Source organism: Barbatula barbatula, assembly GCF_947034865.1.
Source record: "Barbatula barbatula genome assembly, chromosome: 22".
NCBI classification, from domain to species: domain Eukaryota; kingdom Metazoa; phylum Chordata; class Actinopteri; order Cypriniformes; family Nemacheilidae; genus Barbatula; species Barbatula barbatula.
The window spans coordinates 11,696,004-11,840,182 of record NC_136785.1 but is presented as its reverse complement, the minus strand read 5'-3'; the positions used below and the strand labels follow the sequence as shown (position 1 = coordinate 11,840,182).

The 144,179-nt window shown below is 39.3% G+C and overlaps 8 protein-coding genes across 16 annotated transcripts; 3 read left to right on the top strand and 5 right to left on the bottom strand.

Annotated features, from left to right (window-relative positions):
* The first annotated feature begins 33,900 nt into the window (after nucleotides 1–33,900).
* On the top strand, nucleotides 33,901–35,745 carry LOC306911300 (SLC35A4 upstream microprotein). The gene is made up of 3 exons (XM_079486554.1): nucleotides 33,901–34,271; nucleotides 34,646–34,732; nucleotides 34,818–35,745. The coding sequence occupies exons 1-3, from the start codon at nucleotides 34,260–34,262 to the stop codon at nucleotides 35,010–35,012; spliced, it is 294 nt and encodes a 97-aa protein (XP_079342680.1). The 5' UTR covers nucleotides 33,901–34,259; the 3' UTR covers nucleotides 35,013–35,745.
* A 115-nt stretch (nucleotides 35,746–35,860) lies between these two features.
* On the bottom strand, nucleotides 35,861–38,541 carry cd74b (CD74 molecule, major histocompatibility complex, class II invariant chain b). Its single transcript, XM_079486552.1, has 6 exons — nucleotides 38,098–38,541; nucleotides 37,477–37,646; nucleotides 37,132–37,211; nucleotides 36,755–36,779; nucleotides 36,421–36,633; nucleotides 35,861–36,291 (listed from the first exon to the last, which is right to left on the bottom strand). The coding sequence occupies exons 1-6, from the start codon at nucleotides 38,172–38,174 to the stop codon at nucleotides 36,242–36,244; spliced, it is 615 nt and encodes a 204-aa protein (XP_079342678.1). The 5' UTR covers nucleotides 38,175–38,541; the 3' UTR covers nucleotides 35,861–36,241.
* Nucleotides 38,542–39,085: 544 nt separating this feature from the next.
* Nucleotides 39,086–41,755, bottom strand: rps14 (ribosomal protein S14). Its single transcript, XM_079486553.1, has 5 exons — nucleotides 41,676–41,755; nucleotides 40,861–41,011; nucleotides 39,828–39,989; nucleotides 39,296–39,372; nucleotides 39,086–39,191 (listed from the first exon to the last, which is right to left on the bottom strand). The coding sequence occupies exons 2-5, from the start codon at nucleotides 41,007–41,009 to the stop codon at nucleotides 39,124–39,126; spliced, it is 456 nt and encodes a 151-aa protein (XP_079342679.1). The 5' UTR covers nucleotides 41,010–41,011; nucleotides 41,676–41,755; the 3' UTR covers nucleotides 39,086–39,123.
* A 3,056-nt stretch (nucleotides 41,756–44,811) lies between these two features.
* ndst1b (N-deacetylase/N-sulfotransferase (heparan glucosaminyl) 1b) lies at nucleotides 44,812–108,408 on the bottom strand. The gene is made up of 16 exons (XM_079485789.1): nucleotides 108,155–108,408; nucleotides 88,989–89,098; nucleotides 65,597–66,541; nucleotides 62,369–62,842; nucleotides 60,736–60,823; nucleotides 59,330–59,484; nucleotides 59,070–59,255; nucleotides 56,817–56,945; nucleotides 56,496–56,678; nucleotides 54,528–54,624; nucleotides 52,579–52,702; nucleotides 51,676–51,850; nucleotides 49,872–50,042; nucleotides 49,645–49,754; nucleotides 49,132–49,234; nucleotides 44,812–47,582 (listed from the first exon to the last, which is right to left on the bottom strand). The coding sequence occupies exons 3-16, from the start codon at nucleotides 66,140–66,142 to the stop codon at nucleotides 47,463–47,465; spliced, it is 2,661 nt and encodes an 886-aa protein (XP_079341915.1). The 5' UTR covers nucleotides 66,143–66,541; nucleotides 88,989–89,098; nucleotides 108,155–108,408; the 3' UTR covers nucleotides 44,812–47,462.
* A 1,294-nt stretch (nucleotides 108,409–109,702) lies between these two features.
* On the top strand, nucleotides 109,703–113,725 carry rbm22 (RNA binding motif protein 22). Of its 2 annotated transcripts, none has more exons than XM_079486677.1 (11): nucleotides 109,703–109,852; nucleotides 110,368–110,421; nucleotides 110,508–110,537; nucleotides 110,627–110,759; nucleotides 110,886–110,986; nucleotides 111,127–111,299; nucleotides 111,417–111,617; nucleotides 112,308–112,472; nucleotides 112,548–112,630; nucleotides 112,785–112,916; nucleotides 112,999–113,725. In XM_079486677.1, exons 1-11 carry the CDS (start codon nucleotides 109,799–109,801, stop codon nucleotides 113,145–113,147), a joined length of 1,275 nt encoding a protein of 424 aa, XP_079342803.1. In that variant the 5' UTR covers nucleotides 109,703–109,798; the 3' UTR covers nucleotides 113,148–113,725. The 2 variants fall into 2 exon arrangements, with proteins under 2 accessions (XP_079342803.1, XP_079342804.1); XM_079486678.1 differs by lacking the exon at nucleotides 109,703–109,852 and adding an exon at nucleotides 109,855–109,956.
* LOC306911380 (myozenin-3) lies at nucleotides 113,309–117,276 on the bottom strand. The gene is made up of 6 exons (XM_079486679.1): nucleotides 117,168–117,276; nucleotides 116,469–116,572; nucleotides 115,702–115,856; nucleotides 114,756–114,912; nucleotides 114,502–114,679; nucleotides 113,309–114,063 (listed from the first exon to the last, which is right to left on the bottom strand). The coding sequence occupies exons 2-6, from the start codon at nucleotides 116,536–116,538 to the stop codon at nucleotides 113,832–113,834; spliced, it is 792 nt and encodes a 263-aa protein (XP_079342805.1). The 5' UTR covers nucleotides 116,539–116,572; nucleotides 117,168–117,276; the 3' UTR covers nucleotides 113,309–113,831.
* A 514-nt stretch (nucleotides 117,277–117,790) lies between these two features.
* arl3l1 (ADP ribosylation factor like GTPase 3, like 1) lies at nucleotides 117,791–124,275 on the bottom strand. 4 transcript variants are annotated; one of them, XM_079487084.1, is made up of 6 exons: nucleotides 123,968–124,275; nucleotides 123,747–123,890; nucleotides 121,936–122,052; nucleotides 121,744–121,794; nucleotides 120,236–120,421; nucleotides 117,791–118,378 (listed from the first exon to the last, which is right to left on the bottom strand). In XM_079487084.1, exons 1-6 carry the CDS (start codon nucleotides 123,983–123,985, stop codon nucleotides 118,334–118,336), a joined length of 561 nt encoding a protein of 186 aa, XP_079343210.1. In that variant the 5' UTR covers nucleotides 123,986–124,275; the 3' UTR covers nucleotides 117,791–118,333. The 4 variants fall into 4 exon arrangements, with proteins under 4 accessions (XP_079343210.1, XP_079343212.1, XP_079343209.1 ...); XM_079487086.1 differs by lacking the exon at nucleotides 121,744–121,794 and having other exon boundaries at nucleotides 123,968–124,266; XM_079487083.1 differs by lacking the exon at nucleotides 123,968–124,275 and having other exon boundaries at nucleotides 123,747–123,957.
* Nucleotides 124,276–129,463: 5,188 nt separating this feature from the next.
* On the top strand, nucleotides 129,464–143,951 carry rgs14b (regulator of G protein signaling 14b). Of its 5 annotated transcripts, none has more exons than XM_079487497.1 (17): nucleotides 129,464–129,586; nucleotides 130,184–130,205; nucleotides 132,809–132,978; nucleotides 134,259–134,351; nucleotides 134,875–135,018; nucleotides 135,741–135,932; nucleotides 136,458–136,554; nucleotides 136,688–136,728; nucleotides 137,070–137,261; nucleotides 137,840–137,916; nucleotides 138,042–138,168; nucleotides 138,882–138,957; nucleotides 139,255–139,304; nucleotides 140,680–140,782; nucleotides 140,858–141,108; nucleotides 142,099–142,168; nucleotides 143,247–143,951. In XM_079487497.1, exons 1-17 carry the CDS (start codon nucleotides 129,542–129,544, stop codon nucleotides 143,255–143,257), a joined length of 1,761 nt encoding a protein of 586 aa, XP_079343623.1. In that variant the 5' UTR covers nucleotides 129,464–129,541; the 3' UTR covers nucleotides 143,258–143,951. The 5 variants fall into 5 exon arrangements, with proteins under 5 accessions (XP_079343623.1, XP_079343622.1, XP_079343624.1 ...); XM_079487496.1 differs by having other exon boundaries at nucleotides 143,244–143,371; XM_079487498.1 differs by having other exon boundaries at nucleotides 140,858–141,110; nucleotides 142,102–142,168; nucleotides 143,244–143,371.
* The last annotated feature ends 228 nt before the right edge of the window (nucleotides 143,952–144,179 follow it).

Below are 144,179 nucleotides of genomic sequence, written 5' to 3'. Positions count from 1 at the left end.
TAATCATAAGTGATTGTGAACCATTTTCCCTTGATTTGGTGCAAATAAAAGTGACAACAGGTACACTGGAGAGGCATCAACAAGCGTGGTCTGGGGAGGACCATTCTCAGAGGGTCTTACAGACCTCCACGTCCTATTAAGTATTGGGATGAAATCATCAACTCTATTGTCAGATCTCTATTGTCAGAATTTTTTTACAGTGATTTTCCTGTAATTCCTGCCCTGAATGTGTTTATAATTTTGGCTTTCATTGACCATTTTGACATTATTTTGTTCTTGCAAGTTATGCAAAGTATGTAAGTGAAGAGATTTAACCTGGATATTTTGTTCATTGAGATCTAATGTAGTGTGATTTAGGTGTTCCCTTTATTTTTTTGAGCAGTGTATATGACCAGCACCTGTATATATATATATATTATAAAACATTTCTGTACTCATGTTTCTTTTAGCCCGAAGTAGATGCCTGATGGTCCTGTCAATCATCTTCCAAGTGTATTTAAGCAGCCACCTACCTTTCTCTTACCTCAACTTCTCCGCCATCCCTCCATCACCACTTTGCGATTCCTAAGACATCAAACAAAATTAGTTTACCATCATGATTATTTTCATTAAGCCCAAATTGGTTAGATTTTTTTTACACTACACTGAAAATTGAACGTGCAAATGTTCTAGAATTATAAGAAATATCTGTTTTAATTTTCTATATAAAAAAATACACAAGTTATGGAACATGTAGTGATCAGTGCAGAATCCTTTTACCTTCTGCTCTGGGATGAGCATCCAGTCAAACTAGAGCTGGGTCTGTCAGACTCAGGGGTCCCAGGATGAGACATGCAAACAAGACAAGCTTATTAGTGTACAGAGCATGTATACACATACAATTGCACAATAAGACAAATGTTTGTGTTTGATTCCAGACCAACTAGAAGAGCATAAACATGTCCTACACGGTAAAAGTACAATACCTTTTCTGTACATCGAATGTTGTACTTATTGGGGTACATCATTGCACCATAAGGATCTATGTTGAATGTTTAGTTCCACTAGAATTGAACTGGTACACAATAGATCCTTAAGGCACACAAATAGGTCACTAGGGTGCAATAATATACCAACATTTTATGGGCTGCATGGAATAAAAAGGAACCCCACCGAAAAAAAGGAACAGTTTATAGGAGGTACGATGCTTTTGAGGACAGAAATTGTTTTATTGATGCTCTATATACGCTGCTCATTTATTTGATGGACATCGATGTCCACAAGTGTAGTGATGAACGTCAGATGTTGTCCGAAAGGGGATATCAGTTTCAGGTTAACTGTGTTGTGAGTCAGAGCGCCGGTGTCCAATAGGGGCTAGCCCCATGTGGGGTTCGGCACACATACCTAAAACGCATGTGTCAAAGTGCTCTCGTCCGTAACATATTTAAAATAACCTAATGCAAACTCGCATTTTATATCGCAAACGATAATATCGCCCATCCCTACTGTACCATTGTACTTGTGAAAAACCCTAGCTTGTGTCAAGAGCCGTTCTTCCACTGATTAGATACGCGCTTTCTTCTCCATAGAAGTCTATTATTAGAAATACAACTGAGAACTTTTAAACTTTTCTGATATCGTGCTGTTGTTTCATATGCGTGATAAAAATTATTTATTTGTGTTTTCCAGTCGCTGATCAGGTAAATTTAGCACAGAATCCATGGGCTGCATTTCAGGTGCCTCTCTGAGTAACTTTAGATGCAAAAAGAACAAACGGACATTTAGTATAATTAAACAGCACTTTTTAAATTGAAGCTGATAATGTTTAGGGGTCGCATATCACTAACAATGAGCTGAAGATATCAGATGTCTTGTTGTCTTTACAGCAGAGTGCAAAGATTTCCAAATGTCAGCCAGCCGGCTGTCTGCAGACTAACTGTTAGAAATAAAACAGAAGATAAATGACAAATCTGTTGAGCAAATACAAATGTGTTTATAAATTTGTTCAAAATTTTACTAACAAGGTGGTATTGCTCCGGGGGCTGCTGCCACAGGGGACTCTTCTGGTTTCTCTTGCTCACTTTTCTGTCCAAAATCTGTTGAGAACAAATCAGAGTAGATAAATGACACACCTGTTCATTCAAAGATTGATATCACAAATTATGATTTTTAAAGCAGGTTCTCAAATTATAAAGGGGCAATGATACTTTCGTCAGATAGAACAAAATATATCAATTTACCAAATGTGGATGACTGAAAAATGAATTTGTCTGGATGCGCATTGATGAGTGTTGAGCAGATTACAGGAGAATAAATCAACATAAGATTCTCAATACAGTTTTTTAAATTTGAATAACACGCTAAGAAACAAAACGTAGAATTCTCAAAACAGTTTTAAACAATAAAAGAGCTTTGATGGTTTTGGTCCGATGTCATGACATACAAATACATGTTTCATTTACCTGTTTCTGGAACCGCAGCAGCTGCTGGAGGTTCCTGGGACTCAGATATCGGTGGCTCTTGTTTATCCAGTGTCTCTGTAGAGCTCTCCGGCCTTAAAATACAAACACTGAAAGTAATTTTTCTGCAAACATTATAGCACTTGGTTTAATGTGAATAAATCAAGAGAATTTGTTCAACTCACAGAGGTGGAGAAGCTTCCGTTACAGGAGCTTCTGTGGAAACATCTGGTTGTGGAGAAGCTGTTGAGAACAAAACAGAGTAGATAACCTGTCACACCTGTTCATCCAAAGATTGTTTTACAAATGAGAAAGCATTGATAGTGTTGAGCAGATTAAATAAGAATATATTAACTTACTATTTCTCATTTTCCTCATCCTCCTTCTGGCCTTATTTGACATCTTGAATGTAACCACTGAATCTCCTGGAACTGAAATCAATTGGGTCAAAGTTTCAGAAACACACTTTTCTTAAAACAGTTTTAAACAATAAAAGAGCTTTGATGGTTTTGGTCCGATGTCATGACATACAAATACATGTTTCATTTACCTGTTTCTGGAACCGCAGCAGCTGCTGGAGGTTCCTGGGACTCAGATATCGGTGGCTCTTGTTTATCCAGTGTCTCTGTAGAGCTTTCCGGCCTTAAAATACAAACACTGAAAGTATTGTTTCTGCAAACATTATAGCACTTGGTTTAATGTGAATAAATCAAGAGAATTTGTTCAACTCACAGAGGTGGAGAAGCTTCCGTTACAGGAGCTTCTGTGGAAACATCTGGTTGTGGAGAAGCTGTTGAGAACAAAACAGAGTAGATAATCTGTCACACCTGTTCATCCAATGATTGATATATTTGGATACAGATCCATTAAAACTAAATCAAACTTAGTTACTCACACACTAAGAAACATGCTACCATAAGATTCTCAAAACAATTTTAAAAATACAAGAGCATTGATGGTTTAGTCCGATGTCATGATGAAAAACATTTTTTTACTTTACCTGTTCTTGAAGCAGAAACAGCAGTTTTAAACAATAAAAGAGCAATAATACTGTTGGTCAGTAAATATAACAACTTACCAGACGTGGAAAACTCAAAAATAAATGTCGCTGGACGAAGAGGCTTCGATCTGTTGAATGGGCCGGAGGAGTTTGCCTCTATATGATGAAGCCTAAAATATACAAGGATGAGTCCTGTAAGCATCATTTCTGTATACAGTCAATTACTTACGAATTGAGAAGAAACTGCTCAACTCACTCAAGAACAGGAGATTGTGTGACTGGGGCAGAAGGCTCAGAGGACAGATGCAGTTCATCCAGGAGCTCACAAAGGTGTTCAATGGTGTCAGTCTCCGGCGATTCGTTCGCTTCCAGCAACTGTTTCTCTAGTGGAGCAATCTCCTGCCTATTTAAAACTGTTGAGAATAAATCAGAGCAGATCAATGAAACACATGTTCATCCAAAGATTGTTTTACAAATGAGAAAGCATTGATAGTGTTGAGCAGATTAAATAAGAATATATTAACTTACTATTTCTCATTTTCCTAATCCTCCTTCTGGCCTTATTTGACATCTTGAATGTAACCACTGAATCTCCTGGAACTGAAATCAATTGGGTCAAAGTTTCAGAAACACACTTTTCTTAAAACAGTTTAAAAATAAAACAGCATATTTTTGGTCCGATGTCATGACATACAAATACATGTTTCATTTACCTGTTTCTGGAACCGCAGCAGCTGCTGGAGGTTCCTGGGACTCGGATATCGGTGGCTCTTGTTTATCCAGTGTCTCTGTAGAGCTTTCCGGCCTTAAAATACAAACACTGTAAGTATTGTTTCTGCAAACATTATAGCACTTGGTTTAATGTGAATAAATCAAGAGAATTTGTTCAACTCACAGAGGTGGAGAAGCTTCCGTTACAGGAGCTTCTGTGGAAACATCTGGTTGTGGAGAAGCTGTTGAGAACAAAACAGAGTAGATAACCTGTCACACCTGTTCATCCAATGATTGATATATTTTGATACAGATCCATTAAAACTAAATCAAACTTAGTTACTCACACACTAAGAAACATGCTACCATAAGATTCTCAAAACAATTTTAAAAATACAAGAGCATTGATGGTTTAGTCCGATGTCATGATGAAAAACATTTTTTTACTTTACCTGTTCTTGAAGCAGAAACAGCAGTTTTAAACAATAAAAGAGCAATAATACTGTTGGTCAGAAAATATAACAACTTACCAGACGTGGAAAACTCAAAAATAAATGTCGCTGGACGAAGAGGCTTCGATCTGTTGAATGGGCCGGAGGAGTTTGCCTCTATATGATGAAGCCTAAAATATACAAGGATGAGTCCTGTAAGCATCATTTCTGTATACAGTCAATTACTTACGAATTGAGAAGAAACTGCTCAACTCACTCAAGAACAGGAGATTGTGTGACTGGGGCAGAAGGCTCAGAGGACAGATGCAGTTCATCCAGGAGCTCACAAAGGTGTTCAATGGTGTCAGTCTCCGGCGATTCGTTCGCTTCCTGCAACTGTTTCTCTAGTGGAGCAATCTCCTGCCTATTTAAAACTGTTGAGAATAAATCAGAGCAGATCAATGAAACACATGTTCATCCAAATGATTGTTTTACAAATGAGAAAGCATTGATAGTGTTGAGCAGATTAAATAAGAATATATTAACTTACTATTTCTCATTTTCCTCATCCTCCTTTTGGCCTTATTTGACATCTCGAATGTAACCACTGAATCTCCTGGAACTGAAATCAATTGGGTCAAAGTTTCAGAAACACACTTTTCTTAAAACAGTTTAAAAATAAAACAGCATATTTATGGTCCGATGTCATGACATACAAATACATGTTTCATTTACCTGTTTCTGGAACCGCAGCAGCTGCTGGAGGTTCCTGGGACTCAGATATCGGTGGCTCTTGTTTATCCAGTGTCTCTGTAGAGCTCTCCGGCCTAAAAATACAAACACTGAAAGTATTGTTTCTGCAAACATTATAGCACTTGGTTTAATGTGAATAAATCAAGAGAATTTGTTCAACTCACAGAGGTGGAGAAGCTTCAGTTACAGGAGCTTCTGTGGAAACATCTGGTTGTGGAGAAGCTGTTGAGAACAAAACAGAGTAGATAACCTGTCACACCTGTTCATCCAATGATTGATATATTTTGAACAGATCCATTAAAACTAAATCAAACTTAGTTACTCACACACTTCAAACTGTTATTTGTAGCATGTTTCTTAAAGTAAAAGAGCTTTGAGAGTGTTGAGCCGATTGGAAAGGAATATATTCACATACATTTTGTTCTGATCCTCCGCTTTGCTTTCCTCCATTTTGTTTTCTTCAAAGCAGCTGAAGCTAGTTTGACAGGGGAATCTGTGGACGTCTCTTGTGAGGAAGCTGTTGAGAAAAAAATCAGAGAAGATAAACACCTGTTCACCCAATGATTGATCTCTTTAAATACAGATCCATAAAAACAAGTTGTTCTAAATTTCACAAACACACAAAGAAATGAGCTGCTGAAACAGTTTTACAAATGAGAAAGCATTGATAGTATTGAGCAGATTAAATAAGAATATATTAACTTACTATTTCTCATTTTCCTCATCCTCCTTTTGGCCTTATTTGACATCTCGAATGTAACAACTGAATCTCCTGGAACTGAAATCAATTGGGTCAAAGTTTCGGTGTTACACTTTTCAGCAGGAGTTGCTGGAGGTTCCTGGGACTCCATTTGGACTGGATCTGGTTTATCCAGTTTCTTTATTGAACACTCCGGCCTAAAAACACAAGCATGTAAGTATTGTTTCTGCAAACATTCAAGAACTTAAGATTGTTGTGTATAAATCAAGAGAATGTTTAACTCACTGAGGTGGAGAAGCTGGAGGTTTTGTGCACGTCTCTGGTCCAACACTCTTCTGCCTTTGTGGAGAAGCTGTTGAGAATAAATCAGAGAAGATTGACGCCTGATACACCTGTTCAACTAATGCTTGATCTCTTTAAATACTGATCTATAAAAACAAGTTATTCTACATTTACTCACATACTAAGAAACATGCTATCAAAAACTGTTTGCATTGATATTTTTGGTTCACGGTCACTTCCTACAAATGATTTTTCCTTTACCTGTTCTTGAAACAGAAACAGCAGCTGGAGGAGCCCGGGACTCTGAGTTGCCCCTCTGTCTCTGCGTAGAGCTCTCCGGCCTAAAAATACAACCACTGTAAGCATAGTTTCTGCAAACATTGCTGCACTTAGATTGATGTCAATAAATCAAGAGGATTAAATCAACTCACTTAGATGGGTCACAAGATGATTTGGCCGTCACGGGGGGCTTCATGAACACCTTCCGAGTTGTCCACCCATCTCTGAAGACCCTCCTCTGGATAACATATGGGGGCTTTGTTGCGGTCTCTTGTACAGCAATCTTCTTTCTTGGTGAGGGAGCTGTTGAGAATAAATCAGAGAAGATAAACACCTGATACACATGTTCATCCAATGATTGATCTCTTTAAATCCATATCCATTAAAACAAGTTGCTCTATATTTCACTCACACGCTAAGAAACATGTCACCAACAACAGTTTAAAAATAAAAGAGCTTTGATGGTTTTGGTCCGATGTCATGACATACAAATACATGTTTCATTTACCTGTTTCTGGAACCGCAGCAGCTGCTGGAGGTTCCTGGGACTCCATTTGGACTGGATCTGGTTTATCCAGTTTCTTTATTGAACACTCCGGCCTAAAAACACAAGCATGTAAGTATTGTTTCTGCAAACATTCAAGAACTTAAGATTGTTGTGTATAAATCAAGAGAATGTTTAACTCACTGAGGTGGAGAAGCTGGAGGTTTTGTGCACGTCTCTGGTCCAACACTCTTCTGCCTTTGTGGAGAAGCTGTTAAGAATAAATCAGAGAAGATTGACGCCTGATACACCTGTTCAACTAATGCTTGATCTCTTTAAATCCTGATCTATAAAAACAAGTTATTCTACATTTACTCACATACTAAGAAACATGCTATCAAAAACAGTTTGCATTGATATTTTTGGTTCACGGTCACTTCCTACAAATGTTTTTTTCCTTTACCTGTTCTTGGAGCAGAAACAGCAGCTGGAGGAGCCCGGGACTCTGAGTTGTCCCTCTGTCTCTGCGTAGAGCTCTCCGGCCTAAAAATGAGATTAGATTCAACTTTATTGTCATTACACATATACAAGTACAGTGTAACGAAATGTAGTTTAGGTTTAACCAGAAGTGCAATTAGCAAGTGCAGGATGTACAGTTAGAATAAATACAGAATACAATATTAGGAAAATATTATACAGTGGGCATGGACTATGAAAATATTATACAGTGGGCATGGACTATGAAAATATTATACAGTGGGCATGGACTATGAAAATATTATAAAGTGGGCATGGTCTATGAAAATATTTGACAGTAGGTATGTACTATGAACAATATATACAGATGACTATATACTATGAACATTAACACTATGAACATTAATGTACAGGTGGATATGAGCAGATAATAATTTACACTAAACAATAGTGCAAGTGACATAAATTATTGACATTAGCTATTAAGGTTGCAATGAAATAGGCGAGTTAATGCAGTTGTTGAAGTAACAATGCAGTGGATGAGTTAATGCGGTTATTAAAGTTACGGTGCAGTATACCAGTTAATAATAGGTTGCAGTCCAGAAGATGAGTAGATGCAGTTAATAGAGTTACAGTGCAATAGATGAGTAGATGCAGTTAATAGAGTTACAACTACTGTAAGTATTGTTTCCTCAAACATTGCTGCACTTAGATTGATGTCAATAAATCAAGAGGATTAAATCAACTCACTTAGATGGGTCACAAGATGACTTGGCCGTCACGGGGGTCTTCGTGAACACCTTCTGAGTAGTCATCCCATCTCTGAAGACCCTCCTCTGGATAACATATGAGGGATTTGTTGCTGTCTCTTGTACAACAATCTCCTTTCTTGGTGAGGGAGCTGTTGAGAATAAATCAGAGAAGATAAACACCTGATACACATGTTCATCCAATGATTGATCTCTTTAAATCCATATCCATTAAAACAAGTTGCTCTATATTTCACTCACACGCTAAGAAACATGTCACCAACAACAGTTTAAAAATAAAAGAGCTTTGATGGTTTTGGTCCGATGTCATGACATACAAATACATGTTTCATTTACCTGTTTCTGGAACCGCAGCAGTTGCTGGAGGTTCCTGGGACTCCATTTGGACTGGATCTGGTTTATCCAGTTTCTTTATTGAACACTCCGGCCTAAAAACACAAGCATGTAAGTATTGTTTCTGCAAACATTCAAGAACTTAAGATTGTTGTGTATAAATCAAGAGAATGTTTAACTCACTGAGGTGGAGAAACTGGAGGTTTTGTGCACGTCTCTGGTCCAACACTCTTCTGCCTTTGTGGAGAAGCTGTTGAGAATAAATCAGAGAAGATTAACGCCTGATACACCTGTTCAACTAATGCTTGATCTCTTTAAATCCTGATCTATAAAAACAAGTTATTCTACATTTACTCACATACTAAGAAACATGCTATCAAAAACAGTTTGCATTGATATTTTTGGTTCAAGGTCACTTCCTACAAATGATTTTTCCTTTACCTGTTCTTGGAGCAGAAACAGCAGCTGGAGGAGCCTGGGACTCTGAGTTGTCCCTCTGTCTCTGCGTAGAGCTCTCCGGCCTAAAAATACAACCACTGTAAGCATAGTTTCTGCAAACATTGCTGCACTTAGATTGATGTCAATAAATCAAGAGGATTAAATCAACTCACTTAGATGGGTCACAAGATGACTTGGCCGTCACGGGGGGCTTCATGAACACCTTCCGAGTTGTCCACCCATCTCTGTAGACCCTCCTCTGGATAACATATGGGGGCTTTGTTGCGGTCTCTTGTACAGCAATCTTCTTTCTTGGTAAGGGAGCTGTTGAGAATAAATCAAAGTAGATAAACACCTGATACACCTGTTCAACTAATGCTTGATCTCTTTAAATCCTGATCTATAAAAACAAGTTATTCTACATTTACTCACATACTAAGAAACATGCTATCAAAAACTGTTTGCAATGATATTTTTGGTTCACGGTCACTTCCTACAAATGATTTTTCCTTTACCTGTTCTTGGAGCAGAAACAGCAGCTGGAGGAGCCCGGGACTCTGAGTTGTCCCTCTGTCTCTGCGTAGAGCTCTCCGGCCTAAAAATGAGATTAGATTCAACTTTATTGTCATTACACATATACAAGTACAGTGTAACGAAATGTAGTTTAGGTATAACCAGAAGTGCAATTAGCAAGTGCAGGATATACAGTTAGAATAAATACAGAATACAATATTAGGAAAATATTATAAAGTGGGCATGGTCTATGAAAATATTTTACAGTAGGTATATACTATGAACATTAACACTATGAACATTAATGTACAGGTGGATATGAGCAGATAACAATTTAGACTAAACAATAGTGCAAGTGACATAAATTATTGACATTAGCTATTAAGGTTGCAATGCAATAGGCGAGTTAAAGCAGTTGTTGAAGTAACAATGCAGTGGATGAGTTAATGCGGTTATTAAAGTTACGGTGCAGTATACCAGTTAATAATAGGTTGCAGTCCAGAAGATGAGTAGATGCAGTTAATAGAGTTACAGTGCAATAGATGAGTAGATGCAGTTAATAGAGTTACAACTACTGTAAGTATTGTTTCCTCAAACATTGCTGCACTTAGATTGATGTGAATAAATCAAGAGGATTAAATCAACTCACTTAGATGGGTCACAAGATGACTTGGCCGTCACGGGGGTCTTCGTGAACACCTTCTGAGTAGTCTGCCAATCTCTGAAGACCCTCCTCTGGATAACATATGAGGGATTTGTTGCTGTCTCTTGTACAACAATCTCCTTTCTTGGTGAGGGAGCTGTTGAGAATAAATCAGAGAAGATAAACACCTGATACACATGTTCATCCAATGATTGATCTCTTTAAATCCATATCCATTAAACAAGTTGCTCTATATTTCACTCACACGCTAAGAAACATGTCACCAACAACAGTTTAAAAATAAAAGAGCTTTGATGGTTTTGGTCCGATGTCATGACATACAAATACATGTTTCATTTACCTGTTTCTGGAACCGCAGCAGCTGCTGGAGGTTCCTGGGACTCCATTTGGACTGGATCTGGTTTATCCAGATTCTTTATTGAACACTCCGGCCTAAAAACACAAGCATGTAAGTATTGTTTCTGCAAACATTCAAGAACTTAAGATTGTTGTGTATAAATCAAGAGAATGTTTAACTCACTGAGGTGGAGAAGCTGGAGGTTTTGTGCACGTCTCTGGTCCAACACTCTTCTGCCTTTGTGGAGAAGCTGTTGAGAATAAATCAGAGAAGATTGACGCCTGATACACCTGTTCAACTAATGCTTGATCTCTTTAAATACTGATCTATAAAAACAAGTTATTCTACATTTACTCACATACTAAGAAACATGCTATCAAAAACTGTTTGCATTGATATTTTTGGTTCAAGGTCACTTCCTACAAATGATTTTTCCTTTACCTGTTCTTGGAGCAGAAACAGCAGCTGGAGGAGCCCGGGACTCTGAGTTGTCCCTCTGTCTCTGCGTAGAGCTCTCCGGCCTAAAAATGAGATTAGATTAGATTCAACTTTATAGTCATTACACATTTACAAGTACAGTGTAACGAAATGTAGTTTAGGTATAACCAGAAGTGCAATCAGCAAGTGCAGGATATACAGTTAGAATAAATACAGAATACAATATTAGGAAAATATTATAAAGTGGGCATGGACTATGAAAATATTTTACAGTAGGTATGTACTATGAACAATATATATAGATGACTATATACTATGAACATTAACACTATGAACATTAATGTACAGGTGGATATGAGCAGATAATAATTTAGACTAAACAATAGTGCAAGTGACTTAAATTATTGACATTAGCTATTAAGGTTGCAATGCAATAGGCGAGTTAAAGCAGTTGTTGAAGTAACAATGCAGTGGATGAGTTAATGCGGTTATTAAAGTTACGGTGCAGTATACCAGTTAATAATAGGTTGCAGTCCAGAAGATGAGTAGATGCAGTTAATAGAGTTACAGTGCAATAGATGAGTAGATGCAGTTAATAGAGTTACAACCACTGTAAGTATTGTTTCCTCAAACATTGCTGCACTTAGATTGATGTCAATAAATCAAGAGGATTAAATCAACTCACTTAGATGGGTCACAAGATGACTTGGCCGTCACGGGGATCTTCGTGAACACCTTCTGAGTAGTCATCCCATCTCTGAAGACCCTCCTCTGGATAACATATGAGGGATTTGTTGCTGTCTCTTGTACAACAATCTCCTTTCTTGGTGAGGGAGCTGTTGAGAATAAATCAAAGTAGATAAACACCTGATACACATGTTCATCCAATGATTGATCTCTTTAAATCCATATCCATTAAACAAGTTGCTCTATATTTCACTCACACGCTAAGGAAACATGTCACCAACAACAGTTTAAAAATAAAAGAGCTTTGATGGTTTTGGTCCGATGTCATGACATACAAATACATGTTTCATTTACCTGTTTCTGGAACCGCAGCAGCTGCTGGAGGTTCCTGGGACTCCATTTGGACTGGATCTGGTTTATCCAGTTTCTTTATTGAACACTCCGGCCTAAAAACACAAGCATGTAAGTATTGTTTCTGCAAACATTCAAGAACTTAAGATTGTTGTGTATAAATCAAGAGAATGTTTAACTCACTGAGGTGGAGAAGCTGGAGGTTTTGTGCACGTCTCTGGTCCAACACTCTTCTGCCTTTGTGGAGAAGCTGTTGAGAATAAATCAGAGAAGATTAACGCCTGATACACCTGTTCAACTAATGCTTGATCTCTTTAAATCCTGATCTATAAAAACAAGTTATTCTACATTTACTCACATACTAAGAAACATGCTATCAAAAACTGTTTGCATTGATATTTTTGGTTCAAGGTCACTTCCTACAAATGATTTTTCCTTTACCTGTTCTTGGAGCAGAAACAGCAGCTGGAGGAGCCCGGGACTCTGAGTTGCCCCTCTGTCTCTGCGTAGAGCTCTCCGGCCTAAAAATGAGATTAGATTAGATTCAACTTTATTGTCATTACACATATACAAGTACAGTGTAACGAAATGTAGTTTAGGTCTAACCAGAAGTGCAATTAGCAAGTGCAGGATATACAGTTAGAATAAATACAGAATACAATATTAAGAAAATATTATACAGTGGGCATGGACTATGAACAATATATACAGATGACTATATACTATGAACATTAACACTATGAACATTAATGTACAGGTGGATATGAGCAGATAATAATTTAGACTAAACAATAGTGCAAGTGACTTAAGTGTGCATAGATTATTGACATTAGCTATTAAGGTTGCAATGAAATAGGCGAGTTAATGCAGTTGTTGAAGTAACAATGCAGTGGATGAGTTAATGCGGTTATTAAAGTTACGGTGCAGTATACCAGTCAATAATAGGTTGCAGTCCAGAAGATGAGTAGATGCAGTTAATGAAGTTACAGTGCAATAGATGAGTAGATGCAGTTAATAGAGTTACAACCACTGTAAGTATTGTTTCCTCAAACATTGCTGCACTTAAGATTGATGTGAATAAATCAAGAGGATTAAATCAACTCACTTAGATGGGTCACGTGATGACTTGGCCGTCACGGGGGTCTTCGTGAACACCTTCTGAGTAGTCTGCCAATCTCTGAAGACCCTCCTCTGGATAACATATGAGGGCGTTGTTGCTGTCTCTTGTACAGCAATCTCCTTTCTTGGTGAGGGAGCTGTTGAGAATAAATCAAAGTAGATAAACACCTGATACACATGTTCATCCAATGATTGATCTCTTTAAATCCATATCCAGTAAAACAAGTTGCTCTATATTTCACTCACACGCTAAGAAACATGTCACCAACAACAGTTTAAAAATAAAAGAGCTTTGATGGTTTTGGTCCGATGTCATGACATACAAATACATGTTTCATTTACCTGTTTCTGGAACCGCAGCAGCTGCTGGAGGTTCCTGGGACTCAGATATCGGTGGCTCTTGTTTATCCAGTGTCTCTGTAGAGCTCTCCGGCCTAAAAATACAAACACTGAAAGTATTGTTTCTGCAAACATTATAGCACTTGGATTAATGTGAATAAATCAAGAGAATTTGTTCAACTCACAGAGGTGGAGAAGCTGCCGTGACAGGAGCTTCTGTGGAAACATCTGGTTGTGGAGAAGCTGTTGAGAACAAAACACAGTAGATAATCTGTCACACCTGTTCATCCAATGATTGATATATTTTGATACAGATCCATTAAAACTAAATCAAACTTAGTTACTCACACACTTCAAACTGTTATTTGTAGCATGTTTCTTAAAGTAAAAGAGCTTTGAGAGTGTTGAGCCGATTGGAAAGGAATATATTCACATACATTTTTTCCTCATCCTCCGCTTTGCTTTCCTCCATTTTGTTTTCTTCAAAGCAGCTGAAGCTAGTTTGACAGGGGAATCTGTGGACGTCTCTTGTGAGGAAGCTGTTGAGAAAAAATCAGAGAAGATAAACACCTGTTCACCCAATGATTGATCTCTTTAAATACAGATCCATAAAAACAAGTTGTTCTAAATTTCACAAACACACAAAGAAATGAGCTGCTGAAACAGTTTTACAAATGAGAAAGCATTGATAGTATTGAGCAGATTAAATAAGAATATATTAACTTACTATTTCTCATTTTCCTCATCCTCCTTTGGGCCTTATTTGACATTTCGAATGTAACCACTGAATCTCCTGGAACTGAAATCAATTGGGTCAAAGTTTCAGTGTTACACTTTTCAGCAGGAGTTGCTGGAGGTTCCCGGGACTCCATTTGGACTGGATCTGGTTTATCCAGATTCTTTATTGAACACTCCGGCCTAAAAACACAAGCATGTAAGTATTGTTTCTGCAAACATTCAAGAACTTAAGATTGTTGTGTATAAATCAAGAGAATGTTTAACTCACTGAGGTGGAGAAGCTGGAGGTTTTGTGCACGTCTCTGGTCCAACACTCTTCTGCCTTTGTGGAGAAGCTGTTGAGAATAAATCAGAGAAGATTGACGCCTGATACACCTGTTCAACTAATGCTTGATCTCTTTAAATACTGATCTATAAAAACAAGTTATTCTACATTTACTCACATACTAAGAAACATGCTATCAAAAACTGTTTGCATTAATATTTTTGGTTCAAGGTCACTTCCTACAAATGATTTTTCCTTTACCTGTTCTTGGAGCAGAAACAGCAGCTGGAGGAGCCCGGGACTCTGAGTTGTCCCTCTGTCTCTGCGTAGAGCTCTCCGGCCTAAAAATACAACCACTGTAAGCATAGTTTCTGCAAACATTGCTGCACTTAGATTGATGTCAATAAATCAAGAGGATTAAATCAACTCACTTAGATGGGTCACAAGATGACTTGGCCGTCACAGGGGTCTTCATGAACACCTTCCGAGTTGTCCACCCATCTCTGAAGACCCTCCTCTGGATAACATATGAGGGCTTTGTTGCTGTCTCTTGTACAGCAATCTCCTTTCTTGGTGAGGGAGCTGTTGAGAATAAATCAAAGTAGATAAACACCTGATACACCTGTTCAACTAATGCTTGATCTCTTTAAATACTGATCTATAAAAAACAAGTTATTCTACATTTACTCACATACTAAGAAACATGCTATCAAAACAGTTTGCATTGATATTTTTGGTTCAAGGTCACTTCCTACAAATGATTTTTCCTTTACCTGTTCTTGGAGCAGAAACAGCAGCTGGAGGAGCCCGGGACTCTGAGTTGTCCCTCTGTCTCTGCGTAGAGCTCTCCGGCCTAAAAATGAGATTAGATTAGATTCAACTTTATTGTCATTACACATATACAAGTACAGTGTAACGAAATGTAGTTTAGGTCTAACCAGAAGGGCAATTAGCAAGTGCAGGATATACAGTTAGAATAAATACAGAATACAATATTAGGAAAATATTATACAGTGGGCATGGACTATGAACAATATATACAGATGACTATATACTATGAACATTAACACTATGAACATTAATGTACAGGTGGATATGAGCAGATAATAATTTAGACTAAACAATAGTGCAAGTGACTTAAGTGTGCATAGATTATTGACATTAGCTATTAAGGTTGCAATGCAATAGGCGAGTTAATGCAGTTGTTGAAGTAACAATGCAGTGGATGAGTTAATGCGGTTATTAAAGTTACGGTGCAGTATACCAGTCAATAATAGGTTGCAGTCCAGAAGATGAGTAGATGCAGTTATTGAAGTTACAGTGCAATAGATGAGTAGATGCAGTTAATAGAGTTACAACCACTGTAAGTATTGTTTCCTCAAACATTGCTGCACTTAGATTGATGTGAATAAATCAAGAGGATTAAATCAACTCACTTAGATGGGTCACAAGATGACTTGGCCGTCACGGGGGTCTTCGTGAACACCTTCTGAGTAGTCATCCCATCTCTGAAGACCCTCCTCTGGATAACATATGAGGGCGTTGTTGCTGTCTCTTGTACAACAATCTCCTTTCTTGGTGAGGGAGCTGTTGAGAATAAATCAAAGTAGATAAACACCGGATACACATGTTCATCCAATGATTGATCTCTTTAAATCCATATCCATTAAAACAAGTTGCTCTATATTTCACTCACACGCTAAGAAACATGTCACCAACAACAGTTTAAAAATAAAAGAGCTTTGATGGTTTTGGTCCGATGTCATGACATACAAATACATGTTTCATTTACCTGTTTCTGGAACCGCAGCAGCTGCTGGAGGTTCCTGGGACTCAGATATCGGTGGCTCTTGTTTATCCAGTGTCTCTGTAGAGCTCTCCGGCCTAAAAATACAAACACTGAAAGTATTGTTTCTGCAAACATTATAGCACTTGGATTAATGTGAATAAATCAAGAGAATTTGTTCAACTCACAGAGGTGGAGAAGCTTCAGTTACAGGAGCTTCTGTGGAAACATCTGGTTGTGGAGAAGCTGTTGAGAACAAAACAGAGTAGATAATCTGTCACACCTGTTCATCCAATGATTGATCTCTTTAAATACTGATCTATAAAAACAAGTTATTCTACATTTACTCACATACTAAGAAACATGCTATCAAAAACAGTTTGCATTGATATTTTTGGTTCAAGGTCACTTCCTACAAATGATTTTTCCTTTACCTGTTCTTGGAGCAGAAACAGCAGCTGGAGGAGCCCGGGACTCTGAGTTGCCCCTCTGTCTCTGCGTAGAGCTCTCCGGCCTAAAAATGAGATTAGATTAGATTCAACTTTATTGTCATTACACATATACAAGTACAGTGTAACGAAATGTAGTTTAGGTCTAACCAGAAGTGCAATTAGCAAGTGCAGGATATACAGTTAGAATAAATACAGAATACAATATTAGGAAAATATTATACAGTGGGCATGGACTATGAACAATATTTTACAGTAGGTATGTACTATGAACAATATATATAGATGACTATATACTATGAACATTAACACTATGAACATTAATGTACAGGTGGATATGAGCAGATAATAATTTAGACTAAACAATAGTGCAAGTGACTTAAGTGTGCATAGATTATTGACATTAGCTATTAAGGTTGCAATGCAATAGGCGAGTTAATGCAGTTGTTGAAGTAACAATGCAGTGGATGAGTTAATGCGGTTATTAAAGTTACGGTGCAGTATACCAGTCAATAATAGGTTGCAGTCCAGAAGATGAGAAGATGCAGTTATAGAAGTTACAGTGAACCCTCCTCCGGATAACAGCTGAGGGATTTGTTGCTGTCTCTTGTCCATGTGAGGGAGCTATTGAGAATAAATCAGAGAAGATAAATACCTGATACACCTGTTCATCCAATGATTGATCTCTTTAAATCCAGATCCATTTCACTCACACACAACATAACTTACCAGTCTTGACTCTCCTTGGGAAGGGAACATCCTCGGGAGCATCGATGAATCGCTCCAAGTGTATGTATTTTCCATCGAAGGGCTCAGGATCCCCCAATTCTTCTTGGACTGAATCAGCCCAAGAAGTTATGGGCTGATAATCCTCGAAGAGAAATTCATTTTCGGCAGACTCGACACGTCCAGATGAACTCATCCTGACACGACGAATCTGGATCCGATCGCTGAACAAACTTTGACGATAACTGTGGTAGTATCGGACGTTTAGGTCGACTCAACGTTAGAAGTACATCAAACGCTGTCTCTTCCTACACGAAAACACAACACACCGACAGAAAAAAACGCCAAGAATCGCAAACGAAAGGTTTTGATCTCCGAAGAAGTCAAAACAAACTGTTCACGCAGAAGTCAAAACAACAACTGACTGAAACGATCATGCAGCGTCTTTCAAGAGGACCGACGTCAACGAACGTTCTATGACGTCATCGTCAACGGCTCACTGAGACTGGAAATCAAGCGTATTACCGCATTTTAAAAGGAGAAACTGAGTGAATATTTACCAGATTAAAGTATAACATTTCATCTCGAATCCAGATTCTTTCTTCATACCTTTACAGAGGTGCGAGCAGTATTTTCATCGTGAAAAATCACTTGCTTCATTTCATTTCTTGCATATTTTACTGCTAAAAGTGAACTAACACACATTTCACACAACTGGTTTTTGTTTTCTCTTAATCTGTTCTGTATTAATTTGCAGTATTTTATTCTGTCGTATAACTGTGTGTGTGTGCGCGCGTGTCAACGTGTGTGTGTGTGTGTGTGTGTGTGCGTGCGCGCGCGTGCGTGCGTGTCAACGTGTGTGTATGTGTGCATATTATGTTTGTTTAATGTTTTGTGTGTCGCTCTTTTCACCATTTTTGTTTTTATTTGATTAACCTTTTGTTTTGCTTTTAGTCAATGCGTTTCTTGTACAGCTGCTTTGAAACAATGACAATTGTAAAACGGGCTATACAAATAAAGTTGACTTGACCGTAACTATCCCACGTGAGAAGTCAATATATTTAAAAAAAAAAATTGTAATTTATTTAAATTACACTGTACTAAATGCATATTAAAGGTATTATTTTGAAACAACTTTCAGGTTATGTTTAATATGCAATAAATTTAATACCTTAAGAATGGTGATGGAAATGGACCCACTTTAAGTATGTATTTGATTTCTTTAAATGATCTAAAAATATACATAAATGCTTTTTGAACCACAGTTAATATATACTTAAAGACTACATTACAATAATTTAGTGTAATACTAATGCTTTTCTAATGAGTAGAAATTCTATAAAGTACATTTTCTGTATTAAAAATGGTGTATTGCAAAACGTATAAGACACGTTCAAACTTCGAAATCTAGCAAATGTATTCATACAGTCCATTAATAAAAGTTCAACGGCAGGCAAGGTATGGAAAGTATTCAGACCCCCTTATTTTTCACTCATTGCAGCTAAAATCATTTAAGTTAAGTTACATATTGACATTAAAACACAATTGACATTTTTGCAGATTTATTAAAGCCAATACAGCCATGGGTCTTTTTGGCAAAGATGCAACAAGTTTTTCACACCTGCGCACTGTTAGATGTCGCTGTAGATTAGCAGCACATTACTGTAAAAATCCACAGTACAATACTGCATTTGTATATTACAGTAAAATACTGCAGCTCATAATGCATTCTGGGTAATTTTCATTGAGCGGGAAACTTTTACAGTAAATGTTGGTCTCGCTGTAACCTCGCTGTAGCCTTGCTGTAATGTGTAGCGAAAGTGCGCCACAACGTCATCACGTCAAATCACACAGAGCACATCTACTGGCTGCAGCTGGAGGCGGATACTCGATTTCTGGCAGTTCGGTAAGTTTTCAGTTTGGTTTATTTTATGTGTTAAATGCAAAACAATTATTTTGTTTTAGTATTTTGCACAGTAGTTTGTCACAATGTTATTTTAAACGTGGAAAGAGAGAGATATCGCCAACAAACGTTGCAGTCTACCTCAGAAATTAAACTAGAAATCAACCCAATGCTTAAACCCGATTTACACATCTCAATTAATGAATATAGGATTATTTCAACCATTTATGAGGGTTTTGGTGAGTTTATTTTCTGTCGAATAGTTGAAGTTCGTTTACGATAGCAAGCTAGGTAAACCGAATTGTATTTGGCAATAGATAAACTCCCGTGTTCAAATAAAATATTATCTTTTACCAATTTAACTAAGACTCCTCCAAAATAAATCTCATACGAAATAACAAAGTCACTGTAAAGTAGCCCACACAGCTACCAAACTTCTTCACACAAAGTGAAACGTCATATTTAACTGCGATCCATACAGATTACTGCTGTTTTCATTGCTAACAGATTTATAAATGTGTTTGCGGCGCTTATTTCTGTATTTACGGTATATCCGCAGAAGCAGATATGTTGTTCTTTGTGTTTTACATTCAGTTGGCCAAAAAGTTTTTTATGACAATATATATGTAGCGATATTGCTTCCAACACCTCAAATCAATGCTCGTACTTTGCTAAAGAGCGCTGCTGACTCCGCCTTTACGTAATGACGCTGTACGGAAAGAGGAGCGCGATCAGCTTTAAATGCATTTCCAAAAACACATTGACTTTTGCTACACCAACGGTATAGAAAATGCAATCCCAAATATTTGAACTCTTAATGTTAATGTATAGAGGGGAAAACATTTAAATGATCATTTTGCTACATTTTTGAATGACTATCTTAAGCGTATATAATAAACATGGTTTCTAAATTTCAGCAAGCAACATATCATTATATATTTTTTCTTACAGCTCTAACGTCACAGTTTGGTCCACTTTTGCACCCTGGGCTTATGAGTTTTTTGTAAGTATTCACCATGTATATATAATACAACTTTTATTCAAATCTGTTTCTGGTTTTACTTCTGACTTTTTAGTAACACTTACAATAAGGTTCTATTTGTGAACATAGGATGTTAATACATTTTAACATTTGGCAATACATTTTTAAATCAATCAATTGATCGCTGTTCACATTAGTTAATTCATAATGAATTCTCAAATATTATTAATGTTGAAAAATGTATTGTTCATTGTTAGTTCATATTATCTAAACAATTAATAAATGTTATGGAATAAAACCTTATAGTAAAGTGTTACTGAATTTTCTTTCACCATTTACTTCACAATTTGTAATTATTTCTATGGCTAACAGATTTAGTTATTTTTGACTTTTTGTGTTACAGTCTCACCATTGATATTTTGGCAGGATTTGGTCCTTTTTAAACCAAGCAAGTCATCCCAGGATGTCCAGTTACAACTGCAAGTCATGTAGTTTCTCGACAAAAAAAAACCACACCCACACAACACTCTCACACAGCACCACACAACACTCTCACACACACACACAACCCTCTCACACACCCGCACACAACACTCTCACACACCCGCACACAACCCTCTCACACAGCCCCACACAACCATCTCACACACACAACACTCTCACACAGCACCACACAACACTCTCACACACCCGCACACAACACTCTCATACACACACAAACCTCTCACACACCCGCACACAAAACTCTCACACACACACACAACCCTCTCACACACCCGCACACAACCCTCTCACACACACAACACTCTCACACAGCACCACACAACACTCTCACACACCCGCACACAACACTCTCACACAGCCCCACACAACAATCTCACACACACAACACTCTCACACAGCCCCACACAACACTCTCACACAACCCCACACAACCCTCTCACACAGCACCACACTCTCACACACCCGCACACAACACTCTCACACACCCGCACACAACACTCTCACACACCCGCACACAACACTCTCACACAGCACCACACAACACTCTCACACAGCCCCACACAACACTCTCACACAGCCCCACACAACCCTCTCACACACACAACACTCTCACACAGCCCCACACAACCCTCTCACACACCCGCACACAACCCTCTCACACACACAACACTCTCACACAGCACCACACAACACTCTCACACACCCGCACACAACACTCTCATACACACACAACCCTCTCACACACCCGCACACAAAACTCTCACACACACACACAACCCTCTCACACACCCGCACACAACCCTCTCACACACACAACACTCTCACACAGCACCACACAACACTCTCACACACCCGCACACAACACTCTCATACACACACAACCCTCTCACACACCCGCACACAAAACTCTCACACACACACACAACCCTCTCACACACCCGCACACAACCCTCTCACACACACAACACTCTCACACAGCACCACACAACACACCCGCACACAACACTCTCACACACACACAACCCTCTCACACACCCGCACACAAAACTCTCACACACACACACAACCCTCTCACACACCCGCACACAACACTCTCACACACACACAACACTCTCACACAGCACCACACAACACTCTCACACACTCGCACACAACACTCTCTCACACACACAACCCTCTCACACACCCGCACACAACACTCTCACACACACACACAACCCTCTCACACACCCGCACACAACACTCTCACACAGCCCCACACAACCCTCTCACACACACAACACTCTCACACACCCGCACACAACACTCTCACACACACACAACACTCTCACACAGCACCACACAACACTCTCTCACACACACAACCCTCTCACACACCCGCACACAACACTCTCACACACACACACAACCCTCTCACACACCCGCACACAACACTCTCACACACACACACACAACACTCTCACACAGCACCACACAACACTCTCACACACCCGCACACAACACTCTCATACACACACAACCCTCTCACACACACACAACACTCTCACACACACAACCCTCTCACACACACAACACTCTCACACAGCACCACACAACACTCTCACACACCCGCACACAACACTCTCACACAGCCCCACACAACCCTCTCACACACACAACACTCTCACACAGCACCACACAACACTCTCACACACCCGCACACAACAATCTCATACACACACAACCCTCTCACACACACAACACTCTCACACAGCACCACACAACACTCTCACACACCCGCACACAACACTCTCATACACACACAAACCTCTCACACACCCGCACACAAAACTCACACACACAACCCTCTCACACACCCGCACACAACCCTCTCACACACACAACACTCTCACACAGCACCACACAACACTCTCACACACCCGCACACAACACTCTCATACACACACAACCCTCTCACACACCCGCACACAAAACTCTCACACACACACACAACCCTCTCACACACCCGCACACAACCCTCTCACACACCCGCACACAACACTCTCACACACCCGCACTCAACCCTCTCATACACACACAACCCTCTCACACAGCCCCACACAACCCTCTCACACAGCCCCACACAACACTCACACACCCGCATACAACCCTCTCACACACACAACCCTCTCACACAGCCCCACACAACACTCTCACACACCCGCACACAACACTCTCACACACCCGCACACAATCCTCTCACACACCCGCACACAACCCTCTCATACACACACAACCCTCTCACACAGCCCCACACAACACTCTCACACACCCGCACACAACCCTCTCACACACACAACCCTCTCACACACCCGCACACAAAACTCTCACACACACACACAACCCTCTCACACACCCGCACACAACCCTCTCACACACCCGCACACAACACTCTCACACACCCGCACTCAACACTCTCATACACACACAACCCTCTCACACACACACAACACTCTCACACACCCGCACTCAACACTCTCATACACACACAACCCTCTCACACACACACAACACTCTCACACACCCGCACACAACCCTCTCATACACACACAACCCTCTCACACAGCCCCACACAACCCTCTCACACAGCCCCACACAACCCTCTCACACAGCCCCACACAACCCTCTCACACAGCCCCACACAACACTCACACACCCGCATACAACCCTCTCACACACACAACCCTCTCACACAGCCCCACACAACACTCTCACACACCCGCACACAACACTCTCTCACACCCGCACACAATCCTCTCACACACCCGCACACAACCCTCTCATACACACACAACCCTCTCACACAGCCCCACACAACACTCTCACACACCCGCACACAACCCTCTCACACACACAACCCTCTCACACACCCGCACACAAAACTCTCACACACACACACAACCCTCTCACACACCCGCACACAACCCTCTCACACACCCGCACACAACACTCTCACACACCCGCACTCAACACTCTCATACACACACAACCCTCTCACACACACACAACACTCTCACACACCCGCACTCAACACTCTCATACACACACAACCCTCTCACACACACACAACACTCTCACACACCCGCACACAACCCTCTCACACACACAACCCTCTCACACAGCCCCACACAACACTCTCACACACCCGCACACAACACTCTCACACACCCGCACACAACCCTCTCACACACCCGCACACAACCCTCTCACACACACAACACTCTCACACACCCGCACACAACACTCTCACACACCCGCACACAAAACTCTCACACACACACACAACCCTCTCACACACACAACACTCTCACACAGCACCACACAACACTCTCACACAGCACCACACAACACTCTCTCACACCCGCACACAACACTCTCACACACCCGCACACAACACTCTCACACACACACAACCCTCTCACACACACAACACTCTCACACACCCGCACTCAACACTCTCATACACACACAACCCTCTCACACACACACAACACTCTCACACACCCGCACTCAACACTCTCATACACACACAACCCTCTCACACAGCCCCACACAACACTCTCACACACCCGCACACAACCCTCTCACACACACAACCCTCTCACACAGCCCCACACAACACTCTCACACACCCGCACACAACACTCTCACACACACACAACCCTCTCACACACCCGCACACAACCCTCTCACACACCCGCACACAACCCTCTCATACACACACAACACTCTCACACAGCCCCACACAACACTCTCACACACCCGCACATAACCCTCTCACACACACAACCCTCTCACACAGCCCCACACAACACTCTCACACACCCGCACACAACACTCTCACACAGCCCCACACAACACTCTCACACACCCGCACACAACACTCTCACACAGCCCCACACAACCCTCTCACACACACAACACTCTCACACAGCACCACACAACACTCTCACACACCCGCACACAACAATCTCATACACACACAACCCTCTCACACACACAACACTCTCACACAGCACCACACAACACTCTCACACACCCGCACACAACACTCTCATACACACACAAACCTCTCACACACCCGCACACAAAACTCTCACACACACACACAACCCTCTCACACACCCGCACACAACCCTCTCACACACACAACACTCTCACACAGCACCACACAACACTCTCACACACCCGCACACAACACTCTCATACACACACAACCCTCTCACACACCCGCACACAAAACTCTCACACACACACACAACCCTCTCACACACCCGCACACAACCCTCTCACACACCCGCACACAACACTCTCACACACCCGCACTCAACACTCTCATACACACACAACCCTCTCATACACACACAACCCTCTCACACAGCCCCACACAACACTCTCACACACCCGCACACAACCCTCTCACACACACAACCCTCTCACACAGCCCCACACAACACTCTCACACACCCGCACACAACACTCACACACACCCGCACACAACCCTCTCACACACCCGCACACAACCCTCTCATACACACACAACCCTCTCACACAGTCCCACACAACACTCTCACACACCCGCACACAACCCTCTCACACAGCCCCACACAACACTCTCACACACCCGCACATAACCCTCTCACACACACAACCCTCTCACACAGCCCCACACAACACTCTCACACACCCGCACACAACACTCTCACACAGCCCCACACAACACTCTCACACACCCGCACACAACACTCTCATACACACACAACCCTCTCACACAGCACCACACAACACTCTCACACACCCGCACACAACCCTCTCACACAGCCCCACACAACACTCTCACACACCCGCACACAACACTCTCACACAGCCCCACACAACACTCTCACACACCTGCACACAACACTCTCATACACCCGCACACAACCCTCTCACACACACAACACTCTCACACAGCCCCACACAACACTCTCACACACCCGCACACAACCCTCTCACACACACAACACTCTCACACAGCCCCACACAACACTCTCACACACCCGCACACAACACTCTCACACACCCGCACACAACACTCTCACACAGCCCCACACAACACTCTCACACACCCGCACACAACCCTCTCACACACACAACCCTCTCACAAACCCGCACACAACACTCTCACACACCCGCACACAACACTCTCACACAGCCCCACACAACACTCTCACACACCCGCACACAACACTCTCACACACCTGCACACAACACTCTCACACACACACAACCCTCTCATACACACACAACCCTCTCACACACCCGCACACAACCCTCTCACACACACAACCCTCTCATACACACACAACCCTCTCACACACCCGCACACAACACTCTCACACACACAACACTCTCACAGAGCCCCACACAACACTCTCACACAGCCCCACACAACCCTCTCACACACACACAACCCTCTCATACACACACAACCCTCTCACACACCCGCACACAACACTCTCACACACACAACACTCTCACAGAGCCCCACACAACACTCTCACACAGCCCCACACAACCCTCTCACACAGCCACACACAACACTCTCACACAGCACCACACAACACTCTCACACAGCCCCACACAACACTCTCACACAGCCCCACACAACACTCTCACACAGCCCCACACAACACTCTCACACACCCGCACACAACACTCTCACACAGCCACACACAACACTCTCACACAGCCCCACACAACACTCTCACACAGCCACACACAACCCTCTCACACAGCCCCACACAACACTCTCACACACCCGCACACAACCCTCTCACACAGCCCCACACAACACTCTCACACACCCGCACACAACCCTCTCACACACACAACCCTCTCACACAGCCCCACACAACACTCTCACACACCCGCACACAACCCTCTCACACACACACAACCCTCTCACACACCCGCACACAAAACTCTCACACACCCGCACACAACCCTCTCACACAGCCCCACACAACACTCTCACACACCCGCACACAACCCTCTCACACACACACAACCCTCTCACACACCCGCACACAAAACTCTCACACACCCGCACACAACCCTCTCACACAGCCCCACACAACCATCTCACACACACACAACCCTCTCACACACACACAACCCTCTCACACACACAACACTCTCACACACCCGCACACAAAACTCTCACACACCCGCACACAACCCTCTCACACAGCCCCACACAACCATCTCACACACACACAACCCTCTCACACACACACAACCCTCTCACACACACAACACTCTCACACACCCGCACACAACACTCTCACACAGCCACACACAACACTCTCATAAAGGACACTCAGTTTGAATGGAACATTTTAACTACAGACCAGTGTTTTCTTTGCCAATGTTAGATGACACCTGTCACTTTGTTGCTATTGTTTGTTTTGATGTGTAATGTATGAATATTTTTGCTCACTTAAATGTTGTAATATATATGGTAGTCAACATTTGAAGTGGGTCAAAAAAGTTACAAGAATAGGTATTGTTCTCGCCTTTTTGATCCACTTTAAATGTTGACTACTGTACATAGTCATTATTCAGTTGTTGTTAATGTAATACATCATTCTTCAATACTGTTTTAAATGTTTTAATACTTTTTGTTTCAATGAAATGATTCAATAAAAATATATTTGATGCTAACATTGCTTGGATTGCCTTTTGATTTATAATGTCAAGTATAGCAGTTTAATAATATTAATAACTACAGATTTATATCCAAACTAGCTAAAATATTTAATAATATTTGTAATTATTGCCAATAAGAATTAAATAGTAATAATTTGTCAATATAGGTATTACAGTAAATTGCTATTAAAATATAGTAAAAATACAGTAAAGTGCTGTGTTGTATCTATACAGCAATATTTTTTTGTGCTGTAAAATCTATTGCAGCACAGCACTGTAAATCAAAATACAGTAACTTACTGGCAACCGTGCTGCCAGTAACGTACTGTAAAAATACAAGCAAATCGTTAACAGTGTGGATTTTGGTTCCTCTGCCATTCCTCCTTGCAGATCCTCTCCAGTTCTGTCAGGTTGGATGGTAAACGTTGGTGGACAGCATAGGCGGAGTTTGACATTCGAGCCAGGGGGGGCAAAAAAAAATCATTGTAGCAGCTGGGACCTGGGCTATCAATTGGGGAACACAGCACTAACACATATGGACACAACAAACATGCTAAATAAACACATATATTTATTTTTAACCCAAAGAAGAAGAAAAAACAGTACAACAATACAATCATTCTATTAGTAAACAGGTAAGCCACTTGACTTTGCATCGCATCTTCAGACACAATTAGGATCAACGAAATAAAATGCGGACCACTTTTGTTAAAATATTATCTTCAACCAAAACGAAAAGATTTTTAAAGTTTTTCTTTCCTTTTTTCAAAACACGTGGCAATGAGAGCGATTAAAAAACAAGTTATATTTCGCATTTTGTTGTACTTCATGAAACATGTAAAACATTTTGAGACAAGGGGAAAAAATAAAAAAGACGCCATGTGAGAGGCTACAGTATGCATAGATACAAAATTGCCTTTCTCTTATAAGTGTGACAAGACAGCCGTGTTTTTCTCCAAGATCATCTGTGTTGGTGTTATCTAGTGCAGCTAGTGCATCTGTGGCCGTGGGGTGAACGTTAGGACTGCTAGCGGTTGCTGCTGATCCAGAGCTGCTCGGTGTATCCTCCAAGTTCACAGCGGTGTCTGTTTGCCTGTCGTCATCATCGGTTACTGTTGTTTGTGTTGTATCTTTGTTAGATCCAGAAGACTGAATATCTGTGTCATTTGGAGCTCGACGTTTTAAAAATCTCCTTATGTCCATATTTTTGTCCATAGCTAGCTGAGAATCGCTGGACTTACGTTACTTGTCACATGACCCAGAGCCCTGAATTTTTTTTTACTAAAGGAGTATATGAAATCAGATGTATTACCTACCACCATTTAGTTGTTTTGTTTTATTTAAGATATTTATAATATATAATTTTTTTAAAGAATGCAATTATTTTTTTTTGTTGAAACAATGCAATTACCCGTTTCAGCCGCCAGGGGGGGGCAATGCTCCCCCTGCCCCCCGCAAACTCTGCGCATGGTGGACAGCCATTTTCAGGTCATGCTCAATTGGGTTTAAGTCAGGGCTCTGGCTGGGCCATTCAAGAACAGTCACAGAGTTGTTGGGAAGCAACTCCTTCGTTATTTTTGCTGTGTGCTTAGGGTCATTGTCTTTTTGGAAGGTGAACTGTCGGCCCAGTCTGAGGTCTTGAGCACTCTGGAGAAGGTTTTCTTCTAGGATATCCCTGTATTCATCTTTCCCTCGATTGCAACCAGTCGTCCTGTCCCTGCATCTGAAAAATACCCCCAGAGCATGATGCTGCCACCACCATGCTTCACTGTTGGGACTGTATTGGACAGGTGATGAGCAGTACAGTGGTTCTCCACACATACCGCTTAGAATTAAGGCCAAAAAGTTCTATCTTGGTCTCATCAGACCAGAGAATCTTATTTCTCACCATCTTGGAGTCCATCAGGTGTTTTTTAGCAAAGTCCATGTGGGCTTTCATGTGTCTTGCACTTAGGAGAGGTTTCCGTCAGGCCACTATGCCACAAAGCCCTTGACTGGTGGAGGGCTGCAGTGATGGTTGACTTTCTACAACTTTCTCCCATCTCCCGACTGCATCTCTCGAGCTCAGCCTCAGTGATCTTTGGGTTCTTCTTTACCTCTCTAACCAAGGCTCTTCTCCCCCGATAGCTCAGTTTGGCCAGACGGCAAGCTCTAGGAAGGGTTCTGGTCATCCCAAACGTCTTCCATTTATGGACTATGGAGGCCACTGTGCTCTTAGGAACCTTAAGTGCAGCAGCAGAAATGTTTTTGTAACCTTGGCCAGATCTGTGCCTTGCCACAATTCTGTCTCTGAGCTCTTCAGGCAGCTCCTTTGACCTCATGATTCAAATTTTCTCTGACATGCACTGTGAGCTGTAAGGTCTTATATACACAGGTGTGTGGCTTTCCTTATCAAACACAGCTGAAATGAAGGTGTAGAACCATCTCAGCACCTGAGTTAAATATATGAGCGTCACAGCAAAGGGTCTGAATACTTAGGACCATGTGAGATTTCAGTTTTTCTTTTTAAATAAATCTGCAAAAATGTCAACAATTCTGTGTTTTTATGTCAATATGGGGTGCTGTGTGTACATTAATGAGATAAAAAAATAACTTAAATGATTTTAGCAAATGGCTGCAATATAACAAAGAGTGACACATTTCAGGGGGTCTGAATACTTCCGTACCCACTGTATATATTTCCTGGACCAAAATACATTATAAATGAAATATCTGAGGCAGAGCTGAACAATGGCAGAAGTTATTATTCATTTTCTGTTTTGCTTATTTAAGCCTGCAAATAGAAGAGACAGGACAGGTTAACCAAACAGATCCAAATGAAGTAACACAACAGTTGAAGAGATCTTCATCTTCAAGTGGAGGGTTACTTCTTTGAGTATGATTTGCATTTTCTGCATCTGAAGACTTGCAATTGAGACATTGTTGTATTTGAAGACTGCGTCATTGCTGGATCTGTGAATGGGAAGAAGCATTATATAAAATGAATAGCTGCATAATACTCGGTTTACCTTTCAAAGCTTTGGCTATATACTCATCCAGCTTGACATACAGTACGAGTTTATTTTTATCCTCTTGACTGTAGTCACTACACAGAACACTATGAATTACATTGAACACAAGATTAGAAGCAGCCCAACAACACCACTGACAGCAAGCATAGTTCAATTCACAAACAATTGAAGCAATAAAGCAGGGGTCTTCAACTATGTTGGTCCAGTGTCCTGCAGAGTTTAGCTCATACCTACTCCAACACACCTTCCTGAATGTTTCTAGCAGTCCCAAAGACCTTCATTGGTTTATTGGTTCAGGTGTGTTGTAGAGGGGTTGAAGCTAAACTATGCAGGAAGGTGGACCTTGTTGAAGACCTCTGCAATAAAGCAACCTGTACATTTTACTTAGGGACGGATTAACACACTGGCCTACTCCGACATCTCAGTTCACTGTTTTTAATTGCCATTGAATGCAGTCTTGTGAGACAGCTGGATTTGGATTATGTTGTGGAAGAGTTTTCTCTGAGGAAATCACGAAAGATTAACCTCAGCGAGGTTAAATGCTTTGATGATTTATATTGCTTAGTTTGAAATGGACTGTTAAATGCAAATGTAAATTATGCAAGGCATAGGCGAAGTTTATTCCCATATAACATGAGTAGGAGAGGTCCTGCAAAATATATACAAATCAATTTGTGTTGTTTTTTTGTGCATTTAACACAGAAGACGTTTTTCTATTCTGCTGAACTACTGTTATATAATTTTTATATGTGTTTAACTGTTATGCTTGTGTCTCGCGCCGTTTGCAGCATCTCTCACATAAGCTCCATAGTTTTAATACGCAGCTCATCAATGTCAGTTCACCGGCAGTGGATCAATCAGAAGACCTCGAAGGCGAGACAAGTGTCTTAAGGTTTTTATTTTATTTACATTACGCACATACACGACCAGTGCCAACAAAACACAGACATATGACTTAGTTTGACTTACTGCATACAGTTCATGAACGGCATCTTGGGACCAGCCCATCTATCAGTTTCAAATGATCTCCAAATCCAGCGTTATATCCACAGTTTATATAACATTCATCACTGAAATGCCGTAGAAAAAAACAACATACCTAGACTCCACTATCACTTGCAAAGAGCTGCACATCCAATCTTTATAAGCAGGTCTTCCTATAGGTCGTAGGTTGGCATGTTGAGAAGGCTATTTCTTTCACCTTGTCGCGGGTGTGCTTTTCTGGGAGAATAGCCCAATAAAAATTATAGGATAATATACCTGTTACGAAACGGTTATAAAAAAATTTCCAAAACAAGTTGGAGTGCTGGGGGAGTGTGTCAAGCACAGAAATACTACGTCATACATCCAACTCGTTTTTTAACAAGTTGACCATGTTAAGCATGAGACGCCTGCACGTTTAACAGTGTACAGAAGTCAGAATGTATGAAGTAGCATGTTACCTGATCTTTAAACATACTTTGGAGATCTTGAACGTTTCTGTCTTCTCAATCTTTTTTTAATTAATCTTTTGTTTAAACACTACCATTATATTATTTTTTTAGATGCACCTGCATATGTTGTGTGTTGATAATCGTGGTGCTGTTCTTTCAAGTAATTCCCAATAGTGTATATTGTGGTTAAGCTCATATGTACTCTCTTCACCGCTGTTGCAAAGAGTTTCAGAATCATCCTCCATTAGACCGTTTCCAAAATCTCTACAACAGATCTGATATGACATTAAAGCAGGGGTGTTGAACTCAGTTCCTGGAGGGCCGCAGTTCTGCTCAGTTTAGCAGTTTTACTTCTTGGATTTTAGCAGAAGATCTTCATCGTCCCGTGTGCATATATCCCATTGTATGTTCAGAACAACTTAATGCATTACATTACAATGAATCCAATATGAGGAAATCATAAAAATACAGAATTTCGTTAAACATTTTATATAAAAGGAATGTTAATGCACTGTTGTAAATGTTATGATGACATTTGTTTCTTGGACAATGTTTTATAAAAATATCACGACTGATTTTAAACAGATTTATCAAAAGACTTAACTAAATAAACACTTGACCCATGAAATCACATTGATAGTGACCATGATAGTTTCATGTATAAAACTGTAATTATTTAGTATTTCAAGTGGTTACTAATGACAAACCATTTGGACATTTTCACGTCATGTTACAGCAGTTAACATTAGTATTTAACGTGTTAGTTACATATGCACATGCACACCACACTTGAAAACCACTAAAGAGTGTGCAGAGGCTGCAGTTTTTGCCAGAGGGGAACTGGAATCCCCTGGTTAGGCCTATTTTTTTTCTCCTCCAATGGAGTTTTGGGTTCCTCGCCACCGTTTGCATACTGTTTGCCTGGCCGGGGGGGCTGCCAGTGGGCAGTTGTGGCCTAATGGTTAGAGAGTCGGACTCGTGACCAGAAAGTAGCCAGTTCGATCCTCAGGGCCGGCAGGTAATGACTGAGGTGCCCTTGAGCAAGGCACCTTACCCCTACTTGCTCCCCGGGCGCTGCAGTGATAGCTGCCCACTGCTCCGGGTGTACGTGTGTTCACGACTTGCTGTGCGTGTGTTCACTACTCTCTGGATGGGTTAAATGCAGAGGGAACATTTCAGGTATGGTTCTCCATAACTGACAAAACAGGTCACTTTCACTTTTTTTTGCTAGAATTTGATAGTTTTATTTAATTAACACTGCATATAGGAATTTATTGTGTGTCTGATATTTGACCTGTGTTTTGACTTCCATAACCTTTTATGTTTTACTTATAGTCAATGTTTTCTTGTACAGCTGCTTTGTAACACTGAAAATTGTAAGACGCGCTATATAAATAAAGCTGACTTGACTTGACCTATTAATTAATGTAAAAATCAATTAAAAACTTAACATACGACTAACAACTTCTGTGGGCAGCATCTTCATCTGCTCGTGTCTGAAACGACTTGATCGCTCCATTTGCTCATATTGAATGTAGCTGCACACACATCTTACCCGGACAAGCACGCATGAGTTACAGTTTTCTTAACCCTCCGATGAAAGGCAAAACAGTTAACTTAAATAAAAATGGTTTCCTCCAAGTCCTCCGAAGCGATCGTTTTATATCATTTAAACTTTAGACTTTATTCACATTCATTATAATCGGTGAGCGGATTGAGGGTTCGGAAGCTGTCGTGTGCAGAAGAATTAAAGCAGAAAAACCAATCAGTGCCATTCAAGGGCTCGGATCCCATAGATATGTATATAGCTAGATGCCTTTAAAGCACCCCAGGCACGTAGACGTGCCGCCATCTTGGAACGGTCCACTGACGTCACTCACAGCTTTGCTAAAATGCCCCAACTCTGCGCAGCCATGGCTATGAAAACCACAGGGATTTAAATGCCCAAAAATGAGTAAACCTTTCGTTGTTGACGTGTGTAAGTGAAGCAGATATACTGCTCGAGTTTACACAACAATAAACATCTTTTCATAATCGTGCAGAGTCAGCTTGCATCTAGTAATTTGTTTTTATGGTCACTATAATGTGAGGTCAGACCAAAGTAGTCAAATGTAGATCGGGCTCTGGATCACTCGTGTGTTTCAGGCTGCACAATCAATCACAGAAGCTTTGATCTCCTTCAAGCGGACATGGCGGACAAGGTTGGTTTTCTTTAAACTCAAATATATGTTTCATTACTTGTTTTCTGTTATACTCATTTGATTTTCTTTCCGTTAATGAAAAGTTTATTTTTATCACGACAAAACAAATCCCTGTTCCGTCCAGTCGTTGGGACGGTGTTATTGTTTAAGTGTTGTATTGTTATCAGTTTGTTGCATTTAGTTTCTCTTCAACTCTATCTATTATGACAAAGCTATAAAAAGAACTACAGTGTGTTTATTATACTATGCTGCTATGGGAATCATATTAAAAGTAACATTTCTGGGGACACACCCGCGATGACTCAGAATCCCATATCCCAGAATTAAAACAAAATCGTGATCCTCGGTGATTTCTGTGTATGTTTCTTCAACAGGATCCATTCAGGCAATTTAAAGATCTGTCCCTGCTTAAAGACCAGCTTGAAGATATTCAGCGTAGGGTGGTGGAGAATGACGTTCAGGTTGGTGTCCCTCAGTCTGACACATTCTCAAATCTGCAATTTATTGAGTCAAAAACCAATAACTTTGTCTCTCTTCGTTATTAAGGGTGGAAGTGTACTCGGTTCTCCCTTCCTCAAGGGTTTTCTGGCTGGGTATGTGGTTGCAAAGCTGCGGTCCTCTGCTGTTTTGGGAGTTCTTGTAGGGACCTGCACGGGCATCTACGCTGCTCAGAACTATCAAGTGCCAAACATCGAGCAGACCGTGAAAAACTACTTCAGTTCATTCAGGAAGGGCCGATAGAGGGGAAACCTTAAAAACATCTCAGAGAAACAGTGCCTGATCCAGGAACTTGAACACACACTTCATCTTGTTTTCAGATTTGTCCAATTTTTCATAATGTTGCCGCTCATCAGAACACACCAAATTAACTGGAATGCTTAGCTTTATTCAAGAATTGGCAGATCCTTATCTTTGCAGCCTTTAGTTTGTTTTCTGTTTAAAACCTGAATGCCAATCATCTTTACAGTTTATTTTTTGAAGAATATGAAGATTGTGGTAAAACTGGCCAATACTTTCATCTTTATTAATCTTGTTGATGTTATCAGGTTTCATATCATGACTCTGTAGTTTATTTAATTATGTTCTGTTACATACTTTTTGGCCAATTAGGTACGACGGACACATTGTTTATAACATGGCTTTGTAAAATTCTGTTACATGTCAAATGAAAGAGGTCAGTTCTTGGAAAATTTTAACAAGTTTTGCACTTTAGCACTACCACTTCTGTTTAACATAAACAGAAAGCCACTGTTAGGAAGTGAAATTTAAGTCCTATTAGAAATTGCTTTTTACATGGAGTATTATAATGTATAAGAGAAATAAAAACAAACTTTTCTATTACTTAAGTTTCATGGTTATGAATGTTGGGACATTTTTTCTATTGGCATGTATTATTGTAAAACTATGATCACATTTTTGAAAGATTTGCAACATTGCATGCTGAACTTTTACCAAATAAAAACTTAAAATTGGACTTTTGATTAACTTTAATCACTCTTTGCATGTAATATATATATATATATATATATATTGTCTTACTACTTAAAAATTCTAGGGTTAAACATATCTGAACATAAACACAAACAACATGTTCGTATTTTATTTTATTTCCCCTCTTTGTTCGCTCTCAATTCTTGAATAACTGTTGTCCAATACATTATCCTTTTCATCAAAGTTATCCACAATGTTCAAAAAAAGGAAATTAAAAAAGGTCAGTTAAAAATAAGGTAAGCTGTCGCACATTTAAGTAAAATATAAAAGCCCAACACTGCAGACCTTGATTAAACACAATCTGTAAATATTATCAGCATACTTAACTGTTTATATTGCCACTATTATGATTAACAATAGCAAGCTCTAAAATCTTAATTTCTAACCCGACAAGATATTGAAAAGTAACTGAAAGAATGTATGGTGAGCCAACCAATATATATCTATGGAGTTTCAGAGGAAATCTTCAGTGTTCCTCTTCACTCCCCATCTAATCCCACCAGCAGAGGGCTCATTGGCACTGACGCAGCTAAAATGAAGGACGGAAATACATACAAAACATTAATATGAAACTTATATGCAAGTGCACAAGTATGAAGAATAATGCAATGACTAACATTTCAAATCAAACTGATTAACATGAATGTTCAGCTCATACCCAGTTTGGCGGTCTCACACTGAGCAGGGCCCTTGGTCACAGAACCAGGGTTCTCAATGCCGTTCTTGCCCACACACCAGCATATGTCAGTCCCATCCCAGCACTGCTGGGTCAGATAGTCTCCGTTGCTATCACATTTGGGGCGGAATCCAGGAAGGATACTCTTACCCTCATCAGAAGCCTCCTTCTGGCACTGGGTTCGAACACTTGGCTCTGTGTGACAGACATGACATGGACTACTGAGCAGAAAATACTTCACAAGTATTTGTCTGAGGAGGTTTGAGTAAGGACAGGAAGTAAATCAGATGTTCTGAGAATGAAAAGGTATTGATACCTGGTTGAGTAGATGAGGAAGAATCCTGGAAAATAGAAAATCAAAAATACATGAGAGACCGTAAGATGAAAGTTATTAAATTCTTTATACAGTTGAGTAAGAGACTCTGTGATGGCTACAAGTTTGGTGTAAAGCATAAAAAAACAATAAATTAAACTCAAAATTTTATATTTTTTATAGTTATACATTTGTGTTAAAGCATATCAAGAATTTATTCTAAATACTAATCTTTCTGACTTCACTTTTATCTAGAAATGTTCTTCTTACTGTAAAACTTTCGTCATTATTTAATTGTATGACTCAAGGATGACACCACGTGGACAGGGACAATGCTCACATCGCAACACATCACAACGGGAAATGAGAGTTTGATGTACCTTCTTCTCGTCCGTGGAGATATCAAGCGCCAGAGGAAGAGAGCGCATGGGCAGATTCATTTTCACGGGGGCGCGCATGGCTTAACACAAAACAGAACATTTGGCATTTGAGCATTTGGCAGACACTTTTATCCAAAGCGACTTGCATTGCATTATACTATACATTTGTTTCTAAGTATGTGCAATCCCCTGGGATCGAACCCACAACCGTCTTACCACTGAGCTACAGTAAGTTAATTGTAATATGGGCTAGATAACAGTAAAAAATGGCACTGCGTTGTAATTACTGACACAATGGAGTTAGCATAAAACAATTCTTTAAAAGTCATGGTAAGCCATCCAGACCCATAGATTTGCGGGTGATCTCCTGCAGGCGGTCAGTGCGTCTCTCCAGTGTCCCGAGCTGCTCTTTATGACTGTACACCATGTAAGCAGTTAAGGCCTGACCTGCGATCAGTATGCCTGCCAGCAGAGTAATTCCTGCCACCTTCAGAGCCTGCTTGTTGGACCCTCCTCTGACACAACAAAAACAGCAGAGTATTACGAGTCATACATTCGAATAATGGACAAAGGTTTCATTGTATACCTGAATAAAATATTTCTAATGTACAGGTTCGTGATACACAGGAAAAAACATACGTCTATTTGTATTTCTTCACTGTGCGAAATGTCAAAAGATACAAATTCAATTTGTTGGAAAACGAATCTAAAATATGCAATATATAAAATACCTGCTATAATAATAATACATTTGCATTGTATACATGGTAATATTGTTAAACAGAAACAAGGCGTTGTTAGAAATGTAGCAAGAAAAACCTTTCTACATTTTAAATGTAAGTACGCAGTGTTTTATATCATTTTGATGTTTCCATATTAAGGACTTAGCATCTTTTTATTTTTAAATAATTTGATCTATATCCAATTAAACGTCAGATTAAAGTGTTAAAACAAAGATTTTCTCACCTTGTTTGAGCTGGCATATTGATGGTTTCCGAACTTGAGCTGATGATCAGCGGAGCGTCGTTTGGTGAATCGGGCATCTTTGATGAATTTAAGTGAAGTCGAGCAGAATACAAGTTTTGTCTCAGCACACTAATAAGAAAGCGCAAGAGACGCTGCTTCTCTATTAAAAGTTTTCGGCTGTTCCTATTATTTCATTGGCTGGGATGTTGCGCGTCATCAGTTGTCGGTCAGATGTGATCTTGAATGCACGGCTCTCTCACGCTTTTATCTCGTTTCCTGCTCAAACACCAACAACACAAAATACTACAGAACGTGTAATTTAATGAATGTTATTTTGAATAAATAAACTCTACCGAAGACAACTTTAACATGTAGCAGTTTGGGGGCAGTTATAACAGTCAGCAACTACAGTGACGTCACTCAGGTTACATATTTTCTTAAGATACTTGTCTAAGCTGGAACATTGTGTTTATATATGTTTTTATTAGCAGGGTCAAATACTAGGCTGTATAGCTCCATGCTTTGTCTCAAAGAGATAGATCACACAAAACTTATGACTTTCATCAGAGCATAAGATCCATTGACTTGCATTGGTTTTGTGCCCATGCAGTAGAAGTGTAGTGCCATTGTTTCGACGGTCTTCAAAATATATCCTGTTTTGCAGAAGTCATACATATTTAAGAAAAGATGGCAGAATATTTATGTGTATATATACCTTTAAGCATAACTTGTTATATTTTCAGGTTCATGTGTGTATTGTTAGTCATAACCATGGGATCAGGACCTGTTTGGTCTGGTTTAAATATTTATGCACAAAGAAACAGTTCTGGTAAGATTCAGATAAAGGAATCTTGGTATTCCCCTAAAATTCAATTAGCAGTGCTTGGGGAGGCATGTTTATAATATAATACGATTAAAGTAAACTTCATTTGATATTGTGATCTTAAAACCTTGTTTGAAATCTTGATTACAAAGACATGAGGCAAAATATCATTTAACTTTTTATTCTGAAAAATCCAACATAGTTTACAGACGACGTCCACGACGACCTCCCTTTCTGCGGGTGCTGTCTGATGGAATGGGGGTGACGTCCTCTGTAGGAGAAAGTGAAAGGAGATTTGAAACTTCCTCATGAATACCATTTCATAACACAATGAATAGACTAAGGCTGTATGAACGGTTCTGGATTTAAACTCACCGATACGGCCAATCTTCATTCCAGAACGAGCCAGAGCCCTGAGGGCAGACTGCGCACCTGGTCCTGGTGTCTTGGTTCTTAAGGTGGCAAAGAGAGGAAGAGAGAATTGCTAAGTCTACATGCATGCCATTATACAAATAAACAACAAATGAATATACATTACATAGATAAGATCTCAGTAGTTATATGGGAACAAAGATTTACAAACACACGAGGATGCACTCTTAAAGGCACTTTAAACACAATCAATTATTACCCGTCAGTAAGAAAATGAATGGGAAACACACATCCCTTCGCGATCAGGACGGGGTAGTAGCCTTAAATCACACTCTAATGTAGTGAAATAAAAAAAAATAGTTTCTCAAATTGCTCTTTATTGTAATCCGTTAAATGATGCAAGTCCTGGTAAAAAAGAAACACTTCAAGGATGGAGGATTTTTGGTTCTCCATCGACCTCTGACATACACCCCAATTCATCAAACTTTATGTAGACAAATTTATTTGAGTTGTGTCTTGTGCTTTGGAATCTCACCTGTTGCCACCAGTGGCCCTCAGCTTGATGTGCAGGGCAGTGATTCCCAGCTCCTTGCACCTCAAAGCGACATCCTGAGCTGCCAACATAGCAGCGTAGGGAGAGGATTCGTCTCTGTCGGCCTTCACCTTCATCCCACCAGTCACACGGCAGATTGTTTCTCTGCAGATTGAAAGAAAAAAACCAATCAGAATAGGATCACACTCCAAATGTAACAACGAAAGCAGAACAATTACAAAGTGCAATATAAAATGAGCCATTTTTTAAAAAACAAATATGGTTTTCTTTTGGAGAACACAAATACAGAACATTGGCAGACAGTTGTTAGATTCACTTTGTGCAGTTTTAGTTGGGTGTTCCCAAAGTAAGGGTCGGGACCCCCTCTGGGGGGCTAACAAGGCCACGAGAGTGGGGTCACAAGTTGATTTCCAGAAATATATTTTTAGGAAAAGCGGAATTAATCAGCAAGTGTAACAAAAACAGTTAAGAGTTTCCTACCCTTTGTTCATAAGTGACCCCTGAGGTGATTAAGTCACATTAGCAACCGCATTAGGAAAGATGCAGCAAGTCAATTTTGCGGGCAGAAACATTTGGGAACCCCTGTTTTGAATAAATGAGGACTTGAGCGCTTCAGCTCCCAAATAATGTATTTTTAGTGCTGCATACAACTTGTGCAGTTTACAGTACAGCTTCCAAACAACTTTGCCTAGGAGTTCTCATGCGTTTTCTGAATAAATGTCATTCTATCTGATTTGAGCACTTCAATAAAAGGCACATTTGCCATGTTCAATAACACACACCTCTTTATGAACGAGTAAATTGCATGGAACATTAATCATTAAATCTTAGGCAAAACATTCAAGATGGGTAAATTACAAATCAAATTTTTGCATCAATCCAAAGCTGCATTTTGTTTGACCCTCCAAAAAACCGAGACCTTAAATTTGAAGCTTTTCCCCTTTCAGGAACACAGATAATTCGCATCTCATCAGCTGATTATGAGTTTCTACCTTGTCTCTGCATGCATACTTACTTGCCGGAGAGGTCAGTCACATGCACAAAGGTGTCATTGAAGGATGCAAAGATGTGGCAAACACCGAAGACATTCTCGCCTTCAGCCACCTGAGGTCCCAGGCTGATAACCTGCTCTTCCTTCTTTTCCTTACCCTTGCGAGGTGCCATTGCTACAAAAACACATACATATCACATCTATTAGAAAAACGTCAAAATCAACTAGCTTTAAGGATGAAACAGAAATCATTTCTTAATGATGCCTTTAAATTGTATACGTCAGAGAGTAACAGCCTCCTGCTAACTTATAAACTGGTGCTGGTCAGGCAATGTTTAACTACCAAAATTGAATCTTTGTTATAGAAAAGTTAAACGTCGGCGAAGAAAAGCATTCATGCACCTTAAAAACAAAATGTCCACGACGAAAAACACGTTCACTCACCTAAACATGCTAACCGTGCTTACAAACCAACGGCATATATTAGCGTAACGTCACGATTATTATAAGAGATTTTAAAAAATGAACGCGTAACTGATCCTACATTCTATTATCCACACAAAACGACAAACAGAACACGTAGCCTCTGAATATACATCATATAAACAACTAGCGGTTTAACGCATGTAGTTTTTCTGACTAGACCAGTATGGAGGCTGGAATCCTCTAGATCTGCGCCGTTCATCAGGCGAAAATAACATATTTGACACAATGTATTGAATCAATATCGCGTCATCCTGATACTCAATATTGTATAGAATAACACCGTAGTGCGATTTTATATGTAACGCACTTTATAAAGGTTGGATTTGAAAGGATTGCAAACTGTGATGTCTTACCTATGTGTTTCTCTAATCGAGGCCGAAACAGGAAAGGAAAGAGAAACCGCTACCGGGTTGAAAGTTCAATCTCGAACGGCGGAAGTGATGTTGAAATAAATATATAAGAAAGGTCCCCAGCAACAACAACAACAACAAATTGACGATTATGATAATGTTAATAATTATACCAATAAAACACATAGAACATTATTAATAAAGCGATTACTATTTTATTGTTTTTATTTTTATTATCAATTCGAAAACGCTCACTTAAAAATCTTTAAAGCAGGGAATGAAGGTAAAAAGTAGGAAAAAACAATGGCTAATTATGAATGCCAGTACCATTTTTATGCTTTATATATATAATAGTGGAGGGCACTTTATAATAATATAAAGTGAAAAATATATCAAAAGAATATGTATATATATATATATATATATATATATATATATATATAATTATTATTTAATGTATTTATTATTATTATTTAATGTATTTATTATTATTATTATTAAATGTATTTATTATTATTATAAAGTGCCCTCCACTATTATTGCCACCCTTGTTAAATATGAGCAAAGAAGGCTGTAAAAATAAATCTGCATTGTTTCTACTTTTGAACTTTTTATGAAAAATATACAATATTCCAACATTTCTTTAAAGTAAAACAATTTGAAGTGGGGAGAATTTCACATTATGAAAAAAAATCTCTAATACACCCTGTTCACAATTATTGGCAACCTTGTATTAAAAACTTTCTGCAACCTCCAATTACATGAACAAATGTATTTTCTTTTGTGACGAGGTTTGAGAATATACGGCAAGTTACCGGAGTCCATTCCCCCATACAGAATCTCTTATGATCCTTCAAATGTCGGTGTTCTCATATCTTCAGTTCATCACACTCATATAGTGTTCAGATCAGGGAACTGGGATGGCTACGGCAGGATCTTAATTTCACGTTCAGTGACACATGTTTTGTTGATTTTGATGTTTATTTTGAACCAGTGTGCTGAGGGCAGATCTAACCATGACCCATTTTAATATTTCAAATTTTTAATAAGTCAGGTTTAGATTTTTTATTTTTAATCTTCTCTTGATTGTTCAAGTTCAAGTTTTAGTGCAGGAAATTATACAATGCTCAGCTAAAATGATATATAATGCTTTAAAACATCAACCAAAACCAGGAAAACGTGGAAAAAATCAGTAAACTAACATTCAAATGGATTGAAGAACAGCCAAAATGGCAAAGATTCAGCCATGATCAGCTCCAGGGGTGATCAAAGAAATTCTGTGAGTACTGTAAAAATGGACCCCCAAACACTGAATTCAAGCCACAGTACACTGTGAAGACAGTGAAGCATGGTGGCGCAAGCATCATGATATGGGGATGTCATACTATGGTGTTGGGCCTATTTATCAGATTCAGGGGATCATGGATCAGTTTGAGTACATTAAAATACTTAAAGAGGTCATGCTGCCTTGGGCCGAATAGGAAATGCTTCTTTGTGGTCTGTAGTGTAATCGTCCTGACTGGAATACCTGTTCACAGGTGCCAGATGTTTGTCGACTCCATGTAACACAGATGTGAAGCAATTCTCAAAAAACGTGGCTATACAATATTAGTTGAGTGATTCACAAGAACGCTTAATCTTCGAGCATTTTTTCATTTAATACAGCAAATGATTGACTTTGTAAAGAAAAATGCTGACACTGCTATTAACATTCCTTTTTCTTCACTTTCTGTAGAGTAATAACACATTTGAGACTTTCTTCTTCATGTTTTAGAATAGAATGTGCAGTGTTCACAATGCATTTGTGTATTGAAATTAAAGTTATTATAAGAATTTTGAGCTTTACTCACTGCTATTATTTTGAACTTTATATCATTTAGAGCGTGCATACACACCCATACAAATCCTTTTGTAAAGCCCACCCAAACAAGACATCATATAAATGAAAAAAAGGAGTTCTTAAAAACCAATACATGCCTCTCAATTGCTTGTTCAATTAATACGTACAAATCACTCAGGCCATATGTTGTACACTGCGTTACAATTCGTTTGTACGGGACAAAGAATGTGCAGTCTTCCAAATGTAAATGAACAGTTTGTGGTTAATGTAGCGGCTCATTGGCAGTGTCAGGATGATTGAGAGTATAACTGTATAATCTGCTTTGATGAGTGTGTGATGTGGAGGCGAGCCATGCTCACAGATGCCCTGCTGCTAACAGATTGAGATACAGCTGTAGTTCTTCTGTTGCAAATATTAAATCATCTAAGAGTGACACGCCACTGTTTTTTGAGACATGGTGTAGCTGTAAGTCCACTAGTCCATATAGACAGCTGCTTCCAGTCTTTTTTGTGTCCTAAATGTACATCTTTATGAAGGTTTGGGGGCCTACTAATAATTTACAAACAAACATTACTGGTGTACATCATGAGACAAAGCAATCACACTGATATATTTTAAGATATGTCATTGCAAGTTGTTTTCGATGAAGAAACTTCTAAGGTTTAAGTTAGTCTGGGATTAGGTTTAAGACCTGTCCGGGAAACGGTCCCTTTAAATACTACATTTGTAAAAGTAAACTTGTGAAAAAATGTTAAGCATTTCTTGGAAATTCATAGACGAAAAACACTAAAATCTCTTAGTTTAAATCTGCATTTGTGTGTACACCACATTTTTTATGTTAGAATAACTGCAGTAGATGATTTATTTGTATTTTAAAATGGGCATGTTGAAAATCCTTATTTATCATTGACCCATTAATAGAGGAATTATTCGATGCATAATGCAAACATTGTAAATATTAGTAGCTCATATACAAGCTTTAAACAAAATAGATGAGCATTATATTCAATTTGTAAAGATGTATCAACAATTAAGAACAGGCTGTGGACGCAGCTCAATATAAATCAGGCAAAAATGAAAAAATGTATAAATGCACAATATGTCGTAGTTTTTATTCTTAATCCCCACCTGAACTGTAATTTATATTTAGTTAAATAATATTTCACTTTAATATTTGAACTGTACTTCTATACCATGCTTGGAAATCAAAGATGACTATAAATGACTATTACTCCATATATAATTAGGAAAGAAAAATCAAACACTATGTATTTGACAGAAATTACCGACACAGAGAAATAAAAAGACAGTGGTTTCTTTATTTGCAAATTAATCACAAAAATATTGGCTACCAACAATAAAAAATATTAACAACGGTAGGTTTGATTGTACAGTCCAGATGATTATTTCCTTACAGTTATTTTACTCCATCTATTGATACCCTACATTATGATACAGAAAGCACAATATTGGCAGTGTGAAAGTCATGGGGACCCCTCTGCACATCTGTGTGAGTGTGGTCAAAATATAAAAAACATAACAATATTTCATATTCTCTTTCTCCCATTCACGCATAATAAATGGATTCTGTACACGGCGACAGACATTTTGTTTAAACAATTTGTGCTTGGTGCAAAACTTCCTATTTTCCCAGGAAACACAATATTGCATTATTAGATGTCAGTTGTCGGCTAGGGAGCATGAATAGTAAATGATGATGGACGTGTCGAATATTATGAGATCATGACTGGTCTGAGAGCAGCATGTAAGGTGCATGGTTTTGTACCGTAGACAGTTGTAAACTACTTGCATTTAAACCAAGACCCAGTAAAACTGTTTGTAAAAGTTACTGGTATTACAAAATGTTCCTTGGACCCAAAAGCCTTCTTGTGGACTGGTGGCAAAACCTTTTGAGTGCAGTGATATCCCTTTCACGAGAAATATGCGTGTCTCTGCTCCTTGTTCCACAACGCAGACTTTGTGCTTCTCAAGCATCATACTTGAAGGTCAATGAAGAAAATAATGGGCTGTACAGTTTTTACAAATAAGATCTGCATTATCGAAAATAAAGGCTCTCTGATAGTGTCCGTTCTCTTCTCTATTTGTAATATTGCAAAACTGTGCGTCAAGCATGTGACCCCTCACCCCCTCCTAAAACATGAATATCTGGGGTTATTTAAGAACAAATACAGTTCAATCTGCGCTTTCTTTCGGTCAAGCTGCATTTACTAACAGGGTCCTAGTTGAGATGAAAGCCATCAAACAGCAATTATTGTCTGGCTGAAGCTGCTTCTATTGAGGGACCATCTTGAAAAAGACAAACATTCTCTTTGGATGAACGGCTAGTTCACACAGCTTTTAGTGTGACGTGAGCTGTGAAGTTACAGAGCGTGGAAGTACAGAAGAAAGTGCATGAAACTTTTCAAAGACAAACAGAGAAAAAAAAGCTAGAACCAAATTAAATCCAATGAATGTTATGGTATTCTGTACATAAAATGAGACTCTGGCTTGTTTCTGGACTTCTCATTTCAGCAGCAAGTTGTGAGAAATAAAATCCATTAACGCAGTGGTTCAATTCAGCATCATCTCTGGGTTACGGGGCTTTGTGGAGCTTTCCGCCGACTGCTCTGCCTGCCACTGAAAAGGCATCATGTCTATTATACAGCTTCCTTGTTTACATTCATGGGTGTAATTCATACGGTTCAGTAGCAATCATCAGTTCCTACTACGGAAGATGAGTCATAGTGGGCTTATAAACTTTCATGGCGGAGGCGATACATTCGTCAACACATTCTGATGACATTCCTGAATGCAAACTAAACAGATGCTGTGATGTCACATACAATTTAAAAGGGGTGAAACATTCATTAAAAAAAGGATAAAAACTGGCAGGCCACTTTTATGAATCATCATTAAAATGGCAATAGCCTTACTGACAAAACTATATAATGCTCCAGTGAGATTTGCGATATAATGCCAAAATAACACAAGGGTCCAGTTCTTGACATTCATCATCAAAATGAAAAGATTACGCCCCTCAAGGCATGTCAAAAGAGTTTTAGTTTCGCGAATTTAACCGTAAATTGGCTTGATAAAGTTGCATTAAGGCAGTTACTGCACATATGACGGGGCCGACGGCATTCTCAGCTTTTTCATATTTACAGTCACATTGATTATGGATGTAGCTTATTTGTGTTTTAGTACTACAATTAATCACGCATTATTAAGCTGTCCCGTGGATTCGCAACTAATAGCCTTAAATACACTGTAATGAAATTTCACCTTTAAATGTCACATTTTAAGCCCAGAGGGTGCAGCTGTAATGAACAGGCTCAATACCCTATGAAATAAAACTGTTTAGAAGATTAAAACTACAAGGCTAAGGGCCTTGTGTTGTGCAAACACATGAAATGAGTGTTAAAAGAAGATTTAAAAAAGATAAAGAAAGAAAGTCTGACTCTTCCATCCTGGCACTTGTTTATCTGTTATTAACTTGTGTTGTCCACTTTGATGATCGACGTACATCTACAGCTCCGTCACATATAGATAAATGCCCTCCTCTCCCATATTGGGAGGGTGTTCTGTTTAAATGTTCCAACATAGTTCCCTGGTACTTCAACACACCAGAGGAGTAGAACGTCTTTTGAACCCTCCCATCGTCATCCTACGTCGAGGACTTGTGGCGGGTGTACCCCAGGGGTGGGTTTTGGGCACCTCACTGTTCTCCAAAACGGAACAGAACCACAAGTGCACCTAAGTGCAATATCCTTGCTTTCTCTACCTCTCTATCTTGTCCTCCAAAAGGTCAGTCCCCTGGAGTTCCGCAAGGTTGCTGGAGGAGACTTGGTCGACCATGTGGCCGGCGGCTGGCAGGGGTGGACAAGAGGGCGGACCCCTCAAAAGCTGGGGTGTCTGAGTGTTACCGATGTGTCGCCACCCCTCTCCTCACGCTACCTGCTGTGGAGCAGTTCCTCTCTGAGCCAGCTTGGCAGTGGCTGGCCCATTTTGTACAGCAGCTTCGAGAGTTCAATGTTTTGCTCATGGTAATACTCTCTCAGGAAGGTTCGAGACTGTGGAGGAAGAGGATAAGGTCAGTTTCTCTACACTTATGTAACACAAGCATGTGGCTACATGTAACCATCACAATGGCTCAAAAATAGTAACATGAACACAAAATTAAAATAATTTATTGTTTTCAAAAACTTTTTTTTCTAATATTCTCAATTATCTACAGCCTAAAATGGGTAACATCTCCATGCTGAACATTGAAATATTTCTGACTGGATATTTGAGTGCACGCCTCCAGGCTTAGAAAGGGTCATGAACCAGCAGCCACTGCTGTGTGTGTATGTGTAATGACAGTGTCCTGCTTGCTCAACAGCTCTTTCTCTAAGGGGTCCCACTGTGACTGCAGAGCCAGGCGACATCAGCCTGTTCTTTCACCCCTCATTAACTCTGATGTGTCTGCCAGAAAGCCTCAAGGTAACATCAAGGTCCTCAGCATCCGCTGAGCCTCTTCTTTATCAGACACTGGTAAAAGTCACTAACTGATGTTCCCAGGCCCTTCCAGAAAATACATCAGCTTGAATAACTGTCAGAATACCTGGCCATATTGTGTCTACAATGTATTAATGTTTTATATATATATATATATATATTAGGGCTGTCAAAGTTAAAGCATTAACGAGTGCGATAATTGTTTTCAGATTAAAGCATTAAAAAAAATCTATAATGGCATTAACGCAACATCCGTATTTTCTGTCATCATTGACTAGTGTCACATTATATAATCAGGCTCTTATTCATATAAAGGCATTAAACTATTTAGGCGCGATTTGAAATGGTTGTATTGACACGTCCAGTATAGATTGACAGCTTCTGGCTGTGGAACACGGCTCAACCCAAAGCAACAACGGTCCCGTCTGGTGAACACCTGGGCTAAAGACTGCTTCAGAATCTGTCAGACAGGGCACCAGTATTAAGTTCTCTTCCGTGCTTGAATGAACAAAAACACACAAGGTCATGCCAGAAAGCACATTTTGTCTAGTATTTTCGCAAGCAGTCTTAAACATATTGAATAAAGTATTAAATGAATGTAAAGAGTAGGGAAAATACGATGCGCATTAGACCTGCGTAGAGCGGCAGCTCTTAAACGTGCTGCTGTGACTTCTGTCACTAATGTTAATCAAAGAACAAAAGAAATAAAAAATCGATGTGATTTTGAAGCTTTAAATGAGGATTCGTCTGTATTTCATGTATTTAGCAGTAAAGACTGTAAAGTGTTTGTGATCTTAATTTATTTTCTGTATATGTCCTACCTGTTAGACAGGGCAAACTTATTATAATGGATTGATTAGTAGAAAATAATTATATATTTAATAAAGACATCAGTTGCAAAGCCAATAATATTAGAATGTTGGCTTTCATTCATAAATTGACGATGTAAAAGAAATGTGTTGTTTCGACATTAATTTGGAGATAAAATGTGAAATTATTAGAATGTAAAAGTATGTTTAAAAACATAAATGCTGTGTGTGATAATCTAGTTTTTTTAATCGATTGACAGCACACTAAAATAAACATGATAAACAAAATAAATGTTCACAATCACAATCTCACATCAACATCCATGTCCGGATATCTCCTCCCCTTACTCTTCCCCAGGCATTTGGTCTTCCCTCCGTCGAGCAGCTGGCACCAGAAGCCCTTCTTCGGATCAAACCTGCAGTACGGAAAAAATGGAGGACAAGGAAAAGCAGGGTTAAGTTTCACCATCAGCCTAATCAAAGGGGAACAAAACAGACAGATGGTGCACAGCGAAGCCTCCTGAGAGACGGATACCGGACAAACTAACTAGTGGATGACAGATGTTACTGCTTATAAGATTATGTGCGATTGAATGAGAGAGAATACAAAAGGAAAGGGCACATATAGAGAGAAAGGAGTCAAGAGAGGGCATGTAAGGAGTGCAAGCGAAACACTACAAAATGACTGTAAACAAACACACCTCTCGTGCTCAATAATACATTGCATGTTAATGGCTGCCAAAGACTCTACATTGTCAGTCATCAAAAAGAAATGAGAAACTCAGGGTGTTCAGAGACAGGGTGTGCAGTGTTCTCGCATGCTTACGCTAAAATCTTGTGGTAGTTTAATGTGTTCGTCAAGCCTAGGTACTTCTGGATTTTATCCATCACTGCAGCCGGTTCCGTTCTTAACATCTGTCCATCCAGAACCAGGATCTGACAAGAATAAAGTTAATCTTAGTTACAAGGTCATCTACATGTTTAAAAAAATTACATTTAAGCAATAACATACAAATGAGTATAAAATAAACGAAGAAACGAAATAATAAATACCTGGCTGGGGTGGTAGTGTGTGAGCCAGCGTTGTAAGTGTGTGGCGTACAGCCCGGGCACCAGACAGCGGCTCTGGAGGACCCTCAGTTTGATGGGTGTGTCCCGTCCAGCAGTGATGACATCATGGAATGTATATTTCTGAGCCACGGGATCGTCATGAGCCCTCTGATGCTGATAGCAATGACAAGAAAAACACAGTTTAAGAGTGCTTTCACACAGACTCATTCAAACCGAGTCCGTTTTTCATTTAGGTGCCGTTCGTTTGGGCCGATGTGAAAGCAGCAATCGCACTCGAGTGCGCACCAAAAGCAGACCACATAAGCATACCGAGACCTCCTTGAAAAGGTGGTCTTGGTATGCTTTCAAACAAACCCTGGAGTAGTCCGTTTGTGGCGAAAATGTGATCCAACAGACCCAAATGCAAAAAATACTGCACTTTTTGGGACTAAACCAGCTGCGCTGTGCATTATGGAATGATGACAAGTGTTTGTTGACAGTTTGCACTAGCGTGGCAGCTCGCATACACACTTGGGAGTTGTGAGGCGGTACGGAGCCTCATAGACATTCGGTCTAATGACAAGATTACACTCCAACTTTCCAAAACTCACAAGAACAGCACGATATTTTCATTGTTTAGCAGACAACTCACAGAAATGGGGTTTAATAGATCTGTGGATCAAAAGCCGGGTTAAGGTAAAGAAACTCCGCCAGCAGTACATCCAATTGCGGGATGTACACGATCTCCAGGTAGGATGACCTCGATAATATACTTGGGACAAAACGCCATCGCCGCTAACAATGATGTGACTGATGCTAGCACAGTTGACCGGGCTAATGTTACCACATCTGACACACGATTTAGACAGAGTTTATTTTGTTTAAAAAAGCAGTTTAGGTCATACGTTCTCGCGCCAATGAGTGATGTGGATGATGTCACATGACTGCAACTGGTTCAGACCAAAGCGATCAGTGTGGTGTGAAAAGGAGCCAACACCGCTGAAAAAAGCTACAATGTATCATTGTTTGCCATTGGTCTGGACCAAATGAACCGAACTGAAGGTGAGAAAGCGCCCTAAGGAGACTGCAAACATTGCGAGCAGAGGTTATAAAAGAGATGATTTACATATTTTAATGAGGCAAGTAGTTCGTTTTAAATGTATGTATCGGAGTAAACAAAGTGTATTTTAGATTACAAAAATGCTAAAAACTTCAAGCTTTAAAGTGTTTATCATCTTTCCTTGTTCCGCATTAATTTATCTTCTGATCCGTCTCCTTCTGACACTGCAAACTCTCCTTATTAGCTGTTCGTGAAGGCAGAAGGGCTTCCTGCAACCCAATGTTTGACCATCTGTTTGTCCTACAAATGCAAGACGCCTGAGTGTTCAGGAAAGCGGAGTGAATAAGGGATTCTTTTGGTCACGTTAGTGGTGCACAGATTTCACTTTAAATGTCCCTTGTATGAAATTTTGTGGCATCTAGCGTAGAGGTTGCGAACTGCAACCAACGGCCCACACCACACCTCCTTTTTGAAGCACTACGCCCGCTAACACAGGGCTTAAGTTGAATTTGGGGCTACTGAGGGAATTCCATGTTAGGGAACATACGGCGCGGGGTGTACAGTATGAATATAGAAATAGCTCATTCTAAATAACAACGACATAACTTCCATATGCAAGGTCTTTATACACCTCTGAAAACTACACTTCTGCATTAGAAAAAACCCACCACATTGCAGAACGAATATACAGTCGATTCACAGCCTTATTTAACCCTGATGATGACACACGAGTAGTTTAAGACTGACCTGATACCAGGAATAGGCTCTGTCAGCTGGGTTGATCAGAATGGTGATGATTTTGGCTTTGGGCAAAAGAGCAGCTGCTCGCCTGGGTGCGACCTCGGAGTCAAAGTAGTTGGCGCTTTTCTCAAAGTAGAAATCCGAACTAGTGTTGGAGGGAAGAGGGAAATACTCCATGTACCTGTCAACAGACCACACACACAATGAAAACAGTTAGCAGGATGTTACATTCTTTGATATGTCTGTCCAACACAAACCGGAGGAAATCCAGAGAGAGCGGAAGGTTTAATATGGCCAGATGGCAGACATGTGTCGACATCTGTGAGAAACCTGTTAAAGCGTCGCCCTTGAATGAAATATCTCTCGCTTTGGATTTGTTGTAGATAAAACAGGTCAAAAACTTTTAACAGCTTTAAAAAGAAAGACGGGTTACAAGACAGACAAATGGTTGATGATATGCATTCGATGCTGCTTTCTATTTGTCGTGTTTCAAACTAGCAGTGAATGGGTCGCTGTGTTTAAAATGACCCATAATGCCTTTCTCTTGAGGGAACATTAGGCTCCATGTCATCTAATACTATTAGCAACAAAGCTTGCCTCACTTTCATAATCTCGGTACTTCACAGTACTTTACGAAAGCTATTGGACTTTAAAACCCCATGAAATGACTTGATTAGGACCGTTTCTGTGTTGACACAAGTTGGGTGCGGGACACATCAACATGACTGTCCTTTTTAAAACATCCAATAGCCTTCGGTTTATGTCAAAACAGTGAAACCTGATTTGTTCCTCGCTACTGCTGGTCAGAATGAGGCGATTGCATTGACCAAAGTGTCATGACTGATTCTAAATAGCCATGATCAAGAAAAGATCACAGTTGAGAAACCCAAAACCGACAGTATCACATACCAGTCAATGCCTCTGTGGTAGTTTCGGCCATTGAAGAACTGAATTTCCTCAAAGGTCTCTTTGCTGGGGTAGTTGCTGGTCAGATCGGGGTGCATGCCGAGAAACAGATAGAGGGCTGTCGTTCCTGTAAGAAGTCAAATATATGTCAAACATAAATGAGATATTGAGTATGTTAGCTATTGAATGGACCATAAACATGCATGTCCAATGAATATGAAAGGACGTTTGCCAATATATGGAGCAGCCATTTTAACCTCACATTATCCAGAACATCACTGGGTAAATCTAAACATACGTGTTGTCTCATAAATGCTCTGAAATTGTATTCACTTATAATCTTTCCTTCTGCTTACAAAAGACAGATTTGGAAAACCAAGAAACCCTTTTCAACTTTGGGTGAGGTTTTCCTTTAAACAACCCAGCCATCATTTCCTGTACCGTGGAGGAAGATATGTTTTTATGATAAATTTTATATTGCTGTCAAGTAAGGAAAGCAAGGACATTTTGCAATTATGACACTTTTTTTTGCCATACTGTATATCTCCCGACAGTCTGCTGCCGAGCTATTGAAAACCATTTAGAGTTTACACTCAAGAGTCTCAATGTAAAATGTGATTTGAGAGGTGGAAGGTTTATTGAAAAGATGTTACTTGCTGATACGCAAGCCCCCTGAAGGATCAAGTTATAACAGTGTTCAAAAATAAATAAATAAAGTCACTGTAAGGCCGAACCCTTTAATCATGCTTTTATTGAAAAGATTAACACAGCCATTCAACTACCCACTCTAAGAGTGAGACATTGCTCCCTGAAGACATCTTTTACAAGTTTAATTAGTCAATACTGTAAAACTCAAATTCACATCGACTGAGAAGCATTGGTGGCTGTTCATCTGCTACATGAAATAAAGCTCATGTGAGCCTGCACACACATGATCAGCAGCACTGAACATCATAACTGAGACGGATAATCACCCAACACAAAATCATAACGTTAAACCTGACTAGAAAAGACAAAAAGCAGCATTTTACTAATAACTTAGTCTTGACATTTTCAATGCTATATTTGTCTTTAATGGAAAGAGCAGCGGACCTTCATCCGATCGGCTGGACTCACTTAACTGATACACAACCATAAACACAAGCTCTTACTATACATTAAATTTTATTTAAAAAAGAAATAATTCCTTTTTTAATTTAACTTCTGCTATAGTTGTAAATCGCAATGTTGCTTATGATCTTAAAAATCTTTAGATTTGTAGGTGCACATCTAAATCTTTAAAATGACTTTGTATACAAAAATATATGCTCGATATAAACGTTATTAATTAAAAAGACTGAAAAATAACAAAGAACTTCATCAAATCTCTTTCAAAAGCATCTTAAGTAAAGGGTGGCTTTAAAAATACAAGTAAAAAATTTTGTCGCAACATAATTCACAGCATTACAAGCGTTTGTGTCGTTTCATAGTTTTGATAAGTTTAGCTTGACCTTTTTCTATTATAGAAAGTAAGAAAATAATCAAATGAATAGGAAATGAGTATGTGACCCTAAACATAGAAAACTCGGAAAGAGAAATTCAACAAATAAATCATTTTCAAAATTCTGTCATTATATATACGTATTCTTTTAATTCACTACTACCTATTACCAGTAAATCTGGCAAATATGGTCATATGAACCAGTTATATATTCAAGTTATTGATAGGAACAATAACAAAAGAAAGAAAAAAAACTTACGTTGGTGCTTGAACCTATAAAAGAAAATGCTAAATGCAATCTAATAATATACAGCATTTATATTATTTATTGAAATGTGTTCAGATGCTGTTTGGTCTGCTTGCCCTGTTATGTGACTTTAAGCAGCTGAAGAAGTATTGTCTTCACACAATACATGCCTTCCAACACAGCTAGATGGCGCAAGTGCGCATGCTTGTGTGCGTTTGCACTCACCGGTCTTCTGAGGGCCGATGATAAGCAGCTTGGGGAAACGGTCGCAGGTCTTCTCTTTAGACCAAATATCTTTATGCCGCTTGTCCTCACACGGGTCCTGTAAAGGTAGGAAATTTACTGAAGTAGTATTCACACACCAATACACAAAAGCACATCGCAATAAAACAGAGGTGAGTCAATCGTTTCAATAACCGTGAAGAAATTATGGTGAAACGGTTTCATTTATCAAACCAGCGCGCATTTGGGAATCTTTACGGTTTCAGTATCTGGTCTGTGACTGTGTTCGGTTACAACAATTTATATTCAAATTTTATTGTGATAAATTACACCTACTCAACAGTTATTGATTCCTTGCTGAGGACTACCGGAAGTTACGTTTGGGTTATATATATAGGGCACTAAGTTATGTGGCCCCGTGCAAAAACATTGACAGAAAAAGTGAAAGATGGTTGTTAAACAGTCCGATTAAATCTACAATGCCATCAAATAACGTGGAAGGTCAACAAAGTCACATAATGTGCAGATTTTATAACACTTCAAACTTAGTATTTACACTTGCTTGCTATGATTACATACCACAGGTGACCATTTAAAAGATTAACCAGATCAAATCAAAAGGCATAAACCATAAACCAGCCTCAAACAGCTTTGAAGCATCTTGGGAGAAAGGTGCCTGGCAGCAGCCATTTTAGGCTCCTCATACATCACATCTGAAGATGAGGTGTAACAGCGGTAATGAAGCAATGATTTTAATCCACCTGTCACTGTTAAAGCATGAGCTTTTTAAATGAATACAGCATATTTAAACCTCCTGCCAAAAGTGAAATGGTCAAACGGTGAATAAAGGCGACTGCGATCCATCACATCCTTCTTCACGTCCAGCGCCTGTCCATCCTAATGAGGGGATTAACAGCCAGCATCACACCACTAATGATCAAAGAGTCTCGCCTGAATGCCTCATTGCGCTAAATAAAACATTATACTGCATTAACACCTTCCCAAGTTTGTGAATGTAATACAAATGTACTCATGGGATCAAAGTTTATGTCGAATGTAACATGAACCCAAATCCTAGTAATGCTTACCAATATCTATCAAATCTAACTAAATACTGAAAATGTTCAAGTAATTGTCGTACTTCAAAAAGTTATGTCAAGTCAAGCTTTCGTGTCTTTCGGAGCATCTGACACTTTCTTCTGTGAAACACAAAAGAAGATATTTTGAGACATGTCTAAAAAAATGGAAGTCAATGGGGGCCGATGTTGTTTGGTTACCAACGCTCTTCAAAATGCCTTCTTTTGTTTTCTGCAGAAGAAAGAAATGACATGAGGGTGAGTAAATGATAAGAGTTTTGGGGGTAAACCATCGAATTAAAGTGTCAAATAAAAAGGAGCTCTTAGAAAGTTGCATCTTTTCACTGGGTGCAACAGCAGCTTGTATATTTCCTGGGAAAACAACTGCAGCTGAAAGAAGATAATTCAGAGCGGGGCAATCTGTTGAAACGCTGCACAGCCAGCAGAAAAGATGGGACCTCAACCTTGACAGGAAACGAGAAGGATCAAAAGAGGATTTAGAGCTTTCAGGCTCCCACTTTTGCTATCGCTCGGGGTGAAACGAAACAACAGAGCCAGAAAGAGACCGAGGCAAGAAGAAATACAGTAGCTGGATAAACCGAAACGGGGAAAGGGAGAGATGTTCTACCTTGCCTCCGACTTCCAAATGAATTATAGGAACTAATTTCAAAAATAGCATTTCTCTGGTTTTCTGGCAGGCTACACGGAAAACCATTTTTTTCACTCTTTGTACATCAGACAGCCATACAAAAGCTTTCGCTGCATATTACAGCAACAGCACTCAACACGTTCGACCTCCCGTGAGTCTCTCGCACAAAAGAAATCCGTATTTGTCTTTCCTAATGATCTCTGAACGGAACAGACCAATAGAGCCCAACAACAGAGCCAGCGTTACCTGCCAGATAGGCTCCCTCTCCTCGGGGAAGATTTGAAAGTATCTCTGTGCCAGCTGTACGGGCGGGAGGGTCTGGAGTTTCAGGTTGGTCCACATCTCTGTGAACTTCACCAGGTTCTTGAAGGTGTACAGGCCGAGGCGGTCATTCCCGTAGTTGGACAGATGGGTCATGAAGATGCTGATCTGGTATGAGATAAAGCACCAGAAGTGCAAGCTTAATAGAAACATTCAAAAGATGATGCTTCTCCTTATCAGGTTCATTTAGTCAGATGCTTTTGTGGTTGATGTTCAACAAAGTCTGCTTCAGATGTAAATACTCACTGGGTTGAGGAGTACGGTGAGGAAAAGTTCTCCTCCGTTGATGAGTTTGTCCAGCTCTTTCGAGCCTCCGGGATACTCATTATAGAAGATAGTGTGAGTGAAGAGACCACACGTCTGTCTGGGCAACACCTGAAGAACAAAGACACATCAGTTCAGTGTGAAACCTCTTATTTTCAATTCTGTTTGGCGAACGGATTTCAATAATACATTTATAAGCTATAAAACAAAACGAGCCATGTTCAGAACCGTTATAAAAGTGATGATACACACAAACCTGTGAATGTGTATCAGTTGCTTTCTATAGTATGGCTTGGCAACAGCTAAATTAATGGAACTTTAGTTAAACTCGTAAGAGGCGTTGAATATTAAGTTATAAAATCATGCGATTTTTATTTTTAGTCTTGAACCAAAGACATTTTTGTTGGCTTATGAATGCAGTAAGTCACTAAAGGTCATTGTTTACAGAAAATTTCACCATAAGAAGAGATTACATAAAGAATCCGGTGCTTGCTTCATCCAATCTAAAAGAAAAAGCTAAAGCGATGTTGCTGAGATGATGTCTGGAGGGATTGTTTCTGCCAACAGAACATTACGTGTAATGACATTACTCAAACATTTGAATAGATGATCTTATTTGACAGGCCATGATGGCAGAAGAGACAACTGATGTTACATAAAACCTTTACAGGCGCATCTGTAGGAGAGGCTGTAACCTATTTAAAGGTGATCAACACTTGAGCAAAAAAAAAACAAGTCTGTTAAAGGTCCAGTGTGTGAAATTGCAACCAACGGCTCACTCCACCCCACCCCTCTGTTTTGAAGCTCTATGGTGGCTGACACAGGACTAAGATGTCATCATATTTTTGCTTCTTTGCGAAGGAGGTAACATACACATGAAACGAGTTTTTCCGTTTAGAGCAGGGGTCGGCAACCCTGAAAATAACACCGTGGCTGTGTAAATGTATTTGCTTTTTCAGATATTTCATTCGAATACACAAAATAAGTGCATGCAATGAGAGAAAAAAACATACAGAGAGCAACGGTTTTATTTCTGCTTTTACAGATGTGAGACTGCGCCGAACACTGATGCGTGTTAGAAATGGGATGGTGAGAAAAAATTCTGCTTGGTAGGTTTTTCGTCTTTAAACCAAACATTTAGGCCTTTAGCCGGCATAGTTTCAATCCGGTCCGGCTAGCACGCTTCTTATAATATAGAGTAGGCCGCAAAAACAAAAGCCAACACAAAAGTTGACAGAAAACATATGAAGTCTAACTAAAGCAGCGCGTGCGACACTGTGACATTACTCTCCTATTGCAACACTCTCACTTATTGCCATGGACAAAAATGTATAAATTGCTACCATCTAAATACAATAAAAATCACACTGGGTAACTACTACCTTACATGCATAATCTGTGTTTATTAATTTAAAGGTTACATATATTTTGTGGCTCCAGACAAATTTTATTTGGTGGGAGAAGGCCCAAAATGGCCCATTTGGTCACAATGGTTGCCAACCCCAGGCTTAGGGCTACTAAAGAAACAACATGGCAAATTGCATGCAAGCAAGTGGACCCATGGTGTACCGTATGTAGACAGAAATAGCTCATTATAAGGTAATAACGCTTCATTATGTAAGGTCTTTATACACCTCTGAAGACATAGTTATGTATAATATTGCATAATATAACTATCCAAAAAATGACACACGGCACATTTAAACTATTTTTAATAATGTTTTTTAAATAAAAATATGTATTTAATATTTGACAGCGTGGTCAGTTCTGCTGTGCTCATACACACACAAACCGCGCTGTCATGATTCAACAAGCTGTTGTCATCATCTTGTCCCCTGAAGCAATACACAACAGATAAAACATAAATATATAAATAAATAAAATTGTACTTTCACAAACAGCTTGCCCTTAACCCCCTGCTGGGATTCAATGCTCAAACTATAAACAAAATAGCCTGGGGTTTATCTAGCTGATTCCAAGCGGAATAAGATTGCAATCCTCCATCATTTAACCAGAACCAAAAAACTACATTTCGTTTTTAACTATAGAGGAATTCATCTCTCCTGGAGCCACGGTGAACCCAAAGATTCCGGTTTAAATCTGGCCTGTGTCAGTTCTCATGATTATGATTTTATATTTTTATGTATCTCCCCCATCTAACTACATTAATGTCAAAACATTTGGTGAGCTTGTTTGCATTCCACATTTTATAAACGTATGCGAACGTGCTCTTACACTGATGCCGCTGTGAATGAAGCCCCTGCGGAAGCGGGCGGGTTTGAGATGAGGGTATTCTTCTGTACTGGTCACCTTGATGCCCCACACTCTCTTCCAGGCGTCGTACAGCTGCATATGGATGGGATACACTCCAGAGTGATGCGGAGCCACCGCGTAACCCATGTTTGTGGGAATGCCATGCTCCTAAAGGGATAAAACGAAAACATTGGAGATCATGTTGTCTCCGTTGTCTCTGATGATGTTACCTGAAGACTCACCTCTGCAAACCTGCGGTTAAGCAGCATCTGTTCGGCCAACACGGACTGGTTGTGGAAGAGGTGCGGCTGCATGTGACTCCACATGTGTGGGAACCACCAGAACTCTTTACTGTATGACAGAAGCAGGTCATCACCGAGATCCTCCTCATCTGTGCCTGAAACATAATCATGCACAAACCGTCAACATCTTGACTTATAAAACCTAGTAGGGTGGCTTGATGTCTACATTCTATAGGCAGTATTCTAACTCGCATTATGGAAAGTGTCTGATCTAATGCATCCCCAAATCATGCATCAAAAACAGAACGGTGCACACAAATATTGGGTGAATTAGGGATGTCGCAACCAGTATTAAAGGGACAGTTCTCCGCCTCAGGTTGTTCCAAATCTGTATAAATTCAAAAGAAAGATATTTGGAAGAATGTTAACACTTAAGATCTCTGAGGCACCATTGAGTACCATTAAAAAGGTTGTCAAGCGTGCCCCAGAACTGTTTGATTTTCTTAATTCTTCAACAAATTTTCTTTTGTGTTCAATAGAACAAAAAAATATACAATAATTATTTCCATGGTAGTCAACGGTGCCCCAGAAATCTCAGTTGCTATAATTTATCCAAATATAATTCTCTGTGTTCAACCAAACAAAGAAATGTATACAGATTTGGAAAAACTTAGGGGCGAGCAATCCGTGACAGAATCTTCATTTTTGGGTCAACTATCCCTTTATCGAAAAGCATGACAGTAATAACTGTGATTATGGGTATCATATTGTTATGATATTGTCATAAATAATTCAGCGGCAGTATCTGGTTGACACAACACTGTACTTGGTGTTATTTCACACCCTATTAGGGGTGTCACAATATACTGGTATTGACTAAAACAGTGATATTAATAACTGCGATTATAGATATTGTATTAATATTACACATATGATGATACTGTAAATAATTCAGCATCAGTATCTTATTACCCTCCATGTCCTTGCCTCCCTACACTTATATTTTGTACGATTCACAGGCCAAAAAAAAAGAAAACACAATGACAGATTAATGAATTTATATTATTTTTGAAAAAAGAAAATATTGTGATAAGAGCATTTTTGTGAATTATTTTGACCATGGCAACCATGTAGTGAACGTCTGATTTCATGACAGCCCAAATGATTCTTATATAAATATTTTCTGATATTATTCTGAAAATAAATTATTTTTTCAGACTGATCATCATCCATGATGTAATGTTGCCTACACATTTGGCATAGCTCCGTATCTTAGAATGGGAAAAAAAAAGCTCTTTTGTTTGCAAAAGTTGTGGCATGAGAAGCACGGCTATGAAACCTCGCTTACTTTCTATGTGCTCTTAAAGAAACTGTGGAATAACTTTCATTGTACAACTACTACTCACCGGCATGAAAGAACTTTCCAGAGAATCCCAGGTTGAAGGTAAAATTGGGCACGTGAGTTCGGAGTTCGTTCTGGGTCTCCAGCAGGGCCTTTGTAATAAGAAAGGAGTTTAGCAAGTTAATAAAAGGCTCCAAGACAGCAACACAAAGCACAGCCCGTAGATGACACGCAACAATACAAAAGACACACACGGAACCATAAGAGCGCATGAGTAAAGCAGCGCCGGAGGGACAGTGTAAGCATGTCTCTTGTCTGTGCGTCTCCGCAGTTTGCTTCATTACCCCTCCCAGATTTAGCTCCGCATCTGCCTCTCATTTGATTTGTTTACAGCACTTGTTTTTGACTGCCTGTCTCTCCAGTGTGACTCAATCAAAAGACTGATTCATATTTAACCGCTCAGAGGTCCGCAGAAAGACACGACGGCTTTGATTATGTTTGCTTTTTATTCCTTCCCTCGGCTGAACATCTGCATCGGGCCGCTCAGAAGTAGAGAGATTCGCAAGGACGATGCAAAAAACTGCACTTGAAATATTCATGCTTGCGGCAAGACTTTGTATGCTCTTTGAACGGCGAGTCTTATAAAAATACTTGTGTAAAAAAAGGTAAACGGAATGAAGAGGAGAAGAGATTGGAAAAAGGAAAAGCAGACGTTGGCCTTTTTAAAAACGGACAGCTGGAGAAATGGTGATAGGAAAAGTGCTGTAATACCGGGAAGAGTCTGGTGAATACGGATCTAACACACCAGATTCTCTGTTCTGAGAGACTTCTTTAAAATCTGCCAATTGTCGTCATATCCATGCTTGTTTCATGGCCTCTTCTGCTTTTCCTCCATGCATTTTTCTCTGTGCTTTTACATTTGTTGGTTCTGTGCTTTATTCTCTCTCTGCATGAGTCTGGATAACAGGCAGATCAGACAAGGCATCACAAAGGCAAAAAGAAAGAAAGAAATAAGGAGAGGGAGAACAAGGGAATTTGAAAAAAGTATAAAAGCGAATCAGTTCCGAGTGTATATCTTTTAGCTACGTGGTTTGCAATTCCTGAAGATCTTAACATGGTAACAAAGCAAATATACATTGACCCTACAGAGCATTAGGGACAGAAAGGATTCAAATATTTCATATTTAATTCGTAAAAATATATAGTTAATTTAAATTTAACTTATTAATAAAAATAAAATGCATTCAATTTTAACAAATATTAAATTTATTGAATTATTATTATCATGGTTTATATTATCTTAGTATTATGCTATTAGGAACATTAGTTTCATTTCAAACATTAAACTCACTATGATTTTTTTATGCTTTTTACTCTGTAAATAAAATTATATTTATAATATATTCACATTTACATATTTGGCAGACCAAAGCGACCTACATTGCGTTGTACTAAACATTTCTGACCATGTGCAATCCCCTTAGATCGATCCCATGACCTTGGCGTTGCTAGAGCCATGCTCTAACCACAGAGCCACAGGTAATATCAGTTGATATTTTCCACAGAATGTTCTTTATATCATGTAGGATGACTTATGTGGAAAACATTAAATAACAAATCACTTTGGCTGGGATATCACATACAGGGTCACATTGGAGATATAAAGGTTTGTGTTGTCTAACTAAAACAGTGCCCACCTTGACGTCCGACACCTTCATCCGCGTGCCCTCTTTCCCAACAAAGATGTCATCGATATCCACCAGTATGTAGCGCTCGAGAGGCAGTGACAGACGCTTGCCAGTCAAGAAACTCACAGCGTCCACCAGTACCAGTTTGTGAAGCCAAAAGTTGAGATTGTTGCCAAACAGAACCCGCTGGATTCCATCGTGAAGACCCAAATCCTGGACAACCGCTGCGTGAAGGGGTCCGGGGGCTCCAGCAGCCTCCACGCTCCGTCCACGAGCTAACAGCACAGGCTCATAGGTGGTGTGGTTGGACTGGAAGACTGTCCAGTCGTCTCCAGGTAAGGGACCCCGTTCAACCTCCCGGGCCTTCGTGATGAGCAACAGCGGTGACTTGGGGTTGACACTGCAGTCCCTTAAACCCAGATTGGAGTGTAGGAAGAGTGGAAAGCCCTTCAGCTGGGCACTCTGCAAACTGTTCTCATTAGCCTGTGATGAAGAAAATGAATAGTGAAAAAGATTGAAAAAGGGTTCAGTAAATCCACAATATACACCCTTCAGTATGACTTGTGGTACACTTTAATCTCTTATCTGAGATAAACTAGTAATCTCTCGATTTAGTAATCTCTCGAGTTTGCATCCCCTCTCATATCCATCCAGTCCACTCTTTTCACTGCCCAGCTGACCCTGTGATGCAGGATCAATCGGTGATAAACTGCACATCGAGTGGAACAAACACAATGAGCCTTACAAATTTGAAGAGGCTGCCACCCAGTCATCTCCAAACTTCACCATTATTCTGCCACAGGAGGTAGAGATGGAACCCTCAGGAGAGATGTATTATGCATAGGAGACATTGGATGAATCATGCACATTTTCATCTGTTCCTTTCAGTGGCAACATACTGCTACGAGATGAAACTGCAGGCGGAGGTGGCGGCGTCACTCTGCACTGGATTTGAGAATTTCACATTCTAGTGGTTTAATCAATAACGTCCCCAACCTCTCCCTGTCTCCCAAATCCCATCTTCCTGTGTCTATTGTTCCAGTAACACTTTCAGACCAAAAGCTTCTGCAGCAGCAAAAGATAATTTAAAGGGGTCATATGACACAGGGCTAAAACAAATTTTATGGTTAGTTTTAGATGTAATGCAATGTGTATATACGTATATTCAAAAACGTTGTTTTTCCCACATACCGTGCATGTTTGTATTTCTTTGCCTCGTCTCTATGGAACACACACATTTTTTACAAAGCCCATCGCTCTGAAAAGCAAGATGTGCTATGATTGGCCAGTTAACCATTGAGTAGCGATTGGTCGAATATTGCAAGCGTGTGACGGAAATGAACCGCCTCTTACCATATTTGGAACATCAGGTTCCAACGGCATTGTACTGACAGGTACACCCACTTTACTTGTGTATACATTTGGGCGGTCTTAGTCAAATCATACCACAAACTGACGTAGATTTGTGGGGGTGTGGTTACACAAGGCATTTCAGGCAGGTCTGAGTGAGCATTCACTTTTATATAGCATGCATCTTTCATGTTTGGTTCGATTAAAACAAACTCCGTGGTTTATTTGTGTAAGTGTGAACACTGTCACCCGAACTATGGAGCACACCAAACAAATGGACAGAGACTGCTGAAAAAATGGGCCTCGGTCCACTTTCAAAAATTACCTCTGGAGCGGTTCGATTGAAATGTGAACAACATGGACCAAAGGCATCGAACCGAACCAAAAACAGGAAGCGATAACAATATACAACGTGAAAATAAAGTGATTTAGTAATATTAAAGGAGTGTTTCTTAGATCTGTGCTTTTGAGGGAATAAGGGAGGGAGGAATTCCTGGCACCGTTTTGACTGCTTTTAACACTTCATTATGTCTTTGCGAGTTACCGGCTTGCTAAATATACCCTCATATGCACAGGCACTGAGCATAGTATAACTCAGCACACAGTATTGTTTTGGATGTCCAGTAAATTCCATTGAAAAACATACGTGTAAATCTCGTGCGATTTTACACGTAAACTGTTAGTTCGGTATATTTATTTTCGCTGTTAAAATGCCAGTCTGAATGCCAAGCGAACCAGGACTACATTTATTATTTTCTAATTTGGTCTAGACCAAAATAACCCAGAGAACCGAACTACAAATATAAATCTACCCTTAAAAACAGCCCCTAGAGCCCCAAAGGGTTCATTCCAATTACTCATTGACTGTGGATATGGGATTAGGATAGGAGACTAATAAGAAGGCAAACAAGAGATTAAACCAGCTGATGCATCCAAGCACAACTAACAAGACGAAGCCCTGGTGTCCATTGTGACGTTTCAGTGTTTCTATGTGTGAGCTCAGACTAGAACTGTTGAGAGATAAACGCGTTCGACTTAATCTTCGATAGGTGCAAGTCAAGGCTTGGTGTGAAAGTAATTATTCACGCTCTATTACCGGAGAGAACCAGACACATCATTTCTCCCTTCAAGGGGAAAAGATCGGTCCGATGGACCATACCCCTTCAGGGTCTGTTATCAGACAAGCTCAGGGGTCAGAAATCAATAAAAACTATAACCAAACAACATGGGGATGTTAATAACCTGGACAAGAAAAAACAACATGGGAGGCAGAATTGTTCCTGATAGAGTGTAAACAATAGAGCCTGGGGTTAATAACAGCTTTGAAGGAGACTCGGAGCAGCCTGAGTCAATAAAAAATAATGAGCGCAAATTTCATGCCGTTCCTTTTAAGACGTGTTGATGTCCTCGCCCTTCTGCTGCGGGCGAATGAGTTCCGTACGGTCTCATCAACCGAGTTCACCTCCAGTAACAATTAGTGTGCAGCATTAGAGCTCGTGAGAGTAATAAAAGTCAGCCTGGCCTTGGGCAAACAATACATTAGAATTGGGAGAGGAGGGTTACAAGCTGGCAATGACAGACAGACGTGAGTAATAGGCATATCAGCAAATACAGATTGCACTTTGCTGGTCTCGTTGAGCATCGCCCTCACAGAAAGAAAGCAAAGAAAATCAACAAGGACATTTTCATTCATGTGCTATTACAGCGATACTTAGCATAATGCCCCAACCTCCCTCCATTGGCAACGTTTCTGCACTCTAACGACGAATCGGACTGTTAAATGTCAGTAGTGGGAGAAATGAGTGTAAGGTGACTGACCCCCTCAAACTAACACCTAATAGTGATGCTATTTGCTATAAAGGGTCTAGCTAACAGAAAATTTCTCACCTTGAAAAAGCCGATGATGCCAACACCGTATTCGACGCAGTACTTATCCAGCAACTCCCTGTTCCAAGCATCCAAGTTGACATACTTCAGGATGTTCTCGTAAATGACCAGAGTGAAACGGCCCCGGTTCTTGTCGGTAAGTGTGGGCATATCGCCCTTTCCTGGTGCAATCTCAGTTTGGTAGCGAAACCGCCCCGATTCCAAAATGGCTACGATGTCCTGGCCCAACTGAGAGTATAAGCTCTCCACAAACACTAGCACCACTGGGTCAGTTCGAGACATGTCCGCCGGTTTGGCAGTTCTTGCGGGCAGCACCCGTGCTGACGGCGGAGAGGGAGTCGCCCGGGGATCCTCCCAATCGTCCATATCTTCCTCTGGGACCACCACGCCTCCAACTCCTGCTGGTTCAAGCTCGCGTTTGACGCCATACAGGAAATAAGCTGAAATGAGGACACTGACCATGCAGAAAAGGAAGAGCAGTAGCAGGCTGGTCTGCAGCGTGAGCTGACGGAAGATCCGCCTTACGCGTCCACACATCAGCATCATCGCCTCGCGAACACTCCAAGTGGTCCTCTATTCACAAGCGAGCAGTCAAGTCTATTGGATGCTTTTTACAGAAAGAGGCCGAAAAAGATGGGTTGGAATCCGTTATGCCTGTGCTCATGTCACCATTGCAGAAAATGGGGTGAACAGTTTGGGCAGGGGACGGCATGGGGGACGTGGGCTTCCACTCTCCGGGAAGGGATGTGCACTGCCCCCACATGCACCAGCGGCCCCCTGCCCAACACCTCTATACCACTTCTCTACTCTCTCGGAGTCCTTATCTCCTGATCTCGTGTGAAGATTCCAGGCTTCAGACTTGTAAAAGGTGGTTTCTTGTATTTCGGCACCGGATGGTGTAGACAGATCATGCCCGGAGCATTCTAGCCAAGACCTCCAGTTTACCTAAAAGAGAAAACAAAGGGTTAATTTAGGGCTATTGCATGCCAATGTCAACCTTACCACGGACAAAAAAAATTATCAAAGGTTTTTACCATACTGATGGTTTTGTTATTAATATTTGGTGGTTCAAATACCCATATATGATTTTCCAGTTAAGTGTCACTTTACAGGTAAACTGTCATTACAGCATACAGTATATATCGCATAAGTAAGTGGACACATGAAAATTTAAATGCAATGACTATATATGGTTCCCATTTGTTGGGTATTATTGCTTCTGGTTTGTGCTTTTAAATTCACAGAAACTACGTTTTAAGTACGTTGTCTTTCAAAAATGTCTCCTTTTTGTCACATGCATTCCCCATGTTTATTTTCCTTTTTTTAAATTGACAACTTGTGTATAGATATTTTTCTAATGTCTAGAATCTATCAACGATGGTTTAGGAATATTTAAGTAATAAACATATTCAAGTTAATATTTCAAGTTGTCATATCCGTAACTCTGAAAACTTTTAAATTAAAGCTAAATCAATTACACCATTTCAGTCATAAATTCTCTACAAAAAAATCCCTACAACGCATCATTTTATAAAAGCAAAGCATTTTTTGGACCAAACGAGCATATATTACGGTCCCTGAAAGTTTGCAGCACAAAGCCAAACCCACATGATGCCGTGGGAGCACTAGAACCTGGGATTCTTTTTGCTGAATACCAAGAGCGTCTAGAGAGGCATTTACAAAGGCAATGCCAGGATTACAGGATAATGGCAGAGGCTTGTATTGATTAGCATGGGCTTTAAAAACTGATCCTTACTATCCTTCATGCACTTCAAAGGGCAAAAGTCATTTAATCTTAAATGAATGGTTTAGTGCAAAGCGTGGTACAGTTGAATGAGTCGAGGAGGATTCAGACTAGAACTAGAAGTAAAGATTTCTGCAGAAAGAAAGCGGATGTGATGATGATTGCTAGAAGTCGTACTGTGGACTACCGAGTCGCAAACTAATCGGTGATGTCTAAAACCATCAAGAGTTGATGAGGCCAAAAAAGAAACATGCCCCTCCCCTTAAAAGTTCTTGTAACCAAATCCTTTGAAATATTTTGCAAAGGCATCTCAAACTACATAAAAACAACTTTTAGACAAAAGGACGAGAAAAGTTCTAAGTCGGCAAACATGAAAGTCATTTGCTTATATGCCAACCTTAAAAAAAATTCCCATTAGGAAGACACCTAAACAAACACCACAACATTGACAACAAATCTGTTTAAAGGTCGTTTTGGTTTTTGTTTTCCTTTTAACAAAAGGCATGGATTACACATAGCCGTCACTATGGGCAAACACAGCGTTTAACTAAAGGGAGGAGTGCAGGGCATCTGAGGAAAGACTAAAGCGAAGCGACAAGACCCAGCGTGTCTGAGATGCCATACAGGTCAATTTTCAAAGGGATCACAGAGCCACGTTATGTATGAGTTTCGTGAAAAGGGAGAGTAGAACAAAGAATCAAAGCCTCTCAGAGGTTGGGGGATGAAAATGCACAAATACCACAAAAAAGCACAGGCACAAGAATACAGCTCTATGAAGATGATAAAGACGGAAACTAAATAAGGTGAGTTTTAATACTTCAAAAGGTTTCTGGAAATACGCCATGTAAAAGTCCCGCCACATTTACAATCGACTGCTGCTGGTTTTCTCGTCTGTGATCCAATATTCCCATCCGGAATTTTAGGGGCCGGTGACATTTACAGATGGGCATTAGATGAAGGTGGAGGGCCATTAGGGTTTTATGAAGCAAAAAAGCAAATCCATACTGCATTCCACAAGGGACGAAAAGAATAATGTTCCTGCACACAGTAGCTCCAAGATTAAGCTCAAACTACAATCCCTGTCACTGGGCTGCCATTGTGCACAGCGGAGGAACACGAAGAGCAGTCAGCGTGTCGTCAGAGGTCAGATTACAGCCCGAGAGCTTTCCTATTCACAGCCTGCTTCTTTAATATGCAGAAATCTCAGCTAGAGATGCTTGAAGTGACCCATTGTTTGCTGCATTCTCTCAAAAGTATGACTCAGATGACATGAGGTAAGGGAACCAACACCCAGATTCAGATGACATGAAACTGCTTCGTGGGATACGGGGAGGATGCAAAACGTTGCTATTTGCAGGTTCATTTTTAACAGTAAAAAATGTGTGTGCATTACCCATTAAAGTGATGGTACACCCAAAAAAAGGGGAAATTTGGTTTTACTCCCCCTCGTGTCATTTCAAACCTGTATGACTGTCTTGCAGAACAAAAGACGATATTTTGAAGAATGTTGGCAACCATCAGTCAATGTTCAGTTACCAATATTCTTCAAAATATCTCCTTTTGTGTTCTGCGGAACAGGTTTTGAACAACATGACAGCGAAAAAATTATGATTGAATTTTTATTTTGGGCTGAACTTCCCTTTCAAGTCACACTTCATTTTTTAAAACGGACATGCTTGCCACAAAATCATTTCAAGACTGTGAACAAAAGAAAAAAATTACGTACTAAATAAACAAAACGCTGATAGGTTAGCAAAAGATGAGATAGACAATAGCGCTGAAACAAAAGTGTCAAGACATGGAAAAATCAGGACCTTGACATTTACAAACCCGTCACCATCTCGCCCACGCCAGCAAGTTTCTTCTGTCCCAGATTTTTCTTCATTTCGCTTCTTCACTTTTTTTCACAGTCTCAGTGCTCAACAGACGTGTGAAAAAATGCACCCTGCCTGCAAGTCACAAAAGCCATTTTCTGATGGCAGGATAGCTACCATAACACTCCCTATCTTAAGGGCACAGCATTCCTACATTCCCAACAGCTCAAATCCTGTTGAGCGAATCGTGAGCCCAGACAATGCTCGACAACACCAACAGACACATTTCAAAACCGATACTAAAAGTGCAAGATAAAATTAGTTGACACATTGTTCCACTTGAAATGCGATCGGCCTGTAGAAATATAGAAGATTAATCTGTTCCGTTACTAGTGAAATAAAACCAAGAGACTGGAAAAACTAATTCAGAATAACAGCATCTACATCTTTGGAACGGATCAACACCAAAAAAAGACGGTTTTATCTCAATATCCGAGTGTGAAAGATATGGAACGGTTATGAACTACGGAGTCTATAATGAAATTAAGTCAAATCTGAACCTTTATATAACTTTCCCCCTTTAAGCCATCTTGTTTCTTGCAAAACAAGTGTTGGGTATCGATTGGCTGCTAGAATGAAACAATAAAAAGTACAGCACGCTTGCTTTGAACACATACAAACACCGGATTCACTGTCTCTCGGACACTGCAAGTGTGACACATCTACGTGCCAGGACTGCATGACAATGGTTGGCCGCTCATCCTGGACGGCTCGTCTCGCAGGCCTACCCTCTACCTCCCATAAACCACAGGTAGAACCAACAATCAAAAGAGCCCCGCCCAAACCGATACAGTGCCATTTAACGCTTACAATTCTAGACATTGTTCATTGCACATGAACGGCTGTGGGGTCCGGTCCTGCTCATGAATGAAAGTCTTTAGACTGAAACTAATGCTGCAACGGACCACCCGTTCTGTTACAAACTCAAACAAGAACAGTCCAGAGCCTGTGCCCATCAGTGAAATGTTTGCGCACAAGAATGAATATAAAATGTACTAGTCATTCTGCTCAGCTGGTGCTGAAAGGAAATATGAGGCATTCTGTTAATTTATGATGTCTCTTTATAGAGCAGTGCAGAAAACAAAATGGAGAAAAATTACCCAGGGGGAAGAGCCCATCGTCTAATTTGTAAAAGAGACGAATCACCAGCTGCAGGTCATCGGAAATGAACTCAAATTTAGTAGATGAATAACATTCAAAATGTTGTTGACCCGAGGACGATTGCGTCTTTTCGACAAAAGAGACGGAGGTTATTCAAAACTTTTTCATGCTTCGAAACATGCTGGTGGTTTACGCAGTATTCACATTTTGATTTGGTAAACAAAGCACCTGCTCTGCATTTGTCTGCTTTGTTTAAGTATTGCCTCCACATGGAGCCAAAACAACCCCTGCTTAGACAAAAATCACAGCTATCAAAACAAACGTGACCTGCAGACGACGGTCCAAAGATCCAAGTGTTGAATCGCAGTGTTTAAAATGCAGTACGGCAGACTTGGAAAAGACAGTAAATTATTAGTTCCACTATGGCTGGACAGTCTAAACCACAAAACCTTTTTATGAACGCAGTAAAAATCACGGCCATTAGACATTTGTACCTTCTTAAAGTACCTTCTTATACTGAATCTTTAATATGTATGTATGAAGCAAATGCCAGAAACCAAAACACAAGGCCAATAGTTTTCAGGGTCAGCAACGTTCTATAAAAATACTTCACCCAAAAATGAAAACTCATTCAGTCCTTTACTCACCTTCGATTTGTTCCAAATCTGTATACATTTCTTTGTTTTCCGATGAACACAGAGAAAGATATTTGAAAGAATGCTTATAACCAAAATATTTTGTTTTGTGAACAACAGAACAAAAGAATTAAAGTAATTTTTCCTACTTTGGGAGTCAATGGGGTCAAGATCTACTTGATTATAAACATTCTTCCAAATATCTTTCTCTGTGTATTTTGAAAACAAAAGCCTTCCATTGACTGTGTGTTTTCAGCTTTGACATTAAAGGAACAGTTCACCCAAATATGAAAATATTAATTGTAATGTACTAAACCCATGCCATTCAAGTTGTAGTCATTGCCAAAAGTCCATCTTTGGTCTTTTCATTTTCTTCTACGCAATAAGCTCTAAATAAAAGCACAAACCTCTGCACTTCAAAAGATATCTATTAAGCCAAAGGAGTCATTTGGATTACTTTTTAAACATACATTTGTACAGGCAAAAACACTACCGTAAACCCCTTTAAACGTGACAAGAGTGATAGAGAGGACAGGCAGAAATACAATTGAAAAAACAGAACAAGAGATAAACACAGGCTGATAAAATAAGTGCAAACAAGAGCTAGATAAAGTCTCTTGAGCAGATTGTTTGGTTCAAAGGGTAAAGACAGTACTGGAACAAACGGTTGGTAAACTCCTCAGGGCTTCAAACGCTGAACTGACAAACAGCATTAGATTCCCAAAGGGCCTAGACGCAGCACAATCTGGAGAAGGTCGGGGAAATGTAATCCTAAATCCCTAATCCTGTTTATCTGGGCTGGACCAAATGTGCCAACAAAAATGGCCTATGAATGCACACGGAGTAGACGCCTTGCAACCTGAAACTTCATTGCCGACAGCAAAAGGGACTCTGCCCAGCATATCAGTCCACTGTTCCAGGAAATCAATTTAAAAGAGGCCATTACCCAATGAGTACAAAAGGGCTAAACTCTAAAAATATAAAAGCTGGATGGCTGAGAGAAAGCGGCAGTGCTTTAAGTACAGTTATCAACAGCTCGAGAAACCTTGACAGATCTGAAATCTTTTTGATGAACAGGTGTGCTTTCCTTTTTTTCTGTTGCAGAAATGAAAAGGCCACTTAAAGTCGGTATTACGGTATTAACGCACGGTGGAAGTAGCAGAGAGCAGCAAATCAATCTTCCCCGCTGGTGGCTGCAATCTCAAGGGCACGCAGTCTCCGGCTTAAGACTGCAAATGCCCTCACCAGGCCAGACGGCGTGTGTGCCCATCTGCACACAAACATTGCTTTTCATAAAACTGTACCGGTAAACACTCCAGCCCGTCTGCACACAGCGTGCCTCTGATCCGCTGCCGGTGCCAAGCCTGAGGACTAAATGGCAAAAAGAATCCACCCACGCACAACATGGACAGCGTTTAGCCGTATCGGTTCATCTACCGTCCCGCTCATCTAATGTCCGTCCTAATCACTGGGCCTAATCTCCTGTTTCACTGGGACAGCACTGACCCTGAGTAACTGGAAACTAAAGACACAAAATCATGGACCCAACTGACCGTCTTTACACCGACATGGGATTATGGGTGGGGAGGCCTGTCTCCAGGAAATTAGGTTGAAGTGTGTGGGGCCGAGGACTGTTAGGGAGATAAGAGTGAAAACTCTTAGAGATAAATAAACAAGCGCATAAATAAATTAGATACAAGATCAATCAATAATAGAAAAATCTATATTTCCATTATAAGGTAAAAGCTCTTTGGGGAAATAAGGGTTCTGATAACTAGCAAAAACATTTGCGCTGCGCCTTGCGCCGGGTGTGATGGGGCCCTAAGTATTAAGATCGGTGGTCTGTATATGTAGTAAACAATGTAAATAAGTGGACTGCTTTTTTAAACACTGTGAGCTTTACCAGATAAGATTCATCAATGTAAATCAATAAAAATAAAATGGATTTATATTATGTTTTAAGATAATATATCAACTGACTTGTTTATTCAATCGTTTCATTTGGAAAACTTAAGTCATCCAAATGACTGTTGCTTAAGCCACTGCTGTGACGGAAGTCTTTTTTTCAAAACAAAATGTGAAAGGCAATTACCATTATAATCAACAATCCGAAAGCCATCATGTAGCAGGTGTCCACCAATTGAGCCTACAATCACACAAAATTAACTAATTACACAGGCATTCCCGGGGATAAACAACAGCAAAAAAACATACCGAGGAGAATATAAAGAGCAACTAGGCAGAGGGATATTTTACCAGGACCGATCGGAAACGTAGTGCACAGGGATGAATCATGTTCACTGTAGGTAGCTCGTGAGATGAACCAAGGAATTAAAGCTGGCTGTGAGCTTTATTTTCTGTCATATTTCCCCGAATACCCAAATACTCCTCTTACGACGCTTAGATAAAGAGGAATTTCAGAAACATGTTTGACACGGGTACAGAAATAAATCAATGAGCTGTCAGCTCAATCTCTTCCCTCTGCGCGACTTAATAGCTCAGACCGGAGAAGACAGCGTGAGCCTGACCTCATCACTTATAAAGCCATCCATACTTCGATTTAGTTTTAAACAACAACCTGCAGGGTTAAGAATGCAACACCGGGAGAAATTTGGATTTAACTAGCTTTTAGGGCACATGTGGACTTGACCCTGTGTATAAACCTGTGAAATAAAAATTCTCAGCCTGTTTGCGGCAAATTTATCAGCGATTTACATTGAATCTGAATTCGTTTTCAAACCCTCCAATTTATGAAGGTCAAAACCCTCTCGCCCTGCGCCCATCCACACTCTTCACACCTACAAACATTGCAGCATCCTCCTAACAACAACCACATGCCTTGAATTCTCAAAATAATAAAGTGATTCTATGCTAAAGGAAACTGCTTACACTGTGGCTTGTATGTGACGATGTGTAATATTAAAAGCGGAGCGCTAGGAACGGGCTTGAAAAACCTCAGTCAGCTTCTTTAAGGAAGTCTTCAGTGATTGGAGGCCAAACTACAGGGGATAATTGGTAGCGGTGTGCAACCACCAACAAATAAAAACAAGGCCATTACACCCCGAGCCCAGATGCTTGGAAGCACCTCCATCCCTCTCTTTTAAATTAGGTTGCACAACACGGAGAGAAACAGGTTATTTTTAGCACCTTTAACTACCGAAAGCTATCAAAGAGTAGGAGTGAGTAAAGAAGAGAGGGAGAGAAATGTCACCTTTATAACAGAGGACACTGGAGCCACAAAGGTCAGAAAAAATAAATATCGGGCCTGCTGCTTGTTATCTCTGGTCAGAGAATTTAGTCTTGGACTTGAAATCAAATCAGATGAAGTAGATAAATCTCAAGATGTTGGGAGCCATTCGTGAAGAAACTTTCTGAAGGTCAATTGCATTAAATCAATTTTAAAGACTAAATTAAATATCACCTTTTATACACAGTCCTTCTGGTTCATAGAATTATAACAATGCAAATACAAACCAGAGGAACATAAGAGGACATTTTGCTCTCAAAAATACTACTCTAATGGTATATAATAAAAAACAACCCTTAAAATATGATATGGTTCAACATTCGTCTAGACCTTTCATACTGATCTAATAGAATATTGAGAAAAAAACAACAATTTGATATCTCAGGAATTCGTAACTATTTTACCAAGTGGCTTATTCGTATAAGTTCATATGAAGTGAATCATCAAAAAACATTAAATCCTTAAAGCCCCGCCCCTAACCTAATGCCACTAATGCTAAATCAAATCGTACTTATTTATACGCATAAGCCACCTTGTTTTTATCGAAGTCTGTTACCTCATCAAGCATTATTCTTCAATGAACTTCATTCAAATTATAGTTAACAAAACCTTCAATCTGTTTCTGTCGATTAACTGAAGCTACACGGCAGAAAAAAGGATTATATTAAATGACATTTTAATAATTTAGTGTTTACATGTGCAAAACTGGCCCGTATAAGCACATCAAGAGGATTAGATATGGTATGGCCTAAATTATATTCTGCGTCGCTCAGAAACGGGTCACATTAGAGAAGTTAAAAGCGAATTCTGTTTTTTGTTAACAGCGGATTCAATCAAGTTGTCTTATGTTCTGTGTATTTGCAACAAATCCCTTGCAATCTCTTATGTTAGTCTTGAAATGAGCACAGTCGTCTGCCGAAACTTCAAACTGTAAGATTGTAATGCTGTCCTGGGGCCAGTGTCATATTCTATCCTGTCCATCAAAGTCAATGTAGACACAATGCTTCCACAACGCCATAAAAGAGAATATATCAGTCTGTCTAATCTCCAACAGCTCAAACTCAATTGATCCAGAACAGCTGTGCAAAGCACTTACATGTCTTTTTTAACCCATTGTTTCAAACAGAACTGTGTCAAAGCTGTGAGTCCTATTAGTTGCGATTAGGTTATAATGGCATTGAGTCTAAGCGAAATGCCATCAGCGAGGGTGTGCGGTTCTGTACCGCGCGGTCCGGTGTCTGAAACACTATGAGATGTCTATGTAAAGCTCCTTTTGAGAGACAAACAACAATAGAGTGCCCGTGACAGTTTGTACAACGCTCTTATTATCCCAGCTCCGGTTGTGCTGAGGCAGGACAAAAGACCCTTGAGGTTTTCTGTAAAGGGAAAAACCTTTTTGGATCAGGCCACTGTCTGTTTGTCTCATATGCAAAATACAAATGCTAATATTGACCGATACCGATACTGTGGTGGCACAATATGCAAATCCTCAATTGTATTCGCAGATGATATTTAGCGTTACAAGGAAAACACCCTTAATGAAGCAAACCTTCATAGGTCACTGACTTTAGTCTTCATCTCATGAACATGCATCATTTCACTCAATGAGGCCTCCACACGGAGACGCGTTTAGCTGTATACGTAAAGATTTTGTAAAAGATCGGATAGGGAAAGCTCTGGCTTCGTGTGGATGTGGCCTTAATCTGTCAAAAGGGGTATATTTATGTGCATTTAAGTTTTTTTGATGTAGAAAATATTAATGCATGCACCTTTAAAGACAATGAGACATTTAACCACATGGCCAATTCAACCGTTGGAATGGAAGTGACATTTTGAGTCATGATTTGAAATATAAATTCTCAGACAGTGTATTTATTACTGATATAATGAATAAGCTGTTGATGTTTTCACGAAAACCCTGATGATAGAGTCTACTACAAGTTATCTACTTTAAAAGAGGGGAAATTAATGTGTTATGGATGTGACAAAAAGAAAGCAGGTGTTTGATAGACAACATACTTTGGACATTGGATTTCTTTGAATTAAAATGTAGAAACCAGAGGCAATGAAACCCAACAAATAGAAAAGGGATTACTTTTCATATAAAACAGTTATTTTATTCGAATTTTCATGTGCCAATTTAAGAAGAGCATGGACCGATATGGATGTGACAATATCGTTATGGATGTGACAATTCACTATGAAAAACGACACTTTAAAAACTTTAAGACTTCACATGTATATTTAAACCACCACATATCAGTATTGTTAACGTTGATATTTGCAAAGAATTGCTCACATGCGCCTCACACAGCATCTAAACAAAAGCTCTTAATAGCTACATTATTATGAGCAAAGTATTTGTGAGAACCAAAAGCTATTGTAATAAGAGTTTCAGAGAAGTGACTTTCGTAAAATACCCCACATACAGAAAAAGCAATAAGCTAAAGTCATAAGGGTGTATGCAAGCTTAGACATGCGTCATCTATCAGGTCGCACTTTGTCCTCCTTGCTACCGCTGAAAAGAAAAAATGCAGTAGGGAACAATACACGGACGCAACCGTGCCCTTATTAATTTGAGAAACAGTGTCCCGCTGAGGACAAATATGACACCGGCTGAAAGAAGAATGTGTAGCCCACATACAACTGCGGGATGAACCTTCTCAAGGCTAAGAAACCAGAGCCAGCGCTATTGTGCAGGGTCCACGCAACAGGGGGGTAAGAACCAAGAGCCTTAATCTTTCTGGCATATTCTATATGCTTCATGGCTTCAGGGAATGAGAAGATTTCCTCGTCATTTCAAGAGCAGGAAAGAGGGATTTAGGTTGAGAGAGGCAGGGGGAGAGAAAGCAAGAGAGAGGATGTTGCTATAGAGAAGCCAGGAGCAATGCATCATGCTGACATGAGCAAGGAACAGGAGAGTGAATTTACTCTATTGGATTTCGGAGGAAACAAATACGATTGGCCGTTCGCGAGATTCATCACAAGGACTACCAATTAGAAGAGCAGGGCAGCTCCAGTCATCGATCTCAGAAGGGTCAAACTCTACGTTACACTTAATTGATGCCTGCATGCTTACAATTCTCAGCAGTGTGATTAGAACATTGTTGCTCGACTCTCGCCTGCCGCAGAGATTAACTTCTGAGTATGTTTGTGGAAACATGTGCGTTTCATCGGCTTTATAGTGTTTTCCATGAAAAAAACTTTGTCTGCATGCATGGGCTGGAAGAACAAAGTCTTACCACCTGCAGTCTGTGAAAAAAACGCAGCTTGGCTAAACGTGCCAGTTAGGCTTGTTACGATAGTCGGCAGCACCGGTGATACACGGTTTCCACCAGGCTGCCGATTACATCACGTCCATCGCGGCACCGACACCCACTGTCACTTTTTTGTTTTTAATGTAATAAATCACTTCGATTAGCCAAAGACCAGATGGCACATCTGAACCCGGAACAAGTTCGATTTTATCCATCATCGAAGAGATCGAAGTGCTGACTGACAAAACTGTGGTGGAGACTTTTCTGGCAAACAACATAAGAATATGTCGCACTATCATCAAGAGCCGGTTAAGTTAAAATTTTCTTTTTGTTCGGATTTTCAAAGGCCGCTGCTTTGTCATTTATTTAACATAAAAAAATTGTATCGTACAGGTTTCTTATTTATTAAACAATTTTTTTAGTTTCGTACTTCTTATTAATTTATTTTTTTTTGCACAATGTGTGCTGTGATTACTGATTGTGTTACTTTTTTGTGTGTTTTTATTAAGAAAGATATTGAAGCTGCCATTAATTCAAGCAATTGCCGTTCCCGAATTGCCCCTATTTTAAAACAATGTAAAATGCATCATTTGCATCTTCGACCACCCCTTTAAACCCCTCCCCTCCTGTGTCAGGTCGAATAAATCCACTTAAACGTGATTTGAAACCGTTGCTTTGACGCGTTCAGTATGGATAAGACAGCTTTTGGCTGGTCCCGTCTGGTGTATAAAGTCACAGGTTAAAGGCTGCGTCAGTGAATCTCTTGTCAGAATCTGTCAGACAGTATTAAGTTCTCTTTCGTGCTTGAATGAACAAAACTACTACTAAGATTCTGCCAGAAAGCCCGTCAAGCATTTTCGTAAGCGCAGGCGTCGATGTGTTAAACAAAATTTTATTTAATATTACAGAATTTCCCTATGCGTTTGAAACATGGTAAAAAAAAAGCTGCCGGAAGATTTTTTTTTAGTGTACAAATAGTAGCAAAATCTAAGGTAACAACAATAAGACAATCACTTCATCTCCTAACACAAACATGATAGAATGGGGAGAAAGCAGATACTGTATGTACATGTATGACCATGAACATATAAAACATATGGAAAAAAAGAAACGTTCAGTTTACAAGATAAGCCTTGTCTTCAGACCGATACATTTTTGGCCTAAATAAAACTGCACTAGGAGTTGACCAAGCTACATTTAGATACTCCATATAGAGAAAGCTGTCCAACCCTGAAGCCGAATGGTGATTTCTAATGTTAAATCAAGGTAAAGCAGGTGGCCACAGGTCTCCCACCTCACCGCAGGTGTAGTGACCAGTACGCAGGGCAGTGCCTCTGGCACCTGGCATCCTCCGCACCCCATTTCTCATGCCAAACAGAGAGAAGTAGGCCAGGTGGTGAAAGTCACAGGTACAGGCCGAGCCACAGGGCCAGTTCTGTGTGTGACGAGTGCTAATATGCATATTTGCTCCGCTAAAGCACATGCAAATCAGCACTAGAATCACAATGCTAACAAGCATGCATGGCAAACAAATGTTTGTTAGAAGACAGAAGATATAAAACTGTGTTACGGGGTGGACACACACGCATTACTGGAAAAAAAACACATTAATACTGTAAAAAAACATCGGTTGATATAATTAATCCATTGACATTTAACTCACTAAAATGATGAGGGTTATGCACTTATATTTGCTAATAAGTTTCAAAATTCAGCATTGTGAACATGAGAAAATTACTATAGTCGATTTTATTCAAATGAATACAATTTGACTTTTAGATTTAGAGCAGTCCCTAAAATTGAAATTGGGTGGCATTTAATATTATTAATAGGAATGACCCACAAAACAGAATAAAACCAGGTGGCTGTTCTTTCCAATGTTGACATATTTCCTATTAAACTGCCAAGACTGGATGGTACAAACAAAGCACTTTGCTCCGAGTCGCTCATACCTTTGATATGAGAAAACAGAACGGAACTCTGTAAATATTACAAAACATTAGACGGTTTGTGTATGCAGATTCACAACACAAAATATTTTAACATATATATACACGAGTATACAATTTATGTAAATAGAAGATGTGTGGTATCTTCCTTTTATGGTCAGTCACTAACACATAAACTGCCAGAAACACGAGCACAGACTCATGCTGGAATAAACTTGACAATGAACACAGATGCACGTCAATCCACATCCACCCACAGAAACAGCCTGAAAGCATCCTGCTTCATTCTGCCGTTCGTCTTCCCAACCGCCGGAGCGCCGGGTGCCATTTGAAGGAGAGGTGCAGCATTTGCACTGCCTTGATCATCGGTGTGTGTGTCCAAGGTCTCAGTGGGGAATTCTGGCGAGCATCTCACCTGGAATTGGCAGTGCTATTTGTCAGACGCAGAGAACGACTCTTGCAGAGATGAGCATCCTAAAATGTCTACACCAGTGGATCAGGGCAAAAATAGAAAGAATAACCCCCCCAAAAAAAGTTTCTTGGCTTATGGATTTAAAACGCTAGGTATGCTCAGCAAAAGCCGCTCAGTAATTGCCATTGGCTTCTCGCATGTTCTAGCAACTAAAGCTCGGTGCCAGAAACGGTAGGACTTCACGTCCAGCTAGTTTTAATCCCAGTGACGCACTGAGTCATCAGTGAGACTTGGCTCACTGTGCGCTGCGGGAAATATGCAGAAAATCGTGATGATGATCAACCATATGGCCTACAGATCGATGAGAAGCAGTCCATATTTGTTTGAGATTTGATTCTTTAACTTAACGGGTAAAATGTTCTTAAAAATAGACTAGCATGTGGGTTGTCCGAACAAAATCCTTTCGGGATAAACTGTCTTTAACACCAAAAAAAGACATTTAATAAACCGGTCAACCTCACTATGGACGTAATCACAGCTTAAAATTTCTTAAGGAAGTACTGCCCTCTCTAGAGAAAGGAGAAAGTGCTAAATAATGTTATTTATAAAATCCCATCACTGCAACATCTCGGGGTACCGGACTGACATTTGAGAGGCTGAAATACGCTAAGTGGTTTCACAGTTAGGGTGCTAAGTCAAGACCAGCTTTCATGCTACTGTGAAGGCAACGTCCTCTCAGTGAGGGAGAATCTATATAGAGAGAAACCATCACAGTCACTTTTGTCTGCCCGGCACGCTTAAATAGAGCAGTCGTAATGGTCTAAATGTGCCTGACCAAGCCACAAGTGATGGGGAGGAGATGGACACATTGAATGGGTTTTCGGCTGAGGGCCATTTCCATTGAAGAATGAGAAGGATGGGAACTCCTCTGGAGGTGAAGCGATGACAAATGTGACTAGGGACTGGTTGATATGAAATGTGCTCATTTTCTCAGTCTGCTCACCGATTAATCGCGATTAATCGCATCCAAAATAAATGTTTGTTGTTCATAATGATAATAATATTATTATTATGTCTGTGCACTGCTCATATACATTTTGTATTCATAAGAACATACACATACTTTAAAGAAAATTTTTAAATATACAATTAAAATTATATAGAAAAATGCACGTTCTAATATTTGCTAAATATACCCATGTATATGTATGTATACGTGTTTATAATAATATATTATGTAAACAATTTTTTTTATTCTGGATGCGATTGATCTAGATAAATCGTTTAACAGCACTCGTTTGATGTTATTTGCATTCAACGCATAAGATGTATGCGCAAAGAAACCTGCAATTTTAGGATTCAAACATAAAAGCAAACGTTTTGTATTGCGCCTTTTAACAAATACCAATAACTTTGCGCTGCCATGTTCAAGTTAAAGCACAACTATGCTGTGCAAAAAAATAGAGATACTTGTAACTATCGCAATTAATTTTTTCCCCGATAGTGTATCAAAAGTGATAACTCCACTATCGATAAATTTTTTTAAATCATGTCATATACATACAGCCAAAAGTAAGTGGAAGCGAGCATAGCGAAAAATATACAAACGCTTCGAGCTCTCAGAGCTGATGTGTGGGTGTGCTACGGTTTAAAAAGTCATGGATTATGAGTTGTAATAAAGTTGTAAATAAATGCTGTTTGTAAGCTTTGCAAGTCATGACCCACCAAGACACTTGGCTACTGCAGTGCATTAGACAAAAAGTAACAATGACATTGATTGTGCTTTCACGGATGTGACACCAGCACATTTACAGCACGGATGAACCAGCTGTTTAAACTGCCCACGTTCATTGTTTTAACTGTAATGCACCATAACAGCCAAGTGACTTGCATGACCCACCTTATTCCCCTGTGCTACTGACTTGAGGGGAGCAATCCACAGTTTGGGAACCCAAACCTCTTATCTTAAGTTCCATGCATTGCACAACATGGCCACTCTGCAGAGGTAAGGGATGTTTTTACACTTAACCTTACAGAAAACCCCAGGTGGTGCACAACATGTTGTACGTCTAGCTCTACTTTTACATGTTGTATTTAAAGTATTGTAATATATCGCAAATGCGTACCATACCAAAATACATAGCAATATATTGTACCGTGACCCATCTATCGTGATATGTATCGGGAGGCACTTGCCAATACACAGCCCTAGTTTGTAGACCCGTAACAATAATGATTAAGAAGCAATTACATCTAGAGGGACGATGCAAGCGATGACATAAAATGATCAGATGGAAAAGTGGGGATTCTATACATTTTGGGTCAGCTCTGAGCTCTCCCGGATGAAGGATGGCTCCCTTGGGCAAGACCTGCAGGCCTCATTCCCCCACAGCATGCAGTGCATCCTAATAGTATGGCACATTATGAGAGTGGACTAGACTACTCAGTGAATCAGATCATTGAGTTGAACAGCAGCTGGGGAGGAAAAGAGCGAAACAGCAGCATGAGTGTTACAGTGGAAAACATTTTCACAAGGGATGTGCAGAACCGCATTTTATAAAACACACTAGTTGACGAGTTCCTTGAATGACAAATCAACTAATTGGTCTTATGGATTCCCCGTTTAGGCTGGTTTGGATATGTTGTTTGCAGGGCTGCCAAACTATTAATAGCATCCAGAATAAAAGTTTAAAAGTTAAAAGCAAAAGTCATTTATTTGTGATTTACCGTTTTCGACAAATTCATAATACAATGAACATTCTGTGAAAATATAACCTTAATATCTTTAATATTGACTGAGTAAGAGCGTGTTAAAGATTGAAATCAAAATGAAATTAATGGCTGAAATCAAACTTTGGTGCCCGTTATCTCAGAATTGGATTTTCCGACTTTAACCTGGTTTTCACAGGCAGTGTCTTCTATATGTGTGTGTACTGCACATATTAATTTTGAATTTATAAACACATACACACACAATGTTGTATCAACATTTATATATAGTATTAACTATTGGTAACTATAAATAAATACATCAAAATATTTCCTAAATATATATATATACACATGTATGTGTTAGTTTTTGTGTTTATGAATACAAAATTATTATGTACGGTACACAGACCTACATTATGTTGACACAAACTTTTATTCCGGTTCCAAAAAATTGGGATTAATCGTTTGACAGGCCTAGCCTGCATTTTAAAACAGTGAGGTGCTTGTGTTTTAAAGGGAAATCCACCAAAAATGTATAGGTATTTAATCGATTGAGCTACAAGAACACACTTAAAATATTAACTAAGGCTGTGCAATTAATAGAAAATTAATCGTAATCGTCAATTTTGCCCTTCATCGATTACAAAAACAAAATAATCGAGGTAAACGTTTGGTGTGCCGCATTCCATTTAGCAAGGATCCTCTCTTTTCTTGTAGTATAAATCCACAGCACACACCTTTCCTTTACAATGGTTCAGCAGTGCTATGAATTTAACTGAAAAATAAATGTGCTGTTTTATAGGTGATGAGTAATCATGTTAAATCATCAGGATCTCAATATTGGCAAAAATAATCGCGATTATGATGCGTGTCATAATCGAGCAGCCCTTATATTAACTAACATAAACAAATAAATGATGTTTGATTAACCAGTCGATTAGTTGACCATCGTGTGCCATCCTTAATTTCTACCCTAAATCCCAGCACACATCTTATTTCTGGTCCCCGCCCTCCTTGGAGAACATCGGAGCCCTTGAAGCGTGCTGGCTCATGCGGCCTGCTAGCTATTTCCCTGGACTGTGAAGCGAGCACGCTCAGATTGTCAAGACAGCTTATTGTTAAGGGACCGCAGGGAGAACACAAGGGGCTGCCAGGAAAACAGGGTTGTTTAATTGTGAATTAGCGCGTATGTCTGAGAATGATAGTAGCGTTATGCGTGCACAGAGAAACAAAGTGCAAGCATGTGGAGCCCATGAGAGAGACTGATCGATATCAGGTGCTTGTTCCATTTAGGCTGCCTAGAAAGGACATGAGCCAAGGTAAAACATTTCTCTGTTTTCTAAAGTGGGTCAAAGAACCGCTTGTGTTGCCGTACTCCATCCATGTCGTCTCTACGGGTCAAGGGAGACAGCGTGGTGCCGGCCGGCAACCTGCTTCCAGTCTCCCAAGGTGCTGTGAAGTGAAAGATTGGTGTTGGTCTCCAGATGGATTTGATCAATCAACGGTTAGAGGGCAGAGGCTCGAGACATAAAGAGGCGTGTGCAGGGAACAAGAACGAACAGGGCACATGTAAAATTGCACACAAACACCTGCACAAAGACCGCTGTCAAATAAAGTGGGATGTACAGAATGCTAAATGTGAACTATGGTAGTATACAAAAAGTTGGCCCTTCAAACATAGGCCATTTAGATTCTTAGATAAAACAAACCCGCAAAAAATAACCAGTTCAATTTTAATGGCCAAAGTATGTTAAAGTGTTCATCCGTACATGGGGGTCAGCGTAGTGTGCGCTTTTGTAATAAATATTATTATTAGAATGGTACAGACTGTACGCGCACCACTTGCAGTAATTCGTTTATCCACAAAGTGGCTACCATGGCCTGTGTGTGTAGAGTCACAGTAAGACTTGCTTAACAGTTCTTACCGGACCCCTGGAGGCCAGGTTTTGTAATTTGTCACAATATATACACGGCGATATTTCGCATACGCAAACTGGGGCATACTTTCACCCTATGAGTCAAAGAGATCAAGAATGATAACTATGAACAGGGCTGTACGTTAACGTTTTTTGCACATTGTAGCGTACTAATATTAAAGCATACATTCTAGCATGTTAATATTAAAGCATACAACAGCGTTTACTACGGTTTATAAATTTACTACAAGTGTTGGCGGGTGGTCGCGAAGACGCTTGAGCTTCAGCTTCTTTGACCGTGGCTTTACGCAAACAGAGAAATGCTCGTAAAATAAACTTAGAACATCTCTGTGGCTGAAGTTCTTGTCCTTGTATAGTAAGATACAGACAAATCCATGAGTGTCACGAAACATGTTAAACTGTGCAACTGATTCGCTTATAGACTCGCAGAACAAGCAGAGGGCATATTTAAATAGTAGAATTCTGCTTTCGTGATTCCTTCCATGTCTTCCCACATCACGTAGATAATAGGGCTCTAGGCTCAATGGACACGATGCAGCCGGAAAACAAGTAAAAATTGCAAAACAAAAATAAATAAATAAATTGTGGCGTGCCATTAGTTAACCTCACACACGAACAAGCACAACGACAAACACACTTCACACAGGCAGGGGCTCTGACTAATGCACCTGGCAAACTGTGCAACACCATTATTCGTAGCACACACCGATTCATACATTTATTCGTAGCACACACCGATTTATACATGTCGCACTGTACAGCCCTGACTATAGAGATAACTATTATTCTCGATTCGGCGTCAACTCTTGACAGAGGGGTGTGTCTGATCACATTCGACTGCAAAACATCAAAAAGGCAGCTTTTGTTTTGCCAGCTAGTTGTGATACGATACCGGTTTGGTTGTGCTTGCGATTGTTGGTGTAGTTAATATAGTGAATCTTCTCCGCTAATATGCAGCTGTCAGCTGTTTGACATCACACCTTCATTTCTCTGAACAAGCTAACAGAGGCCATAAACTGAGCCAAGGCCGTGTCAGTCAAACCTATGCAGAAGTACACTTCACACAAAAAAGAGAAAATCTACATCGATAATTATTAAACACTTAAAGAAACTGATTTAAAGGCCGCAGTCCCCCGGGGGGACCAAGATGATCAATTTAATGAGATCTAGAAATGTATCATACATTTTTTCCCCACCAACAAAAATAATTGATATTCCAGCATTGTCAAACTGAACGTTTTTAAATATAAGTTTAAGATTACGAAGTTTAAGAAGTCTTTATTTGGGGGGGGCACAAAGTGGTGCCCCCTACAGAAAGGGGGCCTTACAATGAAAAAGTTTGAGAATCATTGATATATGCTACTAAATGGGGTCTAAAAGTGGTAGAGTGCATTTTATCCTTTATCAAAACAGCAACAACATGAGATGCTACTTACTAATCAAATTATTACAGCAACACCACATTTCACAACACAATCGCTATATTATTTGATCATACTGTTTGGTCCTACACAGAATCCGCCTAAAAACAGGAACACGCACGCAAACCGTCGCCTTGACCACTGTTGAGATGATCACTAAAGAGAATGAAAAAAAGAGACAAAGTAAAGAGAGGAGAGAGAGCAAAGGAGCGAGACAAAAAAGGATGATGAAGAGGGTAAGCTGGTACCGTGTAGCCACAGTAAATTTGCTCAAAAGACTCATTAGTATTCATAGACATGATCTTGGTCCCTTCACAACTGTTGTAGGTTTGAATTTACATTTAAAATCATTCTAACAAAAGGCAAGAATGGCACAAGTCTAGTGCCCTTGGCAATCTCTGGTGCATAATTAACCACATACAACACACAGAGACATTTACATGAGCCATTGATTGACAAAAACTCCTTGGGTTGTTGAGATGCTTATCTACTCAAATCATTACTGTTGAAACCACAACCCTTGCCATGTGAAATCCATCTGTTGGTTAAGATAATACTTTGAGGCGCACAATTACATTTTGCAATTTACCACAGCCTGAACACATTTTCTGAACATCTTTTCTCACGCAGGTGTGTAATAGCGTACTCCATCAACAAAAAAAGTCGGAGGCAAGATAAGTTCGAGTACCAGCTGAGAGTCGAGCATTATATTTAAGGTATGATGAGCTTTCATTAGCGCAGTGTAGCACAAAGAACTCCAAGACCCTGCCAGTCCATCCACTTCTGAATCATATCACATCACGTAAAAGTCAAGCCATTCTTCGGAATCTAGCGCAGATCTTACTTCATGTAGACAGCATAAAACACTTTACCCCAGATTTGTGCAGCTTTTAAAAGTCGTTCTAAATTCAATTTGTCTTTTATATCAGGCCAGCTGACTCGCAATAAAGTGCTTATGGTCATGTGGACTCTTCTCTTAAGATGGATAAGCAAGGTCTGATCTGAAAGTTTAGCAAATGTCAATCATAAATGAAGTAAACCGATACAGATAAGAAAAAGTGCTTTATAAAACGTTATTTGTATGCATTGTGCAGATAGCTAAAGTGCTGCAATATTTAATTACATTAAAACAACAATAATTTATTTAATTTGAATATTTTATTTCACAGCGACCAAGTTTACAAGCATCATTTAAATAAATATATACGATTTCTTCTACTGTCAATCAGATTTTAAACAAGGCAGCTCCATATCCACAGAGGCTGAAAACGGCATAGGCGCTGGTTGAAAACGCAGGTTGGACACCCCCCCCCCGAATAAAGATAATACAATTACAATTTTGAGAAGAAAGAAACATAACAACATTAGCGTGAATGTGGTGTTCTTCCTTATCAAGAGGAAATACAGCTTGATAAGAACTCATCTCAACACACCAAACCACTTTTGACTCTGAGAGATGCCTTTTTGACATATTAATAATTGAATTCTGCCTGTGACTTAATTATTTCTGAAAGTTTATCATTCATACCCACCTTGATTTTCCTCCATGAGGTGAAAAACAAAAAAGGTCAATGCCAAGATCAATGATGCCTGTGAGCACGCACCTCATTATCTCAGCTTAATTACACGCCGTGTATGTGTAGGAATGTTACTACAAAACAAACATAAGAAAGTGTTTTACAGCGATCTTGAGGAATCTAACCCGAATCACCAACACAGCTGAAAGCAAAACAAAATAACATTGGAATCTGAATGCGTTCTACAGATTTTCAGGTTTATTTTCCACGCATTCCCAGAAGTGGGATGAGGATCACAAGAGTGATACAGTCACCCTCTGTTGCAGATGAAACCAGCAGTATCGGCTTCTGTCTTCGGCTGATCGGAAATGCAGGCAGCTGGCAATCGTGTGACTCAAGGGTCTCTCATACATCCTGCTTAAAACCAAGATGATCTTACTTCTTTCTGACTATGACAAAGGCCTCTACAGATCTGCCCTCACAGGCCTATTCAAGTGTTAACACAGCCGAGACAAAATGAGGAAATGTTATTACAGTTCTGGCAATTTGCCGCTGTTTTACTAACACACAACAGAGGTAGAACACACGATCATAGGGAAGAGCGAGAGAGGGGAATGGACGGAGACTGACAAATGATGCTGGAAGCGAACCAGAAGCGTCCATTTGGAACCAAACTTCGTGTTCATCTCGATTTAACTTTGTGTCTTGAATTAAAACCGATAGTAACGTGAGGCAGTGGTTCTCAAACTGGGATTTTATGAAATATAGAAATCTATCATAAATTTTCTGCAATCAAACATTAGATAAATAAAACCACGAGCCCAAATAATTGATGTTCCAGCCTTATATAATAGAATATGTTTTTGGTTTAAAACAAATTCTGAGGTTGATGTCATAATTGTTTATTTGGGGGGCCGCGAAGCGATGAACCCTCCCCAAAGGGGGCCTTACAATGAGAACGTTTGAGAACCACTGACGTAAGGTCTGCATTTGTTTCATTTCGGGTTTTGACCACACTGTCTGGTTTTATTCATTGATAAGTGTCTGAATGTACATTATCGCTTACATTTGTCATTGTAAAATTAAACTAATATACTTTCGAATGTCATGATTGTTTGATTAAAGTATCAGATGAACTTTATAATGTTTGTTAATGTAACAATGTGGATTTCTTACGATAGCTCTTCTATGCTGCATCCATAAAAACGTCACAATACTCACTGGAGTCTGAATGTTGTAATTTATCGATCCTCTCGAGGTGCAGACTGGAGATGTTAAGTGTTCACTTATCAGCTGGCAAATGAACCAGTCCTACTAATATAAGTGCCCTGGTTCATACATATTAAAGACACTGTGTGCTCCCAAAATGGGCTAAAGAATAAAACAAGTTTTCACATTTGCACTCAGTAAAGCCAATGAAGTCACTCCTGATTTAGGGGCTTTCTAAATTCTGTTTGCTCAGTGTCTTGTCTTCTGACAGACATAAAGCGAGCGCATTACAAAAAACAGCAGGGCCACACAACAACTTAATGAGCGTGCAATGTTCCACCTGGTAAAGCAATAAACCCTGACCGGCTTCTTCCTACCTTCGACTGACAGTGTGAGCCGACGGTCTTCCCAGAATCTCATCAAAAGTGTCTCGAATCGTCTGAGCTGCAGATCAGCAGGTGAGTCTTTGGAGACGCTGCGGGCGTTCCTGCAAAACGAATCAGGGAGCATCGATTAACAAAGCAATAAGAGGAACCTCAGAGACATGCTGGTGGGCAAAATGATTATTTTCTGCTGATAAACTGGCCTTAATTCAATTACAAAGGAGGTTTAAAAGTATGTTTCATAAGCAAACCGGGGAAAATATGGGCTGAATACGAGAAATGTGGGCTTAAAGGGACAGTTCACCCAAAAAGATAAAAATCGTATATGGTTGCCCTTGGTTATTCCAAATCTGCATAAAATGTCATTCTGATGAACACGGAGAAAGATATTTGGAAGAATGCTCGTAACCGAACAGTTCTTGGCCATCACTGACTACCATAGTAGGAAAATTTTTATCATAAATTTCTTTGTTCTGTTGAACACAAGAGATGATATGTTGAAGAATGTAGGAAAGCAAACAGTTCTGGGGCACTTTCGACTGCCATTGTAATTTTTCCTGCTATGTTATTCAATGGTGGCCAAGAACTATTTGGTTACAAGGACCCTTTACAAATATCTTTCTCGGTGTTCATCAGAACAAAGAAATCCAGCTTTGGAAAAACTCGTAAATAAATGATGACAGAATGTTTTTAACTGTCCCTTTAAATGATAATCCTCTAAGGGATGTGAAAGCCTTTTTAAAACGGACTAGTAGACAAATTATCATTAATTTATCATTATATTCCAAAAAATCCGGCAATAAAAAAGCCACTGTTCACTGGCCGGCTGGTTCAACAGTGCACATCAAAGGAATTAGTCCAAGTATCTAAATCCAGTTTCTAAGTGAGCACCCTGCAGAACCTAATATATGAATAATGCAAGCAGAATTTGCCCTGCTTTGATGCTCCACGGCTCCGGCAAGCACAGGTTAATCTATCCAGTTCCTACCGGAGCCGCCGGAGGACTCATAACCTCTTTATATTGAGCTTTCATGCATGAGCTACAGTATGCATTGTAGCCCTTGACGGAAGAAAACCAGAACAAGCAGCTCCTGCAAATGGAGAAATCTCGACATCAATATCAGTGCTGAGATGTGCATTTTAACTTGAAAGATACATTATCTTAGCAAGGCCATATTACAGCACCGGGAAGGAAATAGCTCTGAATCGGAGCAGCTGGATTAGAGCCACCGATAGATTGGCAATGACACCACGTCGGCTTTGGTTCAGCCAACCAGTTCCTCACTCAGGCGGAGAGGCACGGAGAACCCACACGTCCTCCTCACGCCCCATGGCAAAGCGGGCCAGACGACTACGCATCACAACGGACCTCTTGTGTTCAACCAAAGTGGGGCGTGAGATAGCCAATGGAATGCCGGGATCGCTCGAGCGGAGACAACCGCGCTCCGGTCTAATGACCGTACTCTGATCAAGAGCCTCGCTTAGAGATCTCGAGTGGAGGATCAGAATCAGAGTCCTGCCGAGTGCAGACCAGATCATTGGCTGAAAGAACGGCTACCGCAGCTGTTCGGGACAGAGACCCTTAATATCTGCTGTTGGTCGAGAGCCACTTAAAAAGCATCAAAACATAGTCTAGGTGAGCAGGAGGAAGGGAGCCCAAAATAACAACTTCACACTTCATTGGTGTCTGTCTGAACAGCTGAGGCCGTTCCTCACCTGCTCGCACAACTGCTGCAGGCTCAGCTTCTGTGAACAAATGCAAACACATGAGTTCTTAAGGGAGATTACTAGTACATCACAGACAGCACGAGTAACAACGTGAAGCCTTATGGCGGCCAACGCAAGGAATAGGTTCAAACAAAATGCAATTGTTCTGAAATGATTCTGGAATGAAAAATAAAGAAAGAATCGTAAAGTAATTAATAAAGCTGCTTATTGGAAAACCATATGGAGGAAATAAACAGTAGCGTTAAGTCTCATGGGGAGCACGACAGCCGGTACGGAGGGCACATCTGCAGCAACATACAGGCTATGCCATGAAAGGATGCACTGTGTTAATAATCACATGTGGGAGAAATTTAACAGCCAAGAAAAAAGGCTGAATAAGCCTTATATTACAATATCTTCAGGAAAAAACATTTTCACTTAAAAAAGAAATAGGTCATTCACACAGCACGGAAGTCTCAGAGCTGTATCGGATATTATTAATATCAATTCTTTGCCAAACAGACATTAATGAATGGATTTAATGGAGACTACAGAATGATTTTTTAAATTAAGGCATCAAGAAGGGTTTTGGAATTGGACGGCAAAATCTACTTTGTTTTCTTTATTAAAAACATAAATCACCATCTTAAAAGTTGGACAAGCAGTCATTATTGTATGTACATATATTTAAAAGAATATTTAACCAAAATATGAACACTTATGATATTTACATACAGTTCAAAACGTCAATATCATTATTTTGTCAACTAAATCATAAACATCTTGAAGGGCATGAGGGAGGGTAAATGATGTAAGTATTTTTTTAATATTTGGGTGAACCTCATATACGTTGAAACTACGATTTTAGATTTCTCATACTCGAACGTTTTTGGGGAGGAAAGGGATACTTTTACAAATGGTTGAGTATGCTGAACATTGCCCTGCAGAAAGAACATTCAACAGGTCACTTCCTGTTACGACAGAAAGGGCCTCAGATTAACCAAAATCTTCTTTCAGATCAGCCATTTGCTTTCATAACAGAGATGGAATAGAACTGAGATTAGAGAATGGTAAAGTGAACGTAACCGTGTATAATGGCTGCACATTTAAAGAAAATGTATCACCGTTTATGCCTCGAGCCTGTCATCTCTTCCTGACCCTCAAGCCGAAACAGAAGGTGCTTCGCTCTTTATCACAGTTCATACCTCTGTAGCCAGGACATCACAACTACAAAAGCACATACCACAAAAAAGCAATTTCCCCAGCATATGAAAATGCCAAGAGTGACAGCCAATGCAGGCATTTCAGAGCAAGCAAGCACTAAACTTTTTGGGGGGTTATCTACCTCTTCCTTTACAATGACACCAGTGAAGAATTGTCTTTAGCAGAAGGTGTTTTTGCTTTTCTGCATCAGACACAAAATGTCACAAATATTGTCCCTAGACAACGACTTCAAAACACCACCAACAGCACGCAGAGATCTCCATTACGTTTCATTTTCGGTGACAAGGGAACAGATGACAGCAAAGCATGGTACAAAATTTCAATTCCATGGAATACTTTGCATTTAAGGAGAACTATGCATTTTCATTGTAGTTTCTAAATTGAACCATTTGAAGTATGCTGTTGTACACTTAAGGGATAGTTGCTTCAAAAATACAAATTGTCATCATTCCCCTTATGTCGTTGGAAACTTGTATATGACTCTTTCTTGTCGCACAGAAGATGATATTTTGTGAAATTTCGGTGGTTTTACGTTTATACAATGGAAGCCAATGGGTCCAATAGCAACCAACATTCTAGAGATGCACAGATATATTGGCTGATAATCAGTATCGGTCGATAAAATCAAGACTTTCGGACGGTAGTCTAAAACAGCCAATGATCACGGCTGATATACCTTGTCAGTCAAAAGAAGATAGGAAAAAGCTATAAAATGATGCTCTGTACGTGGAGAATATTAGGAAACATCACCAGTTTGATTCGAAATATTAATATAGTAGTTATATAGATTCATAACATTCAGAAAGTTGAGAAAAATGTATATAACCTTCAAAATCGGAATCAGCTGATAGCACTCGGTATCGATGGAGAATTTTGTATCGGAGTAGTATCTCTAAAAATATCTTCACATGTATGTCAGTCGGGAAAGAGCTATTATATAAGAGGTCTCATTGATTTTAGGTTTATCATTGTTTTTATTCAAATGTGCTATTGCGAACAGAAAATAATCAGTTACCAATATTTATAGGGCATGTTTTCATTTATTTAAAATAGGGCTGAACAATTAATTGCATTTGGGATTAAAACACGATGTGATGAAACACGATTTTCTAACCGTAAAGACTGCGATTATTTATGGGGATGTACAGTTTGATGCGACCCTGCTCTGAGCTGACCAGTACCATCTCAAAAGAATAAAAAATGGATGTAAAATGCTGCTTTCTCCAAAAGTGCTTGGGACAGAAGCTTGCTCTCTCGTGGTGACTGCCTGCGAGTGAAGCGAGCGCGTTGCACCTCATTCGTGTTGTTGCGACTTTGTTGCTCTCTTTTTCAGCGTGCTTGCCACGTGTCTATATTTGAACCATAGCCCCGGCTGAAGAGCGCGTTATACCACATGCGTACCGCGACTGTGCCAGTAGACGTCCGCATTTTAAATAATTTGTACATTGACCTGTTGTACAATGGCCACAGGCTCGACAGAATGTGGCACTGTGGAAACTTTAGTTTAAAAAAGCAACAGCACGTCAGTTGTGTGGGACTATTTTTGCGGTTTTGTGTGGATGATGCTGTGAAGTGTCATGTATTATGTGTGCTAACATTAATGCGACCTCAAGGGACAGGACTACTAACGTCATGCAGCACTTATAATAAAAGACATTAATTAAGATAATGCAAACATTAATAGTTTAGAATTTTTACTTATTTACTTATTGACATTTTCATTATACACCAAGCTTGTTTGTCAGTGCTTTGTGAAAGTAATGATTACATGTTTACATAGCTAGAAATGTAACAAATCATTCAATATACTAGTATGATTGAGGTTAATCTGACTAATATTATCTTGGTTACCATGATTTATTGATTTTCTCTATTAAATAATACAGAAGATAAGGTGCTTAAGAAAATTATCGCATATTAAATCGCAATATTGGTTGAAAATTGAAATTTTTCAGCCCTAATTTAAAACCTTCAGCATTTCAACTATAGCATGAAATATGGCTGATATAACAAACAAAAATATAGTAAACAACACATTATTTTTTAATGACAAAAACTCAAATAAGTTGGCCGACTGACGAATATCATATCAGCCTAAATAAATGGACTACATCTGAAAAAGAGTTTATCTGCTAACAGTTCACTTGTACATATTTTGGGTATAAACTCACATATATATCTCACACATTCCTAGCAGCTCACAAGAATGCGAACAGATGGAAATAATACGTTTAGCAAAAATTATCTCTAGGGTCACTGTTCAGAGCTGCTCTAATCGTTCACGGTGCAAGATAGCCATCTTCATATCAGCGGAGAAGTAATTGTTTTCACCCCCGAAAACCGGAGAGGAATGCTGCTCGCAGCTGTCCGCCTGGATCGGCAGCTGAGGAGCCTGATGGAGCTTGAGGAACTAGCTGCTGTTCCCACTGGAGCCTGACGGCTCTGGAACAGCTCAACCCATGCACATCACGCCTGGACTGCTCAGCTGGCACTACTCCAGGGCCTTTCCCAAACCCAGGTGGCCTGTCTGAGCATTACGTCAGAGAAAGTAAACCCACCCTGAATGGCCTTGAAAATACCACAGCAGAATGACATGTCCAAACCATTCTTGATTCTTTTTCAAGGACAGACCAGTCAGAGATAAGAAAGGATACATTCATATCCATTTAATATTATCTTAAAGACCAGAACAGTCACTTAGAATCCATGTTGAAGTGTGTTTCTCGTAAATAGCATAACAGTTTTATAAGAATTGGACAAAATTCTTATTTATGGGTAAACTATACCTATAATGGTGATACTGATGTTTTCAAAATAGCTTACAGTCAAAACCAGCGAGATGTTATTACATACAGATGAACTTGAGCTCATTAAAAGATCAAGGAAACAAATCCACTGTAATTTTATATTTTATCTGGCTTTGATTACAATTTTCATTTCTGCATGAATCGTTCCTTTAGGATCTAATGACCAAACACAAACCAAACATCCCCGGAGATGTGGTCAAGATTGACCTAGCGAACAGTTTAATAATACACAAACAAGACGTACGCTTTTGGAAGCCATACACGCAAATTGAGGCTAAATCTGCTCAATGAGTATCATCGGCCAACAAAGCCATCTCAGTAGGAGGGTTTTGTGTACGTAGGTGCACATCTCTGGAGAGGAATTCATCTGAAGAACAACCACCTCCAGACCGCCACGAATAAAACCTCCCCAGACTACAACGGGCACGCAAGCACCAGCATTAGTTCTTCTGCCGCAGTGTGCCCCTTAACTTGTGCTTCTGTTGCCGGATTCACAAAACTGTTCTTAAGACAAAATATAAGAAAGTTCGGAAGAATGTTCGTAAGTGTGATTCTCAAACATATCTTAAAATGTTCTAAATTGTTCTTAAAAAATCTACATTTTTGTCGTAAGAATAAAAAGATATGCTTTGTCAATTATTATACTCGCTTGCTCATGTGATAACTGTATATGGTTATCTATACAATAAACTTTGTAACAAGCACCTAGCATTCTTTTGTAGCCTATATATATATATATATATATATATATATATATATATATATATATATATATATATATATATATATATATATATATATATATATATATATATATATATATATATATATATATATATATATATCATGTGTTGTGTCAAACGGCATTTACGTTCGCATCGCATGTTAGCTAATATGTTAGCAAGCCTTACATTATACTTATCATAATACTTTGTGTGTGTTACTATGGCAACAGTGTACGGTGACCCTCTCCATTTCGAGTCACTTTGTCCCAGAATAATGTAAAAAGCAAACACACAGAAAGCTATAGTAAGGGATCTAAACCTTATCATTATTATATCAATTTAAAGATAACTTGATTTTGAAGGTAACTTGATAATTGTGATTTATGTAGTGTCCAACAACAAGTTTACGTACAAAAAAGGTGTAAAAACTATAATAAACAAAAAATTGACGTTTTGTCGGAAAATAAACACGAACAATCCTCAATGTCACAACTACTTACAGCTTTCAGAACCCCCTGGCATTCACAAGCAATGGACACCTGACTGGTGGGCGGTGAAAATACAACCTTAAGAAGCGTGGCTCTGTTGAGCTCCTAAACAGTGTGGTTTTATACAATCTTTCATTTCCACAACAATGATATCGCAAAGATTCCTTCAATACGAGAGTCATTTATTCCTAATGCAAGAGACGTTCAAAGCCCTCGCTCTGGCATGAACTTCAAAAAGCAACCTCTCGTCTTTATAGAGCTCTGGATCCAGAATTTCTACCATGATCTCAAAGCACACATTAAGGATTAAAGAGCCATGAGACATGCATAGATGCATGCATGCGGACATGAGCATAATCTTGCCAATAAGAATTCAATGCAGCAGGAGAAGATGGCAAGCATCTATCCACAGTTTCGATTACCTAATGGCACAGGCTAATGGAGGAATTATGGGAACAGGCCAGCTGAAGACCCCAAGCATTGAGGCCACTGCAGATTGACCCTTGCAAGCGATGGCTTTTTCATCTGTCGTATTATTCACTGTAATCGGATAACTTTTGACCTATGGTAATTTAGCAAATAGAACCGCACATTAATCCATCTGAGTTTCGGTATTATCAATATAAAAATGAAACGACACACAATCATGCATAAACATTGGGCTTAAATTTAATCTTTTACAAATCTTCGTATCAAATCATGCCTTCCTCATTTGAATAGAAATAATCTGCCGATGTTGATGTCGCAACGAAAATGATTGACCTGGATACTTCATCTGCATCCTTTAAAAGACATTCAGTGAGAAATGCTACACGCCATCTCGGAGGGCTAATGGCGAAATCTACGAAAAGACATGCAGGTTTGTTCGTATCCTCTCTGTATGCATTTCTCCTAACAAACACAGACAGCAGAGGAAAGGAGAAATTACACAAGCAAGGCTGATGCTTCATATCGGATTTGCCTCTGGGTGCTATGCAGTAAAAACTGGAACAACAAAGCCAGGCGCGTAAAGAATTCAGATGGGAAAATGAAAGCAGTCTGTGTGTCAGCAATTCGCAAGCGCAAGTTAGCAAGAGATGCAAGGGGTAAAAACCGACCTGACTACTATGAATAATTTCATGTTTCAGGCAGGTATTCAAAGCGCCATGATGCTCTGAAGGATGCAAAGCCTTTATTCAGAGTTGAATGGAAATGTGTTTCAACCAGGGGACTTACTCGCTATAGGACTGCAAGAGCTAATCAATCTTAAATCAGCATAAACATAAGGTCTCGAGAGATGGCCCCAGTGATAATTATAAAAGCGTTAATGAAGAGATCAGAGAGACACACACACACACAATGATGATTCATCTGAGACCAGGCTGAGCTAAAACAAGAGCCCATCAGAGAGTCTGAGCTTAACCAATACAGAGGTGCCACAGAACAATGTGAATATGGTAAACTGCTACTTTTAAAAGCACTATGGTGCCATCCATTAAAGCCATATTAGAATTTGGCACGTTTCATTAGCTGACCTGAACGGTAGCACGGCAAAAAAATTATTAAAAGAAATATAACAAAACAGAAAACAAAAATAAGAAACATGATTATTTAAATGAAATATCATAAAATGAGAAGAGACTGTCCTTTTACTGTTTTCAATGTACATTTTAAGGAGACCTGTATTTTTCATTTACAAAAACAATATTTTAATGTAAAATGAAAACAAAATCTTGATATACATTACAGAATGTACTTAATACCTTTTCAGATTAACTACAAATAAATAAGAAGGTAGTACTGTCTAACAATTAATAGCGATTAATCACATCCAGAATAAAAGTTATTATTATTACATAATACATGTCTGTGTACTGTGCACATTAATTTTGTATTTATAAACACGCACTCATTCATGTGTATAATAAGAACAATGTAAACACTAATGCTTATATACAATTTAGATAACTTATAAATATAAAATTTATATATACATGCAAATATTTCCAAAACATATACATGTATGAGTTTATGTATGTTTGTAAACACAAACAACTTATTCTGGGTGCGATTAATTGTTGAACAACACAAGACGCAGTGACTTGATAATGTGACAAAGTTTGTTTATTTGTTCTCTAAGGTGTTTATACTGAGGGTCCATAAGTTTAAGTATAAATCCAACCCTAGAGCTCCACGCTACATCTGCTATTCCCAACACCGCTTCTTTTTTACTGTCTGTACTCAGTTACTCTACCCAAAACCTTCTTTGATATCACAGATCCCTTTGAAGACTATGAAAAAACATAAGGAACTGTAGTGTTTTATCCTCAAGTAGCAGTGTATCACCAGTGTATCCCTGGGCTGATAGACTTGAACCTTTGCCATTGTCCTATCTTTAATCCATGTTTGAATGCTACCCTCCATGACAAACACCCTTTTGTCAGCTCCCTGCCAAAACAACATGGACAGGAGAGAAAAACAAAGCAGTCATTTTGCCACTGCTCTTGACATCTGAACTCAATTCCCTTCAAAGTTCCTCCGCAAAAGTAATCAAAACTGCCTCTGTGCCAGAAGAGTGCCATGGTCCTCCAAAACTCTTTATCTGAGCATTTGCTCACTTGTATCAGCTATGTTGGAGAGCAGCTGGATCTTTCCACAAACTTCTCAAGAGTCCTAATGTGTGTACTGTGCATATCAGGATAGAATGACTTCTTGCTTAAGGTGAGAAGCTCTACTGAAGCTCACTCATTCTTTGATTGAGATTTTGAACTGCACGTTTATCACCGACCTTTAGAGACTTGTGTTTTTACTTGAAGTTGCTTCAGTGTTTACTCCGTGTATTCTGGAACAACTACATTTAGATTGTTGTGTGTGGTTACCAGAGTTTGCTATGCAGTTGCTAGGATCCTTTCCACATTATATTGACAAAAGATCCTACCTCAGATTGCTTAGAAAAAGAATGGCATGCCTCTAAACAAGCTGCATGATTTGACAGATCATTCATGTACGCAGCACAAAGGATTTCCAACCAGCGCATGACCACATATTGAATTATGTCATTAAGATGCCAACATGCTGACGTCAGCCAAAAACAAATTTGGATAAAGCCGCTGTTGTGTACTTTTCAAGGGACTCGTTGGGCGTTTTAACCGTTCGCAATTTGGTTAACGCAATTGTTAATCGGAGACCCACCAGCGCAAAGTACGTATTCAACACATACGCAGGTTCTATATTTACATTTGAATGAATGTTTTTTTTACCAGAATGGTCAATGGAAAATAACCCCCATGGCGCACCTGAGGCCTAATGCAAACAAACGGAGTGAAAAATTTACATTGATGCGGAAAATCCGGTTGACTTGAGAACAAAAGGCAGCGGCAGCCTGAAGGGAAAACAAAACAGCGACGTAGCTCCATCAAAAGAATGACCTAATGACATTCCATCAATCTTCCATTTACAAAGAATGATCCGTTCAATTTTTAATACCTTCTTGCATGTGCAAAAACACGTTCTGACAAGTGAAAGACAAATAACATTGGCCTCCCAGAGATAGAGCCCAACCCTGCGTTCTGACATTTGGAAACCCACGTCTGTGTGCACCCTTCGGTTTTAATCAACCCATCTAAACAGACAGACTAAGAGACCATCTTACTTTAATTAAAGGCTCAGTATGAAATTTTGTGGCATCTAGCGGTGAGGTTGCAAATTGCAACCAACGGTTCACTCCACACTCCCTTTCAACGCACTACGGCAGCTAACACAGAACCAAGATGTAGTCCCGTTTTTGCTTCTTTGGATAATGAGATAATGTATTTACGAAACATGCTCTGTAGGGCCGTTTGTTCATTGAGGGCTACTGTAAAAACAGCATGGTGTATTTCATTTAAGGGGACCCGCGGCAGAAATAGCTCATTCTAAGGTAATACAATCATAACGCTTCATTATGTAAGATCTTTATACACCTCCAAATACAGTTATAGATATATTATATTGCATTTCTGTCAATTGATCCTCCCAAAATTATACACTGGCCCTTTGAACCTATGAATAAAGAATATCAATGGTGATGCCGCGACGCATGTATTAGCAAGCATCCTTAATGAATCCGTATCATACCTGATGTAGCCGGAATCAGTGATGCTGAGGCAATGACGATGCTGTCAACAGCAACAACCTAATGAACTACACAGTTTTTGCCTACCGGATTACAGGATCACACACACAGATTAAAGCATTTACAGCTGTCTCATTTTTGCAGTTGGGCTGCACTTAAGAAAAAAAACACGAACATGCAGGTGCATCTGAACCGCTGCAGCTTCCACCGTTAAGTCACACTCTGCCGTTCACGGCCTTGAAACAAAGACAGCTCGGTTACTATTCAAGCGTTACTACTGCTGCTGCCAGAAGAGCAAAGCCGCCCCGGAGCCGTGCCAAAGACAAGTGTGACCAGATCAGAGAGAGAGCAAACCCGTACCAACACAAACACATCCCCACTATTCTGAATGCTGGTGATGTCAGAGATCAATACATCAGCATTCAACCAAAGAAGAAACAGTAAAATTGCATGAACTGCTTTTCAAAGAACTGCTTTTTCCTTTAGACAACCAGGCCAAGATGAGACGGCCTGCAAAGCTCCTTAAGACAGCAGACAACAGTTCTTGGCCATTTCACCAGACTCCAGCCTGCGACCAGAACCTTATAAAAATTCAAAGCAAGAGCAGTTGTTTTTCGTTCCAAATGCCGTCCATCTGTCAGGAAATGTGCTGGCTTTCTTAAGACAAATTTAACTTTGCATGGGCTGGTTACTAGAATCTTCTGATCTCTCCAAACGAACTTGCTTCATTTGGAGAGGATGGAAAAACTCGAACAGATGGCACATTTTCAAAAGAACTTACAAGTTACTACATCTCAGACAAAGATCTGCAATAAGAAATTGCATTAGGAATTATCGGAAAATGACACACGATGAATATTTGATCAAATCGATAATATCGAAAATGATACTTGAAAAATGTAGAGGTTTCTGTTCAAAACTCTGTTTTCATTTTTTTATTAACTTAGATTATGGCCATTTTACTAATAGCAGTATCTTCCAACAAACAAACAAAAAGCATGCTTCAGAACAGTTTGAGAAGGTGCTGAAAAGTTTTAAACAATGTATAATTACTATGAATTAGACTGCCATCTTGTACCCTGCAATAAACACTTACTCAGTCTTTCTACGTGTCTTCAATAAATGTTTAATTTAAGCAATATTATGTATCACTTCTTATTACTTAATTAGATTTTATGAGATGAAGGTGGAAAAATCAGCCAAACATATCGGTCTCATATATAGGCCGTCGTCGGCTGGCCTTGTTTTCTAAAAATAGGCATCGGTCAGAGAAAAAAACATATCGGTTGACCTCTAGTTAAAACTGCCATCTGTACCTTTTCCGTTAAACATTAAATTAAAAAAAATATATATCTTTTTTATTTAAAGTTATTATGCTAAAATCTGTCAACCTTCCTTTTGCCGATTTGGTATGGTAAGCTCAAGCAACCTGTAATTTTAGGTTTCAAACAGAGAGGAAAAAGTTTAGAATTGCAGCTTAAAATAATGAATGTTCACAGTGTTATTAAATATAAAATGTGTAATTTAAGTTTACTAAAAATAACTTGAGCTCAGAAAACATAAAACATTTTTTGAAATGTTATTATACATCTGATCATTTTCAGCTCAGAGCACCATGTGGATCTGAGGTCCAGGCGTGATCATAGCAACACTGGCACCTATTAATGAAATGGAGCCTCAGACGTGCCAAGAGATAAGCGACCAGCTGCTGATGTAGCCCTGGTCAGATGACGAGAAGTTGATACTTGGGTGAACCGAACACAAACACTGGCATGTTGACGGAGAGGCGAAGCGACAGCTTGATCGGTGTCGAGTTCCAGCAGGGAGAGAGCATGGCAGGCAAACTTTTGGCAACACCCGGCAAAGACGACAAATTGTTATGCAGTGCCCTGATTTGGCAAGCTCCTCCAGGAGATTAATTACTTTTCCCTGCACGTCCAACAGAATCTGTGTCGGAGGGGACGGGGCTGTCGGAAAGGGCAGGGGACCCGTGGCAGGCGACACATGTGAGGAGCGCTCTGTGGGACCGTTGCCGTAACTCCTTGAACTGGGTGACAGGGTACAAGTAACCCAACCAATGCCTGGACATGGGTCACTTTGCAGGACGCTCGAACATAAGGCTGGAAAAGGTAAATGCAGAACGTCGGCACTGAAGAGAGGGAGGACAAATGTGATTTGGGAGTGTATGCAAGTATGAGAATTCTTTGGGTGGAGCAATAATTTGAGTTTGAGGGCATAAATCATTCCTTTTCATTTAAAGACAGGATTGCAATCATACTTGTGGGCTCTTTAACAGCCTTCACAAATAAATCAAGCTCTTATTTGCCTTTTCAGTTTTTTTTCAAATCTCACTGAACCAATGTCTCCAACACATGAAACATTTGACATGACTCCAATAAACGAGCATTCTTGGACGGATGGAAAATCCTCCTCCATATGCTATGCTACAGATTAGACTCCAAAGCTTAGTTTGACCCAACAATTAAGTTCAAGTTTAATGGATACTGAAGATTGCACGTCCTTTTAATGATAAGAGCATTTTATGAAAATAAATTAAGGATAATTCCAGGACTCCCAAGGAAAAATAAATGCCTTTACCTCAACTCCCTTTTAACATTAAAGGATTAGCGGTGAAAAAAAACAGCTGGTTGAGTTTCTGCTAAGTGTCCATTACTTTGATAATACCGGCATGGCGGAGCAATAGAGTTAATTGCTTGTGTAACATGCATCTGAAACATATCAGCATTGGATTTACAGAGAATCCCTGATGTTTCCATGCCATTAAGAATGATTGTATGACAAAAACCCCACCACGGAGCTTCCAGGCTGTCAACTCCCAATGCATCAAAGCTATGTGATGCCGTACAACAATAGGCATGTTTCTGCACACAATCTGGACTGGTGACGCAGTGGTGTAGCGCATGGCATTATGTTGCAGGCTCCCACAGTGCGAGGAAGAGTGCAAAACAGGCCATCTATTTCCAGTACTTCTCAAAAGTTCCTGACATCACACTAAACTCTAATTCTGAGTCATTTTCTGTTGAAACCCTGGGCAGCAAGCAAGGAAAGCAATCCATAAAACGTAGCACCATTTTTGGTGTTGGAGTCATTTCGAAACATCCCCACAAATGCTGATAACAAGCACGTCTGTGTCATAGCAGATGAAACTAAACAGGGTAAGTTAAGAAGTCGTATTATCAGGGTCATTACCCCATTCTGGACTTCTGGACTTGTCAAACTTTCGGTCAATGTCCCAAAGATAACTTTTAGTTCACTAGTGTACAATCTCAGGTCTACACTTATTTTAACGAGTACAGAATGTAATTTAAAGGATCGTCCGATAATCGACCTCCGGCTAACATTTGGCGAAGAGTTTCTCTTCATTCAACAATGTTTTAATCACTAATGAGCGATTAACTTGTGTCAGAATTAAATGTCAACTTATCAACTGAGAAGTATGAGCTATATTCAGACATGAGGAGGAAAATAAAGGCCAGTGTTACAAAGACACAAAAATCCAAAGATGAGCGTAGGGCTGGGCGATATATCGTGAGTTCTTATGCGCTCAGTTTCTCAATGACTTACAGATAAATGCCTTTTCAGGTTTTTTCATGATAATAAAGTATATTTATAGAGATGATGTTTGACAAGTGTTGCTTTTTTCAAATTTGTATCATTTCTGCCTCTTAACGGCAAATCAGAATCAGAGCTTTCTAAATATCAGCAACGGTTGATATTCTATAACAACAACAAATCACAAACAGTCTTGAGACATAAAGAACTATAACAAAACCTATTAGCGTGTACACCACCTGACAATATCATTAGGCTTCAGACTTCTGGTACTAAACACACTTGACCTCATCCAGAGGTCCACTGCCGGAAGGGATGAAATGAAGTGAATTCACATAGAAAGGAAAAATAAAATGTCTCTATTATACAATGCAATTTACAATTCAACACTTCTAGAGTACAGTCTAGAGTACCGGTGGGCAGCTGCTCATTACATTTCCAGAACGCGGTCCAGAAACATCCCAGAAGCGATCAAAGGTTCAGCCACTATTTGCCCATAAAAGCAACAGAAAACTTACTTCATTACTACGGCTGGGCAAAAAAATGTAATCGTGTTTTAACATGCGGTTGATTCAATATCGATTCTCAACAGCTGTGAATCTGGGTTTTTGTCAACGGGTGGATATTACAACAGGGTACGTATCGTTCATTCATTGTTTCATTAACATGGCGGATACAGGAATGTCGTCCGATTTAACATCACTTTCACATGAATGGCAGCGGTTCATATGATTGCAGCCTCTCTTTACAGGTAATTTTGTCTATAGGATGTGTATTAGATCTATAATAATTGACTCGAAATGTTTGTTATTATATTGTTAACAGAGTAAGTGTTTTACTCCAGTAAAGTGAGTTTGAATTGTGATAATTGACTCTTGAGCTTTTATTTTCGTCGCCATTTCATCTATAAACCTGTTTTTCTCCAAATTTCGTATTTCCGTTGCTGAAAATGATAGCGCACAGCCGACTTCAGATAGCCATAATCTTTGTTACATACAAGTTATGAATGAAATAAAAACTGATTTGGAAAGGGCACGAACCCAGCTTTTCTATGGTATAAAAACATGGAATGAGTCAAATCTCCACGTGTTTGGTTTTCCAATCGCATCACATCTATTTCCCCTCCTGTTGTTTAAAATTTGAACATGACTGTTTTTTCTGGGGAACACAAAAAGGGTAAATTGAGAAATGTCTCAGGGATTTTGTATCTATTGACATCAACGGGGGCCAAAGTTGTTTGGTTACCAACATTCTTCAAAATATATTTTGTGCTGCGATGAAGTCATACAGGTTTCGAATGCAATGAGTAAATTATGAAAGAAATTAAATTTGGGGGTGAACTACCCCTTAAATGGTCTGGTTATAATCATTGTGTCTTTCGTATTATTAGCTGCTTTGACTAAAGCGCTATTTGATATGTACCAAGAATAAAACAAAAATTAAACTACGAAGACTTTGCAACAAAAAGCTACATCCATTGGAACAAAACAACTTATTTGATTCTTATCAGAAAAGCATCATCATTAAAACCATTAGTCTTAAACAATTAGTTCAACAAAATGACATTTAAGAAATGATGTTACATCTTCAAAAAGGCCATTGTACATTCAATTTAGCTACAGATGAGGGGAGACCGTGAACAATCACTTTCACACAAACAGAACCTTCGAAAGAGCACAAACAAAATCTAAGTTCTACTTCTGTGGTCTGTCTTTTGCTCTTTTTGGGGCGTGAAAACCACTGTTCAGTGTCTGCAAATTATACTGAATAAAAAAAATCAAGGAAGCTCTCTATTCTGTGGAAGAAAAAGGAGAACCATACAGGTTCCGAGCAACATAGGAGGGAAGCAGAAGAGAGAAACATAATTTATTAAAGCATATGCAAACCCATATTGAAGTGAGAACCAGATTCATTGATATAATGTTTTGCTCACCACAATTTTCCGCAAAACCAGAAGAGTGGATTGTCAGTCGCTATTAATCGCCCTAACTGAAAACTTCATTGCAATAATATCAGTAAACAGAAATGTACCTTACGTAAATGCACTTTTCCTAAATAATGTCCTTATATTTCATCAATCTAAAACACAGACAGGTAAACAAAGTTATTGATGTGTACCAGAAATAAAATCGAGCTCCAGGCGCCCTTGGATTCCCAACGCTCTGCTTAATTTGCCTGATTGCTCCTGGCAGACCACCCCTTGACTCTATCCAGTCATGAGAGGTGAACCCATGGCCCTGCACTGCACGAGCTCAAGAGCATTAAACGCTCTAAAGGCTGCGGTCTTGGCCGAGTCCAATCCTTTACTAAAGGGGGTGTTAACCTGAGGGGAATAGGGTCAGGATATTCCCACTTGCATGTAACAATAACTGACATGCAATGCTACAAGCGGCGTCTCATATATGCAAAGTCTCATATATACCAACTCCTACGAGACCAAAAACAAGGCTTACCAAAATATTGTTGTGCTCCAAGATCCCTTGACAACATGATGAATTAAGGACAAACACTATCTGGCCAAGAATCTATTGTTGGGATATCCACACAACTAATTCAGAGCCTATCTCTCATCTCTGACCTGCTCTTCAATCTTCATTTATTGATCGAAGGCCACACTACGGTTCTTCTAGTTTGGCTTCTTTAATGAAACCCCAATGTGATATTTATCTTGAGGTTGGGTTGCCGCCCATTTTCATGCCCTCGCTTTCCATTTAACACCATTCGCATTCACACTGGAGCTAAATACCGAGCCCTGGGCATTCATGTCTCCGGCAATTCAGCGAGGTCGCTCAAACAGCCAGCCATTTCTCAATCGTCTAACCTTTCAACCCAGAAGCAGTTTTTCAGCAAAACAAGAGCCTCTCGCCCTAATCCCAGAGACAAGCCGCCGTGAACACCTCGCGCTGCCCGAACATGTCTCCTGTGCGGTAAGAGATATACTAAAAGTGCTGAACTGATATTCCACAAAAACATTGCTTTCTTGTTGCCTTCAGCCGATATTTTCGTAAGGCACTGCTCTGACTGTAATGCATCTTGTCCTCTTTTGAACTGTACAAAAATGTCTCATTTGAAGGCTTACAATACGCTAAAACCCTTGATCGATGGTCCCAGCTCGCAAGCTAACAAAATCCATCTCAGACCCACGGGTCTTTAACTCACCGTGACCACAGCGACTAAACTTAACCACACGTGAAGGTTAATCTATCTAAATCTCCATAAGAAACCTTAAGACTCCAATTACCTCACCAGCATTTATGAATTCCCTATTACATTAAAGGATCACATCAAGCCGGGACTGTAATTATAACTCATCACGATCACTGCATTCTTTTACACCAAAACAACCTCGAGGACTGAATCATCTCAACCTGACGCAGTATTTAAAGCATAACGACCTGAAATCATATTATAGACCGACCACACATGTAACGAAATGCTGATGCGTAAGCAAACTTATGGAATGCCATCAGCGTGACGCGACTTTCTTGTCTTTGTTAATACAGCGAACATCCCATAAAAAACAACAACTTGAACATGCATTTTCCACCGATGACAAACAACCTTCAGACGAGGGTCAACAACGGGTCTTTTCCACGGTGGCACATCTCTGCGGTTTCCTCACATGAATATCCCCCCTTGAGAAATGAATAGGGTTTATTTTCAGAAAATACTTATTTACTGTAGGCAATAAAGTAGCCCACCACATGCATCCACAAACACGAACAACTCCGCGGCACATTTTAAGCAATTCTCAAAAAAGGGACTTACTGACCCGTTATTGTTCCTCACACAGACAAATAATCACACGTTTAAGCACCGGGAGAAAAAACGTACCGTTAGTCAAAACTTCTCCACATTAGCACGTTAGATTGCTAACGGCTAGCCGGGACCGTATACTTCAGCGCGACGGCTAATGCCCACAGCTGGTAAAGTTGCGCTGGGATGAACGAATAAAACCACCACACACAATTCAAATTTCCGGTTCGCTTTTATGTTTCCGAAGTCTCCTGGCAAACGTTGTAGCTATATACGTGTTTATATAGCACAAGACGGGTCCTGGCATCAGTAGCAGACTGGCTAAGCTAAGCTAAACAGTGGGAAGAACTCACAGGAGGCTTTTGACGATCCGGAGACTTTGAGCTGTTTCAAATCCAAGCGGGCTGCCTACCTAGACAGCACCGTCTACCATAATCAGAATTGCAACACACACATGACATCCAAAAACGCAATACAAGCAAGCAGCTCATGTATATGTTCCGAAACAGCCTTCGGGTCGATGTTGTGCTACAGCGCTACAGCCTGCTACCCATTCCATCTAACACTAACGTTACAGCCATTATTTCTGCTCAGACAAATCTGCATGGCTAGCTGTATGGCGCATGCCAACCGAGACGAACCGCACAACTGCTAATGCGATGTTAAAAACGCATCGTTTACAGTCGCACAACACACGCATCTTTAAATCGCGACTGCCCGGCTGGCTGCCTCCACCGCCGCTGTTAGCAAGTTAGCTGCTCTAGAATTGAAAGCTAGATACACTCACCAAGTTAATATCAGATCCGGTCAGATAGTCTTCAATCCATGTACATGAATAAAGCACAGGCGGGTTTGAGACGTGCAATGCAAGCCCGTGGCGTGAAAAGAACCGTGGCGTCCCGGTCCAAACGCAGCGTGTGTCTACTCGGTGAAGCAAGCCGAACTCGCGCCTGCTTTAGTGAACCCCACATACACACTGGACTCTCTCCCACAGGCGAGTGCGCAAAGACCGCAGTGCGCACACTTGCCGCTGGTGGGCGCGAAATCACTGTTTTAGAAGCCTTGCTTTTGAACTGGTAGACTGTGTTTCTTTGTGTGCTGTTTTGGTTGGTTTTCCCCGTACTCGATTTAATCCCTGTACGATTTATGTAGTCAGATATGCTAAATGTGCTTTGCTTTTGCAATTCCAATATTTCGGAGTTGGATCATAGGTTATATACATCTTTAAGAAAGTTTCGCCATCTCTATATGTAAACCAAGACACAAGCGTGCACTCAAAGCGTGCTCTCTAGAAATGTAATGCCTCTTAACATCAAAACTATAAGCCTGGTAGACATTGTCGTTATGCATTTATCAGGGTTAGTGGAGAGTCTGTCTACACAGTCAGTCATTCTAGATTTATAATCCCTTAATGTTTTAAACCGCATGCCCATCGATGCTCTCTGAAACCAATGGGCCAGGGAACTGCTCTGGCTTTCCAGGATTGTCATTTTTACAATTACATTTAGTCATTTAGCAGACGCTTTGACCCAAAGCGACTTACAGATGAGGAATCATTGGAAGCAATTATAACAACATAGGCAACAAAATACATAAGTGCATCAAAACTAGTCCATTAAAGCCTAGGACAGTATACAAAGCTAAGAATAGTGAGGTTAGTATTTGTTTTTTTGTGTTTTTTTTTAATAAGAACAAAGAAAGGGAAAAGAATTAGGATAAAATCAATCAGCGACATGTTGACCTAAGAGGATTTTTAAATTTTTCTCAAATCTGTTTACTCCAAATGTATTTAAAATAGGTTATTTAAATGATATAAAAATGACGATTGGGAAAACCAAAGCTGCAACATTTAACTTTTAGGTTAAAAATCAGTTACTAACCAATTTATTTTTGAACCTGTCTCTTACCGAATTCACACCTCCCCATGTCAATCACATCTCTTTTATGCGAGACGAGATTACAGTACAAGACACACAATTTTATCAAATGAACAAACCATTTATTATAGTTATTTTTAGAACTGGTAGTGGTTTTGTAAGGTTGTTGTATATGCACGATCAGTTATGCAGATATATAGGTTGACATGCAGGCCTGGCATCGTACCATTGCATTTATTTATATTTCAATAACTGATCAGGGTGTGACGAGACTTTGACAACCAGTACAACAAAAATCATTTGAATCGTTAAAAGTCAATGTTTTCATACACAGATAATATACGGAAGGGAATTAAATGAAAAAAAAAACATATTAACGATTGCATTACATATAACTGTGCACACAATATGTGTCAAAATGGAAAATACAATTCAATGATTTTGCGTATCACTATGCTCCACAACAGCAGGCGGCGCTGTGCTGCTGAACCATTTGTACAGAAGCAAAGGCTTCTTCCCACAGATTCCGTTTGCGCTAACGTTAGCTTGCAGAGATGGCGACGTCGTTGGGTTCCAACACTTATAACAGACAAAATTGGGAAGATTCGGTAAGTAAAAATAATCTTTAGTTTTTTTACTTAAGAGTTATAACGCATCATAGCCAGCTCTTTTGTGTTTAAACGCTGTTAAACCAAGCACTTTATTGTTTCCGGTATGTATCATAGCCCTTTAGCCTCTGGCTAATGGAAAGTCTTTGTAACGTTTACAAAGTCCCCAAGTTCGATTTCTATTAAATCGGCTCAATTGGGACCCCTTTGGATGGTCATCTCGAGTTTTTTTATGTAAATTTACCCGATTTTTCTCTATATAATCTTAATCATGAGATGCACGAATGGCCCTGATGTGTACAAACAGACTTGTGTGGCACATGCTGATAACATGCTTTCTGAAATAATTATACAGACGAACAATATTTAAAATGAAACTATTTGATTTAAAAAGAAGTGAAACCCGAACCTTGAGTAATTTTATACTCCTTTAAAAGTGTTTGTATATGTGACGAATTGTAACATGATTTCAATCGTTCATAGCTGTTTTATGTCGTTTCACTTTATCTTAACAGGATTTTCCCATCCTCTGTCAAACATGCTTGGGTGAAAACCCCTACATCCGCATGGTAAGTACTAATAGTTAACAAATAAATTCAGTGATGAACACATTTTGGTCACATATTTTACTCTGTAAATCTCTTTTTTTAAACAGTCCAAAGAGAAATATGGCAAAGAGTGTAAGGTACGGCAACACTCCTAAACTCCAAATAAATTGACATCCCTGTTTTTCCTGTGTCAGTTTTAAATCCCCCTGTATGTTTATTTCTCTAGATCTGTGCACGTCCCTTCACTGTGTTTCGCTGGTGTCCTGGGGTCCGGATGCGCTTTAAAAAGACGGAGGTGTGTCAGACGTGCAGTAAAATGAAGAATGTGTGTCAGACATGCCTTCTGGATCTGGAATTCGGTAATGCATTTTGTTATATGCAATAGAATTTAGTCCCAGTTTGTGGTTGTAAATTAAATATGTCAATTTAATGATCTAGATGAAAACCATATTTCCACTATAAAAATGTTTATGTACGTTGCACAGGTTTGCCTATTCAGGTTCGAGACACAGGGCTGTCCGTTAAAGATGAAGTACCGAGATCGGATGTGAATAAAGAGTATTATACTCAAAACATGGAGAGAGAGGTAATCTGTCTGTTTTATTAAACATTTATTCATTCGCCAGCATTACAAATGCTTACACACTATAGCTAGTAGACAGTTACTAGAGATCGATGGTCACACAAACTTTAACTAACCATATGTTACAATATGTTTGTTTGTAGATAGCTAACACCGATGGCACAAGACCTGTGGGGCTGCTTGGTAAAGTACCCGGTCACAGTGATATGCTGCTTAAACTGGCTCGTACTTCCCCATACTACAAGAGGAATAGACCACACATATGCTCCTTCTGGGTGAAGGGAGAGTGCAAGAGAGGAGAAGAGTGTCCTTACAGGTGAACATCATGATAGCATATGTCATATTGCTTGATATGTCTCATACATGTCCACACAGTGACACGTTTGACTCGAATGTGTTAATGTTGACATTTTTTGAATGGATAACATCATAGGCACGAGAAGCCCACTGATCCCGACGATCCGCTGGCCGATCAAAACATTAAGGACCGTTACTATGGCATCAATGATCCTGTGGCTGACAAACTTCTAAAGCGGTCCACCACCATGCCCAGACTGGATATACCTGATGACAAATCCATCACTACACTTTATATCGGGGGCCTGGGAGAGGATGTCACAGACTCTGAGCTCAGGTGAGTGCACTATACCTTATTCATACCTCACAATGTTTTGGACAAATAGACTTTTTCAGCGGCAACAACATAAACAAATGTTATGTGGCCCCAACTTAACTTCCGGTAGACCTTCACAAAACATCAATAACTGTTAGTAATTTATAATAATTGTGAGTAGTTTTAATTGAATTGAATTAGATTAATATACAGTAAAATATTAATACTAGCCATTAGCCAAACCGATAACCAAGACCGGAGGTTAACTTGGGCCGGGCGCATACACAGGATGGAACGGTCTATAAATAAATTCAAAATGATATCCATTTATGTTCATTTTAAATATGAATGATAGAAGTAAAATAATTCTACACTGTCAATAAATATTCACACAAAATAAAAATCTGTCATTGTTTATGAGTCACACTTGTTTCTCTCCAACCTCTTACATGTTGTTTGTACATGAAAGGTATAGGTAGCTTTTTCCATGCTACCGTATCTTGGACACTTTATTAAAGATGTCTAATGTAACAGGTAGTGGTCTAGCATTTGTTGAAACTAGTAGCTTTGTATTAGCACCTATCGTACTATTGCTCTTGTATGACATATCGCTTATTGCTTCCTGAATTCGTTGTAAGTTGCTTTGGATACAAGCGTCTGTTAAATGACTAAATGTAAATGTAATGTGCAATATTTTATTTCTTAACAAAGAAATCACTTCTACCAATTTGGGGAGATTCGTACCATCACGATCGTTCAACGGCAGCAGTGTGCATTCATCCAGTTTGCCACCCGACCATCTGCAGAGACGGCAGCAGAGAAATCCTTCAACAAACTTATCATCAACGGCCGGCGTCTTAACGTTAAATGGGGCAGGTTGGTGACTTACCATCATGTGTAAGGTATCACTCTGTGCGTTGCCCTTGCTTATTGTTGCTTTGTGTGGTTCAGGTCACAAGCAGCTCGAGGGAAGGAGAAAGAAGGACAGACAGAGAGTGGAATCATGCTGGAGCCAGTGCCTGGACTCCCTGGTGGTAAGAACTTCTCCACTTTCAGCACAAAGTCTCACTGTTACATATGTGTAGGATATAGAGATGTTTATGAGGACAAGGTCATGTTACAGCTGCTAACCATTTTGTGGCCTCTGTAAAGCAGAGCAGCAGGTAAAATGTTGCATTTTTATGACAGCTTTGCCCCCACCTGTGTCTGATGACGATGCCCCGGCCAACTATTTTAACCTGGGACCCTCCAGCTCTCCTACTGTCATGAACTTCCAGGGACTTCCTCCTCCACCTGGGGTTGCCATGCCTCCACCTCCTGGTGAGCATCACCACATCCGTCCTCTAGCCTTCTTTATCTTAAAGCACTTTTCAATTCCATTAAATATCTCTGATCTGCTTAGGTTTCGGTCCTCCTATGTACCACACTATGGATCCCATGGCCCCACCAATGCCCCCCCCAATGGGCATGAGGCCACCCGGACAGGTCCACTACCCTTCCCAGGATCCTCAGCGGATGGGCACCCATGCAAGTCGCCATGGAGGTCCATAGATGGTCATACAGCTACCTCACTGTTTAGTGCGAATAAAAGAACCCATGGTTATGATGTCGCAGCTGGTATTTTTTAAATCTGTCTGTCAATCAGTTGCAGGAGTGAGTTGGATGGAATGTGATGGACATGCAAGACAGCAATTTTTAGACAATAGAAAAATACGGCCGGCAAGGAAGTTTTTTTATTCTCGGTTTGTATGTTTCTAAACTTTCGATTTGTTTTTAATGGTTTGTGTTTTCCTCAAGTTCTTTCTGACCTGTTACTGGATCCTGTGTATTATACATTGAATATAAAATGCAGACATCATGCCTTGCCTAGCATCTAGATCAAGTTGCAATGACCAATAATACCAAAGGGGGGCACTGTTGACCATTTCAGAGGACTGACTCCTTTTTATTACCCCATTGAAATATTCCAGGGCCCATATTGCAGTTGTCACCAGTGTCCTCCCCATTCTCCTTTAGATCCTTTAGCATGTATTTGTTTTTATAATTGCATAATCATTGTGTTGACCCAATTTGTTTTTTTAATGTACAACTGTCTTATTGATGTAATTAGAATAAAGAAGCTTCACATATTTAGCAAAAATAATTTGTGAAATACAATGCAACACATGTAAACTTGAGAAACGTTTAGCATTTCATGGCTCAGCTCGCAAATCACATCAATGGTTTAAGCGTCACTCAGAACTCTGTCCAAGAGATTTCATTCATCGCTGAGTTCTCCAAAAATTGCAGATCAGGAGATGCTCCAGCAATGGGGGTGTTCCAGCCCTGCGGGATGCGGTTGAAGTTGGGGCGATGACACATCCTTTCCCAGGTCAGGTTTGGCTCTGTATGAGCCTGCAGTAGTTCAAAGCCAGGGAGGGGTAGAGTTCTCACAGTCCCTGCTGTCCCACCGAATGGTATAGGAGCTCTGTAAAGACGAATCGCAACTGTTCTTTCATGAACAAATTTAGTGCCATAAAAACCGTTAAACTCTATATGTACACAGCAGTCAGAGTAAGGTTTCTATCCTTTTTTAGGTCTAACATAAATGTTTTGTGCTCTTATTTACGGACAGAAAAGTAGAAAACAAGCTAGATTTGACATGAGCACCAAGTCCTAAAATTCAGAATACAATTCTGTCATTATTAAACCGTTCTGGAATCACAAGTTAAACTTGATTTGTGTAATGGAGGTCTAAAACTGTATTGGCTTAAAACTGATGAGAGTGAGTAAACAAAGCCAGAATGTTTATATTCTTGCATCTGGGGTGTGTGCGTTAACCTCTAAGCCACAGCCCTTATATGTTTGCACTGTACTTAATGCTTCACTTGATGTTTTTTCACGATGCCAGAAGTATCAGATTTACCTGTTGAAGCTTTTAAAGTTGGTTAGTTTGTGTGGAGGCTCGGGCAGGTGAGAACTGATACTGGCCACCAAAGCCTCACTATCCAAGTGCTTTTCCTCCCAGGGAGACTGATAAGACTTCGGAATCACCGTGACATTGAACTTTTCATGAGGAACTTCTCGCAGAGGTCCACCGTAACCTGTGAAAGAGAGGTGAGAGATCCTGTGGTTTTCTTGTGTAAAGTGAGACGGAGATACACAAGCGTGCATATTTACCAGGCGCAAGAACTTCAGGACTTCCTTTTTTAGCGACAGTGTTTTTGAGTGTGGCCACCAGACTGTTTTTTCCAGGCTGGTTGATGAAGTGAGAATTGAAGCACTCTCTTTTATCACCTTGAGCGATGTTGTGGTCTTTGAGTGACTCCCCAGAGAGCTGTATTGTAAGACAGCGGTATCATTCACTGTTATTGAATATTTTACCCCGGTTACATTTTTATATACAGTGGCTAAAATGAATGATGTTCAATATTGTGTATTTGGACCTCATATTTTTTTATTGATCCCTCAGGTTCGATTTCAATATGGACAACACTAAAACGTTTGTAAAAAAAAAGTCGTTGTCGAAAAAGCAAACTACAGCACATCAGGGAATATGAGGTTTCATTCGAATATACAAAAATGCATAAAATGTAAAAGCTCACTAAGTTAACGGACTACCATGTTATCTGTTATATAGCTTGCATATTTGGTGGCCATTCTTCAATGTCTTTATAAACATTAGTTTTTTTTATTTCTAGATAGTCTTTCAAATGTAGATTCATTTTGTAGAGCTAGAATTATTTTGAGGAAAAGGTGGCATTGCATTCAGGACTGGATTCATCATGCAACACATTTCTGAGAAGGCTTTTTGATCAGTATGTGGAGGCTTCACCCGTGAGAGCGTTTCAACATTATTATGGTAATTCTTTAACATTTCCTGTTTTTTTACAGTCATAATAGTTATTATATATAGTCATTAACTTTATATCCATCAAATGACCTTTAGATTTATGTGCACATTCATTTAGACCCGGAATGTCTGTTATAGATTTCATGTTGACTTCTAGGATAGTTCACCATAAAATCAGCCCCCATTGACTTTCCATAGCAGGAAAAGAATTACCATGGACAGTCAATTGGGGCTTATTTTGAAGTTCTTTAAGATGGTGAACAAGCATCTTACATTGTGTGGCCTGGATGCCATGTTCTCCAATGTGAATTTCTCCACTCTTTTAAGTCTCTCCTGAAACATTATAGATCCTCTGTTGGACATCAGGTTGAGCTCCTCCATCATTAGATCCAGAGGAACACTGATTTTCTTCCCTAGGTCGAGACGTGCTAACACACAGACGCGCACACGTTAGGTTCTATGCATTGTGTAGACTTGGACTGTATTTAATGTATATTTTACACCCTCGCTATACCCCTAAACATTCACTGAAAACGTATTATTTGTTATTTATTTTTTACATTTACAAATAAGCATAATTTAGTGTCTTTAATAACCAACTTTCATCATGCGGTTCCATTCTTCACCTTCACTCTCTAAACATGAGCAGAACATGTGAAATCATGCGTTTAAATCATTCAGACAGGTATCTGGACGTAACCTTAACCTGCTGTTTGTTTTGTAAAGTTATAGTGGCCTCAGATCTTTCCTAATCTGCAGTGAAAGAGTCATGATCTCCCTGAGGAACGCATTTGTCCCATGCTGTCATATTACATTACAAGTTCCCCAACTGTTTTGGCCGTTGAGTCACAAAGATATGCCACTGTGGAATACAAAATCTGGCTCTGTTTTCTGTTTCGCTTTGATTCTAACATCAAGCTCTTGCTTGTAAAGCGATTTCATTGAATCTGTCGTTTCCACTAAGAAGTCACGCCGTTTAAACAAAATGAGAACGGGTGTTTTTTTGTGGATTTTGGATGCTGAACTGGTTCTGATCTTACCTCCACATGTGTCCGAGCACTTTTCCAAAACTTCTCTCCTCTGGGATACGTCAGTGTATGGGACAGGCATGACGATATGTGTTTGGTCTTTAATAAAACCTGCCCTGTAAAAATACTTTGATGCATTTGATACTTTTCCAAACATTATCTTACACAATTTGAACTAGAGTTTCATAGGATGTGAAATAAAAAAAATTCCTGTAAAAAGCGAAACATTTCTGCCAGCATAGGCGGCAGAGAAATAGAGTAAAATAAAATAAAAAAGCACGAAAGGGACATGGTTTTCTTGTAAATTTGCAGTCTCTTTGTGTCATTTGATGGTTTCTTACTGTATTTTACTGTAAAAAGAATCCTGGCAGCTGGGGGTCTAGAAAATGGAATAAAATAACGTTTTCTTTTGTATGAAAATGACATGTCTTTTCTGTAATTTCACTTTTTTAACAGTATTTTAACAGTGAAAAAAACTGATAATTTCTGACACTGAAACTGATACATTTCCTGATTTTTGGGACCCCCAAAAAAACCCAAAAAACTTCACGTAAAATTGTTCATGGTTTTCTTGTAAATTTGCAGTCTTTTTCTGTAAATTGTTATTTTACCGTATTTCAAAAACACGCTAAAATCTGTAAAACAAACTGTAAAAAAAATGTAACAAATTTTGACTGTATATATTTGGCAATAAAGTAATGCAAAGCCTACCAATTTAAATCCCTGCGTATGTTCTACGGGTACAAGCGTAGATGATGATGTCCCGTCCCACAGCACAAACAGTTATGTGAGCTCACATCAGACACACTTTGGACTTTCTGTCTTGCTGTGGTTTGATCACGTCTTATTATAGAAATGTATGTAACTAATAGGCTTGGATTAGCACAGTGGAGGTCCAGTATCCACCGCAATTAAACTTGATCCACTGGTCATAACACAAAGCGTGTAGACTGTTGACCGCAGAGGAAGGCGACATGGCCTCTGAGTCATGCCTATGTTTGTCTGCCAGGTTCGACCAAATGAGGGACATCACGTGGTGATGTTTTTCATTATTTGGCTACAGAGGAGAGACGCTTGATATTAAAACATCCAGCTAGTAAAACATTGTGTAGTATGTAAAATAGTATGTGAGGTTTTAAGAAACCAAATATGAATTAGTCAATTTTAGCCACACTTCAAACTTGTGCTGTTGGTTGATGCTGTGCAATATTGGCCTGGTGAGGATGCTCAAAGAAAAGCTATGTTTTGGATGCATTTCTCAAACTACAAAAAGGCTCTTTCTGCCTTTTAGGCTAGAATAAGAGAAACCATTTGAATATAAAAAACAATGATCTCAGCTTTAAGGAACGAGATTTTTAATGCTACAAATCTTAATGCCTTAATTTCACATATCTCACACGACACACACAAAAGATACTCAGACTACAACATCCAGTCAGACAGACACACAAAACACAGATTTCACATATCGCTTTTAACAAAGTACAAGAAGTACGCTCTTTTCTGTGATGATTCTTTGGTTCGACAACTGAGGAAACATAATATACTTGTTACAGTTACACGAACGACTCGTCTTTATTTTAGGCAACAAACTCTGCTTTGTTGCTTTCATATCTCTCAAAACAGGGACAGCGACGGCACCGTTTACACATTGTAAGAGGCTCGTCTAGTCAGAGAGCAATTCTCTGCAAGAGAATAAAAGATAAAAAAGGGAAAACAATTTGTTAATTTTTTTCCTGTCAGTTTCTGTCGGCAGCCAATTTACAAACACGAAGACGGCTCCTTTTTGTTGTCATTACAACAGTCTTCCAGAGCAAATATTTCATACTTCATTTAATAGAGCGGTTGTACAAAATGAGAGTTGGACGGGAACGTGCTCATTTCTTCTTTACAATATTGTTGGTGATCCAGTTCATGCCATCCTGCAGATAAAAGCAGAGAGGAACTTTATGACTTTCATTCGCTCCTCCTTTGAACAACCAATTCAAAAGCATAGATTGAGATAAAACAGTGATTCTCAACGTGGAGGTCAAGGCCAATAGGGGCCATAGCTGCGGAAAGTGCATTGAGCGAAAGAAAAACTGAAACCGTGTAAAAAATAAATTAATAAAGGCAGAGACTATTTGCACTAGCTCTGCCCACCACTATATGCTTGGAATAGAGAAAGTGTGATGTAAAGTGCACAAGGTGTAAAGTGTGTATAGCTTTGGCACTGGAGACCGGGGTTCTAATCCTCCTCTCACTGAAAATGCTCTTTTACCTTTTCTATCACATTACAGGCCAGAAGGGCATTTGTTTTCAATAAAATGAATTTAAGACTTAAAGTTCATTTTCATTCATAGAGGTTAGGGATAGGGCTTTAATAATCATTTTTATAAATATAATGATTTACACTGTTATTATTTCATAATGTTTAATCCACAACTACAATGATGTGCAAATAGTAACTTATCTGCCCATATTTCTAAATACCAAGAGCATTTAACCACTATTACTACTATAATAAAAATAGCTGTATTTCCTTTGGATTGTGTAAACAGAACCTACAGCTATTTAAACTTCGTGATAATAGCATTACTGCCTTGGGTGGGCTATTTGTACTCAGTGTTAATAGACACTACGTAAATAAAAATGTTTTATCAAAAATAAATATATTACATTTTATTGATGTGCCCAATCACTAATATACATTGAGAATAGTAATAACGTTACTGTTACAATGACAACACAAGTGTTTCATGACCTCGGTCAAGTGTCACGAGGGGTCTTGTCCAACCAAATTTCAGACCGTTTTTACTGAACATTAATGTCCTTATGCAGGACTTCATCAGCGTCAACCCAGATCTTTTTTGCATGCAGGCCAGCAGTAATGTACGACAGTTATTTCTTTATTTGAGATTGCGTCTGATAGGTCTACAGGCAGAATGTGTCCGGGTTGATTTCTGTGTTGTCACCGTGCAGCATGCAGTTGTGTTTAATCGCGTGACTGGTTTGCCCATGGTTTATTATAGGTTGATGTTCAGGTGCTTAAGCTGCCGTCGCGCAGCTAGTTTCGTACAACAGATTGTGTTTTGGCTATAGGCATACATATAACATGCGTTTATGTGTTGGTTTTTATTATGCTGTATCCTCTAATCACACTGGCATCCTTCTTTATTCTCGGCAGGAACTCATTTCTGCCTCTGTTATTTATTAAACTTAAGCGGCTCGCCCATGGCACAGTCATAACTTCTGCCCTGAAAAACTAAATCACAGCACCCCCTGCTCAAAATACGTTTTCCGCTGCTATGCACAGGGGGGCACAGCTGACTTCCACGATTCATTTAAAATGAGGCACATTGAACATTGAAATACACTTTAAAACCAATATATCTTTTGTATTTGTTCATTTTTAAATCGAGCAAACACTTTTCCAGTTAATATCAAGCTCTGAAATATTATTTTTGGCGGGGTGCAGTTTGAGTTTTTGTAAGCGGGAGGGGGGCCTTTGAATATTGTTGAATACAGTAAAGGGCATTAGACTAAAAAAGGATGAGACCCGAAAAAAATGTATCTCACAGCTGTATTGCTTTAGAAATACGTATAGGGTGCAAGTCATTTAATATTGTTGTAATTTTTGTCATTATTTGTCATTTTTGATGATTGAATGCACCAGTGTCCATCCCTTTAACTGTGGGATGTCACATTCTGTTACATATGTTTTTGTGCTCCAACAGAACAAATACAAGTACTTATAAACAAACATTATATGATATTTTGCTGTTATGTTATGCACTCACCTGTACACCTTCTCCAGATACAGCGGAACAGGCCTGGATCTGCCACTCTCTGTCCCGGTACGTGTGTAGGCTGAGGCCCTCAGCGATCTCGCTTGCTGGGGAGGCTGTGGCCAGGTCCTGCTTGTTGGCAAAGATGAGCAATGGCACACCCTTGAGGTTCTCCTCATCGATGAGTTCTGAGAGCTCCTGTGAAAGCAGGTGAACACGATTCACATATACCAACGTCAATCTAACAATTCCAAAGGTTCAAATAAATGTACACATAAAGTCAAAATTACTCCAGAAGTTCTAGAAAGCAGAAACTCTTTATTTAGTAAGATGTTAGCAGTGGCAATATACTGTTTATTCAGGTCATTTGTGGTGTTAAGACATCTACATTTATGCATTCGGCTGATGTTTGAGAATACATTACTAGCATGAGATGTTTATCTTACATTCTTAGTAGACCTATGCATATTGGTATGCTTGAAAAATGAAGCCGTTTCATATATTAATATTTATCAGGTATCCTGATCTTGCCTTGATTCATAGTCAGACATTAGTTATAAATCATTTTTCAAGACGCAAATAACATCGGACCAGCTTCCTGCTTCATCTGTTTAACCAAAGTTGAATCGAACTAAACAAACTAAATTAAAGTTTTAAGCCAATCTTTAAGACTAAAAGGCATAGTTCCCGCAAAACTGAAAATTCTGCCATTGATTCACCCTCAAGTTGTTCCAAACCTGTATACATTTCCTTGTTTGGTTGAACACAAAGAAAGAAACTCGCCAAGCAACTGAAAATGTTAAGGTTCTGAGTTAGATGGCCAAATTATTAATCATCTTAAAGCAAATCAAACGTACAAATGAGATTTACGCATACAAATTCACACACATTATCTACCTCATAAAATAGTTACAGAGCCACAAGATATTCTTTTAAAAACATCAATCATTCTGGGCTGACAAAAATGTATTCAGCTGTCAGCTCCCTTTGTTAGAATTTTGAATTATAAATTTAAAGTCTTATTTCATTAAGACTGCATATAGGAATTTATAGTCTTTCTGATATTTGACCTGTGTTCTGACTTGCATAACCTTATATGTTTTGCTTATAGTCAATGTTTTTTTGTACAGCTGCTTTGTAACAATGAAAATTTTAAAAAGCGCTATGTAAATAAAACTGACTTGACTTGATTTTGTTTTCATTGTATTCATAAAATGTTACTTTATACATACAGATTGAAAATAATTTTTATATTGTTATAAGGATACACAGTAAAATAAGTACGTTTGTTCGTTTGGGGGGAGAGAAAATGTCCCGCTATCGAAGAATCACCTGTAAAAATAATCTTTGATCTATTCTGTCAGCTATTTCAAATGAGCCTTGGAGACAATAGATATCCACTAGACTATAAAAGCTTGTCATTATGGGCAGGTTGTTTGGACACATAAATAAATGAGATGAAACATTTTAGGCGAAAAACCTGTCACACATTGTCACAGACTAATTCTGTGCAGTCTTACCAGTCCTGTTTCCTCAAATCTCTTTTTGTCTGCGCTGTCAATCACATAGATCTAAAAGACAGTGAGAGAGGATGGGGACTATTATTCAACAAAAGACTCAATTCCACCAAATGGAAATTTCATCACATTCTGCGTAACTTCAAACTTGGAAAGTGACTTCTCAGAGTTTTCTAATGTGAACAAATTCCTTACCAATAAATCTGTGTTCTCCAGGTATTTTTTCCAGAAGGGGCGAATCTTCCTCTGGCCGCCGATGTCCCACACGTTGAGCTTCACGCCATCGCATGTGACGCTTTTAATATTAAAACCCTGTAAAGAAGGACATCATTTCATACATTCCTTTTATACATTTTATACGACCTCTTATGACGTCTTTTCTTAGTCAATAAACTTTTAATTGGATCAAAATCTTGACATGACCGTAAACAGAAACATAATGTATTTAAACTCCCAATCTAAATGTAGCTGCCCCTCGAGCACCCTCCAACTCCTGAGACTTTATGGTTAAGTAATCTTTAACCGTGGGATTAAAGGCACTGTTGTGATGCTATTATAAGAGCGGATCTTCTCCCCCCACAGGCCATGGCGCTTTACAGCTTTATCTGGCTGCTAACAAAACATACTAGGAATAGTCTTGTATTCGATCCAGGTCACACTCACAGCAAAAGCGTTTGCACTAAACTGCAGCCGCTGCGATTCGCACTACAAATTTAAAGAGTGAAGATACTAGATCAATGTTGTTCTTATAAAAACTGTTGAAATATTTTTCTTTTGTCTCTCTGGTTTTCTACAGTAGCATGGTTTGTATAATCAATCACCTAAATGTGTTCACAAATACTACTTGCAAAGATAATATATTTGACTACATTTTAACTGTCAATATATTCAATCAGTATATGTATATATATATTTGAAAATAAAGTAATGCAAAAAGTTAAGAGACCATTCCAAATTTTCATTTAATCTGTATTCATTTTCTAGATGTATTGTGTCTGTTAAATTTCAGCAAAATCAAATCTCAGGAGTGATATGAAGTCATCCAACAGCAATGTACAAGACTGAAAGCATGACAAGACCCATGAAATAAAGATAAATATACATATTTTCACCCTAAATACATTATTTTTGCCTAGAAAATTGCTTAAAACAAAGAACAATTGAGTAATACAATGTTCATGTATAAAAATATACTAACTAAATGATAAAACTTTTATTTTGTATTTGATTCAACAGGTTGTGGTCTGGCTTTTGTTGAAACTAGTAACTTTGTATTAGCACCTATCGTACTATTGCTCCTGTATGACATATCGCTAATTGCTCCCTGAACTTTGGATAAAAGCGTCTGCTAGATGACTGAATGAAATGTAAATGTACTTGGTTTCAGTATATGGAAATGTGTTATGTAATATATTGCAATATAATGCCCCATATATTTAGTCTATTAAGGGAATGATTTACATATTGCTTCTAATACCAGACAATTATCCCCAAAGATGTGATGCCACAGCTTTGAAGATGTATGTCTTGTCCACAGTCTGTTCTCTTTAAATCTGCAGATTAACATCATTCAGTTTAGTCGATACAACTGTGGACAAAAACTAGATTTATGTCGCAAAATGAATTTAATATGACATCTTCAATGTATAATATCCAGTTCAAAACAACTTTTAAATGTCACTGTGGTCTTTAATCCGCCATAAAATTGTCTCTCTGGCACTTTGCCCAACGGCTTTAAAATGAAGTTAGAAAAAGCATGAGAAATGTGTTAACATGCCACACTCTAATAACTTCGCACTTTTGCAAATTAGCCGAATTACTCATCAGACACGTTTTCACAAGATACAACACATCAGTTATTAAAAGCTGAACAAGTGGCAAATACATTCTGTGTTGGCAGAAGGCCACGTTGCTTTCATAACTTATTGTGTCCTGATTAACAAAGTTGTGACACTTGTTTTGCACCGGTGTACCAGCAAAAACCTGTGTCTAGCTGTGCTTCTAACCTGAGTCGGTGTGATGGTGTTTACATCTTCAGAGGCGAGCTGTTTGAGCAAAGTGGTTTTTCCAGCATTATCCAAACCGAGCAGGACTATGCGAAGTTCTTGCTCTGTAGTGCCCTTTAGCTTCTCGATGACTGAAAACAAACCCTTTAAAAAACAGGAATGGATTCGATTCATTCAGAAGGTCTAGATTCTGCAAGCGGGTCTCTATAGTGAACGCTCACCTTCTGGACTTCTCCCATAGTGCTTTGAATTTGGCAGCAGGAACCGGATGCAGAGAGAGACGGATGGGGGCACAGCTACATTCTATGCAGGGTGAATCTGGCTAAGCGATGGGTAGTCCGATCGGTCCACTTTTCTCTTCCCTCCCAAATAATAGTTTTTCAGCACCCTCGCTTTTCCCTGTCTTTGACTGTCTTCGTGCATGTGACATGTAGTGAGGATGTGGAGTTTGTTGAGTGTGGAGGAGGGGTTGGATTAGCAGGCCACAATTAGCAATCTCTCCGTCCGCCGTCCTGCACTCCTATTCCCCGGCACATCTCCAGCATTAAAGATTAACCTGGATTAACTACCACCTGCTTCAGGACAGGCCTCAGAGACTTGGCATGCTGCCAACCTTTAGACTTTTCATCCTTTTCCATCTTAAATGACTTTTTTCTTGTTGGTTTTCAGTGTTTATATCAGTGTCACATCCATCAGTAGTTTTTGGTTGCTGACTTATTTAAAGCACATAGTGAAAACTTAATTCTCACCATTCTATCATACAATGCCTCTCACAAGCAACGGAGGGCAATGGTGTCTATACTGCTACAGTCCTTGGAATTGGGATATGTTTTTCTGTATTGACAGAAATGCAATATTACACATAACTATGTCTTCAGAGGTGTATAAAGACCTTACATAATGAAGCGTTTTGCTTGTATTACCTTAGAAGGAGCTATTTCTACACCATGGCTCCTGCTTTGCAACTTTCTGGTTATTTTGATCGGTTGTTATCTGGCAAGATCAGCAATTGGCCAATAAGAATCAAGTATTCCACGAGCGCTGTGTAATAATCCTTTTTTCGGTTAGACGTTTGCAAAACCCAGTGACAAACATGAAGAGTGACTATTAGTACCGTTGGTATAGATTTAGGCAAAAAAGAAAAAATATTGTTCATTATTAGAAATGTGTTAACATGCATCGGCTAACACAATCTAACAATGAGCAATATGATTTTTCAGCATTTTTTGATTGATTTATGTTTGTTAAAAAGCCGAAGCAATTGTCCATGTTAGTTCTGAGTACATTAGCTCATGTTAACAAACATAACCTTGTATGGTGGTTTAGTTTAGTTGATAATTATCAAGATCTTACATTCATCAAATCCTGCATATCTAATTTGCAGTATATGCACAATTTCTTCTCAGTTGTCAAATTGACTAATGCTACTTTCCTCTGAAACTACATCTTTGTGCAATACACTGGATTGGCCATGTCAATTCTAGATATAAGTTCAGAGTAAGACTCCATAAACAGGCCGACATCCAAACTTCATCTTTCTTTTGCAGGAACACATTCAACGGGATTGAAAATGCATCTTTCCCCCTTTTGTATTATTCCAAAGGGCATCAATGTCCATTTCTTCCTGTTAATGAGAAGCAATGGGGAGTCAATATCCAGTCTCGCCAAACAGCAGCTCTCTCGTGCATCCTGCTGCCCTTATCACTGCCCTGCAGACTTCTTGACTCTATTGTTGACTATTTGCTCCTGTAGAGATTCTGTAATAGTCTGAGGACTTTTAGGACTACATAGTGTGTTTTGAGCATGGGTGAGAGTTGATATCACCCATTATGTGACCTTATGATGATATAGTCTGTTTGATGATGTAAACAGAAAAGTGACATTTCCATTGCTATTGTATAGAATGTTCATTTGAAAAACATCATACTTACTTGCGGCCTCCGTGGCCACATTATCATATTAGCCACATATATATGTAATTGATACCTGTGGGAGCAATAAAATCACAAATGAGATCTTAGACCACCGATGCCCTGAGCCCTTACAGTCCCAAACTGTGGAGACCCAGCAACTAAGTCTGTTAATCCAAGTTTCTGAATCGACATGTAAACATCATAAGTCCTTCTCCGGCCATTCATCTCTGTCATTTTGGCTAAGGATCATTAATAAGCACATTTGCTCTTTCCTCAGATGCCTTTGTCGCTAGCTGAGCTCATCTCTCCAGCTGTGAGGGACAGAAAGCGGGATGGTGAACTGACTTATGACTGCACGGACTGCTGCACTGATGAATTGAGAGGAACAGGTGTCAGCCGTCGCAGAACAGAAGGGCCTTTAGTGACGCAAAACAAACTGGTTCTGGATGGTTTTCTGGCCTGGACCTGTTTTGGGCAGTTTCGAGAAGTAACTGGACACATTTGTGCAGTTGCCTGGCATGAAATGTTGCCTTGTGGTAAAACTATTAAAGTGAATATCCAAGAAAGTGTTGTCTCTTTAAATTGTATTTTATCTTCCAAATTGATATAAATATACACTAAAAAAACATGGTGCTATATAGCGCCAAAAGTGGTTCTTTGCTCCACTTTTAGTGCTATATAGCACCATATCTTGGTGCTTCAGAGGTTCCTCAGAGGCTCTTTGGGGTGACTGAGGTGATGTATAGCACCGTTTCCGTACAAATAACCTTTTAAGCCCCTGTATGGTTACTGCAGAAAAACCACTGAAGCACCAAAATAAGGTTCAATTCAGCACTAAAAGTGATTTCCCTATGATTACGAGCCAAAAACCACATTTAATGCTTTATAGCACCATTTTATACACTGAAAGAAATGAATTTCGTTCTTAGCTTTTTTGTCTTGTTTTTCAGTATAAATATCTCAAAATTCTTAAATATAATATATACAAAATTGAGTTTATGCTCAAAATAAGCACAATTATCTGCTAGTAAGGATTTACAATTGTTTTTGTGCACTTTGCTTTATTTTTGCAAACGATATTAGATTTTCTTTAATTAGGTTCATTAATTTAATTTATAACTTATTTAAATTAAACTTATTTTTCTATATATTTTTGGTTGTTTAAAGCATAAACCTTTTTTTGTAGAAATAAAAACTTAACATCTTCATATATTATATTTTGCTTAATATATGAAGGTAAGAAAGTGTAGGCTGTTTATATACTGCAAAAAAAACTTAATATATAATATTTTGACTGTTTTCCAGTAAAATATTGCTGCTTTCCTTCTGAAACCTTATTAAAAGTATTAAAAGTATTAAAAAGTGCCGTACAGTGTTTTTTCCATTTCCTGGAAACTGCTCATTTGGACATTTAAGGTTTTAGGAGGACAGCGAAAATATCTGAAATCAAGATTCATTTACATTTAAAACGACCAAAGATATTTAGTCTTGTATACAAATGGGGGTAAAATTATTCATAAAAATATAACAATAATACATATTCTTGAGTTAAGTATGTGATTAAAAGGTAAAACTTGACCTTAGAGTATATTTTACACTATTCTCAGATTTTCTTCCCATTTTCTAAGGTAATTGTGCTTCTTAAGAAAATGTAGATTGATTTAAGAACTTTTAGACAGTCAAACTGAAAAACAAGACAAAAATACAAAGTAAGAAATGTATTTTAGATGTTTCATCTGACACGCCTGGCCTGAAGTTAACTTACGGTCTGTGTTGGTTATGATATAACAATTTAATTTACATTTTATTTATATGAATATTAATTTATATTCATATTTTGTTGTATATTTATTGTATTAGATTACATTAAAACTACTTAACAGTTATTGATTCTTTGCGGAGGTCTGCCGGAAGTTAAGTTTAGGCCACATGATGTTTATGTTGTTGCTGCTGAAACTGTCTATACTGTGAGTTCAACGGTATACATGGAGTAGGCTATAATGTAATACAGTACATCTCAAATGTATAATTTTTGCTAAACAACAATGGGGAAAATGCTCAAAAGCATTTTCTTAGACAACACTTTTTATGTATGTCCCTAACAATACTTTTGCTCCAGTTGAAATTGCATGTGTGAACCTGACAGCCCGTGATCTTCATGCACTTTCATTGTTATAGAAAAGAGTAGATTTGACACTTTGATTGCTCCTCTGTGTATCCAAAAAAATTCTATAAGGTTTTCTAAAAACTATACATGTTTCACACAACATGAGGGTGAGTGGATGATGACAAAATAAATGCTTTCTGCCACCCCGATTTTTGGCCCTCGCTTTCAAAATCCACTCGTTTCAACAGTTTGAGGAGACACGTGGTACTTGAAGAAATATGGAGGAGGTCCAGTCTGTGTCAGTCATCCAAAGTTCCTTTGAGGCTCCTGAGGACTTTCGGGCCGGTGTGTACGTCAGTGCGTTTTCCCTCTCACTGACTTTTATACCCCGCAGTGTTGTGTTTTATGGTGTTTACACAGTGACACATTGTTTCTGAGAGGCTTGAACTTCCAATGTAGATGTTGTACAACCTCACTGGTCTCCAGCACACAGCCAGCATCAGCTATCATCATGGAGACCTCTGTCCAGTCCAAGGAAAAGGTACTACCTTTCCTCTTCTTACCTACTTGTATATTGCGATACTTAAGGATCATTGACAGTAAAGTTTTTATGTTGTAAGTTTGTCATTTGCTAATACTAAGACAGAACATTATGAACCATAATGATGTTTGTATGATGTCTGGGGTTCTATCAGAGGACGTTGAGTTTTCAAGAAATTACAAGAGGCTTCTCGAACCTCGCCCGACGCAACTCTTTACGAAGATCTCTTGGGAGACACAACACCCTGTCAGACAGCCACCCACACACCCTCAAAAAGGTAAAACCTTTCACTAATTTCAGAAGAGCCCTCACGTCAAGAACTTCCTCGTCTCTCAACAGTCGCTAAGCACATTACGTTGCCAAGCTAGCCATTAGCTAAAACAGAGGTAATGACTTTTAAATATAGGGTTGAAACGTCTCCAAATTTGATTGTAATGTAGTAATAGTTCATCGAAATATGTCATTATTTACTCACCCTCTTGTCATTTCAAACCTGTATGACTTTCTTTCGTCTGTAGAACACAAAGGAAGCTTTTTTTGAAGAATGTTGGTAACCAAGCAATGGTGGTACTCATTGACTTACATTGGTTTTGTGCGCATCCAACCGAAGTCAATGGGTACTGGCATTGTTCGTTTTTTTTTATATTTTTTTGTGCTCTACAGAACAAAGTCATACAGGTTTGAAATGACATGAGCCTAAGTAAATGATGACATCATTTTCATTTTCGGGTGAACCATGCCTTTAATAATTTTAATCAAAATAAATCACATTGATCACATCTGAGCTTGAGCGATGACGTTGTCAAATAACATTTCCCCATATGTGTTTGCCTTCTCGCACAATACCTGAATCTGTATATTTTTGTCCCAGTGTGCTTCAAAGTCCAACTAAATTCAAGAAAAACATTTTTTTTTTGTGTTGTTTGAGGCTAAGACTACAATGACCATCAATGTCTTTCTACACCAAATGTCACACTGTGTCATTCTTTTTGCGCAAATGACTTTATGTAAGAGTGGAAGATCTGCCGCCATGGCTTCACTGTAAAAAGTACAAAAATAAAAAAAGAGCTCTGTCTGAAACGTGCCCACGCTTCCTCTTGCGGCATGTTACCATGGTAAGACTTCCTGTTCGAGCAGGAAGTTATTTTGTGTTTAGAGCACGGCTCATAAAGACATGAGAAACTACTCGCTCATACGCTTATTACTATTCTGAGGTACATGTGTTTGTAAGGACATGTCTTTGAAGGGGAATTACATTGGCGTACCCAATGGACCTATGGTATGTTTAAAGGCACCTGTTTGTTCATTTGAGTGTGTCTGTATGTTCTGTATTATATGACAGCATTGCCACAGATATCAACTGAATATGGAAATATCCATCTTAAAATACGGCTGCCAAACATGGCCACAGTTGATGGGCTTGACAACATTTTATTCTCTCACAAGAAGATCTAAAATCCTTTCAGAAGACAAATTCTCTATTTAAGGCGGAACTGTTATCTTCGAAATGTTGTCTCACCACTTCTGCTTGATTTCTGGCGGCATTTTAGACATAAATCCCACAACATTACCTTCCCGGGAATGAGACAGGAACAGTAATGTCAGCTAAAATGCAATTGTAGTCAAAAAGAGCAGCCATTTGATCTTTGACTTAAATTGTGTGTCACATCTGGCAGCTTATGCTCTCTTTATCTGTCTTTGTTGCTTGTGTCTGCTTCATTTGTCCTTATTTGCCCTGAAAATGTGCTTAAACTGAGTTTTCCAAATGCAAAGATGACTGTACCCCGTGATCCATTATTCATATCTTTGATAAGAGTATTACATCTCATCCTTCAAATGGTAGCTCTGATTGATATAATTTATTTGTCATCCACAGATGCTGGCTGTTTCTGATGGAGGTGAGTTATGAATTATTAATCGTATGTTTTCAGAGTGGTAGGAAGATGAATGTGTTCCTCTTCGTTACATCTTCAAAGGCACAAGAGAAAACTATTTTTATCATTATTACATGTTATCCATATGGCCGATTAATGCAGTCCCACACCAGAGTTCATCACTTTATCACTGACCTGTTTACATTCTGTTTTGGGGCGGCAGGTGTAACCGCAAGTATTTCCTCTTTTTTTAAGTGTCATTCTGAAAGCCTAGAGAAAAATAGACCTGTAGGCAGACAGACAGAGGTGTAAGTCATGTGGCTGCTCAGAATTTATGACTACAGAAGACAAACAGCAGCAGCGCCTGTGAAGTGCATGTGATGCAAATCATTCATAAAGTGAAACTGTAGTCCAGAGCAGGGAAATTCCTCATCTGCGTATCGATGCCACAGAACAAGTGATAGTTGTAGTATCGGAAGTGAGAAATAACTGTAGAGAGGTGATGATTGTACACTTCAGCGTGTCAAATTCCCAGAGCCCAGGGGGAAAATCAACTCATTATTAAAAATAAAACACTGAGGCATTTGATATTTACTGACTGACATGTTTATACACTGGAGTTTTTCTTCACAGTGTTATATGAAGTGATGGCGAATCTAAGACATGCTTTGGCACTTTCCATGAATAGTGTTCAGAGACTCATGCAATTGACTGCTTTCTCTCGTTCTCACCATTTTTTCTTTGGTGTGTAATAAAATTTCTGAAATAAATGCCAAAAAGCCTTTATTTTGGTGTTGCAAACTTGTTCCTCAGCGGCTTATGAGTGGACATCAATGTCAAAATAAAGTTGCCGTTAACCAATCAAATCATAGAAGACAGTTAAGGTTCCAGTGCAACACTGACGAAAGTGGCTAAAAGAATGGACATGTTAAGCGATAGGATACACTGATGCAAACTACAAAACGCCATTTTAAATGGAAAATATGTCGTGTACATGATTCATGTTATTGGCAATTATCAGTGTGACGAGACAAGAGACAATAACAGAGTGGTTTTAAGCAGTTTATAATGGATACGATTAGGAATAAATGTGTATATATTCAAGTCTGTTACGGTATAAAAATGAAAGACTTGCAAAGTTCAAATGCATTAATTCAGAATTTTATTCCTTTGACAATATCAATTGTCTAGAGCCTAAATAAACCAATAGCTGCACCTCAATTCAAAGTCTTTTTTTGTCGGTGCCAATAGCCCTGTGGTTAGTGTGCCAACATATAGTGCCAGTGCACTTGTGACCCAACCTGAGTTCGAAATCGTCCAGGTGTCTTGTCGGTCTCACTCCACTGTCTCTATCCAATGCTTTCCTGTCTGGTCTCCACTGTTCTTCCAAAAGTAAAGGCAAAAAGCCGCTTAAATGAAGGCATATCTTATGACAATCACAATACTTCTAATGCAAGGTTTTTGTGTTTTGTTTACAACTTTCCGCCATCCCAGTTTCTCCCCAACATAACCCCAGGGCCGAAAAATCTCACTCCAAGCTGAACTCAAAAGATGTCAGCCCTGATTAATAAATGTGTTTAAAACAACATACTTTTATATATTATCCAGAGGGGTGCATCACCATTTTAATGGTTTAATTTTGTGCTTTGACTGCTTCTAAACATTATAGAAAATGTCATTGCCAGTACTTTATTTGATTAATTTACAAACATTTGCGGTAATGATAAAACACAACACAATTCAGTGCAACATTTACAATACAGCCTTTTTTACAGATTTTCTTAACCTTGGGGTTTAGCTTTTTTAATGCCTTTATTTATTAATATTGTTTGTTAGAAATTTGACCTAGAGATTCACCTAAATTGTTGTCAATTCTTGGCAACATCCGTATTTTCTGTCATCATTGACTAGTGTCACATTATATAATCAGGCTCTTATTCATATAAAGGCATTAAACTATTTAAGCGCGATTTGAAATGGTTGTATTGACACGTCCAGTATAGATTGACAGCTTCTGGCTGTGGAACACAGCTCAACCCAAAGCAACAACGGTCCCGTCTGGTGAACACCTGGGCTAAAGATTGCTTCAGAATCTGTCAGACAGGGCACCAGTATTAAATTCTCTTGATCGCAGTTGATCGCAGTTAATCGCACGAAAAGGTGCAATTTATCGTGATTAAAAATGTGAATCTATTGACAGCCCTAGTTTATTTATCAATAATTAAAATGATATATAAATGTTTATTAATGTTTATATTTGTCTAAAATATATGTGTGTGTGTGTATGTGTTTTTAAATACAAAATTATAGGCCTACAAAATTAATATGCAAAGTACACAGACATGTATTATGTAAACACAAACTTTTATTCTGGATGCGATTAGTCAGTATTAATTGTTCGACAGCCCGAATATAAATAGTTCATAACTAAATAGTTCAAAGCAAACAATGAAACTTATGAAAAATAGTATTTGTGCTTCCATTGCATAAAAGAATACAAAACAGAACCCTCTACTATATTTGTGGCATGTGTGGCTCGGTTCTAGGTTTTATCAAGGTGATTTCAGTAGATTTAAGTTTACTTGCAGGTTCAACACTTACCTCTCTCTTTCCTCTCTGCGTGTCAGAGCTGAACGTGCTGGAGACAGATGAGCGAGCAGTGACGCAGTACTCCAGCAGTAACTCCAGTCTGCCCACTGTACCCACTGAAGGAGCCAGAGGAGTGGGCCAGGTGGCCAGCTGGGCTGTTAGCTTTGAGAGGCTGCTGGAAGACCCGATGGGCATTCGCTATTTCACTGTGAGTCAACAAACACTGTTAATACAATCACAAATGTGAGAATTTTGGTACAGATTTCCACATGCATCAGATGCGCCGGAAATAAAGAGACATATGGATGCAAAGGTTTATTTCACTAATGGTTCTTTGAATGCTTTGAATAGATTTTATATTACTTGACTATTTTTTTTTCCGATATTAAAGCAACATTGTACAAGCGTGGAAAGTATATAAATAAATATTAAGAACATGAGAGAGTTTCTAGAAAATCACTCTTGTTCAAAATAGGCATATCACAAAATAAAATAATCCTGTAAAAAAGGAAATTTTATGGCCATTGGGTGCAAGATATAAATGTAAAATACAAACATTTTCTTGTCAAATTAATATTGGCCAAAATAAGAAAACATACAAAATAAACTAAATAATAATTTATGTAAATAAATGCATATAAAACATAAATGAGTTTAATTTATTTATTTTGAAAATACATCTTTTGGTCACAATAAATCTTTTGGTCACAATAATGACAAATCTGATTCATTCATTCAAGTTCATTCTTAAAGCAAGAGATAAGGACCTGAAGTTTCTGTGATACTGTATGATGTGAAAATGGGTTTGGGGTTTTAAGTTATTTTGGGCGAGGTCATAAGTAAAGTGTACCTCTCTAGGAAGCCTCTCATCCAATCAGAATCAAGAAACAGTACTTTACTTTTCTCAGGTTTATTTTACAACCGGCTGACCAAATAACTGTGCATTCGCCAAAGAAAACAAACGTGATCTTCTAAAATAAATGAGCTCTCTTGTTTCTCAGCGCACATGTCATTACTTTTGCATTTATTTATTATTTTATGCATTTATTGAGTGATGCCATGTTGCTTGGCTCTATTAGGTATCACTTTTAGAACCTGGTTTCACATTTGTTTACCAACCACGCACTGCAAGTCATTCAACCTCGGTTCATTGTGAAATTTGTAAAATAAGAAAAAAGCGGTTGTGAAAACAGCCCACAGTGTGAGTCACTGTAATTATATGCAAATGAGGAGGTGTGGAGATCTTAGCAAGGCTAAACCTGTGGGTTGCTGTAGGGGGTTAACAGGCTAAACGAAGCATTTGGTATTTCGTTTTAAGATGAATGAACTTTGAGATCTGGTCTGTCCTGGTTCGGTGGCTATATTGTTTCGTTTTTAATAATGATAGAGCTGATGGTGGCTCAGCTGGTAGAACATGACCCTCGTACTCGTACTGTCGATGAAACACTTCACTATTAAAAATGTGAACATGATTTATATTCATAACAGGCATTCCTGAAATCTGAGGTCAGTGCTGAGAACATCTTATTCTGGCTGGCTTGCGAGAAGTACCGCAAGATACCTGCCCATCAAACTGAACAGGTGAGAAACGCATGATGATGACTGTCTTGTTGTTATTTTTTACAAAAATGAAACATTTTGTCTTTTTATTTAGTGGAACATAAAAGCAGACTTTTAAAGAACGCCCGTGTAAGTCATTGAGAGTTTATAGTGACCTCAAACTGTCACGCTTCAGACAGGACAACGCTTCTATACGAATAATGCACATGACTGGTGCACTGCATGTTAAGTCTAGCTTTGTGGGAAGAACAAAAATGAAGGCATGTTTCCGTTTTGAATGAAATGAATTAAGCAATTCATTATGCAGCTCTCAAATAAAATATGGCACCCGTACCACAAGGCCGGCATTACATCAACTGTTGCAATTGACCTTTGTAAAAAACTAAATAATTTGTTATATATATATATTAATATATGGATTTAAAACAACACGAGAATGAGAAAATGATGGCGCTGTCATTTATCAGTGCGTCTGTTTTGCATTTGTACCATTAAATACAAAAAAATGTATGTTTTAGTAAAACAATGTATTTTCTTACCATAGTTGAGAAGAGAGGCTCTCTTGATTTACAACAGCTACCTGTCCATCAATGCAACCTCTGCCATCAACATAGATGACAGGGTACGAGTGGAGGAGAGAGATGTACAAAACCCTCGTTCTGACATCTTTGAAAAGGCCCAACAACAGGTATGTGATGTTATGCCCAAATGGAGCTGGGAACATTTTTAACATTAATTTAGTCTAAACGAGGCAAAAAATCATTAATTCGTCATTATTTACATGATTAACATTTTCAGCCCTTTTGAGAAATGAACCACAATTTAGGCCGTATTTCGAGGAAACATGGGATTCAGTGGACTATAGCATTTGTGAACCCTTGCACCAATGCATCTCAATGCATCTAAATCACATACTACTTACTCTCCATCAACACTGTTGTACATGAGATGAGCAAAACTAGATTGTCTCATTAAAATAAATAGAGCTGCAATGGACCACTATCTACATTGTCTGTTCCCATTAATTTCAAATGCTTTCAGCCCTGGAAACAAAACTGCAAATCAACGGAGGAAGATTCATACATCACACGCATGCATGGGGTTTTTGGATACTAGTGTGCCGCATAAACCAGCATGGAAATGTATTTCACTAGGGTCATGACTCATGATCATAAGCTCAGGAAAAATGCAATGAACCCAGGTGAAGTTTAAGGATACAATACATGCTTCTTTGTGAATTCTTCATCAGAAGTGACAAACAGGCTTTTGTTGTGTCACACGTAGTGAGGCAAACCAATTTGGTTAAAAAACAGACAGAGACCTCGGCTCAATTATCCTACAAACACATCTAAAACCCATCTTAAGACTCCCTCTTGAGCCGAAGTGTCCTCTCCTTTCTATTCCCTCTAGATCTTCAAACTTATGAAGTTTGACAGCTATACTCGCTTCGTGCGCTCACAGCTCTATCAGAGCTGCATGCTGGCTAATGTGGAGGGCAAACCACTACCGGGACTCGACTCTCGGGGCAAACTCCTCACTTCAGCCAAACTCAACAGCACTTCACCCAAAGAACAAGTCAAAGCTGACAGCAGAAATAAAGAGGTACGGTGCATATGACCTATGAAGAGGTTCATACTAACACTGAAGGATCTTTTATATGATGGTGTAAAGCTGATTTTTTGAGAGGTGTGTCCCAAATTGCTCACTTATGCCCTATTCTACGCTATTTTGTAATATAAATAGTGTGAGTAGTACGTTCTCATTGAAAATTCTCAAAAATGAAGTGCATTTTATGTACCTGGATGATGCACTTTTTCAACCGAAATTATGAAGTGTGGAACTATGGACACGTCACGCACTCAACGGTCGCAGTTTAGCTTAAGTGGCGGAAGGGAGGGGGGCTATCGGACACTGCTTGAGCAAAACTCTTCTGCAGATTTGCACTTTTCTGGGAAACATTTCCTGTTAGTATAAAATTGTTTAGTTAGTATAAAATCGTTTAGTACTCCATTTGGCATGATACTACCCATCTAAAATTCTATGCATAGTGCATAGTTTAAATGCTTAGTGTATAGGCACAACTATGGCACCTGTATTAATGTGAATTTCAAATGAATTGTTTCCCAGAGATTAAAGGTCATGCCAAGCACTGCAGAGGCTGATGATGTGGTAGAGAGGAGGAAGGCCAAGGACAAACGCAAAGAGAAGAGAGAATCTTGGGGAGGTGATGTTATGATGTCAGAATATAAGCCTTAACACATGACTTAAATTAAAGTGAGCTAAATGTAATAGTATTAAAACGAACAATTTAATACGATGTAATGAATGTGCTGTTCGCTGTTCTTCTGCAATTCCAGAACCATCTTTCAACTCCAAGACGGCACTGAAGAGTTCAGAGGTAACTTTATGTGAAGTCTGACTGTACCGGCATTATACTTAGAATATATCTTAAAAAAAAAACATTTCGTTCATCATTTATCCACTCTTGGGACATTCAAAACCTGTATGTGACTCAGAATTGTTTGGTTACCAATGTTCTTCAAATGATCTACTTTTGAGTCCTGCAAAAGAAAGAAAATCATACAGGTTTGGAATGACATGAGGGTTTATAAATGATGGACGTATGTATGTCTTTGGGTGATTTGTCTCTTCAAAAGAGCTTTAAAAATCCAGATGAAATTCCAGAGGGAACTCGTGGTAAATAACTTCTGTGTTGACATCACTACTGAACATTTACAGGTTGAGAAATTAGTGGCACGTTCTGCAGAAGCAAAGGCTGATAAGTACTGCTGTGTGTTCCTGCCTGACGGCACAGCCTCTCTGACCCCAGCCCGACCCGGACTCACCTTACGTGACATGCTCACCGGCGTGTGTGAGAAAAGAGGTCTTCCTCTGTCAGACATCATCATCTACCTACATGGCAAAGATAAAGTAAGAACCGTAAATTCTTGACATAGATACTGATAAATATGACATATCAGACTGCAATCTGTTAACATTTGAAACCTTTCACAACATGTATAACCCTACATGTTATTTTAAAACCCAGTTACATTTTTGTAAATGTGTTTCTGTCAAGTGGTTGAAGTAGTTAGTTGCGTCATTCAGGATGTGACATGTTCATATAAAAGCGCATTCAAGTCTACAGCTGCGTCTGAATTTACTAATTTACAACTAAATAGGACATTCACAATGTGCTGAATGGCCAATGACGGAGTGGCTTCAGATGCAGCATATGGATGAATGTGTAAACACTGTAATGCCTCTGATGTTTACTTATATGTCTGCTTCACGAGTGTGTTATGATGGACATATAACCACGGGAAAAATATTGTTTGTCGGCATGAAGCTGTTGCCCAAATTGTTTCCATAGCAACCGATAGATGTACCAGATATAGCGAGTACTGAACAAATCCAATTGCATCACATGCATGAAAAACAAAAATCACAAGTGCAGTGTAGCCCAATGTTTCTTGGTGTTTATATCTCTTTCATGTTTTTCTTTTTAGCAACCACTATCTTTGGATCAGGACAGTTCTGTACTGAAGGACCAGCAGGTGTTTTTGGAACTAAGGGTAACTTTTACGTGAGTATTGTGCACAGAGTCTGTCTCCACTAAAAACACAATTTAAAACCTCTTGGTGCTGCGTGTAAACGATCAGTTTCCGTCAGGCGTGAACGTGTGCATGTGTGTTTGTGTTTCTTTTACAGAGTAAAGATAGCGTTTACAGGTAAGACCATGGCCGTTGTTGTAAAGTCCAATAAGATGCTGCAGGACGCCCTTGCTGCAATGCTTAACAAATACCGCCTCAGGCCTCAGGATGCCACCGTTACCATGGTGAGTGCTGGTCTGGAACGACTGGAGCACATGCTTTATTTTGTTCTTTGTTAAAAGTTAACAGTTTGACCTTATTTGATGGACCGCAAGCTATACCCAGAGATTCGATTTTTTGGTTCCTCCGGTTATTAAATTCCAACTCAAAAAGTAGGACAGTTTATTGAACAAAGCATTTTTTTAATGCTCAGAAGAAACACAAAAACCTCAATTTGTTTGATAATGTCAATGATAAAAAATATAACAAATCTATAGGATTTATTATCACTACTGAAGTGGTAAATTCTAGTAATATTACCAGTTATTTAAGGGTCAATTTTCTAGAGGATCTATTGACAGAAATGAAATGTGTAATCTACATACCTACTGTCTGTGTTCAGAGGTGTATAAAGACCTTATATAAGAAGCAAAAACATGACAATATCTATAAAATTTGAACTGTAATTGTAATTACTGTCGCAAGTAATCAAATGTTTTTATTGTTATTTCTGTGACATCACATTGGGTAGCTCCGCCCACTGTGATATCTCATTAGTCCCAAATCCTAGTTCACCTACTGTAACCGTGTGTACAAATTCTATATCTTGTTATTTTCTCAGATTGTGTCCTCACTTGCTCTTCAGAATTATGGCCAAAACACATTCGCATCACACCTGGTTAGAACATTGTGTGGTTGTCAGTCACAAAGGCACTCAGTGTTTTTTTATTCTTTCTAGGGTGGAAGTGGACACATAATAAGTATGAACACCCCTGTCACATTTCTGGCCAATAAGACACTAATTCTAAATAGAGGTATGGATGTCTGCTCATGGCTTGCTTTTTACAATGCAATATTTCAATATCAACAGCTATTATTTTAGCATTTTGCCTTTCCCATCAATGTTCTAATTAAATCTGGGACGTGATTTGTCTTCTGAGCCTCTGTAGCCATCTCACCGTGTATTTGTGTTATTTTGGTCCTGTTACTGTTCTTTGCAGCAATACCTTTCACACTGTGAATTGAATTTTGAGCCACTGTAACCTGTTGCATAACCACTTTTTTATGCAATAATGTATCAATGTATAATATGTATTTTTATTGTGTTACAGCTGTGGATCAAACCAGCAGCTCAAAGAGTCTCCCACCTCTTTCAATGCAGGCGAGTCTGAATCTGTTGCCCAGCAGAACTCATTAGTTCTGTTCCAAAACCTATGAGCTGTCCATCTAGACTGTTTTTTAAGAAGTCATTTTGAGTCGCATACTCGACTTGAAGCCTTTTCCAGAAGGTGGACAGCATAATTATGTTTCCGTAGAGGATGCATGCTTTACGCAATCCCAGAATGCATGGAAAATGTCAATTATAAATATGTTTACAGTTGGGATGTCACAATATCAGAATTTCACTTTACGTACACTGAGGCGAAAATTATTCACTTTAACTATATTATCACGGTATCAATTTAAATGTTTTTTAATGAGTTAATAATGCTATCAGTTAAATTCATCTTTTTTTGAGTGGCGGGATTAGAGAGGAAGTTTGTAAACACTCAGTTCACCCAAAAATTAAATTCTATCATCATTTCCTTTTCCATTCCTGTGGCTCATTGGTTAGAGCATGGCCTTAGCAACACCAAAGTCATTTGTTGGATCCAAGGGACTGCACATACTTAGAAACAAATGTGTAGTGTAATGCAATGCAAGTCGCTTTGGTTAAAAGCATCTGCCAATTGCATAAATGTGAAATGTACTCACCCTCAAGTTGTTCCAAAGCTATATAAATGTCTTTGTTTTGATGGACACAGATATTTGGAACAATGCTTGTAACCAAATAGTTCTTGGTCACCATTGGCTACCATAATAGGAAAAGTACCCCAGAACTATTTGCTTTCCTACGTTCTTCAAAATATATTTTGTGCTCAACAGAACAAAGGCATTCATAAAGCAATTCTTCCTACTATGGTAGTCAATGGTGGCCAAGAACTGTTTGGTTCCAAGCATTCAACCAAATATCTTTCTCTTCGTTCATCAGAACAAAGAAATGTATACAGATTTTGAACAACTGGGGGTGAGTAAATGATCATAGAATTTCCATTTTTGGGTAAACTGTTCTTTTGAGGCAAAACTTTAACCGGGCACTGAATTATTCTTGATATTGTCACATGTACCTGTTTACAATGATCACAATATTGATATGGCTTTACTATCACGGTTATTGTCAGAACCAGTATATTGTAACATCCCTAGTTTACATTTCTGTTCAAAATTATATAAAATTATATAAAATGAATAATACACTTGTCAGCCAATATTTGTGTGTGCTATATAACTTCAGTTGAGAGTTTTCTGTGCCTTTCACATGAGGAGCACTATTTTTGTGGCACTCTCATTTCCACGTGCCAAATGTCAAGATTTCATAAAAGCTCCACATGTAGGAAGTAGACAGCAGGGATCCTCACTAGGTTCACTTCTACATTTTCTATTCCTCATTTTAATGTCATTCCCGGTGGTTTAACCTGTTATAAATCTGTCACCAGGACCGGAGAGGCGCTGTCGATGCAAACATGTTCCCTACAGGAATTCCCAGATCAACCGCAAGACAGAAGAACCCTGGACTGACAAGAACCAATGACGTGGAAGGTAAACTTTATCATTCTTGATATCCTTATGTCATATACTCCAGCACAATGGTTTATGTAAACCTTGGATTTTCAGGTTTGGTGGAGTTGATGAACCGAGCCCAGTGCTGCAGTGCTGATGATCAGAGAGGTCTCCTGAAGAAAGAACATCTGATGTTACCTCAGTTTCTCCAGTTACCCATGGAGGAGGTCCAGGAGACAGAGACGAGCAGATCCCTGGACGAGTCTTGTTCTAATATGAGCTCTCTCGAAATGGATTCTCCTGCTGTTCCAAACTCATCAGACCCATCTGAGAGCGACTGTTCAAATCCAGCTCGAGAAACTGTGGTGTGAGCTGAACTTATGACTTAATGGACACTGTTTGCTTCAATAATCATTCACACTGGAATTCAGAATATATGAAATATGTTTCTATATGTGACAGGGGTTGTCTTAAACGGACACTTGTCATTCAGACTTAATAAGGAAATGCAAAGAAATATTGTTTACAGTAGATGAGATTCGATGTTGTTGTCCGGCTGCTTGTATTTATTATCGACTCTCCTCAAACAATACATTGTTTGTGTTTTCATGAAGACTTTGCGTAATGCTGTTAAGAAAACACAATTGAGACGTCAATCACCAAAATGAAAAGATGATGTTGTTTCTATTTGGAATGACTTGCACTAGTAGTTCTTGCTCATTAGGTCTAGCAATGCATATTACAAAAAACGTACATAATAAGATATTTTAAAAGTTTATAATTCTAAAACAGTTTCTCTCCAATCTTCTCTCTTAGTTCTGCTTCACCCAGTAGTGGCATCTCAACACGCAAGTGCCCTGAGGGTGAATAAAGAAAGAATGACATAGATGGAGGGCGGGTGGGGGGGGGGGGGGTTAATGCTCAGTCTGTGTGGTCAGGTTGAGAGCTTGATGCTGATGGTTCCCTCTGGCTTTCTGCTAACTCATAAAACATAAAGTACCAAACACAGACAAGCACGCTCACTTAATGGATGCTATTCTTAGGAAAGTCCTCACCGCGGACTCTGCACTAAATATTTATGCTTTCTGAATAGTCAGCGTGGAGAGGTAATGAGCTGGCTTTAGAACCAGACACAATATCCTTGGATGACCAGCACTCGAGATGAGGCACAGGGAGAAAGAGAGACAGAGGAAGAGAGACAGAGGGAGGGAGAGAGAGAGAGAGATGAGTGAAAGGGAGGGAGGAGAATCTGCAAGGTGATGATTCTGCCTTACATCACTGAGCATCTCTTCGTAAGGATAAGATTGTTACAGTTCTAACTGGTTTGCAAAGGTTCATTTTGTGTTGTTTTAAAGCAGAACCGTGCCAGCACAACTCCGAGTGTCTTCAATGAGTATACATTGAAAAAACAACAGGTTTTAAAAGGTAAGACCGCTTTAACAACTCCAATGTCTAATAGGGCTTTTTATGTTGTAGATGCTTATAATAGGACCTTCATGTTCATGTATTTTTTCCATGATTCAGTTCTGTGTGAGATGTTGAGGTCCTTTTAACCCTTTGTGTGTGTGTGTGTGTGTGTGTGTGTGTGTGTGTGTTGGTTGTGGGTGCAGGTAGAATAGTTGACTGTGACTTTCAGTTCAGCAATACGTTGGACCTGTTGGTTCCTACAATATTGGCCCAACTTGGCCGAACACCACACTTATATGTCAGAGTTTATTTCAATTAGCAGTGATACGTATATTTTCTTAAACATTGATGTTTCTTTAAAAATGACAATATAGAAGTGTTTGATGTTATTTGACAACGTTATTTGATTAAGTTTGTTCATGTTTTTCTTTTACATGTCATTTCAAAATTCACTCTAAAAATGTTAGTTTATTTTAACCCATAGTTGGGTCAAAAATGGACAAGTGGGCTAAATAAACCAAGAAAATGTTATCATGTACATTTGACCCAACAGTTGGTTAAAACAACCCAACATTTCGGATGAATCAACCCAGTGTAGGGCAATTTACGTGTAACCCAAAGGCTGGGTGTGACCATTTTGGACCGAATGCTGAGTTGAAACAACCCCAAAAATGTTTTAGGGTGTTGCATAAATTCATCAAAATGTCAAAACTTGCCATCCTGATTACACAGGACTATTAGCACAATGACTAAAAGATAAAACTCAAGATAAAATGAGTCACGTCAAACTGATTTCCTGCGACGTATTCAACTTGTTTCATTTCCTTCACCTTTTAAACACTTGCGCACATGTTCAAACTTAATCTAAGATCAATCATTCAGAGAAGAATCAGACTGTTGTTGGTTTGACTTGAAATTGAAATGACTCAAACTAAGAGACAGAAAATTCAAGAAAGTTTATCACTGTAAATGATTCAAAGCATCACAATGGTTAAGTGAAGCAACTGGAATGAGTCAAGGAAATCATTTATCATCACTGATTTGAATAAACTCAATAGGTTGTTTACGTGGCCGTTCTTAACGTTCTTTCCAGCAGCTATCGCATGATGAAAAATCTCATTTGAGACTGGGGTCCCTCTAATCTAAACTCACCCTGGAGGGACACCGCCCATCACATTCCTTCCTTCATCTGTCAAGCTCCTGTTACCGGCTTGTTGCCATGGTAATACTTTCTGATGATGCAGTCGGGAGAGCTGAAGAGTCCTAATTGGTCCTCGTCCAGGCTGGGATTTTGAATGGGTGCCTCTGTGTCATGCTCTTGTTTGTACATTAAACAATGGGTTATGACCCAAACTACTACAAGTGCAAGACTGAACTTGGAGTTCATTTGAATATGTTTTTAAAACGCTTCCCCTCTCTATTTATCTATGTATAAATCATACTATCTCACCCTCATAGTCTATCCCCTGCCAGCAAATACACACGCATACACTTTTTTTGTATGTGTGAAGGGTGGAGGTTTGATGAGTCACTGTCTGCTGTCTTCTGTGTGCTGACATTTTCACCAAGCTCATATCTGAGTTCACACTAACCTCAGGTTCAATTGGTCAAATGCTTCTCTCTAATAATGTCTAGGGGAAGTTCACACAGCATTTCAAGTGTCCTGCATTGTGACACACATTAAAAGCAATTGCAAATTAATCATATGACAGCTAAACATTTATATGTATATTTTGTATATAAATATATATTTGTATAAAAGTGTCTGCTAAATTAATAAATGTAAAATATTAACAAATTCAACAGTTCTGTTTCTATAAAATTGTGTTATTTAAGATTGAGAAACAAACTGCATGGTGTAGTTAACGTCAGAGTTATGAATTGATTGATAATATTTTGTTTTATTGTAACCTCCCAGTGAAGCAGAAGAAACAATGACCTCCACTGATAAATCCTTTATAACAAACTCTGCAATAATTCATAACATTTCTATTTTTTATTTCATAGTGACTTTAAAGATATCAGTCCT

What these genes read in the sequence shown, in the direction of transcription:
- cd74b (XM_079486552.1), bottom strand. Translation starts at nt 38,174, where the DNA reads ATGCCCGATTCACCAAACGACGCTCCGCTGATCATCAGCTCAAGTTCG. An exon ending in GATCACCCGCAAATCTATGG is followed by an intron (nt 37,212 to 37,476) that starts GTCTGGATGGCT and finishes TTTTGTGTTAAG; the next exon opens with CCATGCGCGCCCCCGTGAAA. An exon ending in TCTCCACGGACGAGAAGAAG is followed by an intron (nt 36,780 to 37,131) that starts GTACATCAAACT and finishes TCTATTTTCCAG; the next exon opens with GATTCTTCCTCATCTACTCA.
- rps14 (XM_079486553.1), bottom strand. Translation starts at nt 41,009, where the DNA reads ATGGCACCTCGCAAGGGTAAGGAAAAGAAGGAAGAGCAGGTTATCAGC. An exon ending in AGGGCCACTGGTGGCAACAG is followed by an intron (nt 39,373 to 39,827) that starts GTGAGATTCCAA and finishes TGCCACCTTAAG; the next exon opens with AACCAAGACACCAGGACCAG. An exon ending in AATGAAGATTGGCCGTATCG is followed by an intron (nt 39,192 to 39,295) that starts GTGAGTTTAAAT and finishes TTTCTCCTACAG; the next exon opens with AGGACGTCACCCCCATTCCA.
- rgs14b (XM_079487495.1), top strand. Translation starts at nt 129,542, where the DNA reads ATGTCTTTGAAGGGGAATTACATTGGCGTACCCAATGGACCTATG. An exon ending in CTGACAGCAGAAATAAAGAG is followed by an intron (nt 135,933 to 136,457) that starts GTACGGTGCATA and finishes ATTGTTTCCCAG; the next exon opens with AGATTAAAGGTCATGCCAAG. An exon ending in AAGAACCAATGACGTGGAAG is followed by an intron (nt 140,783 to 140,857) that starts GTAAACTTTATC and finishes TTGGATTTTCAG; the next exon opens with GTTTGGTGGAGTTGATGAAC.
- LOC306911380 (XM_079486679.1), bottom strand. Translation starts at nt 116,538, where the DNA reads ATGCCTGTCCCATACACTGACGTATCCCAGAGGAGAGAAGTTTTGGAA. An exon ending in GTGCTCGGACACATGTGGAG is followed by an intron (nt 115,857 to 116,468) that starts GTAAGATCAGAA and finishes TCTGTGTGTTAG; the next exon opens with CACGTCTCGACCTAGGGAAG. An exon ending in AACTTTAAAAGCTTCAACAG is followed by an intron (nt 114,064 to 114,501) that starts GTAAATCTGATA and finishes TCGTCTTTACAG; the next exon opens with AGCTCCTATACCATTCGGTG.
- ndst1b (XM_079485789.1), bottom strand. Translation starts at nt 66,142, where the DNA reads ATGATGCTGATGTGTGGACGCGTAAGGCGGATCTTCCGTCAGCTCACG. An exon ending in TCATTCACAGCGGCATCAGT is followed by an intron (nt 56,946 to 59,069) that starts GTAAGAGCACGT and finishes TTTGTTCTTCAG; the next exon opens with GTGTTGCCCAGACAGACGTG. An exon ending in GAGCCTATTCCTGGTATCAG is followed by an intron (nt 50,043 to 51,675) that starts GTCAGTCTTAAA and finishes CATTGCTATCAG; the next exon opens with CATCAGAGGGCTCATGACGA.
- arl3l1 (XM_079487083.1), bottom strand. Translation starts at nt 123,920, where the DNA reads ATGAATCGAATCCATTCCTGTTTTTTAAAGGGTTTGTTTTCAGTCATC. An exon ending in TGGAGAACACAGATTTATTG is followed by an intron (nt 121,795 to 121,935) that starts GTAAGGAATTTG and finishes ACTGTCTTTTAG; the next exon opens with ATCTATGTGATTGACAGCGC. An exon ending in GATTTGAGGAAACAGGACTG is followed by an intron (nt 120,422 to 121,743) that starts GTAAGACTGCAC and finishes CTGCTTTCACAG; the next exon opens with GAGCTCTCAGAACTCATCGA.
- LOC306911300 (XM_079486554.1), top strand. An exon ending in TGGTGGAGAATGACGTTCAG is followed by an intron (nt 34,733 to 34,817) that starts GTTGGTGTCCCT and finishes TTCGTTATTAAG; the next exon opens with GGTGGAAGTGTACTCGGTTC.
- rbm22 (XM_079486677.1), top strand. Translation starts at nt 109,799, where the DNA reads ATGGCGACGTCGTTGGGTTCCAACACTTATAACAGACAAAATTGGGAA. An exon ending in CTTAACGTTAAATGGGGCAG is followed by an intron (nt 112,473 to 112,547) that starts GTTGGTGACTTA and finishes TGTGTGGTTCAG; the next exon opens with GTCACAAGCAGCTCGAGGGA. An exon ending in AGTGCCTGGACTCCCTGGTG is followed by an intron (nt 112,631 to 112,784) that starts GTAAGAACTTCT and finishes TTTTTATGACAG; the next exon opens with CTTTGCCCCCACCTGTGTCT.